Source organism: Dermacentor albipictus, chromosome 5 (genome assembly GCF_038994185.2).
Source record: "Dermacentor albipictus isolate Rhodes 1998 colony chromosome 5, USDA_Dalb.pri_finalv2, whole genome shotgun sequence".
NCBI lineage: Eukaryota > Metazoa > Arthropoda > Arachnida > Ixodida > Ixodidae > Dermacentor > Dermacentor albipictus.
In genome coordinates, this window is record NC_091825.1 from 93,928,107 (window position 1) to 94,061,964 (window position 133,858).

At 46.6% G+C, this 133,858-nt stretch overlaps 1 protein-coding gene across 3 annotated transcripts; it reads left to right on the forward strand.

Moving 5' to 3' along the window:
* The first annotated feature begins 2,572 nt into the window (after positions 1 to 2,572).
* LOC135897079 (dual serine/threonine and tyrosine protein kinase-like) lies at positions 2,573 to 115,745 on the forward strand. Of its 3 annotated transcripts, none has more exons than XM_065425657.1 (18): positions 2,573 to 2,935; positions 91,069 to 91,364; positions 96,411 to 96,604; positions 96,931 to 97,059; positions 97,538 to 97,738; positions 98,723 to 98,950; positions 99,323 to 99,510; positions 101,910 to 101,952; positions 102,079 to 102,211; positions 103,023 to 103,181; positions 103,628 to 103,731; positions 104,681 to 104,743; positions 105,918 to 106,148; positions 107,000 to 107,395; positions 109,294 to 109,377; positions 111,134 to 111,383; positions 111,954 to 112,218; positions 115,285 to 115,745. In XM_065425657.1, the coding sequence occupies exons 2-18, from the start codon at positions 91,214 to 91,216 to the stop codon at positions 115,367 to 115,369; spliced, it is 2,904 nt and encodes a 967-aa protein (XP_065281729.1). In that variant the 5' UTR covers positions 2,573 to 2,935; positions 91,069 to 91,213; the 3' UTR covers positions 115,370 to 115,745. The 3 variants fall into 3 exon arrangements, with proteins under 3 accessions (XP_065281729.1, XP_065281728.1, XP_065281727.1); XM_065425656.1 differs by adding an exon at positions 72,988 to 73,095 and having other exon boundaries at positions 2,574 to 2,935; positions 101,910 to 102,211; XM_065425655.2 differs by having other exon boundaries at positions 2,574 to 2,935; positions 101,910 to 102,211.
* The last annotated feature ends 18,113 nt before the right edge of the window (positions 115,746 to 133,858 follow it).

Sequence of the window (133,858 nt, forward strand, 5' to 3'; positions counted from 1 at the left end):
GAGTGTAAATGATAGGCGTAGATGCGACATTTCCGGGACGACTAGCCTGATTGATGGACCACTATCAAGTGAATTTGAGTTATCTAGGCATTACTGGCTGGCTGATGCAAGATGCCGCGCCGAGGGCTGCTCCTCCGGGAGTTTTACAAGGTCCCGATCTCGTATAGCGTAACTTCGAGAGCAAGAATAAAAATAAAAGAGAAAACCGCAGTGATTGACCGGAGTAACGCGGCGACCGGGGCAGCGATAAGATTGAAGAGCGAAGACCGGGAGAGAGTGAGAGAGAAGGAGAGACAGCAAAATGCAGGATTAAGGTCACCAGCAAAGGAACCAAGACGAGACGGGTTGATGACATGAGATAGCCAGCAGAAGAAAGAGAGAAGAGGTGTATTCGAGGAAGCTGTGGGAAGTTGCACACATTTGCTCTGCCGCTGCTTCCTCCGAGGCGCCTGGAAGATAATCTGTCAGCCTTCTTAAGAAAGCCAGTTCAAACCGGCCAGGAGCGTGCATACAATTCTGTTTCTGCACGCTTGGTCGAAAGTGCAGCTTCTCGCAAGGATCGCTATGCGCTAGGGGTGTGCGAATATTGAAATTTTCGAATACGAATCGAATACGAATAAGGCGAAAAACTGTCTTCGAATATCGAATCGAATATCGAATATATGTGTATTATTAAAAAATTGCAAAACGAGGTAACAATAGCTTTATTACCCTTTTAAAAATAATATTGCATTTTACGAGGTTGCTTCAGGTTAAAGAGACACTCATTATAGGTAATGCACTCAGGTAATGCCAGGTAATGCTCTGTCAGGTAAACGCTTGTTAGAGATTATCGCGAAGGAAAATTGACTGCTCAACATGTTCACAAAGTAAGGGCTCTCTATGCACTGTGACATTTGTCCAGGTAACATTTTCTAGGTGCATATTTTATTGCGCATACTTACAAAGCCCGAAAGTACATCATATATTGTTATGAATGAGCCCTGGAATAAAGCTTGGTAAAAAAAATCGAAACTGATCATGTCTCACGGGCCTGATGCAGATAGACTGGAACAGAGCGTACGCATTCATAGTAAGGTTCGTTACAGCTGTCGTCGTTTGGTACCTTCTTTTGTCCTTGTTTTGTGTTGCGCTGTAACGAACCTTACTATGAATCCCAACCAACTGGCCCAATTTGCCATCTTGATGCAGAGCATACAGATAATGAGCGGATCATGTGAAGCTCTCAGTGAATAAACATGTTCTTAGGAGAATGTGGAGCAAGCATATAATTCATTAATTGCTAAATTATTCACAGTCTGTCCTGATATTCGCCATTTCGACCATTATTCGGCCGTCCTCGAATATTCGGGAATTTACGAATATGCATTTCTCGAATCGAATACGCTTCGAATAAGAAAAATATTCGATTCGTATTCGAAATTTCGAATATTCGCACACCCCTACTTTGCGCACTTCCGACACAGTGTTAGTCGAGACTTGTATTAGATGGCGATAGTGAAAAGCAATGAAAAAGCATACGGGAGTGCAGGCTTGCGAAACACATTTGCAGGCTTGGGTTATTATTATTTTTAATCTTGAAGCAATGCGCGAAGCAATGACCCTAACTTGGCTTCTCTACTCTAACCTGGGCTTAGAGTAGTTCCCTTTGTGTTTCGCCAGTATCGTGCTCATAATTTCATATTTAACAATTCCTACGGCGCTCTTCCGGCACTTCGGTTTTCCACCATTGGGACCCTTTCGCGTGATTGAGCTGGATATGTAGTATACGAAGACTCAGTGGCAGCGCAAGCTCGCGACGTCAGCTTTCTGCTCAATCGCGAAATCCGCGCCTCGGGCACTGATTTGCGATTCTCTGTAATGCTAGTAATTTAGATTAAGGGTTAGAATTGTGCTATCTGTCACAGGAAATTTTTTTTTTAATGTGGGACCTGCTAAAAAAAGGGCACCTGGTATAGCAAGTACCTCAAAAACAAAGACGTACTACATGCGTGCGTGCTCGCTCTGGCATGCATGTTGCTGTATATACGTCTATTCGTGCATACACACGTGCAATCACCAGCAGGTCTAGTGTTACGTTGACTGCCGCGTAATACTGTGCAGCAAAAAAGAAAAAAAAAACAAGAAGAAAAATAATTCTGGCATCGTAAAAACAAGCCTGCGAAAGCTCTTTCCGGCACAGGTCTCTCTTTGAAGGCGGGAACGTGGAAACATACGTCCTTCGGCGAAAAAAACAAACATAGGAGACAGACCGCGAGAGGCAAAACACGTTACTAGGAGCACAAGTATGCAGCGTTTATCTCGCTTCTTTTTTTCTGTCACTAACCACACGCAACGCAACGAGAGAACAAACTATAAGCGACCGCAAGGAAAACAAAGAGGTGCTGTACGTGAACGGAGAGAATGAAAAAAAAAATAAGGTAACTCTGAGGCATTCGGAGAAAGCCGTTAGAAGCAGGACAAAGAACTCGGTCCCGCAACTGGCCGAGAGCACGAAGGTATGCGACCGGGCATTCTCTACGCTTTCTGTTCTTTCTTTTTTCACCTCGCGCGGCATCGAGAAGCAGCTGGTGAGCGGCGCATGCGCGTGAGCGCGCTCTCGCTCGGCGTTTCAATTCACACGTAAGCAGGAACGCTGCCGTTGGCGACGACGAGAACAGCCGAAGCGATGCTGCACTGACAGTGCCAGCAGACGAACTTTATGCCAGTAGCCAGACATTTTTGCGCAGCGAAGCCTATCCGTGTTTCCTGCATGTTCGTCGACGCTCCCATACCGCCAGCTGCTGGTGAAACGGTCGGGACGCTCCTCGACGAGCGATTCGGGGCCGCAAAACAACGGTGTCCAGGATTATAAGTGAAAACCCCGGCAGAAGGACCCAGAAGGCCACTACGAACCCTATTCTGACTGACGGTGCTGGTCGTCTGCTCCCCGAAGGCAAGTTGAGCTTTTACTGCTTCCGGCAGGACGCTCGTCGTTTGCGAAGCGCCGCGCTGCCCCTGCTTTTATTCTTCGCTTAAGCAGCTAGCAAACCGAGTAGGGAGAAGAGTGACGGTGATTCCGCTTCGTGCCAACTCGGTGGGCGCGCAGGAAGGGCTACGTTCCTGCGCGGCCAATATCGTTAATATGCGCGCTATAGTTTGTCCGCCTCCAGTACATTTTACGCATATCGTGTCGGCTGTTCTTCAGCCTGTTTGTTTGCTTTCTTCGTCTCGTATATGGTAAGAAGGCGCCTAAAACGTGCCTCGCGACACATCCTAAAACAACTTTCTTCAGCCGCTGAAAGCGGTGAAAGATGCTTGCAGTTCAGCATGCGTGCTATCTGCCATAAACGCAAACGTTTAAAAAAAATGTGTTCCTTCCGCTTGACACCACAAGGTCGTGTGACAGCTAGGGGTCGCATGAAATGCTTCAATGCCGGCTGTATGCGGGTCGCGCCAGCAGCATGCCAGCGACTGTATTTTGACGTGACAAATGACCGCAAAATGTTAACGGAACGTTCTTTCCTGTCACTTTCATGATTCTGTTTTTTTTTTCTTTTTTTTTCGGCCATCTGCTGCTCTCGTGAACAAATGGCGAGGGCGCCATGCCGTTGTGCGCAAGGACAGGAACATTGTTGTTGTCTTAACAAACTGTTCGTACCATCTAGACAAAACAGGTGTTCTAGAGATTGCTTAATAATTACTGCATGGAGGTGTAGTTTTTGAGCCGTAGTTTCGGCGAGGCAGTGCACCTGGAGAAAACAGCTTTCACGCGAACACGCATTATGTGTACGCCTTCGTCATGCATGGCTGCATGAGCTTTCTTTTTTTTTTTCCAAATGCGCTGCCTCACCATAACTTTCTACAAACATGGTTTTTCAAGCAAGCTTGTATAGTTATTTGTGAAATGCCTCCTGAACAGGTAAGCAGGCGCCGAGACCTACTTGACTGCGCGTTTGAAGAAGCCAAGTGTGTTCCTTTAGGCCACCATGACACCCAAAGCATTTTTGATACGCTAACTTTCAAACTTCAAAATTCTAATTTAACCCAATGTCCAATGCATCGTATATGCTACGCTCAGATCGGTGCCTCAAAATGTTGATTTGGCCGCGGGAAGCTGAACACAAATCGCCTATAGTTGCTTGTTTGCTGTGCTGGAGTGAAGTTGTAGCTCTGGACAATTATACAAATAAAATAATTACTATACGATTTAAGTTGAAAATAAGATTTCATTCATTTTTCTGTGCATATGTACTCTCCATGGCCAGAGATCAACACATTCTTTAAAATTTCTAATATATGAAACTGCATTTGGGCATTGACAGGGATAAGCGTCGAGAACTTAACGCAAGATCGAACGTTCAATCAATCGAACTTTATTTCCGTTCACTTGCAAACAGAACTGGGGGGAAAGCGGGGAGTTGACTCGAAAAGGCATCTAATCAACCGCTTTAATAAGCTCTCCAACGCTGTTGAACCTCCAATTTAATCCGCAACCTTTGTGGCGTTGAATCCCATCGCTCTGTAAGCTGATATCGGCTTCTTTCTTTGTTTCTCTCTCGTTTTAAGTTCACTGTGCGAAGATGAGTTGTGGGCCACAGTTCAACGAACTGTTCAAGCATGTATTTTCAATACTCGTGACGCTGTTAGGACAAGTGGCGCGCTTGTCACAGAGGTGTCAGCGGGCCGTTCCATCGGTACATCAACAAATGCGCGCGCTGACAGGCTGTTGAACCGAAGCTTTGGTTCGACAACCGAACTCTCAAAATACTTCGCTGCACATGCAAAAGAAAATGAAAGAACGCCTCGAATCCGCCTTTGCGTTATACGCAGAAGAACGCGATGCAAGTGCCTCGTGTGTCGGTCAGCGCCTTTTTCGCTCGAACGCATGTGAAGCGGGATGAATTTACATTGGCGTAGAACCAGGAGCGTCAAAATTATCACCAGGCTCTCTGTATAGACAGCTGTTAGATTAGTAACGGTTGCATGCAGGCCGAGCTATAGCCTTTTACCAAACGTGCGAGTTTAACTATTTTTTTTTTTTCGAGCTATAGTTCTTCCTGTAGGAATTGTAAAGGCGGCGCTGCACACGGCCGACTCGAGGAGGTCGTGGGATCATTCGCGACTGGTGACCAAGCAGCGACGGAAACCGAACAATGTTCACAGTGGCCAGTGCGGCCGGTCAGTCGCCGCACCGAAATGCGTCTCGATATGCCGTTGAAAAGTGTGCTCTGGATGCCGTCGCCGCGTAAGATAAGCGTGAGTGTATATACAGATTGTCGACCTGTTCGTGCGGATCTGGTTGGTTCAGCGGCTTTGGCGAATGCGGTCGCCCGACTGAAAGATCGAGCAGCCAGCGACCGGCCCAAAATGGTCGCTTTTCGTGGAACGTGACCATTTCAAACTGCAGGTCGCTGTGCGAGCAACTTGGTCGCGCGGTCCCTGTAAGTCGCCGATGTGAATGCGCCTTAATTCTTCTCAGAAAGCATCTGACATGCAAAAAAAAAAGCCGGAACTACCCTGGGTAATCTGTGCTGGCCATTTTATGTACACAAATTATGTGGACTTAGTGGTACAACTAATTCGTTCTCTCTGCAGCTTAGAAGTCTATGCACTTTGCCAAAAGGCCAATATTTTCGCGTCTGAGCTGCATTCTTAGAGCATGCCGCCTAAGGCTTTGAAGCGACTTAAACACGGCCTTAGCAACCTCTTTGAATCATTGTGCCCATTCCTCGAACAATTCCGATTCAAAATTTTGAAGTTTGGAATTTGAAAGCTATATCCGCAGCATTTGAACTTGCGACAGACGGCTATTGCATATCATGAAAAATTATACTTTGGGACTTTCGTTATTTTAGTTTTTTTTTCTCACCCCACTTATACAGAATATTGTTACTTCAGAAAGAAAACTTGAAACGGTCAATGTGCGTACGTCGAGTCGCTGACCGTATGAAACGGGATCAACGGTTCGCCTGGACGAGGGCGACGAAAAACACATGTACTCTCGGTCGCTCATTTTCTGGGCAACTCGGGAGCACCGGACCTGGATATCGGCGTGTACGAGCGAGAGAATCGGTTGGCACAGTGCCAAGCAGCTTGTCTTCGCGCGGTATGGCAGGAACCCTGTCACCCGTCGACGCCGTCGTCTCAGTCGCCGTTCGTGCGACATCTCGCGAAAGAGGAGGAAACAAAGGGGTGGAAAGACAGGGAGGTTAGCCAGTTTAAGTACCGGCTGGCTACCCTGTGCTGGGGAAAGGGATAAAGAGAATAAAAGGAGAAAGAAGAGGAAAAAAATGGAAACCAGAAAATTCACGCAGTAACGCGATAGTACGCGATACAACACTCAAAGGCGATCGCACAATTCGCATGTCCGTAAAAACTTCAGCAAAGCCCTTAAGGCCTTGAGTGCCGAAGCCCGTCTGGACCAGTGTCCTAGAGCTTTTTCCTCTGTAAAGGGGCGGTTGTCCAGTTTTTCGAGCTCGGCCACGAGCCCTTGGCACTTTGTAACGGGGACAGTCACAAAGGAGGTGTTCAATCGTCTCCTCGCAGCCGCAGGTGTCACAAGTAGGGCTGTCGGCCATTCCAATGCGGAATGAATAGCAGTTCGTGAATGCCACGCTGAGCCACAGGTGGCACAGAAGTGTTGCTTCCGCTCGTGGTAACCCTGGTGGTAGGCGGTGGTAGGCTCGCGAAAGTGAAAGCATCCCAGAAGGTGATCGGCCCACAGTACCGCCCCAGGATGCAGTCGAGGTGTGGACGTCAGCCCTGTCACCCGGCGGGAGCAGCGATTTTCCGGCGGCGAAGAACTGCCAGGGGCCACGCAAGTTGCAGGTTCGCCGGCACAAACCACGGTCGCATAGAGCGATCGATGCTCGCTCCGCAGCCCCGTCAACAGTCGATGCCTCGCGGCGTAAACGGCATCGTGCGCGCAGCTCCCCGTGATCGTATACCTCTCGAGTGAGTTCGTGACGTTGCTTGCCGAAAAGAAAAAAAGAACGCTTGTCACCACGATGCGTCCGGTTACAGTAACACCAACCATACAGCGTAGCGTATATTAAAAATCGAGTCACTTCAGTAGCCTTACGTGATTTGAATGCGAAAACATTACAAAGTCTCTAATTGGTTACCGATTGGTTATCTCTATTATGACACGCGATGTCATGAGCTGTCACTTGCCCTTCGCAACTCTACCCTAATTCACCTTGCTCTAATTTCTACCAACATTAATCTACTGTAATCCACCTTAATCCACCGTGCTCTGTTTACCAACCTTAATCTACTTTAATTCCCTTGGTTCACTGTACTCCAGCTTAAGTCACCTTACTCTAACTTGTTATAACTTTAATTATGTATTTTTATTGACGTCATACAAGACGCTTATGGCGTCAGTGATGATGATTTTTCGTACCACTCACTTACTACTACAGCGCCGGGTTTTCTCCCTCATGGGACATATAATGCGTATGCGTCTTTATGCACCAGCATCATCACACGCATGCTTTGAATTGGGGAAGGTATTTTTGTCTGCGTTATTGTCGTGCATATCGGGCTATTAACACATAAAGGCGCCGAGCAAGGCGCCTGGAGCACACACTGCCGCACTTACTGCTCCGGCAGTAAGTGCGTACTTTGCACGGCCACGCACGGTCGCGTGCGCCCTATTTTGAAAGGGATCTGCAGACTGCTTATACATTTGTGCGCGCCTTGAGGCGCTCTTGCGTTGAAGCGACATACGGCACGAAGGTCACTTCGCTCGCTGCAGCTGCCGCGCTTGCTAACACTAACGCTTTGACAGCGAGGGTCCGCGCTCATCGAGTGCGACGTGTTCATGTTTTCTTGTACGCGTGGACCCCATGCTTGTTAATTCAGTTAGTAAGGGAATGTTTCCATGTTTATACGGCCGATAAGACTACTATGCTTGCTTCGTATTTGCTATCGCAATCGATGCTTCTCTTTTCGGGCGAAACTGCGACTTTTTCAGGAAATGAACTTTTGAGCCGTAATCGGGGCTTCGATCGCCTCGCGTGAACAAGAAGCCGTAGCACTGGCTCAGCGGTTATGGCATAGTGCCGCAGGGCAGAACGTCGCTGTTCGCGGCGGCGGCATTCCGATGCGTGTAGAAGTCTATCGGCAGCGGTCATTTACCGTGCTTTTTTTGCTCACGTTAACATACCCTATTTGGTCGAGATGAATATGGAGCCCTCCATTACGTTGCCTCGCATAGTTGAAAAGTGGAATTTCGCATTTCTTTATGGAAACGTGTAAAATATAGCTTCTACTATAGAGGTGAACCCTATTATCCGTAAAACATCAATGATGATGCGGAATTTTTTGTTGCCGTTGTGGTTGCCCTCACTGGAAATCGCGTTTGCGTATATTCTATTAACGTAAGAGCAGTGATCTTCCTGCCGGAAAACAGAATTTAGTATTAGAATGCAGCTTTATAAGATCCATATTTAGCTATACTTACAACATATCACCTAAAGGCTTCAACCTTTTAGAGAAAATCACGCTTTGCTCTGCTTTTGTTATTATTTGCTGTAACAATTCGTATTAATAAGATTAGCGTTTTTAAGCTACTTGACGCACTTTCCGTTGTCTGAGTGTCTTTCTGTCCAGCTGTCTCTAACCATGGCGACACAATACCGCACCGCAACAAACGCAGGGCGCTTCATAAGCGCCCGTATAGTATCTGCGCCTATAGCTAGTTAGCTTAAGCTCAACTTGCAGCCGAACGACGATCTATATCAGCAAGAGCACGCGCTTTAGGTCAGCGCCATCGTGGGCTACAGAATGACCTGAACTCTCCATCGGAAGGCGTTTCAGTCCAAGTTTGACGCAGAGACCCCGGGGTCTGCGAAGCTTGCATCAGCTGCGCCGTCACGGGCGCGCCAGAACAATCGCGGCCCGCACCGCGCTCGCTGTATGTGCAGCGGTGAACCTTCGAAGCGGTGCACCGGCTGTGCCGGCGATACAAAAGACCGCGCGGGGCCGGCGACATTCTCCAGCGCGCCGTATCGAGCTCACGCTGCTGCTGCTGCCTTATTTGCCGACCGGCCGCGCAAGCGGTTAGAGCGAGCGTTCGCAATCACGTCAGCGTGAACGTTTGTGAGTGCGGGCTATTACGTTCTACGCCTGGCCCGAGTTACGTCACGAGCTGAAGCAGCGTTCGCGCGACGCAGCTGCACGTTTGCTAGCGCTACCGTCTGCGCTGTTCTTATTTCCTTTCTTTTTTTCTTTGTGTGTGTGCGTGTTCCTGCACGCGTGTAGGCCGCTCGAGGCTCTCTTTAGTTGGCCAATAAAGGTTACGATACTTCGGAAATTAAGCGCTATGCTCCGCATAAAATGCACTAACCGACAGATGACGGCGTACGCAGTATTCCATTTAATGGAAATTACTTGGGCACGCTTCGTAGACAATTATGCAGGATATCCCGGCTCCAGAAGCCGCATTCAGGTGGGCGCGGGATGCGAAAACATTTGTGTACCGTGCATTTAGTTCACGTTAAAGGACGCCATAGGGCCAACATAATCCGGAATCCCCGCTACGACGTGACTCATAATCCGATCGTGGTTTTGGCAAGTAAGAACCCTGGAATTAATTTTTATGCTGTAGAATGCAAGCGGGGACCCTTCGAATATGAAATTTGTAGGTCTGAGTGGAGAGGATTGTGCGCCATCTGTGTGGATGGTGTCGCTTCAGTGATGAAAGATCCTCTGGACCAAGGAATGGTGCTCTGAGAAACGAATGTACCGTGCTGCCTATTACGCAATCAGACCTATTATGTAACCAGACGACAGGCCATTTTTTTCCTTTGTAGATGGCTCCGAAACTTTTGAGAGACCGTATCGTCTGTGCAGACAAAAATTGTTCGAAAAAGAACGCTTTCGCAATTTTCTATTTGGGAACGTTACAAGTGAAAAAATTGCAACAGCTTTTTTTCTTGCGCTGTGTTCGAGGTTCACATTTCTTCGGAAATGTCACTGAAAATGTCACTTTGACATGTGCCGCGATTGAATGCCATGTTACTTCGTCGAGAACTTGTAGTTACTGCCATGTTGACCTCAAAGCTACATCGCTCTGCGGGCAGATTTTATTGCGACAACAATTATACGGACACTCCAGGCGCATTTCTGCCGTCGGCGTCGCCGTGAGCTTCGTTATAAAGTCCAAAGGCAATAAAATCGTCGCCAGGCGCCGTTGCTGTATGTGATAGCGAAAGCGGGCGAGAGTGAGCCGCCGAACGCTCAATCTCGCGTGCGCGACCCAGTAGAAGGCGGGCCGGAAGCGCGCCCTCTTCTGACACGCGCATGGCACGGGGTGGAGGGGGGAGGAGGAGGAGCGTTCTTTACCGGCGGCTGCTGCTTACGGCGCGGCCATTTGGGCGCCATATCTTCAAGCGATCTTCGGCGGGGCCAAAGTGACCGCCCACGCGGGCCTCATCTTTAAAGCGATCTGTCACCCGCCGTGGTTGCTCAGTGGCTATGGTGTTGGGCTGCTGAGCACGAGGTCGCGGGATCGAATCCCGGCTACGGCGGCCGCATTTCGATGGGGGCGAAATGCGAAAACACCCGTGTACTTAGATTTAGGTGCACGTTAAAGAATTCCAGGTGGTCGAAATTTCCGGAGTCCTCCACTATACGGCGTGCCTCATGAGAAAGTGGTTTTGGCACGTAAAACCCCATAATTAAAGCGATCTGTGATGTTCGCAGAGCGCGCGTATTGTCGGTAGTTTCGTATGCGCTGTGATTTCGACGTTTCGTTCGCGCTGAAGCGAGTGGTGGACAAAGGTCAATTCGCGCGGTGCTTCTGCCGCGATTCCTCACTCCGGCGTTTACACAGCGAGTTTCCGCGCTCATCGAGCGAGATAAGTTCATGTTTACCTGTGTGCGCGTGACACCGTGCTTGTTAATATAGTTATTAAACGAATGTTTACAAGTTCATACGGCCGATAGAGCTACCATACTTACTTCGTACAGCAATCTACTAATTTGCAATCGCAATCGATGCTTCGGCTTTCGGGCGAAACTGCGACTTCTTTGACACTCATTTCTACAGAAGTAATGGACAGTATACGCCCTACTTGAAAACAGCAAGGCCAAATAAAGAGCGGCTGGCTTTGCGACAGGATGTATCTGTTAAGAGTAATGTTACGCCGAAAGGTGGGCTTTTAGCCGATGAAAGGGCAGTTTAATTTTCGAAGTACCGGCGACCCTGCCTCACAATCAATTCTGCTGCCAGGCAGTACACTTGAGAAAACCAAATCGAAGTCCAAATTGCCAAAGTTTTTTGTTCGTAAGCGTTTTTTGCCAGTCACCTTCCAGTCACATAACACTAAAATTTAGTAGCACCCGTTCTTAGAAACAGTTCTAGCCTAAGAACGTTTTCTGAATGCAGGCCCAGGATAAAAAAAAGTCAGAGAAACTCGGCGCAAGCGTTACATCTCAGGCTATCTATCATTCTGAATCAAATGGGCGTCTGAATAGTGTTAGATTCCACGGAGGTTGGAAGGTTTCCTCCGTGATGCCCGGTTAGCAACTCTCTCCACGAGGTCGTTGTCCGAGAACCTCCAATGCTCTCCCGGTCACAGATGTTGAAGCATGCCGAACGGATGCTGACGCTCGAAGAAAGAAGCTTGACTTGCGTTTTAATTCAAATTTGTTGCAGGCATTGGGCCAGGAATAGAAAATAAAGACGAGCAGTAACACGAATTGCTCTATAGAGAGAGAGCTACGGTGGCAAAGCCAGCACGAAGCTCTCGAGAAGTCTACTCTGGGTGGGCATGGGGCAGCTGAGCGTGGCCGCGCGCGTCTTATCTTGCAGGTAATGTGCGATGGGTTCGAAGGCTAGCCAACCCGAGTTAGCTGATGGCTTCGCGTGCGTGGTGTTCTCGCATGCCTAGTACCTCCTTGCCTATCGTACGAGTTGAAGCGAGAGGAAGCACGAAGGGCAATTTGCTCGCCGCTGCTGCAGCTCTTCATCCCAGCAGCGCTTTTACAGCGAGTGTTCGGGGCCATCAAGTGAGCCGTGTTCCTGTTTGCCTGTGCGCGCGTCACACCTCCTGGTGCCGTAATAGTTGAAGGACGATTAACACAGCACATTGACACAGAGGTCGTCCTGAAGGATGCTCTATAAAAAGGTACGATCGCCCTTAATTCCGCCAAGCTTATATTTAATTAGGTCGAAAACTGTGGTTGTGGTAGAGGAATGTCTTCGAAGAGAGTATGGATAGTGAAGTGGCAAAAAGAAATTTTAGAGCGCGCTCAGCTTTGCATGAGTGTACATTGCAGGTTTCGTGCCGCGTATTTAGGCGGAACTTAACGCTGAAGCACGGCAGAAAGAACCTCAGGAGTCTCTTCGTTTTCTTGTCCTTTTTCTAATGTGTCAGTTGAGGACGTCATGGAGAAGCTGATCGTTTTGCTGACTCCTCTTTTTGTCGTTCCTGGCGCACTGCTGTTAAAATGGGGCACTGCCTGAAATGACCGATATTTGCTGCGCAGCAACCAACTTTGCGTGTGCAGGAATAATGACTGTTGTCGTCATACCCCTTATTACTCAGTGTGCGTCGGCTCTTTAATATGCTTAAGCGAGCATCGAAGTATTAAGGTGTCGAAAGCACGACGCTGGAACAAAGCGTTTGAATGTATTGCCGCCGATTTTTCTTCCTTTTGTGTGTGCATGCATGTGTGTTTGTGTGCGTGCGTGTGTGTGTTCCCAGCTGCGCAATTTTTCTAGATAAGTAGCGAATATCATACAGGAAAGCGTTACTCAGCCGCAATATATTCTTCCAATGCAATCTTTGAAGCATTCCCTTCAACATTCTACCTCACTGTACCAACTAGGCAGCGAAACAGCCTATTTAGCTCACTTATTTTTTATTTATTTTTTTACTACAGACCTTTCATCAAAATTGTCAGACAACGCGCACAATTTCACAGCGCTGGAAATGGAATGAAATCAGGTCGCCTTAACTGTTCCACAATATCAAAGGGAACTGTGCCTGCTCAAAGCATGCCTTACATTTAGGGTCCTCTGTCATCGGGTTATATGCTTTTTTATTTAAATCTAAGAGTAAAAATTGGGTGTTGATATTAAGAGAGATATCGGGAAGAAATCTGGGTTTCGAGATTTTTTGTATAGCTTTACAAATGATTAACAGTATCAGTGATCCACGTATTGGGCGCAAATGTTTCATATAACCGAGGAAGATTACTCACAGGAACATATAATGATAAAAAGAGGAGAGTTGCTCTCAAGTCATGAGACGAAGTAACCTATGTAAAATATCTCGTTGGCGGGCATTATTTACAGTTTTTAAGGAGACCACATAAAAAAAACACAGCAAATAGACACGTGCTTAACGACGCCTTCTTTTACTTCTTTGGGGCTTATTTCAACAATAGTAGAGCAGGTGGGGTATACTTCCAAAAAGACGTGGTAGTTTTCGTTACCTTACAAGAGCTTGTTGACGTACACCATCATTTGAATTTTGAGCATTTGTGCGTTTTTTCTTTATATATATGGGTTGGGCACTTGAATGTGCGTACCTTTGTTACGAAAACATGTTCTCAGTCACAGCTGCCGTTCGCAAAGTAGAACAACGTTCGCGCTGCGTTCGCAACGTTTGGGGATAGGGGGCGGTGGTGTACTGCCAGCAGACCAGCGCGAGAACCCTGTTCTCGGCACTTGGTCCTAGAAGATATCGCCCAGACTCACTCTTTAGAGAATTTTCAACAGCACTGACCTAACTCAGTGGAGACCCGCCGTGGTTGCTCAGTGGCTATGGTGTTGGGCTGCTGAGTGTACATCCGGCCACGGCAGCCGCATTTCTATGGGGGCGAAATGCAAAAACTACCGTGTGCTTAGATTAAGGTGAACGTTAAAGAACCCCAGGTGGTCGAAATTTCCAGAGTCTTCCACTACGGCGTGCCTCATAATCAGAAAGTGGTTTTGGCACGTAAAACCCCATAATTGTTAACTCAGCGGAGATGCATAGTCGAATAATGATTGACTAAGCTGGCTTTTGCTGCAGGGATCCAGAACCGCGTCGCGTCGCCATTAAGTAAAATGATTGTCGCGGCCGATTGGACGATAGATGATCGAATTGTCGTGCGTGTCATTGACATTTCTCCGCGATGCCCAGCCCCACTTCGTGCTCATTCTGTCACAGTAATGTTCGCGATATGGTTACGTTTGTTGTAATACTATGCTTCTCGGACACTTGCTTGCTCGTTGCTTTTGTAACGGCTGCATTTTTTTTCTTCCCCTTAACAAAATGACGGAACTTCCAGGAGAAAACTGGCTTAACCTGATTTTCGGAAAACTTGTTCGGAATGCGAAAATGGGGAAACTATAGCATTTTACCCGAAAACGAAAGATCGAAGTTATATTGTTCCAGTGTACCCTGTGTAGCACTTTGTTCATCACTTGTGTTTGGGCAAGTCAGTGTAACTATTGTATAAAGCCAATGCCTATATTTTCTCCATTCACTTGGACACTTTATGCGTGGCAAAGGCGGGGGATCGCTCACGAAACATGAGCTCTAGCGACCAACCTTGACGTCTTTTCGCGGTCTTGGAACTAAAGCTGGGTCGACATTCTTAATCGTTAGAGGTGTTCTCGATGTTCTGTCTGTTCACGCGGGCGCTCTTCCACCAACATTTCTCGAATGGTGTCAAGGTCATAATTTTTTACGAGGGCACAACTTTCGCGATTACGTGCCATGCCATCCGATGGCGCACTTGGGGCAACGTGCAGGATCGCACAATGTTTATTTACTTTGTAAATTGTAGGGTTGAGCCAAAGACAAAAAAAAAAAATTGAGCTCGTGGACTAACGTTTCTTACACAATTTGCATATCTTCGCGATATTTATTTTCTCGGGCACCCTATTCGTTTTTTGTACTCGCATACATTGCGTGAATCGCGCGCCTCGCCTAAGTTACGGCAGCAGTATACGTCGCACAGACCGTGCGCAGCTGTCGAGTTGTCTCGTCATGCGTGTATGAGCTATACGCGCTCATGGGGAAAATGACAACGCGACACAGATACCGACGTTCGGCCGGGGTTAACTTGTGGACGAGCCACAAACTGGCGAGATTCTTTTGTTTCCTGTGATTATGAAGGTCGTTAGACTGTATACGCCATACAATACCTATAGTCACTACGTAAGAAGCCTATAGATGATACGTAAAAGCATTTCTCGCTCGCTCGCTCACGAACAGTGAAAGACGTGAAACTCGGACGCAGCTGACAGACAAAAGGGCGTGCTTTTGAGGGTTGGCGGGAATTTGTATTTCCTGCCACGCGTCTGTTCATTGTCTGTTTGTCCTCCACTTTTTTTTTTTTTTTGCTTTAGCAGCCTAGGCCAGTGCTGACGCCATGTGATACAGGTGCTTTGCGCTGCCCGTACGGAAGCTTTATCCCTGACACGCGCGTCATATATCCGTCTATATCATTTTTTTTTCTTTCCAACGTGATTTATTGCAGCATTTACCTTTCGAAACTATCGCAATATCACACTGAGGTGTCCTAACTTTTTTAAAGAATCTATACCTAGTGTTTGGCGCATGATAGCCTAAGCTGCTTATGTGCCATTAAACTCAACTCTACTCAACTATCGCATTTTCACCTGTACAAGTAAACTGCTCTAAGACTCGTTACTTGAAATTACAATAGACAAACTTACAGTTAACAAAGCTTGAGCTGGCATCTTGCTAACTATACTGGCGCTCACGTTACAACAGCGGAATTGTAGCCGGATGGCTCTCGTGGCAAGTGTACTGTGCTTGATCTAAGCATTAGCCGAAATGCATTGCATTTTCCCGAAAGGCATTGTACACTCACTTCGTTGACTGGTTGATTGATTGGCGAGGTTTAGCGTGCCATAGAAACAAAGCGGCCATGAGATTTGCCGTGGTCGAGGGCTTCGGTGGACACCGGTCTCGACATACGCGTTCCCTACTTGTGAGAAAAAATGCGTTGGTTTTTCATGCGAATGTTTCTGTTTTCCTGCTCTGTTTAAGAAGGCGTTAAAAGGGTAGGTTCAACACGGGCTGTTTGTCACAAGTGTGAGTGCACTCATTTCAAAACGGCAATCCATTTGTGTTCCTTCCGAGTGTTGAGGATGCGGAAGCTTTTTGTGGGACGACCCTGCGTGCGATTGCATTTCATTGCTCAGCGGCTGCGTTTACCCGAAATCCGTCTTCACGGTCACAAATTCATAGCGACTAGTCAGGAATTCATGCAACAACGCGGGCACGACTCTCGAATCATCCTCACGGGAGTCTAACTTTCCAGACTTTGACTGGACCGCAGTGCATCACACTTCGTTTACCTCGAATGCTCTTAGTTGACCTCGTTCTTCAACTTCAACCTTGAACAGTCCTACGTGCACACAAAGTTCCGCAGCAGATGCTAATACTAATAATTCAGGAAAAACTAATATGTACTAAAGAATTTGTTTATTCGCTGACGATTGCATGATATATCGAAACATAATTAACGAATATGCTGCTTCTCATCAGCGCGACTAAAGAGAGACATGCCCGCCTAATATTTATTTCTCAGGTATTTGATATTACTAATAAAATTGAGCTGGACTAAATATCTTGATCATTCAAGGTCGCCTGAAAGCGGACATAAGCGTCAGAGAACATTGGCAGATTACTCTTAAAAATTCGACGCATCTGAACACATTTTTCCCGTCTTTAATACCGAAATGGAACCAATTAGATTGCACTGTAACAACTACTAACTCTCGGATTTCCATACAAAAGCGAATGCCTTAAGTAGAAATTGATAACCCGTATTCTTTTACCGCACATTTTTACATATACACCTGCATTTTACACCTGCGTAAATGTACATCGCCGTACATTTTTATGCGCTCAGTGTAACTCAACGCCGAGAGTATCTTTATCCGTATCACCTGATTGCTCTTCAGCTTTATCTATTTTTTTCATTAACTTTTTTATGGTTGAATTAAGTATATACAATGCTCAAGTAAATGTTTTCCATGGTGTATGTTATTTCTTTACCTCTTACAAATAATACACGCATGTTGTGTATGCTGCATGTGTACGTTGCACTTGCTTAGGTACTTCACTGTGCCGTGTGTCCCAGCTAACATTAGCCAAGCTGCTCAACGAAAAAAAGAATCGTTTTTGTAGTGGCGGGAGGTACAAGTGTAAGACTTAGGGTGTTTGGTCATCAGAGGGTTGACAACAGAACGCTTTGATCTGAAGATCGTATCTCGCGCCGTGTTTTTTTTTTCGTTGAAATGTTTCGCCAGTGCTAGCTGGGGAACCCTATTTTTTATGCATTTTCATTGTACTATGCGCCTGCAATATGCAGACTTGTGCTCTCCATCGAGAGTGACAGTACAATAAACAAACAAACAAATCGTCTCTTTCCTGCGATATGCATAGTACAAAGCGTCCCTGTTACAAAAGTTCCACGCACTTTCTCTACCGCGGGCTTCGTCCCGCGCACCATAGAGCTTCCTACAAAAATTACTAGAGGGAACTCTGGCGCTAGTGTCTACGAGAGCTGTAATGGGAGCGGTTGTCCCAGCATGGGAATTATGGGAAGTACATGGATTTGCCTAAACTTCGTCCTTTTGGCTTCAAACGGCTTTGTGACTTTGCAAACTCGTCATATTGAATAGTGTATTGCGTAATAAATAATTATGCAAACATCATTAAAATTGCCAGACGGCAGGATTCGAACAGAAGGACTCCAGCACAGAAGCCTGATATTGAAACTATTAAGCCACGGACGCATGTATCGACAAGCGAATGAAACGCCCTTATGAATTTATCGCGGGCAGGCCAGTGCCTTGAGACGCTTGGCGCGTATCGATTTGGCCACCTGGACAAGCTCAATCGTTGCAATCAATAACAATTGTGCGTGTTCGCAGCGTCTTCTTCACTTCGATGAGTACAGCGCTGAAATATACGACAATAATATTTAAATAGCGTAATCTACAAAGCCTTAAGAACGTCTGAATCCACAAGCACGAAGATCAGACAAATCAATGTACTTCCCATCATTCCCATGGTAGGACAACGACTGCAGCGCCAGAGTTCCCTCTAGTAATTTTTGTAGGAAACTCTATGCCGCGCACAGAGCCACAGCTCCACGGACTTGCTTCGATGGTGTTCTGTAATTGCGTTGCTTTCGTTTTCATTGCGTTAACGGTTACACGGACGCCTCGAAGCGCGTTCGTGCCGTCAGCGACACCGTTGCCGTCGTGCTGTATGGGCGTGACGTGCGTGACGTCATGGTGTCGACGCGCGAGGAGTCTCCAGATACGCTAAATGCGTCTGGCTGCTAAAGCGACGTAGCCAAGCCGACGCGCCAATCACTCTCCGCTCTGGCGGCTCTGCAGGAGCCAGGGCAGCCTTCTGGCTTCCGCTGCTGGCACGAGCGCTGTGCCAGGGCTGTGCGCGCACACGTTAGCGTTCTTGCTGAGCAGCCGTTGTAAAGCCGTGACCACGCGTACGCTTGCGGACGTGCGCCTAGCGCCTGCCGTGCCTCGCGAGTAATGGCGGGTTGCATCCACAAAGACGAAAGAAATTTCAACAAGAGCGGACACTCCCATAGAGCCCAGCGGCCGAATTGACTGTAGCGCACCAAGCGGATGTTGTTGACTCCTTCCGGTTTTGGGCGCGCGCGTTTTGAACACCAGTTGGTACAGGCCGCGCCGGCTCCGCTGCTCGGCGCGGCATTCATTTTTTTTTTTTTCGCTTCTGCTGAATCTCGCGTGGCCTTGGCGTGGAATCGCTTCATTATTAAGTACAAATGATTGCGATTGACCTTTACAAGACTGCGCCGAATCTGTCGGCTGCAATTTCATAAAGAAAACGAAAGACGTCTTCTGAAATGATGAAATGTTTATTTTGCTCTATATAAATGCTCGTTCCGGGCTTCTGCATTCATCCAAAGTTGTCGCACCAGGTAAGCAGCAGTCTTTGCCGTACGATGCTCCACCGGATTCCATCAGCTGAAAGAAAGTAAATTACAAGCATGTATCATTTCGGTATATTGACCAACAAGAGTATTGCGTGTAGAGGCGAAACGTGCGTAAGTGGTGAATGAGCGGCATTACAGATAAATTCACATTTAGGTACATTTCGCAGCAAAGACGCCTCCCAAACAATGCCATAAAATCTGGACATCCGACTTTCAAGCACCCCTCCTTTCCCGGGCATTATTTCCTGCACTTTAAGTGCACAAATACACGGGTGACTGCGCGTTTCCAAAACAACTTGGCCTAAGTCGACACGATGGTACGCCAAGTACACAAAGGTGGCTACAACACAGGCTCAGCCAGACCATGTTAACGCTCGCAGAATGCCTTCTAATCGCACTCAAGTGAGACTCGTGGGTGCAAAGCCTGTTTTCAGTCGCTCAGAATAAATAAATGTCATGTTCTTGAGCTCCTCCGTGTTATCTTTTACGCGTCCTGCCGGCGCATGCAACACTCCCGTGTTATCACTCTCGGCAATCGCTCGTCGCGTTTTCGAGAAGCGTGAGTACCGAAATAAGATGTATGTTGTTGCAGCGCAATAAAATGCGTCACAAACTTGTCCCACTAAAATTCCGTACACTCAAAACTAACTCACTATGGCCGGCTTGCTTTTTTGCTAACAGCTTCACAACCCCAGGCGCGGCGAGCAAGCCTCAAGGTATCCCAAAAAGTTACCAAATAAATTACAATACTTTTTCGGGTCAGAGAATGCGTGACGAACTTGTACCAGTAAGATTCAGTACACGCGAAACTAATTGCGGCACACAGCCGCGCTGCTTTTCGCTAACTGCGTCAATAAGCCGGGCGCGGCAACCGTGCTTCTAAACTACCCCAAATATAACGACGGGCCACAGAATGTGCGAAAACTTGTCTGTCTTAGGCACTACGACGTAGTGCACGCATGTACGCGCGCAAATGCGTCACACGGCCGAGCCGGTATTCACTGCGTCAATAAGCCGGGCGCGGCAAGCGTGCCCAAAGAGTACCGAAATAAGTTACAGTAATGTTGGGGCTCACAGAAAGCGTCGCAAACATCTGCCAGGACGAGGCATTAACTCAAATTAACTGCGCCAGGACGGCGGTGCTGTTTTTCGCGAACTGCGCCACTCGAACTAAGCCTAAATGTGATTAAAATGAGCCGCACACTGTCAAACACAATTTCTCACCTTGCCGTAGTCCAGTAGTGCAGTGGTGCCGCGTCGAAATGCAGACCACACGCAAGAGAAGCATAGAGAAGGCCGGGAGCCCAATAAAATGGGCTATATCCAAAACAGACGGGTCGCCGAGCACGCGAGCTTCGCACGTACGACCATCCTCGCTCACTCCTGCGGCTTGTCTGGCGCATGACGTATGCACGCGCGTCTGGCGTGCCGCTAGCTTGTTGCTAGGCAACGCAACATAAAGTTGCAAAGTATAAGTTCATTTACACGCAAAACGTTTTCACTTTTAGAGGGAAGGAATAAAAAAAAAAGAACGTTGTCTGGAAGTTTATTTCACATTCTCTTTTTCTGATGCTCGCGTCAACTAACGGTTGTTGTTGAAACTAGGCGTGACGTGTTTCCTGTTGCCAGTTTTTGAAGAGTGTCCCCTCTTGTTGAATTTCTTTCTCTATGGCTGGGCTCGCTCACAGACGCCTCGGCAGGCAACGCTTCGTACTTTGTTACTGACATCGTTTTAAGATGCTTCGATATTTATAAACGTAATTGTTATATTTTTATAGCTGTTAGATCAGTGCAAAAAGGAAGGAAGAACCACATTCTCGCACAACATAAATCTGCTTCACTTAGAGTTGAACGCTCCGCGCCGTAGCTGCGTAGCCAGGGGCGCCGACGCGAGGCACCGCAACCCAAGCGCGCGAGAGGAGCCGTTCCCCGAGATCACGCCGCGTTTCGACGCGTACGAGCCATGCCGCAACGTGTGCGCATGCGTGGGCGCTTGAACGCGAGCTTGCGCGCGTCCGCAAGCGTACGTGTGGTCTGGTCTTAAGAGTTGGGGTCGGGCACGTCAAAAAGGGTAGCTCGCTCATGCCGTCGTCCGACTCATCCACGCTAAGGACGTTGTTGAAAAGAGGAACGTGTTCTCATCGAGAACGAGGAGTACTGGGTTTACTTACAATATTTGCATGAAGAGTGGAGAACGTTACGTCTCGTCAGTCTAGCATGATTGAAGTGAAACACCCTGAGGAGCCGAAAAAGTTCGCTTGAACCCCCTCTGCTTTCCCTAGATCCCTAGAGCGTCCAAAGTCGTCGAAGGACCCGCGTTGAGGGGCGTCGGATGACAGTCACTCCCGTGCACGTTTTTCACTGCACAGAAAAGAGGGGAGCTTCGTAGACGAGTATTTTCACGCTTGACCCAAGTTGGCGCGTCTTGATTCCTGGGATGACCCCGCAGCTAGCTGGAGCCTCTGTCAAACGACCTTGGTGGTTACCAGAGTCCGTGAGGAAACGCCTTAGAACACCCTTTTCTGTGGGTTTCTTGCTCCCATTGGTCCGTGAAGGCGACAGTGAACCAACAAAGAATACTCGGTCCGCCGAACTTGTCTCGCCTTGCTGTCGCGGTAGTCTCTCCGCAGGGGGCACATTCTTGCCCTCACGAAGCGATTCGTCGCAGCGGGGTAGGAGAGGCTAGACGCTCACTACCCCTGCTGGCCGATCGTAAGACTGTGTGCATATACCGCACCGTGATAGACATTTTTTGAGCGTTACGGAATGGTCAGTAAAGGTCAACATAAAGAAAATGCTGGCTCTCCCGAAATCAAGAGTAGACGTAACCATGAAATGGCTGCCTGCAAAACAGATTTGTCAGTGACGATACTAGCCACAATATTAAAATGCGTGTAGTACATGTCCGCAACGGCACACCACACTGCACCACACCACACCGCACCACGCTATACTGTGCACCGGTTCATATGGACGAAATAGTTTCCTGCCACAGACATCACCTCATTGCAAGTCTCGTCTCGGCGAAACAGTCATCAGCGGCGCGCCGGGCACGCCGTGGAACTCACGGACCGCTGGCGTCGAAAAGAGCACAGGCAACCCCGTGTCAGCGCCAAAACATTAGTCAAGTGCATAGCACCCTGTATCTGCCTTTTGAAAGTCGCTATAGTAAATGATAAATAAAACTATAGCGTTCTAGAAGTTACAGCTTCAGTGATATAGTGAACAAACAAAAAGAGCTCGGAAGGAATACCTTTTGTAACTTGTTTGGGCAGTAACCAGCGTACGTAATGCGGCCTTGTGCAAAGGAATGGGACCCCAGAGACCGCATTTTCTTAACGTTTTGACTGGTTGCCCGGGATGATCTCGTTATGTTCTCGCAACGGTACCCGGATGTTCTCCTTCCGTTCTCCTCTTGAGTTCTTCGCCTTTGGTCGAAGCTGCCAGTGTTTATTTTCCTAGGCTAGAATGTTCGGATAGCCGGTCGTGTAAATGTGCAAACTTTCCATATTTCGCAGACAATAAGTGAAGCACATCTATGACTCAACCCGGTAACCATACTGAGCGCTGTCGTTGCGTCGTGTTATTCTGAGGCGAAAGGCGCCTAGATGAAGATGCACGTGCGTGCACACAAGTGGTCTCGTATGTGTGTGTATATATATATCTCGTGTGTGTCGTCATCCGCGCGCTTTTAAACTCAGAATATGACAGACCTGCACGCCCGGTTCCTCATCCTTTAACGTCCTTGTATTCCTCTGTCGCGCTAGGTTGTCGACTCTCGGTACGTAACTGCTATTCACGAGCGAGCGCGGTTAGTCGTCTCGGAGAGGTCGGCGAGGTCGGCGTCATTTATTAGAGCTCGGTGCCAAAGCTCCATCGACCGTGCGCGCGAACCTCGGGGCTTCCGGCTGCGGGCCCCGAAGTTATTGGGTTATTGGCATTTGTCTTCTCGGCAGCACGCTCATCCCTTGTTTTCATAAGACATGAAACGAAAAATATGAAACATATGCCGTGTATGCACGTACTTGTCTCGCTCGTAATCTCGTATCGCCTTGGCTTGACTTTTTTTTTCCTCGTTTATTCCATCACAATGCGTCCGCTGACAGCAAGAAAGAGCAGCTCCAGTCACACTATAGGGTCAGTGTACGATGAATCACTTCTTTTTATGATTTTCGACTTACCAAGTTCATCGACTACCATGATCCGTTCAGGGGTTTCTGACTATTTGCTTAACGTGTAGGCGTAAAAATATTCTCAATAGTGCTTTTCCATCAAGTCGGGTGTTGGAATATGCATCTTACAAGGCATTCGGACTTCCCAGACGCAGCGGATGCTTAGAGCCATAACCATCTAGTACGAAATGCAATCGTATGCAATCGTACGAAATGCGATTGCAAAAGTATATCACGTGGTTTTCTATATTTCAGTTTCCCAGGATGCAAAATATAACTTCTTTAATAACAGAGTGCCTAGCAGTCGTAATTGTTAAACTTACTCTTCAGTTGATTTTTTTTTCATTTTTGGATGTCAGTGTACTGGTGCCAATTAAGCGCAAACGTGTGACAAAATAACACTAAGAATGCATGAAAATTCACCGCGGGAGATTCATGACTATGGTGTCCTGCTGCTGACCACTGGGTCACGGGTGCGACTGCCAGTAGCGGTTCCTGCATTCCCGTAGGGGCAGAATGTAAAAAAAAAAAGAACGCTCGAGTACCATGCATTTGGCGCGCGTAAAGAAAACCTAGACAGTCGCAATTAAGCCGTAGCTCTCTACTGTACGGCTCTCCGAAGTGTATAGGCGTCACAAAATGGCGCTCCGATACGCCGTTTCGTGACGCTAGACGCCACAATTTCGTTTTATTTTTTTCAGTGGGTGAAATAACAGCTGTTACCAAAAAAAAAAAAATCACCGCCCCTTGTAGTTCTGCCCGTTCACGAGCCAACTCTCGCTGGCGCTCGCGGTAGGCAGCTTCTTCCTCAGGAGCACGCACTACTCGTGATCTTTCCATAGTTGTAGCTTGGATGGAATGTGCGGTACCTCTAATCCAAAGCTCCGTATATTGGGCGCAAGGCCCACCACTGGCGATGAGGGCGTTTCAATCGTTTTGACGATTGGTTGGATTGGTTTGACGATTGACGTCTGTGTTTCTTAATGACGTTACACACGCGTTCGGCTGCGACGGAAAAAAAAAACGTCAGTGGCGATATGCCCGCAGTCCGCCGTTGTCGGTTGCGTTCGATGTCTCGAGTTTGCTCAGTGGCGTGGTTAGCACCATCCGGCCGCCATTGCCGCTTCCGATCCTTCAAAATTAAATTGCTTCAACATTAAATATGCCCGTCACTTAGACAATGAATGGCTCATACCCCCTTAAGCAATGACTCATACCCCCTTAAGCAATGACTCATACCCCCTTAAGCATTGGCTCATACCCCCTTAAGCAATGACTCATACCCCCGTAAACGTGGCCTCCCCATTACGACGACAGACGGGCAATTCTACGCTGGAATCATGAGCGACTACGGAGCCAGCTGTGGAAGAAGACGACGCTCGAGCCATTGCTGATGATGATAGCTTTCTGTACACAGGCACGGACAGACGAATTTCCGTTTCGCATGACCATAGAAAGCTTCGCTTTAAAGCTTACCTTTATTCAATGTGACGTAGTACATTAAGAAAGGAACTTGCGTTTCAGGATGTAGGATTGGCAACATCACCTCACGTGCAGCGAGCGCCTTGTTAGGATATGTGCTGAGTTAATTACTAGTAAATACATACTTTCGTATAAGACGTTATCTGACAACTAGCTCTAAAAAAATCAACACCTGTCCTGCAACGTTACCAACTATGAATGCGAATCCAATGCCCCTCCCGTTAGATTAATGCCGCGTGCATAAAGTGGCCGTGTGAGTTGTGTGGTGACACTCCTGCAGGATTGTTACGGAGCAGTTAGCGCACGAATGGACCTCGATTTGTTTTTTTTTTTTTGAAGCTACAACATTATCGGCTCTGAACATCGAAACATTCAACATTAATACGATATTCTTATGGGTCATCCGAAAATAGTGGCGCCCTTTGACGCCCAAGTTGATTTAGTGCCACTGAACGTGATTAAATAAGGAAGTGTGCAGGAAGGATCGATGATTGCCAATGTAAGCGGATAGAACGACCTAGCGAACAAACGAGCGAACGAACGAGTAAACGAACGAGCGAACGAACGCTTTCTTTACCGAGTGCAATCACCGACCAACCGCTAAAGCGGGCGAAAACGAGAGAGAGGAAAAAAAACTGTTCGCTCAACTGCGCACTTAAAATTCGGAGATGGCATCGACGTTCGCAGGTCCCATTTCGCTGCAGCTGCAACGACGCTCTCTACGGTAAAGCTTTTCTACCCTTAAGAGTACTGGATTCTCTCACGGCTGCTCACCCTTAAAGCTGAAAAAAAAAATTGTTAATTGAACACAAAAGCGAGTTCAAACGAAAACGCCTCACCACCAGGTGTGCACTGCAAAATCCGATAGGAGTGTTTGACAGTGATGGCCATAATTTTTTTTTTTCACGCAGTTTTCGTGTCGTCATATTTACTTGCCATAAATATTCTTCGTAGAATGAAAATTCATTCGTCCACATGAAGGATTCCATTTTATTCCCTAAGGTTAAGGGTGTTAACCATTGAATGAATCATCACCCTTAACGGTGCAAACAAAGTTGCACGTCATGGTACGGAAAATAGACTTGGAAGACGCGGAAACAGAAAGCACTGAAAAGACAACACAGATGCCAACAGCACAAGCGCCATTTTCTGTATTGTGTTGGGAACGCTTCCTTTCGCGAACCTTGAATCCCTAATCAACTCGCTCAGCTTTTCCTTCGTTCTAAATCCTAGCGCTGTCTCCGTGTAAAGAGTTGACCTTTATGAAGTGCTAAGTTTGAACCATCATTATGCAAAAGCATCTAGCCTCGTCTACAATAAAGTTGTTCAGTCAATCAGTCGTCTGAAGCTTTGTTGATCAGGCCCTCGCCGGGACACCTGCGGTGCTGTTTCAACCTCTTCTTCCAGCAGGGCGCCTTCGAAAGAGTAACGGCAGGCCGCCTTCTTACATTTCCGTTGTGCGTCTTCCCGTTTAAACAGAAGCCGTTGACGTTCAATATTTACACTGCCTCCCGTTCTTCCTTTATTATTATTATAATTTCACTTCGTGTGATTATACGCCCTCGAACCTTCAAATATGCAACGCGGTCATCGGCTTTCACCTGCGCGTGTTGCTCACCACACGACTCTTCATTCACGAACCGTATGTCATTGGACACGAGCGTAAACAGCAAACAGGCTTTAACCGCCCTTTGCGCGCTGAGCCATCCCCTCAGTGCAGGGCAATGACTGGCTTTGTTTTGCTGTCAGCCCTTGTTTGGCGAGAAAGCTGACGTATGCGACAGGCTTCCCTCAGTGTCATCGTAGTCATGGCAACCAGGGGAACCAAATTGCTCCCGCCTTCTTTTCCTGGTTCCTGGTGGTTCCTGGTTTTTGCATTGTCTGATAACTTATTCATTGTTGTAGGCGCTAAGCGATTGCTATCAGAATCGCGCTTGAGGCATGCAGTATAAGCTATGAGCATTTTCGTATTCACTTGCAAGTTCATTTACGCCCTGCGTCGGTGTTTTCAAGGCTGGCTGTCGGGCTACGCTTGGCTGGGAGTCAAGAAGACTCCAGCCAAGAAGACCTGAAAAGCTTAATAAGGCAGCAAACGCACGGCATTCAAGAACTACAGGCCCTCATATTCGGCATGGAGCCAATGCTCGAGCTCGAGAGACCTTAACTCGGACGCGCACGTTTCAGGCGATTCGTTGGAGGCGAAGTAGTCATTGCCATAGCACAAGCGCTTTGCACCGCTTTTCATGCATTTCACTGTATCAGTATACATCCTTGCTGATTTGTACCCTTTTACGGCGAAGCTGTTTATGGATAGGGTTCCGTGCATTTTTAGTGACCGTCCCGGCCGGACGCCCCACGCGTCCGGCCGGGCCGCTGTATATTGAAAGCCATATTGACGGGTAGTATGCGCGTTGCGCTTTGTTTTCGAGGCGTAGTTCGCGTTGGTGCACACGGCTGCACGAAGTCGCTCGCTGCTGCTGCCGCGTTTCCTCACTGCAGCGCTTTGACAACGAGTTTCTGCGGTCATCGAGCGAGATGTGCTCATGACTTGTGCGCGCCTGACACCACGCTTTTTAATTTTGTTATACACTCGGACAGTTTTTTGTGGCTATGAAGGGAAAGCTACCGAGACAAAGCGCGCACAAGTGTGTCCTGAAAAGAGCCCCGTGTTTTAATCCACGTTAGGTTATGCTACAGATAATACAGATCACACCCCTGAGTGTAAATGTTTACTTATTTCGCGGCTTTTCCCTTCCGCGTCTGGGGAAACGCGAAACCATCGACCTACTATCCTCACTTCGTGCAGCTGCCCACTACTTGGCTATTGCAATGGATGCTTCGCCTTTCGGGCTAAACCGTGACCTTTTTTTTGCTAGTTTTCAAATCAAGATCACGGGCGAATTTGCACTCTTTTATCAGAATGAATGAATTGAATGAATTCAATCAAAAGGCATATGTGAAAAGGGTCCAAGTGACGTTTCTAAACATCGTACTTCTTACAAAACTTGAGGTTTCGGGCGCACTGTTACACGCTTGCGTGTACGCTCAGCACGCTTTAAGGTTTCCGTTAGATACCTCCAATGCGGGTGAAGTCCTCCTATAATGCTATGAGGATGGAGTTGAACCTCTGTCGCCCAGCCCAGCAGCACAAAGCTTTAAACGTCACACTCCGTACGATCGCACGCGTGCTTCTTTCGTGCAAAAGTCGCTCTTTGAAACGTTTGGCGCCTGCGTCACGTGCCAGTTCATTCAATTTATTCCTTCGTGACAAGAACAATGCCAACAATGCGGATGCTCCCTCATCCTTCGTCCCGAAACCTCAAGCCTCACCGTCTGGATTCTCTAGCGTCCTGCAAGGGTCATTCACTCCTGTCCCCGGTGTTTTGGACGTCAAAATGTGATCTTGCGGCCTTACGGATGCCCTGAACAGCTGGGACACTGAGAAACAGCTTCTGTGTAGAGAGTGTTAGAAACCACTTCCGCGTCTTGTCGCTCGACAACGGGCGGAACTCTCCGAGTGTCCAAGCCAGCGGACGGCCACGCGGTAAAGGCGCTCCTCCGAAGATCGCTGATGTACGTACGCTGAGCTTCCTATACACTCTTCCTTGAATCAGGACAAAATATGTTGGTGCCCCCACCTGTATCTATTTTCCCGTAAAAAATCGGCAGAGCCTTGCCAGTTTCCATTCTTTCAAGTTACTTTCTGAGGTGAGCAAATGATATTATAGTCCCGAGCAAAGTGTTTTTATTTGCAGAACGCATACGTGCTTTAAGCTGGAAATCCACATACGGGGAACGTCTCGGAACCCATTAAAATCATGCTTTGAAAAAAAGATAATCACTCTAAGCGTCGCCCGCGTCCCCCTCGAGGTGAATGGGCGCTCTCCTTTCGCTCTTGACTTCACCGGTTAGAGGGCGCTTCTATTGTTGTCTCATTTCTTTGTTATTCGGGATGTGTTGTTTCTGGACCTTCAACAACGGCTATAAAAATGTCCTCGGCGTACTTCGAGAAAGATGTTATAAAGTTGAGTCAGTCCGTTTACGACGTGCTCTCGAGACTCGCTAGACCAGGCGCTATTATTAAAGCGTGGAATACGGCCGTTATTATCGTTTGTCAAGTATAAGAATGCACGGGCGTGAAATGAAATTCTAGCCTGAAATGCTAGCTCATAGACAAGACATTTGCGTTTTTCTTTTCTCCGTTGTTGGAGCGCAAGAATCGTTCTTACTTTTTGTGTGTGTGTGTGTGTGTGTATATATAAATATATATATATATATATATATATATATATATATATATATATATATAATCATCCACTTTAATTTCCATTAACTAATCGTTTCTACATTCCATTTATTAAGCACAAGTAATTTCCCCTATGCTGTCCTTGGTGTCAGTGTTTGTTGGCTTCTCATTACATGACTAATATATATATATATATATATATATATATATATATATATATATATATATATATATATATACATATATATATATATATATACATATATATATATATATATATATATATATATATATATATATAGCCTGTGGCAGAGATAGCACAATTAAAATTCTCGATCTAAATTACTCGGTGAGACGGCCATTACTCCTACGAAAAATGAAAACACCTAATTAAATAATTAACATAAGTACGTTTAACTTTTTAATTACTGACATTACGGCCACTATTTCGGTATACGAATTATAGCCGGTGAGTTCGTAAGGCGTATTCACTTCGGACTAATTCTCAGGACTGCACCAGTTTCGAGGTATTAATCTTCAAGGTGTCCCACGAAATACATCGGTGTCCCAGTTACTTTTGCGCTTCAATGAGTAAAACAGTGGCTTGCTTTAAAAAATTTATTTACGTTTGCCCGTTACAAAAGAACTTCTGCCTTTCTGCTCAGCCGAGAAGTGCGAAGAGGAATTATAACGAACTAAAATTTGTAGAATGCGGTAATAACGCTAGGAAGAAGTTGAAAACAGGTAACGCCTTTTTAAACCGTAATACCCGGAATGTCATATCGAGAATCATTCACAATAACAGGGTGTACAGTAATCCGCTTGATATTACTAATGCCTTTTGTGACGCTTTCTTCATTAACATTTCTGATTCCGCTTCGTGCTTCAACACGTCTTTTAGCCGCCTGCCTCATTCGTGTTTCCTTTTTCCAACTACGTTTGACGAAGTTAAATAATTAGGACCTCTAAAGTCACTAGTGCTGGCCTCGATAGTGTTACCGCTGACCACGTTAAAATGATTGCACACCATATTGCTAACGTTCTTTCTGGTATCGTTTACCTCACTTTTTAAAACCGCTGTTTCCCACGTGAACTCATATGCGGTCCAATCATTCCTTTCAAGAGAGGTGACCACACGTTCATGCATAATTATTGACACATTTGCGTTCTTCCGTTGTAATAAAGTTATTGAAGAACTTATCGAAAAGCGTGGCGCCACCTCGACTCAACAATAGCTGATATACAATGGCCATCAATTTTTAGTGACATGACAGAAAAGAGTAAGGAATAACTGCTAGAACAACTTTAGTCTTGTGCAAATTTGTTTTTACATTGTTTAGATCAATCGCTTATGTTATGTTAGATTGTATTAAGTTATACACTGTTAGGTTGTAAACAGCTGTGTTGCATTTATATTTCATGAGATTGTGTTGTATCACAATTCGATGTATTTATCACATTTATTATCGTTAGTTGATTTCACTAATTAAATGCATGAAACGATGTCTTTCTTTTATCTGCATTTGTATTTGTACAGACTATACTGCGTAGCTACATGTAGCGTATCTAGTTTATTCTACTTTGTATCTGCCATCCGGAGCTCAGAATATGCACATCAAACTTGGGCTGTCCAGAGAGCCCACGATGCGGCGGTTAGGCTCGGCCTACCAGTCCCCACGTGGTAGCGGCCCGCAGCTCTGCCCTAGGGCAAAGCGTCTCAGGACCTTGCTATTAAAGTTCTCTGTCTGTCTGTCTGTCTGTCTGTCTGTCTGTCTGTCTGTCTGTCTGTCTGTCTGTCTGTCTGTCTGTCTGTCTGTCTGTCTGTCTGTCTGTCTGTCTGTCTGTCTGTCTGTCTGTCTGTCTGTCTGTCTGTCTGTCTGTCTGTCTGTCTGTCTGTCCGTCTGTCCGTCTGTCCGTCTGTCCGTCTGTCCGTCTGTCCGTCTGTCCGTCTGTCCGTCTGTCCGTCCGTCTGTCTGTCTGTCTGTCTGTCTGTCTGTCCGTCCGTCTGTCCGTCTGTCTGTCTGTCTGTCTGTCTGTACACATTTTCTATGAAAAAATTCTGAATCAACGCTTACATTGTAACAATGTGCCCACCTGCTATGGTCTCGATAAAGAGACTGGCAGTACTGAAAATATAAGAAAAAATAAATTCACAATTGTTTCCCGCTATCAATTTGGCTTTCGTTGAGGCTTTTCAACTATATTTAGCACTTATGGCTCTTACGAGTTATATTAAAAAAAGCTATTGATATTGGTAGATTTGCACCATCCATATTCATGACCTATATGATACCCCTGACACACGGGCACTCTAAAAGTCCTTTAGGTAAAGGGACATCTACCGGAAAGGCGTCCAAGCGCAGTGACACGCGATAAAGGCGTATCTCCCTTAGGACAAAGTTCCTTTGCTTTGAAGTAGACCGTGCAGCTACTTTGCGAGCGGAAAGGGCGTTACTCTCGCACACAGCGTGCACAACTCGTCCATAGAAGGAAACCTGTGACAAAACTACGGCGCCCCACAGGAATGTTCTTTACTTTACGAAAATGCTTCGATTTTGAGCGGTAATGCCATTTGTCGAACAGCGAATATTTACTGTGGCTTTACTTTCAAACGCTCGCATCACGTCGCTCATATCACAAACGGGTATATTACCCAGCGTTCGCTGCAAGTACGGCATGCAGTCATTACATTTTTCAGCTTTATCTATCTGCAACACCATATTGCAACACCCTTCCCTTAAAAATAGCTGAAATCTTACCGGTGTCATACAGAAATTAAGCACTCCCTTTTAGCTTCCTTGGACTCTTTTTCAGTCTAGCTTTCTTTTTTCTTTCATTTTTGAAAAATACCCCTTTGTAGTTTGCCCTGTTATTGACTAATCCAGAGCCCTGTTAGTGCATAATGCATTCAGCTGCTCTTTTTCTGTTCCTTTATGCCTTGTCCCCTAAAAGCTTTTGTTATCGTAAATTTTACATGTTGTCATTGTTGTTTGTTTACATGTTGCAATGTCGATTCTTGTCATCAGGCACAGGTGGTCCCATTTCAGTTTCTAACTACGGGACCTCCTTCTGTATGTGTATTTCGTGTAATTATCCCCGTTCTTTGACGTAAAATAAACTGTTTCCGGTTTACGCACCCTAAAAATTAATGAAAGGGTGCAATATGGGCGGTCTGCTAACGAGCGGGCCCATTTCTGAAATTTTGTAGTAAATTAGGGCTGCGAAAACGATGCTGCGACATCCAATCCACTGCCACCAAGGATGCTATTTTTCTTACTGTGCACGGAGACGAGAGAGACAGGAAGCAAGGTTAGAAAAGGATGGGAAGGTCAACGAAATGAGTGCTCGGTTTGCTACCCTGCAAATGGTATTAGGGTGGGGGGGGGGATAGGAAGAAGAAAAGACGAAGCGAGCGACCCCCATCTGGACGTGGAAACGAGAGAAAGTAAGCATCTCGGTCACCTACACTCACAAATAAATCTGCCTGTTCATTGCAGAGCAGAGTGTTTCGATGCCTGCGCCGCCAGGCTCTACTTCTACGCCAAGCGCACGCCAAGTGACGTATAATGGCGCCGGCGCAGGTGTGTGAAGCTCCCTAACATTATTTTTGTCATCTTAGACAAACTGGCAGGAGCGCAGTTGATTAGAACACCTGCATGGACTGCTAGAGAAAATGTATCTGCTAGCAGTCTCTACACATCTCAATATAGCGCCAGCCCATTTTAAAACACACAAGCGCCGTTGTCAAGAGCTCACGAAAGGGCATTTATCGGACGAAACGGGAGTTCCTCTCGGCTATATCGGCACTATAGTCTGTTTAGCTCTCGAAAGCTGAGAGTGTCGTGTTTGTTCGCGCTGCGTGGTGAGTCAGCAGTTGCGGCCACGCCCTCTCCTTGCGCACCTAGGGACTCCAATTCCGCGCAGGTCTTGCGATCAATAGCAGATAGATAGAAACTTTATTGCAATGGAAAATATTTGAAGGAGGGGTGGTCGGAGCCTCTCAGTCCAGGGCCCCACTGGCCTCTGCCGCATGCCTGACCTGGCTAATTAAGGACTTTTGTCCTCCCAGGTCAGAGCGGGCGAGCTGTGCCTCCCACCGCTCCATTGTGTTGCTGGTATTTCGCCTATGAGCATATCTACTCATGTTGACGTCGGCAGAGAGAGTGGAGGGTGGGAGGTTGAGGGTGGAAAAACAAAATGCCGATCGAAGGCGCGTCTTGGAATCTCTGTGAAGCGATGCCTTAGTAAAGCGGCTCTGTGAAGCGAAGCGGCTAATCGACAGTTTTAAAAGTAACGACGATGCGTGCAATTTCGTCCGCCCTCATCCTATGCAACGTGAAATCGCATGCAATGTTTATGCACATCCATCACGATGGTCGCAACTTTAATCTTGTACAATTTTCACGTTTATCCACTTCACAGCTCGAAAAGTAGGCAGAAATGTGGACACCAAATCTTATAGAACCAGTGAAAACCAAGACGCAGGACCAGGAGGACGCACACTCACACACAATAGCCGGACTTACACCTGATTTATTGAAGCATTCACGTACTTTTAAACACCGCTTTTCTTGCGCAAACGCGCATGCAAAAGAAAGAGACCAATCAGACACATTGAAGACGTCAAAGAAACCCCGATAAAAACCGCTACTATTTCTCTACGATAAGCACAGATCAGTCGTTTGCGCGAACTAGCTCGTTCTTTCTGATATGAAAAGCTACAAGCACTTTGCGCTCGTGCTCTGACTCCCCCTGTCGATGTTAGTGCGGTGAAACAAAGCACTGCAGCAGTTAGTCTTTTACATGCAAAGCCCGTGCCCGATCTCACCGCGGAACACGGTGAGATCATGTTTTTTGAACAGGCACTAAGAACAACTAATATTCGATCTGACGCATGAGATAGCTGGTCATTTGAAGAAATATTTAGGTTGATTAAAAAAATCAGCATATCCAGAAACCCTGACGACGCCCGTATCTTGAAGTGCTTCACGTAGCGCTGAATCGAACTTGGCAAAAAACACGCTACACAGTACGGGCGCGACACTGGAACAAACAGAAACGCCTTGTTTTTGAACAACTCTTGTCGCCGTGCTGTACTATGGTGTGCCTTAAATACACTCTGAAGCTCCCGGAAAGACTCGAGTGCAGTTCCGCATTGGTACTGAAAGGCAACAGTCCCGTTATTCTGGAGAACTACTAGCATTATCGGCAGCGGAAAGTCGAAGCACGAGCGCGAACTTCTTGAAGAGTTTCATATCAGAAAGGACGAGCTGGTTTGCCTAAGGCGACCCATCTGTGCTTATCACGGAGAAAGAGTGACTGTTTTTATCGGGGTTCGTTTGACATCTTCAGTGTGCGTGATTGGACTTTCTCTTTGCATGTGCGCTTGCGGAGGAAAAGCAGTGTTTAAAAGTACGTGGATGTCTCGATAAATCAGGTGTGCGTGCGTGCGTGTGTGCATGTGTATCACGAGGACGAAGAAAGGAATGCATAATCATTCACGAGGTGAATAACGGTGATGACAGATGCGTATACGTATCAAGCAGTATTTCAGGATTCTGTGCCTCTTGTGCCACCGGGGCACAACAGCCATTCTGGAGGATTTGCCAGGAATGGACTCGCGCCCCTTGAGTCGCGCATACCTTCCCAGTGGATAAGTCAAAGAAAATAAAGTACATCAAACAATCAGTTTAGCGTAATGCGCTCTTCCATTAGCAGGTCAGTGTGCTTTAGTGATGTCTGGGTGGTGACGTTATATGCTCCGGTATTAAGCAGGAATCGGATTGCGGAGCTTCCTACAATTACTACAGGGAACTCTAGCGCCACGATCGTTCAACCACCATGGAAATGATGGGTAGTGCATGGATTTGTCTCATCTTCGTGCTTGTGGATTCAGACGTTCTTGTGGCTGTGTTTATTAATTTTTATATGGGCCTAACTTGGCCTAAATTCAACATCAATTCACACTTCTCTTAAAGCAGACGGTATTAAGACTCCGCAAGCCCGCATAATCGCTGCTAATCGCGGTGGTTCGGCTTGACCCTGTGTCCGTGGCGTAACGGTTTCAATATCGGGCTTCTGTGCTAGAGGTCCTGTGTTCGAATCCTGCCGTCGGACAGTTTTAATAATGCTGAGTTCGTAATAACGCAGTATTTTCTCAAAAAATGACCAATTCGCAAATTCCCGAAGCCGTTTAAACGCAGAAGAACGAAGACCCACCATCTCTACGCTGGCTGAACTGTTTGCAGATTCCGTAGACACTATCGCAACAGTTCCCGTTAAGTATTGAATGAAACCCTATGGGTTGGACAGCTTTTAACGTGGATGATGCTGTTTAGGCGAAGCCTTTTGGAATGAAATTAAACTGGCATTGCGATAACAAACTAACGCAGGCTTGAGGACCCATCATGCACTTAAACAAAACTTCGCTGTGCGCGTAGATTCCAACAAGGTGCATTGGATCTACCGAAATCTTAATAACTTTTAAAGCTGCCTTTCCGACGAGGTCCAAATATATAGTGCCGAATATTTCACGCATTGAGCATGTGCGCGAGTTTTGTCCCGCTTTTAGCTGAAGCGGAAAAGAACTGTTCAGGCATCAGTTGAACGTCGTGCGGTAGCGGCACACACAATGTTTACGAGTGCGTGTTCTCCTGTAAACGTTCCAGTGGTTCATCTAGGCGTGCCAAGCTGGCAATGCTGTTGACGTCTAGCGCTTGGTCCGCTGACGTCACGAGACAGTCGCGCGTTTGTTCCCATATCTGTCCCATTCTCACTGCGCATCTCGCTCCGTCTGGTGCGAACGATTTTGTGAGCACACCGCGTCGTATCTTGGCATGAGCAACGACCTTATTGTTAGTCTTCCGTGAGGACGCTCCGTATGTCGCCGCCTGATAGCAATTTTACGGCAGATAGCCACACGTTTGTCAGAGATCTGCGACCGTCCATTCTAGTACCTTCTGGGGTATCCATAGCAACCCTGGATGGCATAGAGACATCGCCTTCAGCGGTCCACGCGCTAAGATTTATACTTCCGCTGTTGGCGCAGGGAGGCGTTGACCTGATCTCCGACTTTACTATATGGACGGACATAGTGCGTGCGAAAGATACGTTCAAGACAGCACGACGAAGCTGCAGCTTTGTTTTTCCATAAGAGCACCAGTACATATTCCAGAGCATTGTTTTGAAAGTGATGTGCAGATGCAAAGAATGACACTGACAAAAAAAATTGTGCGAGGCGAGATTTCCAGTGTGTAGTAATATCTATAGAGAGAGAAGGCACAGAATGTTGAAGTAATCTGTGTACAAATATTGCAATCACTCGTATATTCGTTTCTACATCTCGAGGGAATTTCGCGATTTGTGCTGCTGAATTCGAAACCGATTAAGTCAGTAGTGGTACTTACTTCACATTATTCAATATACTTGCATAATCTTTTCTATAGATCAGGTGTTCTTCAATACTAGCAATAGCACTGCCGTTCTTGGGAATGCTGGCTTGGTGGACGCGTGACGGGTGCATGTCTTCCTTGAGCTCGTTGTGTAGTTTGTGAGATGCTCTCACTGCGGTATTTCACGCGGTTAAGAGTCTGGTAAAAAATTTAAACACGGCGGCCATGTGCTCTCTCCTTCCCTGCCATTAAAAAAAAGTCTGCCTGCGATCAGCGTTTTCACATTAAGTATATTTTTCATTCTCTTGTCACGGCTGCTTTGTTAATCCTTGCGGTTTCTGCACTTGAACGAACCGCTTAGTTGTTGTGCATGAGTGTGCACGCAAATATGGGCGTTTGTGGTTTGCGAGTGTTTTGTTTGCTTGTTTGCTTGCTTGCTTGCTTGCTTGTTTGTTTGTTTGTTTGTTTGTTTGTTTGTTTGTTTGTTTGTTTGCTTGCTTGCTTGCTTGCTTGCTTGCTTGCTTGCTTGCTTGCTTGCTTGCTTGCTTCCTTGCTTGCTTGCTTGTCTGTCGTGACCTCTCGATAACTGATGCTTGTTTTGCCATCTTTGTTCTCTGGAAGTTGTTCTATTATGTTTTTGTTATCTTTTTGTTGTATAGATATTCAGCCATTGCTTGCAACCACTTCTACGTCTCTATAAATTTCACAGCTAATATTACGGGAAAAATAAGAACTACACGTTAAGAGGCACCTGTGACATGAGGAGTAAATTTTAATGAAGAGAAAGGAGGAGAGGTCGGCCTGGAAAGCGTGTCTCTAGCCTGCTACTCCTCACTGGGGAATGGGGAAGTGGGAAATACAGGGAAAGGTAGGTGGCGGATGATTATGATATGGTACAATGAGATACTATATACACGTTGTCCAATATGCGGATGCGCACTGGAGACGCAATACACTAAGACTAATCTTGTCCATACAAAAAGTAATCTTGCCACAAAAAGTTTTTGCGCAAACACATTTCGCACTGACTACACTTCTCACAGCTTCTAGAGGCGATCGTCTAAACCAGTCTCACTTAAAAAGTTCAAAAGTGCTTTTATGGCACGTTGGGCACAGTCAACACTCCTCCACGCGCCCAAAAGCTTTTCTTCTGAAAAGGGGCGGGAGTCCAAGCTGTCAACTGTAGATTGGCAACGCATATTGGCAACTCATCAGCAATTATATGAGTGACAGAACCGCATATAGTCCCCTGGTTTATGACATCATGTATCTGCTTGCTGAGGCGTCTCATTCCGGACATACCATCGTGCTGCAGTGGATTCCTGGCCATTGTGGAATAGCTGGAAACGAACAGGCTGACTCAGAAGCAAAACAGGCGCACACTGACGGAACTATTGTAAAAATTCATTTTTCCCGGTATGACATTAACGCCTTGCTCCATACCTCCCTTAAAACTTCTACGGCACAACATTGGGACAACCCCGAGTATCGACAAGAGCGCCTCCATAGACTTGACGCTGGATTACAATTCCGGCATCCACTTCGGTTGCGGAGAAGCCAAGAAACGCTCATTCATCGATTACGGCTGGGTGTTGCATACACCAACCGATACCTTCACAAGATTGGACAAACACGGGACCCTGAATGTAGCGTCTGTCACACTCTCGAGACAATAGCTCACGTACTTTGCGTGTGCCCTCAATATGCGGCCGAACGAAGAAAACTCAAATCTACCTGTGACATGGGTTTCAGTAAACAGATACGTGCTGTTCTTTTAGCTCAGAAAACAGACTTTAAGTCATTTTCTGCATTCGCCACGGTAGTGCAATTACATTAACTGAATTATTAACTATGGTGCTACACATTTCAATCATCACTGGCGCGCCGAAAGCTCAATGTATACTACAGTTAGAGAAATATGTGTTCGAGAATGTAAAGCAGTACGACAAGGAATTGTGAATCCTGTACAGCCCTGTCTACTACTGTGTTTGAATAGTTATACTGTTTTAATGGTATTTCTCAGCAAAATACAAGTAGTCCCTGTTGACACTGTCACGGCACCACATAAAACTCAGAGAAGTATTTATCATTCCTAGACCACGTCTGTTTCTGTCCGGCTACGACACTCTCGCATATGGCCAAAATTGTGACCATGGGATTCGCTTTCGGGCTTTCGGAAAGCTGCCGTCCGGTAACACATCTTCTGGCCAGCTTTCCAAGCGAAAATTAAACGTGGACTTATACCATCAGGTGCATGGATAACCACCTACAACTTTCGTGGGCACCCGCCGTGGTTGCTCAGTGGCTATGGTGTTAGGCTGCTGAGCGCGAGGTCGCGGGATCGAATCCCGGCCACGGCGGCCGCATTTCGATGGGGGCGAAATGCGAAAACATCCGTGTACTTAGATTTAGGTGCACGTTAAAGAACCCCAGGTGGTCGAAATTTCCGGAGTCCTTCACTACGGCGTGCCTCATAATCAGAAAGTGGTTTTGGCACGTAAAACCCCATAATTTAATTTTTTTTTAACTTTCGTAGGTCTTCAGCCTCCGCATCATGAAAGTTACAATTGTACACTCCAGTCAAGAGAAACACTCGAAAGACGTCTGAAGACGGAATGTAGCAGAGAAGTAAACTCAATTCATTGTGCTCGTCACCGATAACAATCACACACAAGATCACGACACAATGGACATGACGGAGGCACTGCGCCGTCTAATTCTCCTTGTCTTGTTGTCTGCGCAGTTGCAAGATGTTTTCAAAGCAATAGGTCGAACTGCGGGCCTCGTAAGGTCACTAGCAGAAGCCTCAGGCCACTGGAAGCTACATACACTCCTTTGAAGTGGTACTGGAGTGGAATCTAAAACTGGCACTAATCGATCAGCAGCGCTATCGTGAGGGTACACGTGACCCTACGTCACATGTTTCCCAGTCTACCTCAGGGCGTCGTCTGCTCTGTCTCGAGCAGCCTCGAGCACCTGGGAAGGCCTCGTACAGCTTCCACTTAAGTGACGCATTACTCCCTTCAGGCACCAATGAAGTTTGCCGATAATATTGGGTTCTAACACATTTCCCATATCTTCAGCGTCATTGAAGACGTGCAGGGACAGTACACACTTGGAATCTTGAATTTTTTTCTGGGTTTTGTTGCATCTAAAATTTGAGTTGTAAAATACCTGAGGTGCTTGAGTCATGCGCATAGACTGTTGATTTGTGCCTGAAAATGAGCAAGTCACTTCAAAGATTTACCGAGTGCACGCCATTATGGTCAAAACCAGCGAAAGACGAGAGCCGTCTGCGTGACAAGCGCCTCAACAGCAACGCATGCTGTACCTATTTTCGCTATCACGCTTGGCGCGTGCTTATGAGCTTTCGCGCACATGTCCATGTAGGAATGTCTTTACATGATTTTTTCTTAGTGCTAATTTAGAGGAGTTTTCTTTGCGCGTATAATTGTTCACGCAGAGTCTAAAATGTTTACAGCGTAAATTTCACAGCCTCACCTGTACGCATCTTGATTGCCTTTCCTCGAGACACCGACTCGATTGGCGTACGGTATAACACCCTCGCTAATATCGTTAAAAAATGCTCAAGCGGAACAATCACTGGCCAAGCACGCCATTCGAACCCTGCCTGCAGCGCCACCACTACCTACGCGCGGTCCAAGAAGAAACTCGCGACAGGAACCAACTCGGTTGGTTCCACAGCGTCGCGCACGGCAACCCCAAATAAAGAGCGCGGCTTGATGGCCCTTAATTGAAAAAAAACCATGGAGCATCTCGTAGGGTTGTACGTGACCAGCGAGCAATTAAACGTAGACAAAGGTGGGCTTGTCACAGCGAATCAGAATGCTTATCGTGACCGGCCGCGCGGTTTATTCAGACGATTACGACGTTTCGCGTTGATAAGGTGGACAATACAGCGCGGCCGCGTCGTCTGCCGCCGACCGGGGAGATAGCGGCGACGGCGGCGCTTTGCGGCGATCGACTTAATCACGCAAGTGGCTTCGGCAACCGTGTGCGGCCTTCCTGCGCGGCATCCGTACCGGAGTGAGCGACTTAAGTGCCGACTCTTCCGAGCTTGTGACGCCAGTGAAGCTGGTAGTTTCGTTTGAGCCCTACACGCTGTGGAAGGTTTCCTAGTGTCTATAGCCTCCCCACACCTGTTCTTCAGTTTCCGGTGTGACTTCGTGCTTGGATTCTTCTGGCTTGCATTCATCTTCGCTTTCTGTGCGGCGTTTCCGGAACCAGCACACAGAAAAGGTATCCTTTACCCTGTCGTCTGCTTCCGGCAGTTCAAGTGACTACGCATCAAAACTCGTTAAAGGCGCGCATAGCCACCGTAACTCCTACATCTAAGAATATCGTACGTCATAAAAACTTACGTAGAACTTTTGCGTTGAAAATTCAGTATGATGTTATTAGATATAGTAGTCTGGGTGTGTATGTGCTCACTCGATAGAGATCATTTCTGGGCCTACTACACGGAGCACACCGCAAATTAAATAGCCTTTTTTATTGCTCGTTAGTTAGGTGGCTGCGAATAAAACAATTATGAATTTCAGTGTTGAAAAGGCACTGCCGTGCAATTATGCAATGACTTTCTGTTCAGCGTCGGACGCTAGGAATCTCTTAAGGTCGCCAAGCGTGGTTCAACATCAGCACTTCATCAAGAATCTTATGATTGCCAATTAAAACTTGATATGCATATATGACGCAATGTCGAAAAATATTCAGTCGGCTTTGAAAGTGGCCTGGCAGACGCAAAACGGACACAACACAGGAGTCATATTTGTGAAGCAAGTGCGATAAGCTTGCTAATGCCTTTGATTTAGGGGCGGTAAGAGCGGTACGTTTATAACTTCATATGCATGTCGTATGAGTCCTATCGGGCTGTACCGTTAATCTCTATAAAAAAGACCCATTGCTTATTCCTGTAATCTTATTCCTGGCCTAATTGAAACCTTATCAGTCACCTTTTGTACACGCTCGAGTGCAGAGTGTCTGAGCACTAGGAAAGAAGCATTCGGCATTTAGTCATACGTGCGCAATAAGACGAAAGCTAAATATAAGGCGCGGCTGATATTCACGGTAATATCAAATCGCGCCGGCGATAGCAATATCATTTGCAAGCCGTACAGGCGACCATCTTTAGCTAACCGCTCAGAAAACGTCAACTCCAGAGCAAGCAAGATAAGTGGCCCGCATGCTTCAAGTGGTCTCAGTGAAGTTATCTGCGATATTATCGACACCCTCGGATACTTCCTTTCTTTTTCTAGAACAGTTGATTGGCAGGGCGTGTACGAACAGCGCTGCCCTCGAAGCTGTAGGGGCAACCTAAATGCTTTCTGAAGCATTGTTTGCATGGCGGTCGAGTCAGTATTCTGTGCACATTCAGAGAAGCCTGCATCCTGCATAAAGTCTCTAGGCTGCTTTCTGTATTGCCCGTTTTGGAAAATTTAGTATAACTTGAGTTGGGACTTGTTAGAACAGCATGATCGGGAATGCGCACTGCGATAGTTACCGAGGCACAGAACGGGAATATGAGCGTGAATGAGAAAGCACTTGTAACCAACTGGTTTATTTCACGAATACATAAAAAAGTGGATGCATGCGCAAAGACTATGCCCACACGCAGAGAACCGTGCGCAGAACGTAAAAAAGAGAAAAAAACCTGAATAGGAGCGAATTAACGAATGAGGGATTGCGCAAATTAAAAATGTAAATCACATGTGCAACCTTACCACCCGACACGTATCGCCTCCACGTCCGCTTTCGGAACTCGCTGTGCCGCATATATGTAGAGTTCCGGGTTTTGATAACCACCCAGAGCAGAAACTTGTACATCGGCGAGCACTATAGTGGACGTGCTTCTAGTTCATGTTCTTGTTGTGTGTCTATGGAATTGCAACAACACTTCGCTTTTCCAAAATTGGAAAACGGCACAGCAAAGGTCTGCAAGACAATTTCCAGATACCTTCTTGTGCTACGTGTGCGAGGACACGTTAATTTAGTTGATTCAATACAAGGCAACATGTTTCTTTCTTTCTTTTTTTTTGAATGATTTGGACACGGATTATCTTCAATGTACAGACCATGGCATGCTAGAATAGCGCATTGGATTGAAATGACCTAACAGACTTGCGTTGCCCGCCTAGGAAGCGAAAGTAGGTCACTGCAAATGCCAGTTACTAGGAGCTTTAATTCAGCAAGGAGGTACGGCGATTAACAACGGGTACTATATGATGAAAGCTACGCGTAGTGTCAATAAATGTGTTTAAGCACGCAAGCAAACGCCTGCTGTCTCACTGCACGCATTACACATCACCTGTGGCTTACGGTTTAATTCCTTAGATTGTGAGCGGAAAAGGATGAACGGTGAGATGAGGTGCTTTTCTGTTGCTAGTACCCTTTCTTTCTAAATATCGCTCCAAATAGGAGTACTAAACTTGCCTAGTCGAGTTTTGAGTGATCTCGTCAACGAGTGCATGTCAACAGTCAAGAAGCAAAACAAAGTGAAATTTGTCATCGTGCCAGGAATCATACCCAGGACCCTTGATCCTTTCAGACACCGAATCTTAGTCCTTGTATCAGGCACTCAGTATTTCAGCATAGCGACAATTCTATATGCTGTGCTGGGAGATGTCGCAAGGCTTGGTGATCTAGCATTGCTTCACAGTGTACGCGCACCATAGTCTGTCTAACCTTCTACACAGCTTGAAGTTTTGTGACGTTGTCTTAGCGGCTAAAATTGTGAAAGCAAGGTATAGTCGTAAATGCTGGGCCGACTGGCACTGGATATTCACGGTAAAACCACAATAGAGGTAGTGCAGGGTGACATGGGTTGGGCATCTTTTGAAACCAGGTGAGAGCGGTGCGAAATTAGTCCGACCACTCAGGATCATGTATGAAAATTAATGGGAGGGGGGGGGGCTAAAGTGCACTAATATCTGTACTTCAAAACCGTGGACACTGAACTGGAGGAAGAGGGAATCAAAATTGTGAACAGACCACCAGGAGTCATCAAAAAGAAAGTGAGAGAAACAGTGAATTGGACGTAAAGAATGGCAACAAAAGAAAACATAGACTAGTATGGTAAGTTAGAAGTCGATAAAATCTGCATGTACAGTCAACAAAGGACCATGCCTTGCTTTATGAGGCCCGAGTTGGCTGCTTGAAGACAAAAACACACCGGAGCAAATATTGGAAACCGGATGAGACATGTCCACTAGAGCAAAAGTCCGGAAATGATTCCGCACATTGTAAAGGAATGCCAAAGCATTCACTCAGGAAGATCCGTATTCAGCGTCCACCTCCCGGAAGCACTGGGATTCATAGCGGAAGGGAAGCATTAACTGATCTGCAGTCGATATAAGCAAGAAACGTTTAGAGTACTAGAAAAGCATGGAAGATATTGATAGAACCGAACTACTTCCAGGCATATGTAACTGTACAGTGTGTGTGTGTGTGTGTGTGTGTGTGTGTGTGTGTGTGTGTGTGTGTGTGTGTGTGTGTGTGTGTGTGTGTGTGTGTGTGTGTGTGTGTGTGTGTGTGTGTGTGTGTGTGTGTGTGTGTGTGTGTGTGTGTGTGTGTGTGTGTGTGTGTGTGTGTGTGTGTGTGTGTGTGTGTGTGTGTGTGTGTGTGTGTGTGTGTGTGTGTGTGTGTGTGTGTGTGTGTGTGTGTGTGTGTGTGTGTGTGTGTGTGTGTGTGTGTGTGTGTGTGTGTGTGTGTGTGTGTGTGTGTGTGTGTGTGTGTGTGTGTGTGTGTGTGTGTGTGTGTGTGTGTGTGTGTGTGTGTGTGTGTGTGTGTGTGTGTGTGTGTGTGTGTGTGTGTGTGTGTGTGTGTGTGTGTGTGTGTGTGTGTGTGTATATATATATCATAAGAAGCCAACAAACACTGACACCAAGGACAACATAGGGGAAATTACTTGTGCTTAGTAAATGAAATAAAGAAACGATAAATTAATGGAAATTAAAGTGGATGAAAAAACAACTTGCCGCAGGTGGGAACCGCAGTTGTGCTTAGTAAATGAAATAAAGAAACGATAAATTAATGGAAATTAAAGTGGATGAAAAAACAACTTGCCGCAGGTGGGAACCGCAGGTGGTTCCCACCTGCGGCAAGTTGTTTTTTCATCCACTTTAATTTCCATTAATTTATCGTTTCTTTATTTCATTTACTAAGCACAAGTAATTTCCCCTATGTTGTCCTTGGTGTCAGTGTTTGTTGGCTTCTTATGATATGAATAATAAAAATCGGGCCCCTCGGTTAACCCCCTTTTCTTCTCGTTATGTATATATATATATATATATATATATATATATATATATACACAATGTGTGGAGGTACTAATGAAGAGTGATATACCGAGGAGATATAGGCAATATGCGAGACTGATATGCTTGTTTATAACTGATTAGCTCAAGCAAACTAAGTGACCATTTGTCTGAGAAGGCATACAGTAGTGCGAAAGAAATAAGGACGAGACGAGTACACAGGCCTGACGCTTTCTTCCAACTGAGGTTTATTTACCGGTTAATTACCTATTTCTCGCCGTCTCATTTCGAAGGAAATGCCAATTGAAATTATCTATAGTCATCATCAGCAGCAGCAGCAACGCGTGACGGAACTACGAGGGCTTCGTTGTTGCTTTTTTTTTTTAAAGGAAAACTGAGTTAATATTTAAGTGAAGTGTGAGAGCGAAAGGGCTGTGCAAACTACGCGTGTCCGATCGCAACTGCAGTGTCAGGCACCGTGTTTCTCACTCTCAGGAGTGCGTCTGTGGTAAATGTGCACTGTTTTTATGCGTCGAAATTTCTACAATGAAGATCGCAGACGTAAGTGATGCTCTGTTTAATCAGTTCAAGTAAAACATAAACAGATATGAAACATAAACAAAGTGTAACGTAGTGAACGAGTGAATTTGGCCTTCTCGGCATTATGCAAACGATTTCGACTCTACCGGCTTGTGCCGGGTGAGAATCAAGTGCATTTCCCGTACGTATCATGAAGATTTTTCCGCACAATGTGAATTCGCTTTTGTGCACGAAACACGTCGCCTTTCTGAGGAGTCATGTTGGAGAAACGTATGAGCGCATTATGCGTAGCACCTGGACCGTAGTGCTTCCTTCAAAGATAGCCTGAATCTTCGTATGCACTATTTGGTTCGGAGTGTACATGAGCAATTCTAAAGCGATAATGGTGATCAAAGATAGCGTTATGCAGTGCCAAAATTATTTGAGATATGCTCTCTCGAAGGACTCACACTTGTATATCTGAAATGCCTTAAATTCTCAAAATAGCGATTTCATTGACTCTTCTGGGATTGTGGTTCTGCTTTGATCATTTGTTTCGATAACTCGTCGTTGCTTCGCGCTTCTACAGACGTCTGTTTGTAAAGTCAATGGCAGTGAGAATACACTTTGTAGTAGCGCCTCTGTAGTTCGCTTTTTTCAAATTTATTTTATACATATAAGCATAATCTTTTTGCTCTAGCTCAATATTTCACTGTAACTTGCCTGCCGCGTGCGGCGCGCTGTACATAGCCTAGTGCTGCACGCTGTCTGCTGTAGGTTGCATGCTAAACGCTGTCCACGGCACAGCATCTACCGCACACCATCTAGGAACATTTGCTTATCACCCTATTTGCGCGATGCCTGCTCCTCATCCTCTGCATGAGGGTTGCCGACTGTCCTCCTTATTTTTTTAGTGGCACGAGCACCGAGTGACACTCTCGTTTCTTGTGCAGCACTTCCGGTTTACCGCCTGAGACGACTGTGGAGGGAATTCAAAATAAATAAATAAATAAATAAATAAAAATATAGTACAGTACAAAATTCATGAATTTCATTATAGATATATCAGAGCATAAGTTTATTTACAAGTTGAGTTACTGAAGTGTCTGGAATAACTAGAATTAATTAGAAATCACTGATTACTGCACACCAAAGCACGGAATCGTAGGCATTAGAGATCCGCCACGTGAGCATGACTTTGGCGAAATTCCTGGTAACTCGGAAGTAGAAAGCCGAAGTAATGACATCACTAATGACGTCACACACAAGAAGGCGGCATGATAATGAACCGGCTAATTAATGGAGAGCAGTTGCCTCCGAGTTCGGTTCGTGCCTAGCGTTCGCCTAAAGTTGACCTAAAGGAACACCAACGCCGAGGTGCGAGTGCCACTAAGAGACACCTAAGCCAAAGATGAGTCGCCTACCACTTTTTTGAAATCGTATAGGTAGTGAGGAATTCTAGAGTCAGAACTGCTTGCATTTGAAGATTTGCTGTAATATGTAACGGGTAGTTTTGTTTTGCCCAACTTCACCGTTGGAGTTCCGCCACAGAAAGTGTGTAGTGCTTGATTGCTTGTTCATAAACTATGGCCTCCAGCTTCATATTCTTGAAAAAAATGCTTGCATCTGATTTCTCCGCACTCATGTTGACTTGTTCAACAGTTACAAATACATGCATTGTGAAAGGCTTAAATAATTAACAGTTGACGGTCTGACAGTTTACAGCTATAGTAACCAGCTATTCACAGCGCTGTTTCCTTCATTGTAGTTACATTTGTGTATAATAATGACGCTAATAATAATGCTCCGGCGGTGTTAGACCGCATTGGTCATGAGCTATATATGCTTTGGATGCAAAGATCTCATGACATATAAAGCTTTTACCAGCGCAGCAAATAAATTAATATCTGAAAGGAAGATTTTGATGACCAATATAGGCTCAGTAATCAAGCGTATAACGTCAAGGTGTTTTGTGCGGTTCTTAAGCTGTAAAACTCATTCATATTCTCCATAATCATGTATGCGTGCAGTGGTTTGTCAAAGAAGGCGGTGCCTCTTCAAAGGTGTTAAACGCGACAGAAAAAAAAAAACCGCAACCTGTGCTTAATTCTCCCAATAACATGCGCCGATTTTTTGCCGGTCTTTTTTCTTTGCGCCATCGAAAACGCACTTCCAGTTTGAGGGTTCGTGCTTCTCCCTCATTTCTAGTTGCCGCCATTTTTTTTAATATTTTCTCGTGGTGTTCTAAACAAGCCGAGATTATTTCAGAAAGCGTGCATGGTGGAGTTACCTAAAGATCGTAAAAGCATACGACAAGGTAATCCTAGTGCCTTGGAATACCTTGCTGTTACAGCAATGCTAATCAGTGTCGTACGTTGCAAATTTGATTACATATATATGGTATCTGTTACACATAACCAAGGGAAACGCTTACCGAAAAGTGCGGAAAGTGTCTAAAAGAAGTGCGCATGCTTGAATAGAATTCTTCTCCCCTTGTTGTGTTTTTACTGAAATGGGAGGGTTTGATTTTTCGCAAGAGGAGCGACATTCTCAAAGCAGATAGCGCTTCAGTTTAAGCATAGATGTCAAGCGTAGACCTTGTCTGCTTCTGTTTGCGCTATCAGACATAGGCATTACAGTTGTTGATGACGCCGCTATGTCTATAGAGTGCATGCAGGTTCAGACCGAAAATAACCGTGTCTGCGCGTGCATTTACTTTTGGAGTAGGAACGTCGTATTTCGCTTTTCAAGCGCGACGCTTTAGTCCTGCTCATGCCAAAGCAGATTTAAGGTTCAGCTCGTGTTATCTGCGCCTTGTTTGTTGAAATAACTAATTCCATTGGTTGATGTGGAGAAATTATCTATGGTATGATTCCCTGTGAATCACCTTGTTGTCGCACATAACCTCGATTTATATAGGTAACAACAACCTTGTGCAACTGGTACTGCGCATTGGTATCAGATACATGGCCAGATTATCATTACCTTTATCAGTGTAAGTTACTTTAGGTTTTGTTCCTGTGACTCCATAAAAAAAAACCAGCGCCCTTTTTTTCTCTCTATTAAGCAGTCACAAACCAATGCGCATGCTTCAATTCTTCTGTAACTCACTTCCACTAGGGATAGATACAGTACTAGACAACTGCGTTTATTAGAAGAGGAGATCGAATCATTCTTATTCTTGATCTAATCGCATTCCAAGTGTCATGATATTTTCTTCGTAATAGCGACGTGCTTCATGCACAAGCTTTGAGGCCTGGACTTGTGACTTACTTCAACTTGGTCCCGTTTCAGGGATGCGATGCCGTGCACCTTCAACTCTGACGCTTAGCTATTGAGCCTTCAGCTATCTTTTTAATGTGCAGGCTTCAGCCAGTTGTAATATTTGTGCTCTATACAGGACGATGAGCAAAACGAGAACAAGGTAAAAGCGGGAGCCAACGTTTCGACAAGTGAACTTGCCGAAACGTTGGCTCCCGCTCTTACCTTGTTCTCGTTTTGTTCATCGTCTTGACTTTCCATCTCCCGCCTTCCCCGTGCTTTCCCTACTCTATACAGGGTGTTTCGCGTAACTTGAACCAATGATTTAAAGAAGTGGTTAGCCGCAACAAATTAAACCAACAACGGCATATGGCTTGCCGTCATGTGGCGCTCCTTAGAATGTTTTTATATTCCGCCTAATTAGTGAATGAAGTAAGATGAATTATGCAAAATTTTTAATGTTCATTTTAGCACCAAGTGCGTTATGTCGCGTTCTAAATTGGATTCAGAAATGGCCGATCCAATTTTTTTTGTGGCGACGTACGTGCTACGTGACTGCGCTTGTGCGCTACTTGGTTCAAGTTCTGTGCCACACCCTTTACATTGACTATACATTGACCCTTTTCGCGGCGATCCAGTGGGCGCTGCCATGTTTAATCACGTGGTAACGCGTCCATTACTTGCCTCAACAGCGTCCGTTGCTTCCGTGTTTACAATGGATGTGTATGACGCCGGTGCGGCTTAGCAAACCTCTGTTTCGGGAGATATCGTACACGGTGACTGGGTGGACGACATGAAGCTTTGGCCACAGCTTCAGAGAACATGTAAAAGCGCTTTCGGAGCTGATTATAAGCTATGTCCAAATGGCGCGAGCAGAGCATATGCTGCTTGCTCTAAAAGCAGGGCTAAATATATATTCCAAGCTATCCAAACTTCCCGCTCATGAATTGAATCAAGGTTAGTTTGTTTTGCTCTTCGTTCTTTAGTTTGCAAATAATTTGAAGCAGCGGCTTGTCACATTTCTGACTTGGTAAATTTCTTCGGTGCGGTCGCTGTCCGATTATTTTCTTCCTAATCTCTCGCGGGTATGCTCACTTGCGATAGATTTGTTCTTGCTGCGCGCAAGGCTTGGGACGTAGCTCGTTTTGTACGTTGCAATACCTTGTAGCAAAGATGCATTATCGCTAGTAACTCGCTTACTCCTGTGGACCGTCACGGAACATTCAGCTTCGACCATTTGTTCGCTATCAGTGTAGTCCGTCATTTATTGTGCGTATATCGGGTGCATATATTCAAGTGTGCGCCCGTTCACTTGTTGACGCGTTGGCGATAGAGTGGGCGTAAGTTTTCGTGCCAGTTGGGCACGAAAACTGTACAATAGCGTCCGAAACAGGTTTGCTAAGCCGTACCGGCGTCATACACACCTATCGTAAACAAGGAGGCAACGGGCGCAGTTGAGGCAAGCAATGGACGCTTCACCACGTGATCAAACATGGCAGCGCCCATGGGATCACCACGAAAAGGGCAAAGCTTACTATGACAAGGGCGCGGCGCTACTCCCTTTGTCATTGTTTAACGAGTTGTACTCACTCTTGCCAACGTTCCGCTGCCGAAGCACTTTCTTCGAAAGTTAGCGATATAACGCTGCCGGATGAGCAAATTTCTGTATCCTCGAGGAAAGCCGAACATGTCGAAGTGTCAGTGACAGACACGTACGGGCGGTTGCAGCAGCGGTCCGCGTATTCGGCCGCACAGATTCATTCCATTCTTTGCTATGCCAGTCACTATTTTTGCAACCAACTACTGCACACGTCTTCAATCCACATGAGTCAATCCAGCAGGAGCGAAGCACAATGCGTTAGCGAAAACACAGTTGCATTTCCGACAGCTGATCGCACTGAAGCAAGATGGAAGCGGTAGTGGTTTCGTATTCGTGCACTATCGCTCAGGCAACGTGCGGCGCGCCGCCGAAAGCGCCATCTCGTTTCTCTAGAACAAACTGCTCGGCGCAGTGTCGCGCAGGTTCTTGTTTTACAGCGAAGCTGTAAGCCTGTAGTTTGTCGGCATTTTTTCATGGGCTCGTGTTCACCCAAAAACAGTACCGCCACTTAGCGGGCGCGGCCACTCAGACAGGCCTCAAGCGGCAGCTGGAAAAGGGCTTTGTCTTCAAGTTTCCGCGCAACATAGTTACGTTTTCTCGAACTCGAATCGCGATCCGAAGCTACCATGCCTGCAGCTTGTGTGTAAGTCGCACATTACGAATGTTCTGACGCAATTTACTTTGACAAGTGTACATAGTTCAATGAAGCACTTGCGCTTGGTGGAGGGCCTAGAAGAATGAGGATATGTGCTGCACTGCCGCACACGTGCGTGATGCACGTGGCTTGTGGTGGTGGTGCTTGTCGACCGTCGGTGACGGAGGCAAATGGAGGCGAATTTGTTTTTAGGTTATCAGTTTCAGATGTTCGCGACGATCTCAGTCTCGCTGAGCTGGCGTTCGTCGCCAGTATCTTTCTGGTTGCAGACGTGCGAAGGCTTCGTGACTCGGTAGCCAAATATTTCCGAGTCGGCGTTTTCCCAACAAAGGCAGACTACGCATGCACCGACGTGTGGGAGGAGTGGGAACAATGCTTGGTAGATAGCCTGCAGACTGTGAACAACATGTGCTTGACCTCGATATTCGCAGGCGCAGCGTCCGAACCCCTAAACAGGCATATGGTATGGTATGATGAGCTTTATTCAGGTCCTGTAGATCAACCTTTCGCTTGACGCAGGCGGCTCCCATGTCGGGACAGGCGTAGATCGTGTTCTCTTTTTTTTTCGAATATCCTTTTTGTTTCGTTATTGTTGCAGCCGCACTACATAGCACATACCCACGTGGTAGAATTGTCACGCGAAATATACCTTTCTGCAGCAACAAACGAGCAAAAGAAAGAACATTCAGTAAAAGTGGAATGCGATCTCGTTTTGCAAAAAGCGAAACGGAAGGAAATTACGATCGGATACAAGCAGCGCAACCTTCTGTACACATGAACGGACTTGTGGAGCGCATATGTCTGTGGTTAGCCACCATATTGCAACAAAACATACAAAGCACAAGAACAAGTTAATTCGCGCATGCTCATCATTTGCTGCAAAGAATGGAAAGTTAGGCTACTTAAATGGCCGGGCTACCGAAGTGGTGCATCTGCAGCAAACAACTATTCATGCTTTGCTGTTATATTATGCTGCAATACTGAACGCTTTGCTGCAACGACAGTGACGAAGATGACGACCTTAAAAGGCAGTGGCACCTACCCACTAGGTAGCCAAGAGAGAGAGATACGAACTTAAACGACCAGTTGGAGGTGTTAGCCTTGCCTGGCAGTAGGCAAGAGTCGTATGGTTTGTGTATTCGTATTCGGAGAACTAACGCAGAAATGATATAAATATAATGATATAATGATAAATGATATAATCGAAAGCAAGACTAGAAGAGTCTTGAGCAGTGAGCATGAATGAACATAATATCAAGAAAATATCTATAAAAAAACAGCAGCGAAGAAACAAGACCAATAAGACTAACACTCAGGCCGATGGAATTTGCATAGGACTTTCGCCATGGCGATGCATGTATCCCTGTGGATATTACTCTAAGCGGAATCGCCAGGAGAAGAGAACAGAAGCGTGCAGAGCCAAGCCGGGCTGTCGGATAACCAATGTCTTTTCTCTTCGTGGAGAAGGAAACACGACAGTTCAGTGAGAAGCAATCTCTTGCTTCTATTTCATTGCAAAAGAGACAAAGATGAGAGGCCGCTAGAGTTCCAGATGGGTGCCTTCTGCAATGCGTTCCTCGAAGAACAGCTGGACACTGCGAAAAAGCCCAGCAAAAGAAACCGTTGCTGGCAAAGAAAGTGTTCCCTCTCTCTGATTGAATGAAGGCCGCGGTTAGTTACAGCCGAACGTTGTTGCTACGGGACCGTCTCTTTGTCATGAGCTCGACGCATGATTTATGAGCGAGGACTCATTTCGCCATCGTTACGTTGACAGTAAATCTGCGTAGCGCGGCAGTATTGTGCGCGCGAAAGAACATTCGCCGCACGCGCGAGTCCTGAGCCTCTCTTCGCGATTGTTGAAATAGGCGAAGAAATTGTCGGCGAAAGAAAGTCTTAACGCGTAAGCGTTAAGGAGCCCGTGCCGTAGAAAATCCGGTGTCGGCGTCCGGCGCCTGACGTCGTTCCGGCCAAAACTTTTGTGTATCAAATTTTGAGCCATGCATACCCAACCAACTCTCTACCACCAAAGTTGCTCATACTTTGTCTTTCATTCTTTACGAAGGTATTTCTCGGAATTTCGAGAACGGCAGCCCGCAAACACGTGAAATGTAGAAAAGAAAACCGGCAGCGCATGTCCTTTCTGTCAGCTCTTTTCAGAGTGAAATATTAAAAATGCGAAACAATAACAGAAGATCGACCCACGCAAGAGGCCGCGTTTTTACCAGTAAGCTCGCCTTCGGGCATAGCGCTCGCCAACTTCCATCACATACTGTTCTTATGCCCTGAGCTCCAGCCACCCTCTGAGTGGCAACTCACCGACGTCGAGGGATGGGAGACCGCGGTGTCTAGCTCCAACCCAGCCGACCAAATACGGCTGCGGTGCACTGGGCTCCGAGGGTCGCCGAGGGCCACAAACTCCCGGACACCCTGCGCGCTCCTGAGCCCCCTCACAAGTATTGTTGTAAAAATGCTCAAGTAATAAATGTTTACCACCACCACCACCACGCAGCCAGCGTTTCCCGGTATTTTCGGCGCGATGCCGTATAGAGCCCGAATGGCGGAGCGAGTGCGCTTCATCGGCGGAGTCTTTCACCGCACGACGCGCCACAGCGGAACCGTTCACCGGGGGATCACGGGGTTCCAACCGCGTGTGCGAACCAACGACTGCGCAAGCGCGAATGAGCTTGTCTCTTCTCTGTATCTGAACGCAATCGATAAAGATATGCGACTCTCTGACGCCGCAGTCCCTCTTTATGCGATATCATTTGTGTACCCTCGCACGTCTCCGCATATTAGTCGGAGTGACCGACGCCGCTTGTTATAAGAGGGTTTGAGGTTGGTGAAACCAACCTCAAGCTCAATTTAAGGATCCTTAATCGCTCTTCGCGGTTTTTCGGCGTCGTCGACACTCGAGCTGCTTCAAGTAACGATAACTTGTTGCAGAGTCTTGCGTAGCTGCAGCCTCTCGCATGGCTCTGACCTGGCTTCGACTGGAGAAATTATTTACACCGGTAACTCATATATCCGAAACGAGCTGAGCGATTCCCATAACTTAACAGCTGCTGTAGTAATAACTTGCGTAACGCGAGGTTCCGTAGTAACAAACGAATGGAGTTTGTGACCATCCTTTTTTTTTTCTCAGTGCTCTTTGTTAACCAAAGAATTTTATTTGGAAAGCGTGTATGCGGAATGTACAAGCTATAGTTCTGTTCCAATGAGAGGGAATATTTATTCGATTCTTTAGGCAGAACATGCCACGTTTTTAAAGCTCCTTGTGGACAGGCTTTTTCAGCTGTTTGGGCTGGCTTTCAAAGGGCTGTCAGCTTATTGAAAGACATTCACCGTGCCGTCCTGATTGTAATAAACTGGCGACGGAATGGTTGCCAATGTTTTCAATTATATGCGACTAAATCAATCTGCAACCGATGCTACCATTTTTTTTTTTTTTGCTGTAGGTATTTCTACCGGATACTGGCCGCAGTTCGTCACGCTGTCACTGCTGCTATACGTGTTTATCAGCGCTTAATATATATATAATGTATAATGTATGTCACGGGTAATTTTCTACCATATAAACTACTAAGTATCACTTCTAAATACTCAGCTTCAGTAAGAAAAAAATTAGTATGAGGTGCCACGAATGTACAACAGGGTTTTGTTACTGCCAACATTTAGGAGCATACTTAAAATTAGTATAGTATGTGCCAATCGTGTGTGCACCGTTTTAACCGAAATTTTAGGACAAGGAAAGACGAATGCACAGAAAAATATGCATAACTTTAAAAGCAAAATTGTCGAGTGCGTCCGTTTTGTTTTGGGATACGTGAATAGTCATTGCAGTCCTTGTCGCAGCAATATTTCATTCCTTTGTGCTTAGCATCTGTAGCTTTAATTTTCTTCTAACAACGAAACGGAAAAGATATTTTACTGCCTCAATCACTTTGCAGCAACACATTGAAGGAGAACGAAAGCGGAAAGTTAACATAATGGATGAGGTAGGACTCCATTTGTATGTCGTGGTCTTGATTGCCAAGTTTTTGTGTGCCAGTGAAGTTTCTTCCAATTGTTTTATTCACGATGAAGCTGTCACTTTCGTGCGCGGAGTAAATACTTGGTTGTTTTTCTTTGCTTTCTGTTGTTTTTTTTTGTAGTCTTTGTTCAAAACCTTGTCTAACGCTACTAGTCCACGTGAATCAAAACAGCCGAGTTCTGTTTATTCCTCCTAACGTTTCCATTCGTGTTGCTTCACCGTCGATTTAACGCCTTTATATACGCAATAACGCTAAGAAAAAAAAATAGGACACTGACAGCATCGTTCTTCCTGGAGTCGCACACTATACTCTCCCTGTCTATCTTGGCAACAAAAGCAAATACGACGGTTCTGTAGAAGAAAAAAAAGTAGAGCAGAGGGAGGTTCATTTATATGCATTGTTTTCATTTCGACCGTACATCTTATCTCGACAATTCCATGAAACACAGCATAACTTCGCCTGGCGCAAGTACTCTTATTTTGCCGTGCGTGATGTCTGTCAATATAAATATCACTGCAACGATATGCTTGTAAGAAAGTTCCTAAATGTTTCTTTTTTTTTACCTCTCAATTCCGGTATTAGTATTTGTACCTTCGTAAGCAGCTCTACGCTAGTTGAAATAGTTTGTAACAATGAAAAACGCAGTTGCCAAGTTGACATATGCACTCGCTGCAACATTCAAAGACCGTCGACATCAGTTAGAAATCTGGTAATGGGCACTTTTGTTCTCTGGTGCAGCTCGTCTTGCGCCATAGTTGTGCGCTTAAATAACAGCAGAGGAAGCACTGTTCATGTAGAAATTGCAGTAGTAGCTTAGAGATATTGTCGTCCATGAGCCTTGGCTCATGGAGGACATTATTTTTTTCTAGCTTGGCAACATTTGTAACCCTTCGTAGGGTAGCTCTAGTTCATAGGTGCCCTGGTTCATAGACAGCCACAAGAGGTGGTGAATGTCCGCTGAAGCAGCACACTTCGGAAAGTCCACGGGGTCTTCAGGTGTTGGGCCCAAGTGATGGGTGTCGTTTAACCATCACGTGGTTTGACGTTTACCAAATTAGGTTGCTCTGTGCGGATGTCGAGTTAGCAAACCTCACACCCCTTCGATAAACCGCGAGCCACCTCGTATACTTTGTAGTGACAGACTTACTGCGTTACGGTAACTCACTCTCTGCAGTGGTCAACAGTGGTCGAACAAGAAGTCTCGCTGGAGCAAGCGTTACGACAAAGGCGACTTGCCGAAACCTTTGCTCCAGCGACGCCTCCTTGTTCGAATGCTGTTGAGTCACTTCGAACATCCGTCTTCGTGTCAACGCGTCGGTTTTGCATGAATTGCTCGTTCGCAAAAAAATGCCTGAATGTAATGTATACCCGGCGAATGAGCGGGGACGATCGCGTATCTATATACGCGACAAAGCGCACAGCTGCCGACCGCTCTGCTCGGCACAGCGCAGTGTGCGATGAGAACTCTTTGACGCCTCCAGAAGTGGGCTGTGCGTCGCGGCACTTGCTGAGACGTTGCCCTTGTAGCCCATACGCACACAATAGCTTTTTCTTTTCTTTCTGTTATTCTGCTACGAACATGACGCAACATTTCCTGCAGCGACAAGAAGGTATGCGGTTCTGAGGTCGTTCATCCTCGCGTAGTGTCTTTGACGCACATGTGCACTTTTAGCAAAGAGGTTGCGCTAACTATTTTTTTCTCTTATTCTGTTAGGAACATGGCGCTGTGTTTGATGCAATGGCGAAGAGTGCGTGCGTACATGAGGTCGTGCGTGTTTTATGTAGTTAGTGTCCTCGTCATACGTGTGCGCAATTCCTACGCAAATTATTATTCTCATTTTTATTCGCCGTGTATCATTTTTTTCTTGCCTTCTTCCACTCGTGTGACTTCGCTTGGCTTCAGTCCTCTTAGCAACAGTTGACGAATTTTCTGGGTTCGTAACTGTCGCTATAACTAACTAACGTTATCGTTTCTCCCTATAGTTATTGAAACTTTGTTTTAATTCGATGAAAAGCTGCTTTCTGCTGTGGCGCCTCTTACATGCGTGAAAGGTTTGCCGGCGGTTTGTATGACATAGTACGCAAGTTTCGATAAGCGTGTAGGTTTCTCCTGCCCTTATGGTTCCGTTGTTTGAGAATGTATTCATGACTTCAATAAGAAACTAGGTGTTGTCTTGGCTGACAGCTTGTCATGCTGTATGCTCCAGCTTTTGGTCGAAAAATATTCGTTGGCCATTTCACTTCCCCTGTTTCGTGTAATGCTCGAATGAATGCTGCTGACAATACTCTTGGTCTCTTGGCACTCCCAAGTTGCCTGAGGCGTCCTAGGTACCTCCGGCTCAATATTGGGAACATACCTTGGCTTGTTGACGCACACAGCGGTCAACCACATAAACACTTCACATATACGTCCGCAGACCGGCACAAATGCACTAAAGTTATTCACAGAGCATTTTGTAAAGGATCGGAGGGATAGAGGGAAAAAAAACGAAAAATACTGCCGCAAGACCCAACACAAGGGATAATGTACGCAGCGAAACAGGCTTGAAACGCTGTGCTTTGAAATAGCATCACAGCTTAGCCATGAGTCCACGTAGTAAATGTCACAAGCTGGCTGCCGGTTTCAACGCAATAGCGTTAAGAACCCCATGTCGCATAAAACCCGGTGTCGGCGTCCTGTATAAGCACATGTATATGCCACGCCTTGCTGTATGACATGCGGTATATGCGGGTTATATTCCCACACCATCCTACCACTAAAGTTGCTCATACCTTGTCTTAACATTCGTGACGAAGTTATTTCTCGAAATTTCGAGAATGATAGCCCACAAACAAATATCATGTAACGAAACGCCGAAAGCGCATGCCTTTTATGTAAAATCTTATCAGACTTAAATATTAAAAGTGCGAAGCAATAACAGAAACCTGACCATGGCGTAAGTTATTTATATATATTTTTTTTGCGCTGCTGTGCACAATTTTCGGTATCGACCCACGCGTGGGGCCGCGTTTCTACCAGAAAGCTTGCCTTCGGGCATAGAGTTCACCGCCGCCAATGTTTCCCGTTAAACTTTACGGTTACAGGAGCTGCAGTTACCGGGGAGTGTGAGAAGCAGTCAGCCATCTTTGAATGCTGTCGCCTCCCGCTCTTAAAGGCGAAGCTTAAGCGTTCTCCAAATTTATTGGATAATGTCGCAATCCGGGAAAAAAACACAGTGAATCATGACATAAGAGGCAATGTGGACATAAGGGGAACATGTAGATGTAAATGTGACCGTTAGTGTAAAAAAAAAATGATAGGCCAACTTTATATAAACATCGGGCAGTGGCAGCCAACCATACGAAGGCTAAGTGGCTATAGTGTTGAGCTGCTGAGCACGAGGTCGCGGGATCGAATCCCGGCTACGGCGGCTGCGTTTCGATGGAGGCAAAATACGAAAACACCCGTGTAATTAGATTTAGGTGCACGTTAAATAATCCCAGGTGGTCAAAATTTTCGGAGTCCCCCACTACGGCGTGCCTCATAATCAGATCTTGGTTTTTGCACGTAAAACCCCATAATTATTTTTTTATTTATGTAGAAACCCGACAATCTCAATGTCGTGGGCTCGCATCGAACAGCCGGCGTGTAAATCATGCCATTGCTGTCATACGATCGTCTACAACGTGGTTGATCGTCGCGCTACACACACGTATACGCCCGCGACCCAAGCACACACTATACTCCTAATTTGCAGGAACAAGTTGGTCTACCTGGTACCATTTTTCGGAACCCCACACAATACTGGATACTCAGGTACCTGCAATGTGCTTCCTATAACGGATTCCTCGGAAGCGCGACCTTCCATCTCCATAGCAACCGTATGCAAGCGAGTACTCACGCTGAAGCGGTTTGATAAAAGCAGCCGAGCGCTTTATCGGCTCGCCCACTGCTGCTAAGGGGTGTCCCCGGCGCTGCACGGAACTGGGAGTGTGCTCGATGGCCTGTTGCTGTCCGAGCATCAGTGTCAAAACAAAAGCGTCGGGAACGTTATCGGTTAAGGACGGCCGGTCGTGGACGTGGAAGCCCCCCCTTCAGCCTCCTCTTCGCTGTCGGCCGACCACGTACAGAGCATGTGCGAAAACAATGGTCGCCAAACACCGAAACGACTGCCCCGCGCGCTCGCGTGACCTGTTCGTGGAAGAGCTCGCAAAAGTGAAAGAAAAAAAAAAGCGATCGTTGCCCTGCTGTGACTTTTGACCGGTATCTAGCACGGCGTTGACAACGCTGCTCCCGTTTTTCAACGCGGGTGTTTCTCTTTCTTTCCTTCTTTTCGTCACGTTGTTTGTTGAACGCGTTAGATGCACGTTCGCAGTATTTGCTCATCAGTGATCACGTATCCGATGTGTTGGTGCAAAGTTGAGAGAGGGGAGACCAGGTTCTTCCTTCTTTTCTCTCCCACGGTGGCAGTTTCGGCTTGGGCTGTCAGTGCGTGTGTATAGGAAGAAAGATGTGTCATTAACGGACACTGGAGAAATTTTCCCTTCCGCTGGCTCGGCGTACTGCTTCATGTATGAGTAAATCATGAAATGAGACAAGCAACGGCACCAACGACGTGCAAGGGATGCCTGAGCATGGAGCTAACGTTCGGACGAAGAGGCCTTGGCGAAGACAAGCCTCGTATTCCTCTGAAGTCCGAGATGGCACTGCAAGAAGAGGACAACACCGCTGCTCTTCGTGTCTCATATCCTCGCTCGCCCACTGTTTGTCACACGCATAATCAGTGCTAATGCATCTACAGCCGGAACTATCTTACTAAAGTCTCGTGGGGAAATCGAGGGCCATTCAATTCAATTCTAAAGGTATTAATTACAAACATTTAACAACGTGAGACAGTTCGCCTTGGCGTAAGGAAGCGTCGGAGTTGCAGGCGTCGCAGCTGGATAAGTGCACTAGGCGAGACCGACGGGGAAGCCGTCGGCGTTAGTCAGCGCCGAGTGAACTGTTAGATAACCTTATCTAGGCGTTTACTGGCCACTCCGGTCAGATTCTTGCACGCACACAGCAGCTCGACAGGAACGCATACAGTGTTTATAATATACGTACGCACATCGCTCATGCCAGCCAGCACCGGAAGGCAGAATGCTCGCCGAGCCCCGCCACCGAGGCGATTGAGCGCAGCGTTGACGAGGCGCCCACTTCGCTTCGTCTTTTTTTGCATACTAATATAGTACGCGTCCGTAAAGAACACCAAACCATACGCGCGCGGACTGCGCATGCGCCGTTCGAAAGCGATACAGCACGGCGACGGCGCCGACGGCGTGAATACTCCTCTAACCTCCGTATAATTGCTATCGCAGTACAAAAGTAGTGCTACTCGTTTTGTACCACACGACTGTAGAAGATCGCCGCCATACCAGGGTAGCGAAGGCAGACAGAAACGCATTGCCGTTCATCGCGGGCAGCTGCCGCGTCCTCCGTTTCGCAATGGTATATGCACAGATGGAAATCGGCGATCAAGAAATAAGCGCGCGATCGCAATATCTACTTGCATATCTGTTGTTGCAAGCGGCACTCGCGGGATTGTCTGCGCAGTCTATTCCAGGGGCGAGGGCTGGAGACAATCGACCGGACCCTCGGTATAGCAGAGATACACGTGGATCGGTGACCTGTACAGCCGAGCCTGCGATCCAGACGATGGGACGATATACCCTCGGTCAACAAAGGGTACGCTGATTGCGACCATCGATGCAGACGGCCGCTCCTTTTCGGTGTGACCGCAATCTGTGTCCGCTTCGGGGTCGTTTGAGAGATACCTCTCGGAAACAACTCTACTCTTGTGTCACACGTATGTCACAAGCTCTCTGGTGACGCAACCAACGCCACCGGGTTACGATTTCTACACCGCTGCTCGGTTTGAAATTTCAAGTGACAGGCGGCACCGAACGTGGAGATGGGAAGATTGGTTTATAAGTACAGTGGTATCCCTGCATACTGATGCTGCTCCTTCGTGAACAAATGTCCACCTTAATATGAAGGGTCTCCGTGTAGATAAGTTTCTTTCGTGGATTTTTCCAGTGACGCATGAGTGCCTTGGCAATGCCAATCACCGACCAAGACGTCCACATTCGGACCAAGTTAAATGCATCAGCCGCTGGCAACGAGTTCTGCGGTGGCAGCTATTATCGGTTTGCACCCCTAGTCGAAAGAATATTTTGGTGGCCGTCGTATATATCACCGAGTGATTTTAAGGAACACCCGTCCAGTGCACTAGCCTGGCCTATGCGGGTGTAATGTGGATTGACACAGGACTGCGAGGTGTTTATTATGGACTTGATCTGTAATAAATAGCGGAAGATTTAAAAAAAAGCGTATCGTGCTCTTCGTGCACTGTCGATAAAAAAAAAATAGCCTGGAAGATCTTCGACTCCCTCTTCGTCGCCGTGGGGGGCATTACCTGATACCCTGCCTACTTAAGAAATTGAAAGAATTTATTTTATTTTCACTACTACCAGCATAGGTTGGGTGCAAGTCGGAGCTTTAATCCTGATTCTTGTCGCTACGGCCTCTCTTATAGACAAGACGTTGCTTTTGCACGTCGAGCATTTACCGCTTAAATTAATCCTTCAGCGAATAGACGCGCTCCGCCTCCACAGATGTCGTCAGGTCTTTGCCGCAACAGACAGCACAAGCGCACGCCCTGAAATCCACTTCCTGCGAAATCGCTGGCGACCTCAAGCTATATGGCCGTTGGGAACACAGCTTACATCCGGGTACCGAGGGCGACACGTACCGCAAGAAAAAATAAAGAGGGGACGAATCTCCGCGACCTCCTTTTCTTCTCTCTTTTAACTTATCGACGTGCAGTAGCAGCAAACAATCTACGCCTGCGCGCGTGACATGCGATACACGCGCATGCGTATCCACCTTCGAGCTTTGTGTGCATTGCGTTCGAAGCGGGGCCACGGTGCACGCAGGCACTACCCGGGGCGAGAGCACGCAACATGGCCACTCGAGTCCACGGCCTTCCAAGATGGCGGTCGCAGTTATCTTGTGGTTGGGATCGGTTCATCGTTTCAGCCGCTGCAGAACAGTACCGCTGGAAGGGAACCGATGGGGTACTGTTACTTTCCTCCGATGGGACACCATCCCCACCCCCACCACTCACCGGGCGATGCCGAAGTCCTCTCCCCCGCCCCGTGCACACACACATACACCTAAAGTGCCATTGCCAGAGCTTTGTCACCCGCATCACTTGAGGTTTCTTTTGGCTTTCCACGACCTTTTCACTTGAAGTTTTACTGGAGCTAATAGCTTACTGCATCATTGTTGCGGCGGACGTGCACGGGTTTTAATTCATGCTTTCGCTTTATTTCTGCAAATCCTGACAATAGGAGGACACGCGCATTAGAAGCACTAGCGGCGGCTGCCTCATCCGTATTTTCTCACTCCAACGTTGTTTTATGTTTCCACTGTAAACAGCATGCACACACACAATATACACACAGGACAAAGTTTATTATATTTTTGGAAGAGATGGAGGTAGCCAAATGAATGTTATTTCTAAAGATATGGATAGCCTATGCCTAGAAGATGAACATGTTTGTGTGTGTTCACCGCGCTTCAAATTGCTTTGCGTGCTTTTTTGACCATGAAAAAAAAAACCCCAGAGGCTTCAGTGACCCTTTCAATCAATGCTGTGTGAAATACACGTGAATGTTGTGTGTCTCAGTATTGCTTCTCTTCCCAGTAAGAAATGCTAACGACTCATGAAAAAGAACATTTCTAATAATTTACAACATTTATTAGGGATCGAAACATAGTCAGTTGCATGTAAAGGTCATAAATATATACAGGGTGTCCCAATTAAGTATCATGCACCAATATTAAAAAAAAGAGCAATGTGTTACTCGAAGAAAACTTAGTGCATATATTGTTTCCAGTACAGTGGAGTAGCTGCGAGTAATTTTTTCGGTACTGAAGTTTAATTAGGTTATTGTAATTATCGAACTCGAGATGTACTATCCTGATTATTAAAGTGTCAATGAGGCATTTGAAGACACAGCCAAGGGACATCTAACTGCGATATTTTCAGCGACGTATTAATTGTGCACAAATTTCTTTCCGGCTGATAAACCGCGCGATATATAAAGAACATCACGTGACTGCGCTCCCACCCGGATCATAAAGCAGCGCCCTCGAACAGGCCCCCTCTGCGTTATCCAGAACGAAATGAAGGAAGTAAAGGAAAACATCTTGATCGAGCTGGTATCTTATCTGCCGCGCCCCAGGAGAAGTAACACGTCGTCTTTGGTGTCAGTTGGAAACAAGCTGTGATAGCTGTTGTCTTAGCGTAGATAAAGTGCACGTATGTTGTTGTTGTTTTTTGCCACAAAATTTATCACCACAAGAGCGAATTGACATTGTCAGTGCAAAGGTTTAAAGGTGTGTTTTGTTTCGTCCCAGTCGCCATGTCTCTCTGTAATGAGCAGAAGGAAAGCATGATCCTTGGGCTTGGGAGCTGAAAATGACAACGAGAGGAAGGCCGCAAATGTCATAGAAGTGTGGCGGTAGACCAAACGCATCGACTATCATGAGAGATTGTGAAAACCTGAGACAAACCGGCAGCTTCAAGAAACAGCGGCGGAGGACTCAGTCTTTGAGTCCTAGCTTACGCACGGGTGTTCTAGCATTTATGGCCTCAAACCATCATGCTAGAGAGCGGAACGTGGCCCCCCAGGTACCAATTTCCATGTCATCAGTTTGAAGAATTCCACGTGACGGCCTACCACCCGTACCACCTTAACCAGCACCAATGCTTAGAAGATAGGGAGCTGTAGAATCGTCTAGATTTCTCGAATTCGGTCCTCACAAAAGCAGATGAGTCACCGGACTTTTTGAGCAACATCGTGTGCACAGATGAAGCCAATTTTTTGTAGAAACGCCCAGGTAAAATTGCATAATACACACTATTGGAGGTACTCCAATCTACACTGGGCAAATAGCAGTCGGCACCAGTACCAGTGGCCGCTCAATGTGTGGTTCAGAATTTACGCCGGTGCTATAATCGGTCCCATCTTCTTCGATCGCACACTGACTGAACAGCGTTACGTGAACGAAATCCTTGGAGTGGTGGATAAGTTTCTCAGCGAAGCCCCGGTGTCGCGTCTTCCACTTCTCTGGTGACAGCAAGATGGAGCACCAGCACACAGCAGCAGCCGAGCACGAATCTGGCTGGATGCGATTTTTCATGCGCAATAGATCGGAAGGCACGGGCCTGTAAATTGGCCGGCTTGGTCACCTGACATCTCTTCGCTGGATTTGTTCCTTTGGAGTTATGCGAAAGATCGTGCTTACATGATCGAGACGGGCGTCAGATTAGTTCAAGGCAAGAATAATGGACGTCTGCCGCAGAATACCGGCGTCGGTCATCAAGGAAGCCACGAAGTCATAGATAATAAGGGCACACTAAAATCTGATGTTTCCTTCTTTTTTCCTGTTCTTTTTTTTGCAGACATCCTTATTGCCAATTCGGCTCATTTAGAAGTGTTATATTTACTTTCTTGAACGCATCGGTTTTGCCTTTCCTCTACACGTTGGTCGTTTCCCGGTCTATTTATTACGCTTTTATTATTTGACACCAACCTGTTTTTGCAGCACGTATACACTTTCAAGAAAAATAAAACAGCCACTTTAATTTGGCTTCGTTCCGAAACAAGTTTCTAGCGAGCTATACAGCTTCACGCGCACTCTTTCGATGCGGTGCGAGCAAAGCTGGGATTGCGAAACATTCTACGCCTATCCCATTGCGTGCTTATCGCGTTTCGTGCGTGCTCAGAGTGGCGCTTCGACCGCGTTGTCAAGGGGCTTTTGTTATCAATGTGATCAGTCGGCCTTGGGAGATGGATAATAAGTGTGACGTAGAAATCAGAGGAAGGAATAGCTGCTATGCCGCGAAACCTGCTGTTGGTGCTCCTTCCGTACCGTTATCAAGGCGATGCGCTCTCTCTTCGGATTTGCGACAGGCAATGCAGTTGCTTTCAATCAGCTTTCTGGGGGCGCTACTTTATGATGCGGGCGGGAGCGCCCTCACGTGGTGTTTTCCACATTTCGCGAGGTTTCTTTTCGAGTCGAAAAAAAATGTACGCCATTAGTACGTCGCTTAAAACGCCGCATTTAGATGTCATCTTGGGGTGCCTACAGATGCCTCATTGACACTTTGAAAATTAGGACAGCACTTCGCGAGTTTATACTTAATTGCAATTACTGAAGGAAATCTCAATAACGAAAGAATTGCTGGTGGCTACTCCACTGTACTGGAAACAGTGTGCACTAGGTTTTCTTCGAGTCGCGCAACTGCTTCTCTTCTTTAAATCTTGGTGCATGATAATTGGGGAACACTGTGTAATTCACTCAGTAAACGAAGTGAGGCCAAGCCACATTCACTCGGAATCAGAATCAACAACAGTAATGCGCAGCAGCGCTTATACTCGGGCTCACACACAAAAAAAAATATGGGGAAAGAGAGAGAGAGGCTGCAGTTTCGCCGGAAAGGCGAAGCAGTATTAGTGATAGCGAAGTACACGACAATTACGCGAAGGAAGATTACATCACCGAGAGGACTCAGGCTGTGAAATTGAACTGTCCCCTACTATGAGGTCTTGTATATACTCATATAACGCCGTCACTTCAACACTGACTTCCTCGAGGGCACACGAAGTTTCTTCAAGTGCAAGATATATAGCTGGTCGGGCCTCAGTACATCCCGCGCCCCTCACCCCGGAAAAATTAACTATCCGCCTATGGTTGGCAGCCTTCGATCTGTCGTCTTGGCGAAGACTGCCACTAGCTCCTATCTCGGGCCACCAGATACGATTTCGCGTAAACGCTATCTCGGGCCGACTCGTTCGTGTCTAGAGAGACAGTCTTCGATGGTCGCTGGTGTGATTTATATGCAACATGATGCTCCCCACGTCAGCCACATGGATGATAACCGTGCAAGCAAACCTAGTGACAATCCTGTCGACATGCTTGCACGCAGTATACGTAGCAAAAGATACCATATCGCGTGCGGCTCAGCTTTGATGTTTCGAATAAGCGCGGGGGAAATATTGGTGTAATTCGGCGCGAATGTCAAATAAAATGCACCATGGTCTCCTCATCGTTGCAATGAGCCCACAATTATCGTGCGCACGATAAAAAGCGATGCCGTCTATTACGCCTTGAGCGATTGTTGCGTGTGCCTGAGGCGCTATAAGGGGAATGATATATCTTTTGTGTTCGCTATCGGAGACCACGCACAGAGTGACTGTTCGATCGTGCGCCGATAAACGCTTGCCAGGAAAGGAAATCCCAGCGCCATTCCGTTACATTGTTCGCTGATGCAGGCGTGCGGTTTGCTTTGTACAGCGATATCGAAGGGCTAGAGGGACCGTTTTAATCACGTGATATCCACTGAATGGCCACGTGGCCAGCGAGCAACGAATCGTGTAGCAGCACTATAGCCGTAGCAACACCCGTATGCGTTTCATGCTTCTATTGGCATTCGTACGTGTGAACCTACAAAGCTAACGAAGTGCGTAGATTTCGAAGCTGTCGGGAAATCGGCTCCGGTGCATCGCGCTCATTGCTATCAATGAACGCTTTCTGAACGCAGCAGATGCCGTATATATATTTCAAAAAAGAAACTGTGCAGCAAAAGAAGGGTCCTGCGTGCTATCGAGCGTGTCTCTTCGACGACATTTAATGCAAATCACTGCTGAACGTTAACGTAGCTTCGTCTCTATGGCAATGAAATCCTGTAACGGAAAACTGCGCGGTTGGAGGTGACAACCGGGCGCGACGTCCATAAATATGTATCGTTTCTCTGATTTCGCTACCGCGTGTATCCGTACAGCAGTCCCTTTGCCTTCTGACTCCTGAAAAAAAAAAATAAGCTTTCGATATTTAAATTTTAGGTTGCGACCGCCATAGTTCTTGTCTCCGAATACGCTGTCGTTTTCGTCGTTGCCATTTATTTTTTTTTATCTCATTCTGTAATGTCGCTTTCTGCCCACGTTCCGCCATATTTCTCCTCATTCATTGGCTTCATTCATCAATACCTTTAGGTCGTGTACCTGCGTCAGCAACGGACGACGTCGACAAGGTCGCGGGGTCCTTGCCACATGATCAAGGAAGTGTTTGTCCATAGCGCTCATGTTGCTTCTGTGCGAAGATCGTGCCAAAGAACAACGCGAGAACGGACGCAACTTCATTGCTAACCGCCACAGAACGTTTAGAGTTGGCGCGCTAGTTCGAGCGACTGCTTCTCTACGCATTGCGGCTACTCGACTTTGCCCCCCACCCTCCCCCACCACACACGCACACACATGCACACACAATTTACGTACTTGCGCCGTCGTGGAAGTTGAAAACCTAAATTCTTTGGCTTTACGTGCTGGAACCACGATCTGATTGCGAGGCACGCTATAATAGTGGGAGAGTGGATTAATTTTGACCACCTATGGTTCCTTAATGTGCACCCGGTGCACGGTACACGGGCGTTCTTGTCTCGCCCACACCCAAATGCGGCCGCCAAGGCCGGGATTCGATCCCGCGACCTAGTGCTTAGCCGCGCAACGCCGTAGCCGCTGAGATGTCACGACGGCTCTATCGTGTACTTGGATTTAAGTGCATGTTAAAAGAACCCTAGCTGATCAAAATTAATCCAGAGTCCCACTACGGTGTGTCTGAAATTAGGTTGTGGTTTGGCCACGTAAGATCCCGGAATTTACTTTTTTTTTAAGGTCGCTTCAAATCCATACACGATCTGACGCCGAATCGACCCATGGAGAGGAACGAGAGTCCGTGTGGTGCCAGCTACCGTGTGTCCCAGGTAACGTTAGCCAAGCTGTTGAAGGAAAAAAAATGAAATTTGAAATATACGGTCAAGATTAAATCATAAGATCTACAGCCGAGCACCGTAGTTCTTAGTCGTATCAGAGTCCTTCCATGTTTTTAAAAAAAATGGAAGGACTCTGGTCGTATCTTGCGCGCAGTTTTTTTTTTTTTTTACCATTTCTTTCGTTGAACAATTCGGCTAACGTTAGCTGGGACACTCTATATATGACTAGTCGAGAGTTCGACGGAATACCGTCTGGTCAGGTAAAAGCTTCGTTAAAAGTAAAGCAGCTCACTTACCAAGGTCAAAATAAAAATAAAATGACGTTTCTGCGTCCGTACGGATACCTTGTTCACAACGAAATGTCGGTTAAGCGATGCCTTCACCTCGAGAACCTTCTGCTTAGCCGACGTTCCATTAAGAACGAGGTATCCGTGCGGATCCCGAAACGCTATTTTATACTGACCTTCGTCAGGGACATGCTTCATTTTTAACCTATACATGACTGTTTGATTTAAGTGTCAGAGCAGGCGAGTGTCCAACGCACATACATCAAGAAGCATGTTCAGGGTGCCTGCTCTTAACCTTTTTGCCGTGTTGGGCTGCTGAGCAGGAGGTCGCGGCATCGAATCCCACCCACGGCGGCCGCATTTCGATGGCGGCGAAATGCGAAAACACCCGTGTACTTAGATTTAGGTGCACGTTAAAGAACGCCAGGTGGTCGAAATTTCCGGAGTCCTCCACTACGGCGTGCCTCATAATCAGAAAGTGGTTTTGGCACGTTAAAACTCATAATTTATTTTTTAACCTTTTTGCCCTAATCTAAAGGACTTTAATGGGCGTGAAGTGCCGGTAAAGATTTTCACGTTAACTGGCGAACGTTTGGGAGAGAGACTTCAATAATCCTTGCTTTTCGTCTGATTTCTTTACTCGCGGATTCAACTTTTCTGTTCCATCTTGACATTAATCGATACTTCAACAGAATAACTTATTTTAGAATGCCGACATCACAAGCCATCTCAGCGGAGGGCGACGAAGGCACTGTTGCAGTTTTTAAGGGCAGCAGAATTGGACAAGCAGCTGTAGCGTGAACAGATGTTTATAGTGCTGCAAGTGCTACTGTGCTGTGCGGTGACAGTGACCCACTGTGATAGTATGTCTATGTTCCTTTCTTTATCTCAACCTTGTTATCACTTTACCTCCCAATCCCCTCTCTCCCCAAGTCGGCTAGCAAACCGGCTCTTCCCATCTGGTTAACCTCCTTGTCTTTCTTCTTTCTTCTGTCTCTCATATTGTGGTGGGAAGTTCCCGAGTCCTCAAGATACAAAGGAATTCCGCGTTAATATTCATTGCGCATACGACTACTGGTCATCAGGATACACGTTACAGAAAAAAAAAGCAACCGATTATAAATAGCATATGCTTCATGCAAAAATGCAATTGAATACAGTGGAAAGTTAGTGCCTCAGGAAAGTAACTGAGGAATTACTACAAGTAATGAATGCATTTATGTTACTTTCCTCCTCATATTTAGTAACATTGCGCGAACACGGTAAATTGAATGAGCTGGCCTGACCCATTCATTTCGTTCCCTGCCGCTCTTCAAACCTTGTTTATCTTCACTAAATATTTCTTTCAAAATTTTAAATTGATAGCTTTAAGGGCCTCGTGGCGGAGAAAATCCGTCGTCGTCGGCTTTGTCCGTGCGTTGAGCGGGAGCGCAAATTCTCTACCAATCACAGCGCGGCGCGCCGCGTTTCTACCAATCACACAGCGGCGTTCGGTTCCTTGCAGCACCACCAGATGGCGCTCACCTTCGCGCCTAATGTCCTACCTAGGTAGGACATTAGACAGTATAATAGCAAGAGCTTGGCGGCGCAACCCACCGCCCCGTTCCAAAGGGGACGCTCATAACATCCATCCATCCATCCATCCATCCATCCTTTCGTCATTCATCTGCCTTCACTTTTTTGTGAAGACATCAGCAGTCACACTGATTTTATTTCTAACATACTTATAGAAAAAGAAAGTGGCCTGATTCTTAATTTGCTCACTTTGCTTGCGTGCTGGAGGGAAGGGCGGTGCTGAAGCGTTCGAACACCTTGCGGGCAATATTGTGGTTACAGAGTGCCGCGATGCTCCTAGCTAGGCTCTTTATGAAGCCCAGTGCTTTATTGTTGCTGGAGCTATAGGATAATAAGCTGTCGACTGGTTCAATGAAAAGCGGAAAGAAATCGTCTGTACGTAATTTCGAGGCAGCAGCACCCGTTCAAATCTTCGGCCAACATCTGGCGGAGCGTTAACACCAGGGAACCCATTCTGAGCGGCCATGTTTTCCTGTCCGAATAGGCGCATCTGCGTGGCATGGCTGTGGGCCTTGAACTGTATGGTTCCCGCCAAATCGAAGGGCTCAACGATGGGTCACCTGCTGTAGCTTGTCTCGTCGATGGAGCATTTGACTACATGTACTAATTGGTTACTAAGAACTTTAACTTAACTACAGTCAGCGTTACCGAGTAATACAGTAATCGATAAATGACAAGACTACCGATAATATTCAACTGATTGCACGTAATTAATGGCGTGTAATTATAAGTCTGCTGCCCGTGTAGCATGCAACAATTAAGATCGGCCATGGAGTGGTCATCGGCGATAGCTTGTTTAAGGGCGCAGCTTGGATTCTTCGAATAGTGCAGTGATCCATTCCCATTGTGAGCAAGACACAACGAAAGCAATGAAAAATTGTGTAAATGATAACCGGTTTGTTATGGTGAAACAGAAGTTGCCTAACTTTAATGAGACATATGGAGCTATGATAGACGATCACACACACGCCACACGCACACGCACACGCACGCACACGCACACACACGCACACGATGCGCATCTTCCTGTGCTTGTTGTTGCATATCACAGCTCCATGTCTCGCATTGTGTGTTTCCACAAGAAAGAAGTCAAGACGTTTGATGTCTAGCATGCGTGTCCTCTCAATAATTTTACGCTTGCATCTGTTGACCGCAATAACCATGCACAAGTCGGATCAGAAAAAAGAATGCTTGTTTTTTTTTTGTTTCTGGGGCTGTCAAAGCAATACAGTGCAATCTGCTGCATTCTGACACCATGAAATAGTTGCAGACGTCCTGTGCAAAACAAGCAATGCTAGCCTTCAATAATAGGCGCGTGTTCGCCCAAAGATGCACGCGCGAAGCTCGAGGAGAGGGAAAAGGAGCATTGAGTCATCACCGGCTTGTGACGTCGCTGTGGATATCGAGAATCTGAGTAGAGCTAAATGTACTATGTAGGAGGGTGTTACACGTCTCAAAACGGCAATGGGAATTCCTTGGATGCGTCCCGCAAAGCGACCACCTGACCAGCTGACCACCTGACCATACATACCACGACGGAGCCCGGCACCGACTGTTGGCGAGTCAACAAAGAAGCTCCCTTCGAGGTAACAGCAACCGCCGAATTTTGTGGATGCGGTCATCCGCAAGCCAGGCTTTTCGACTCGCGGCAAGCCGACCGTCAAGGAGTGCCCACTAATTGATGCGAGGCGCCAACGTCGAGCACTTCCATGGGAACAGCGTCGACTTCGGACGTGTTTGCGTCGTGTTGCGTTCGCGACGCGGGAGCGATCGTGCAACATCGGAGGCGGAGTCGATCCGGCGGAACGGTGTGACGTCACGAGTGAGATTTTGCGAAGAGTTCGGCCATTCTGATTGGCCGAGACGCGTTCACCAGATTCCCTCGTCCAATTACTTAGCGAAACCGATTGTCTTAAAAGCGGACATCTTCGGTGCAGTCTGTGTGCTGTGACGTGTGCGCGCTCGGACATGTGGTGAGCTCAGACACGTAGAGTGCTCTGACGTGGAGACCGCTCCCATATATGGAGCCAGTTGCGTACATATGTAAACTAAATCCGTTTCTCGTTTGCCTCAAGTTCCCAACTTCATCTCCTCACCAACAGGCAACTCTCGCCCTACAGAGAGTAACTCTCGCCCTACAGGTTGAGCTTAGCCAGCTTAATGAGATGGACCAGCTACCGTGTTTTAGGCACTCCGGCGGGTTAAGCAGGCGAGTCCGAATCACCAACCCCAGACCCGGATTCACAACAATGGGCATAAGATCAGCAACCCGCGGCTCTAACGACTCCCACCTGTTCATTTCGAGAACGCGTACATTTTTACATAGACCTCACTGTGCGTGGCAAATGGTGCATGACACCGTGTCAGAGGTGCACCGTGCACATGACCATTCAAGAATGCCAGGACATTCAGCACCTCTACCTACAGCGATGCACTGTTCACGCATTTGTCTAATTTTTGTATTTTGCCGCTTCAGTTAACTCGCGTGTTAACGGCTCTGTGACTCTTCCTCGGTCATTTTGAGTGTCCGTCATAAAAAGAAGCCACAGTGTGCAAAAGCACAAAAATAATTGATTCCCCTGCATGTCTACTGATATAAGTTTTACTCTGTCGTTAGCATGAGCAGTTAACATTTCGAGCCAAGGAAGAGAAGACTGAACATCTACGTCAAAGGTGTGAAACTGAACAGTGATCAAGTTGAAGGCTATGAAAGATGGATTGTGGACAACACATCTTATAAAGCCCTATAGCAGTATCGCTATTAAACGGGCCTGCATGCTCATATATAGCTCTTATGACGTTAAGCCCCGTGACAACGCAAGCTAAAAATACAAATCTACGTCAGTGCACCTTCGTGATCTTTCGTGTGTACCAAATGCACTCAACAAAAACACCTTGTGTGAGTCATTGCTACGAATCGAGAAGTTCAAAGCACTTTCCAAAGCATGCTGACGGCTTAGTTTATGCGGGTCTGCCCGAACTATATGTATAATCAATGCACCAAGATGCCGTTGGAACACTTAACATAGTAACGTTGTTTGTAGGGAGAGATGGTTCATATCAGTGGGTAAAAGAAACCAGCGGAAAGATGCAAAGACAATGAAGAATTGTCTGTGCAGTTCGTCTCTGTCTTCGTGTTCTTCCGCTTCTTTCTTTCACCCACTTAACCCTTTCACATACCACTTTATGCGGTTGATTAACGACTTGCTTTCACCGCATTTGTTGCATCTTCAGAATCATAGAAAGTGTGCAGCTGCGGAAAAGGTTGAGAGTTTCTAGTTGTTTAGTGAGTTTTGTCAAGTTTCCAGGATGTGGACTCCGTGTGAACACTCGCTACAGCAACATCAAATATTTCGGGTTTTCAAAAGCTTGATAAGCACTTATCCAGCCACTTGAAAATAATGCTTGCTGCATGAAATCGTTAAAAACTAAGAAAGAAATGAACCCGCTACATACGACACACTGACACCGAGTAAAGACACCCAACCGTCTACCTTCCCACTGTTCTTGCTAAAACATTCTGCACGTTATTCAAAATTGCATCACAGTTGCAATAATTGTTTCAAGACGCATGCGACACATTTTAAATATCATTAATTTCAGCAGTGCTTTTGTTGTTGATGCACTGTCTTGCTGTGCACAATTGTGCAGACAGCGTCCGAAACGGTTATAACGCAGACGGCGGGCTTCTTTGTTGCGGATGGAACCATCGAAGATGTCGCGGCTCGCTGGGCGCCAAACATTCCAGTCAGCGCACGTTCGCCGAGTTGCAGCCGACTAGCGTAGGTGAGCTTACGACGTCAGCTCATTTCCTATGCGCGATTGTATCGAGCATGCTGTCGCGCTCAGTCGATGCTAGCTCGTCAGCGCCGATGTGACCTTTCGGCGACCCTTGGTGTCGTTTTGTTCGCATACCTGATCCAGACGGAGCTAGCAAAGTAGAAGCTAATGCCGACTTATAAAAAGCAGACGGTTGTAGTCCCGCACGTCGGAGAAGCGACCAAGGTGCGCTGTTGGCAGAGCAGCGAGTCTCGAAAGTCCGCAAGCGCCTTGCATTTGTGAAGGTGAGACGTTATTTCCTTTTATTTATTTATTTTTTTCTTGCAGTGCGCGCGTGCGTAGCAATGTACAGCGCTGGACTTGAGAGAGATCGACATTTATAAGAAAATGGCGATATAACTCGCGCATTCGCAAGCTCGACTTTACTCCAACTTCGGGTGGAACGTGCCGCCCTTAACTGGAATGTCAGTCAGCGCGGGCTTCATTAACGCTTCTCAGACCTTCCCGCGACGAGCATAAATGCTCCTTCACTCCGTTTCCGTCGAAAGATCCCCTAAAAGTTGGCTGTTCCAGATCAGTGCTGTGCTGTTACAGAATGCGGGATAAATTACGGGGTTTAACGTCCCCAAACTGTACACAGCTGGCTGCGATGGAAGTCGTTTGGAGGAGGGCTCTGAAATAATGTCGACTACTTGAGATCGTTTAACGTGCACCCATAGCCTGGTGCACAATTGTTCCTTTGGTTGGTTGGTTGGTTGGTTGGTTGGTTGGTTGGTTGGTTGGTTGGTTGGTTGGTTGGTTGGTTGTTTTCTCGCTTTTTTGTTTGTTTGTTCTTTGGATTTTTTTGTGTATTCCGCCCCCATTTGAATGCTACAGTCGCGGCCAGGAGTTGAACCCAGGAAGACGTTCGCAGAATAAGCTACTACGACAGGTCTCAGAAAGGGATGGGGGAGAGGAGGAATTTTTGTTAAAATTGAGTGGACGCGAGCGGTCAGGGGAGTGGGGGGGGGGGGGGGGGGAGGATGCGTTGGTGGTGAATATTTATTTTGCTTTGGTCACCGTTACTCTCTTATGGTCATGGACATCCGTAATGACCTAGAGAGAATCATCCACTGTGCCATTCCCGTGAGCTGTCTGTTTGCCGAGATCTTACCGAGCCCAGTGATCTCTGCCGCTTCAGTAAAATGACAAAAATGCGCGGTGTATTCAGCTTCTTGTGACTATGGTGGCCATCACACAAACAATCCACTACGTTAACTGCTAATGGGTTGGCGTTTCTTAGCCTTATCCCGAGCAGTAATCGGTAAAAAGAAAAAGTTCGTCGCCGGTATTCCCGCCGCACACAAAATAGGCAAGATGAAACTGTGAGGGCGCGACGCAGTGCATGCCACCTTGTCTAGTTGCGCTGCATTTTTACCTATATAAAGCGGAATATTCTTTTTTTCCTCATTAGAAGAATGTCATGCGCCAAACCATGCAAAACTTAACCAGCACTTCTTTTCCAAACCTTTTCCTTGCACATTTGTCAGGGAAAAAAATAAAAGTCGTGTTACATGGTAACATCGCAATTAAAGTTTAAATTTTCTTCCTCGGTTATCGCACGGCACCATTGTCGTCATTGTGCGATAAGGGTTCTGCAGTCTATATACTCTCGTATCACGTTCGTTTCTATTTACCTAAATGCCTGTGAGCGTGTACGCAATTAACTGGTTATTTATGTGGTGACCTCCGCCATCGTTCAACATTGTTCAATATATGTCCACAACGGCCGCATTTCGATGGGGGCGAAATGCGAAAACACCCGTGTACATAGATTTAGGTGCACGTTAAAGAACCCCAGGTAGTCGAAATTTCCGGAGTCCTCCACTACGGCGTGCCTCACAATCAGAAAGTGGTTTTGGCACGTAAAAACCCCATGATTTTTTTTAATATATGTCCACAAGACGCGTAAATGCGTATCTAATAAAAAGCACTGGAAAATCGTGGGGCTCTTCCTTGGCCACTGCTTTTCGTGAGTCATGCAAGCCGAAAACAAGCCTTCGGTAGCGTAGACTTCGGTGTGGGCCAATGCGTACCACACGCTTGCACGCAAAAAACATTGCGGTGACCAACGTGACCCGCCGGTTTCGTAAGCAGGAAGAGCTGTGTGGATCTCCAGAATGACGACTTAGCCGTTGAAGCAGCGAGGTTGATAAGCCTAACGAATGCAAATCTAACGGGAACTAACGCTTTCTACCGGCGTCCAAACTTCAGAGAATTCCAGCGACCGGATGAACCATCGGAACACCTTTTGTTGCGATTATTAGCGCCAGTACTACACAGAGTTACCCGAAACCTCTGTGCACTGTTTGCTGTGGCGACTGTCTCAGACGGTTAAAAAAATGGGCAATTTTCGCCGACCACGCTCGACGGCTGTGACTGACATCAGACTTTGCGTGATAATCACCAAGAAAACTGTCAGCAACATTTCAATAGTCGACGTTTCGTTTTTGACCTTATTGGGCATGTTATAAACATCGGCGTTTGTGGCTGGCATCAGTTTCAGGAAATAGTGACCCAAAGTGTGCCGCGAAATGCGTCTCTGTACCTGTTGAGTTTCCCGTACTTCATTTTCCTTCAGTGCAGAAACGTATATTAACTCCAACAGCAATGTCGTTTGGATACGGGCTTTGTACACTTATGTCTTGAAACTGGCGCGAAACTCCAGCATTGCGTTATGCTTGGTGTACAGCGTCGGTAATTTCCATTCTTCAATGACGTGTTCCCTAAAGTCACGTTGAAAGTCACGTTAACTGTCGTAAAGTTTGGTTAGTAACCACATCGTCTATTCAAGGAAAATCTTGATGTACACAGCAGCTGTAACGAAGATAGGCAAGCAAAAATTGTCTCGAGTCCCTTGTACCTTATAATCTGAGACCCCAGTGGTCTGCAGAAACACGCTCCTTCGCAGAAGGCCCGCGTCGTCGACTCCTTATACGCGTATTTGCTTTCCTTTCCGAGTCCCGCACGGTCAATGCAGGCGCCGGTTCAGTGGCTTTCCCGCGAAGTGCGATGGGGGTTTTCCAACAAGCGAGGCAATTGCGAGCTCAGCAGTCAAGCCAAGGTACTTGTTTGGTTTTCCATTGTTTTTTTTTTTTCATTTGGTCTTCCTTTTCCCTTGAAGTTCTGCAAGCAATGACTAGTTTGCCTTTGCTCCAGCCTGCATATGAAGGGATGTTTGATGGCATGCACACCTTCTTCCAACACTGTAACGTCCAAACCCAGTGCCACAACCACACAAAAAAAACAGCTTCTTAACATTTATTTCTGGCCACGGAATGTACATCGGTACAAAAGCAGCAATGAAACGTTATTTTAGTAAGAACTTTTGTTTTTTTTTTACTTCATTGATAATCGGTTTGCAAAACTTCACCAGCTGATCATTTGCTCCAGCGTGTCAAAAATCTTGCTGCTGGCTGTGCGTTGCGTTTACTGCGCTTCAGTAATACTTTTGAATTATCAAACTCAGCGTAGCAGAAATGCCGCATTGGACAATGCATGCAGCTTAAATGATTTTGGTTGCTTCATTAATACACATAAAGCAGAGTTGAGACCTGTTCAGTGCTCGATGTGGCTATTTTGCGACCTAATGCGGGCTGTAGTTGTGCGGTAGTATGAGTTTACTTAGAGGAGGCTATACAAATTTGTCGGGCGCAACCAGAACATTGCGAAGAATGGACAGGTTCAGTTGGGCGTCCGCGTACGCAGCAAACACGCGGAGGTGTCAGTGCGCATGCGCAGTATGCAGGAGCACGCGCGGTATCTTGCGTGAGCCCGCAGCTTTTCAAAAGCTGCGTAGCGTCAGCCGACATTGCGGGACGTTCTCGCGTGTTCTCGCGTGTCCACGAGAGCGCATTTTTCGATATCGCTCTTGCCGACTCCGGCTTGTGGTTTGGCTTCGGGGCGGCTGATATTGGCTGCACAGTTTCAGTAGGTGGCATATGGCGGCGCTGAGTAGCACACTACTGGTTCCTACTCGTGCAAGTCATCAATCCCCTTCTCAACTTTCGCGTCCGGCCAACTATTGCCCTAACATGCGGGCGCGCGCTGCGTACGGGGGTAATTGCGGACGCCCAGCTAAAACTGCCTAATATTATTTCTATCAGAATATAATTTTCAACTTTTCCTAAGAGCCACGACCGATTGAAAGAACATCGTTAGCAACGCATTTGTTTAGCTTATTTCGGGCTCGCTTGCGTTTAGCAAGTCTTGGCACCATACATCACCGGGCACGGGCACTGGACATTTCGTTGTGCTTTGGAAGAAATCATTATGCGTTCTCGTCACGTCATGTTCCTTTCAGTTCTGGTACTTTTATTGGCCTCACGTTCTCGGATATAACGTCAACGCGCACGGATATAACGTCATTCGCAAAAGCTTGCGGTACACAGGGAGCCTGAAACCCCGAGTAGCTCGGTGTATGAAACGCGCGGTTATGGCATTCGTGGATGCATGGGTCTGGTTCCATTGGTAACAACATGGCCGCTTGCTGACTGTTCTTGCGTCCTGCAAATATTTTCAAGCCTATTCTGCTCTGTGACTAAATAGAGCTCTCCTGTATCTCTTGTCCTTCTACTTTTGAATATGGCCACTTATTTCTCTGGAAATCCCTAAATTGGAGGAAGTGAAAGTTTTGCTTTCTTTTTTTGGTGGTTTCGTGAAACATTGCCTTTCGTGACACTTCCTGCGCCTTGCGAGTTTTCGCACAACCGATTTGCCATTTGAAGTGTTTCTGCGCCTCAAGTTGTCGATTAATTCGTCTTCTCTCTGCAATATGCTGTCCTCCTGCAGGCTAGCTTAGATGGCAGAGCGACCACCCAGGGAAGGCGTCAGTCGCGGATTCAATCTCCAGATCACTGCAGGATTATTTTTTTTTCAACTGCGAAGCATTCCTTCTGAGCCGAATGGGTCGCCTTTGCAGCTTCGTGCTACTCTAAGATGGATGAAACATTTGCGTTTTATTACTGTGCTTCGAGCATGTGGTGTGTGTCGCGTACGGTCTGCCATTGAACTGGTGCGGTTAGGGGATTTGTCTTACCTTGGTTTCTAGCGAAAGACGGGGAATGCGGGAGATGGAAATTCAAGACGATGAGCAAAACGTGAATGGTTTCTAGCGTAATTCAAACTAGGAAACCATATGGTCGTGCATGCTACGTGTACCTGCAGGATATATAGGCACCATATGTACCGGTCTGAGTGAAATCTGTCATGTACCCTGTGTTCCAGCTGACGTTGCCAAGCTGTTCATAAGAAAAAAAAAACAGATTTAAGGAACATGGTGCAAGATACAGATATAAAACCTACGGCGTTTGGTTCTCAGAGGTCTGAAGACTGAACATGGTGTCTTAAAATGGTATCTTGCACCATGTTTTTTTTTTTGTTCATTGAACAGCATGGCTAACGTTAGCTGGGACACTGTATAGATGGTTATGGCGTGCTAACAACACCACCATAAAAACATTATATTTTGCGCTGAAACCTCACGCCATAAACGTTCGCTTCACTTGTTCTTATCTCCTTCGTCTCCTGTCCTGTCACTGTTATCGCTGGCATCGATGTTTGCGCATGGGCGCGTTGACACCAGAGGTCTCGCTCGAAGTCGCAGACATCACCTCAAAGACGCTGCTCGCATCTTTGCACGCTGCCATGCGGTATTTGCTCTGTCTCTCTCTCAATCATTCTGACATTTTTTTTTTCGCTGTGCCCGGTCATGTCTTTCAAGAACGGCTTGTTCTCGATCTGCCAATCTGTGAGTGATGTCAACGGCAGCGCGCTGCATTCCCATCTTTTTTTTTTCATGAAATCGCGAACCATCTTCACCAGAAGTGCAATGACGTATGCAATACCCGTCTGGTTGACACGGGTTTTTGAACAGACGTATCGGTTTCGCAGCCACTCATTTTTTTTTTTTTTTTGCTTTCTTGTTCTCCGTTCATGCGCTGTGCACAACGCCGTCTTCAGGTTATGCGACCCGTAACAATATACATAGGTATATGCCATCAACGATTCCTGCAAGCCATCTTTTCCTACTTTATTTCATTGTTTAAACCTCTCTCCACTTTGTGACAGCTTCGCCAGGGACCTCCGTTTCAAAAAAGACCCGTACGTCCCACATCCAATATTCTCATATCAACATATAGGGATCCCATATAAAGACCTGAATGTTCCCATATAGCGTGTGGCGCATGTTTCCATGTGAGCTCCATATCCACATATGGATCTCGTATGGGAACATATGGGAATCTCGTATGAAAACCCGTATTTTCCCATATATCATATAGCACTCGCCCCGTGTGATACATGGGAACATTGAGTTTTTTGTGTGAATGCCCATATGTTTATATGGCTACGTAGAAACAAGCATGGGAACTATTATATGCAACTGTGTTGGCAAGCGCATATGCATGTAACACTGCCCAGAACCAACACATCGCACAAGGTTGCATCGTCGTCGTCATCGTCTTTGCAAACATAGACCTGCTCTTGGTCAGTAGAAATAACTGTTCCGAAGCATTAACACCTGGTGGCAGAAACATGGGTCATGCGTAACATGCCCCATTTAGGATACATGGAAACATGCGGGTTTACACGGGATCACTATAGGATCGCATAATCATACTGCAACATGCCCCGTATGTATGATATATGGAAACGTGCAGGATTTTATACGGTATCCCTATGTTCTATGGGACATGGGGCTTATGTGTTACTGGTCTTTTTTTTTTCGATAAGGCCACAAACCTTCGCTGCGTCAGCCGCACACTGCTGTTAGTTCGTTAGTTTACTCGTTCGTGTGACTTCGCTTCTTCGTTCGCGAAAAAAAAAAAACATTGGAGGTCCAGTCTCGTGCGAGCAATCCCCTTGTGTACGCCTCGGTTCGGCCTAGCTCCGATGTCACGCACCAGTGACCCTCAGCTGCGTAGATGCGCAGTTGTGCGGAAGATTGGCTTTGACTGACCTCAGCTCGCTGGATGCCCTGTTTCAGGACATGAACGCTAGGAACAGGGGGACAAGATGGGGGGAGTCGCCTGCCAGATAGGCGCGGTGCACCCAGTCTCCTCTAGAGCCCGAGTTGCGATACGTAATACTCGCGATGACGCCCCGACCCTATCGCTATTCGCGTCCACCCGGCGTGAAACACTAACCCACTTGTTGATCTGTTTGTCGCCCTGCGAGTGTATGCGAACACAACCCGGCGTGGAGGCGGAGGCAAAGGGAATAGGCAGTTCGTCGCGTATAGAGGTCCGTCTGTAATGGCCTTGCTTGTTGTTCTTCGTGTATGTAACAGTGGCGTGGTTCGCCGGAGGTCACGGACATGCTATATTCGCAAAGAAAGAATGAGACAACCACCCAATCATAGCAATTGCTTCGAAGGAAACCCATACAGTTTCCTCGAAAGAAACTCCTCGCAGTCGAAGAAAAGCCGCCTGGTTAGCTTAGATGGTAGAGCGGCTGCCCCGGAAAAGCGGTGGTCCCGGGTTCAACTACGAGGCGTTTCTTTCGAGGAACCCGTGTGGGTTTCCTTCGTAGCAACTGCTATAATTTGGTGGATGTTTCATTTTCCTTCCATTACTTACCTCCACCTTGCGGGTTTCCGCAGAACTATTACGGCATGCTATATTCGTGCACAGACATTGTCTCAACCGTGGAACGGATTCGTGCAGCAGGTCCGTGGAAACAGTCACGCGTATGCTCCTTCGCAAGACGTCTCTTGTGCCATCCAATCGAAGATGAGCAGTCGGCTCTACCAGGACTCACCCGTTTGCGAGAGCCCCGGTAGTCGTGCCCGCAGAACTGGGATAAATCTGTTTGGCCACAAGCACATATAGCGAACGTGTTTCGTCGGAAGAAGGAACTACGCGATCGCAGAGTGGAACTTCACTGCCAAATGGGGCTAAGTTCGAGACAAGTAGTTCCTCCTGCAAAATGACTTGAGAATTGTCCTGTATTTAGTGTGGGGTCTGTCTGTCTGTCCTTCTTGCAAAGGAACTTACCACCCGCCTCTCCTATTGTTTGTTTGTTTGTTTGTTTGTTTGTTTGTTTGTTTGTTTGTTTGTTTGTTTGTTTGTTTGTTTGTTTGTTTGTTTGTTTGTTTGTTTGTTTGTTTGTTTGTTTGTTTGTTTGTTTGTTTGTTTGTTTGTTTGTTTGTTTGTTTGTTTGTTTGTTTGTTCACACTTCGCCTACTCGGCGTCACATGGTGGGGCAAGTGTTAACACAAGAACACATGAAATTTATTAACCTAAAACGTCGGACGTATTCGATCGCTCTGCGACATGGTGGCGTTCACACGCTTTCGCAACGCAAGTACATCCTCCATGTATGAGGAGTATGCTCCCCCAGGGAATTGGATGCGCTCACCGAGCTGCTTCTTCGCGACCTCAGCGCGAACAGCGGGGGTGGCGACAACCTGCCGAAGCTGTTGCGTGAACGTCGCCAAAATCTGGAAGATCTGGCTCATGGATCCAAAACCAGGTTTTCGCAACATCGGACAGGTGGAACGGGACGTTCCGCAACTTCTGTGAACTGTCCCCCTTGTTCAAGTCGCTTACGAGGTCGTAGTTTTGGAGCCAGTCCTCGACGGCATCCCCTCTTGGACCGGCGAAGACTTGTGGGTCGCGCTGGTGTCCGTTGATGGTCACGACGGATGGAGAAGGCTGCAGTGGAGCGGCGGCATCGGACGTGCCCGGATTCGCTGGAGCGAGCGTGGCCGGTGGTGTGAGGCGGCGACCCGAGCGTAGCTCCAGTGAGAACGTGCGAGAGGTCGTGGGGTACGAAAAGCACCTCCACCCCCTATAAGGAGCCGCTAGGAACCGCTTTATTCCAGCCGAGCTCGTGCTGCCACCATGAAGATCATGCTGTGCCGTTGGTATATACAGATCAGGAAGATGTAACTTGGATGATGCGTAGAGATGATAAAGATCAAAGTCGGGGTATGTGTTGCACTCACACATAATGAAAGAAGACGTACGTTATTCGGTGTTTCATTTAGAAAAAAGATGAATTAGAAGTAGCAAGCACATATTGAATACTCTTTTTATGACTGTTTTTTTGTCGTTAAGTTATCTTTAGTTCACCATGGTTCGTCGACTTAACTGCTATTGCAGTGGCCACATGTGTGGCGTATATATCGCAGCTGCTTGACATTCTTCTCGAGCCAATCGGCTGTCAAAATTTCGCCGTCCTAACGTTGGCTATGTAGCATGAGTTCCTTTGTTGTTGTTTTTTCACTTCCGGGATCGTGAAAACAATACGCGGCGTTGAGACGGTTTGAAAAAGAAGCCCATTGATGTGAATTCTCCTTTGACGTAAGTGTGTCTCGAATTGCAATTACTCCGCAGCCTGCTTCTTAACAAGAATATTAGTCAAACGATACAGTGAATATGTATAGCGAGAACTGGAGAAGAGCCTGCCAAGCTGTCGCTGCGACCACGCTATAGTTCCTCCAAACATTTAAGCGAGACATTGCAACTATTTCGTTTTTTTTTTTTTTCCTGGAACGTACTATTTCGTTGGACTTCACTTACAAAAAGCCCGGATAGCTTGCGATCAAATTCATCCGAATCGGGAACTTCCACGAGAAGTAGCGACCTTCCACGTTGCGTTGTCGTGGAAATACCAGTTGTTGAAATATCACAAAAATTACCGGAAAATTCAACTGTTCTCGTGAGCTTACCGAAATGTTCGCCGAAGTGTTCCCAGAAAACTCTCGGGGCTTCGCGGGTGCGCGCATGCCAACTCAGTTATGTTCACCAGCCCTTCGTAACTTGCTGAGCCAAGTCGCCGTGCGCAACCCGGGGTCGTATTCTGTATGCGCCCACAAATTGGCGTTCCTGAACAGCTGCGCACATGCCGCACCATGGTGCGCAGACCGGCACGAGCGAAACGAATATAGTAAGACGTCAAGCTAAACGTATGTAATCCTCTCACTGGGCGCTGACAAAGGCCGTCGGTTACCGCGGAGGCGGCGCCGACGTCGATGTGCCCTATATCGGTGCACCGTCATGGTTCATCATCGCGCCAGCGTTCGGAGGACCTAGTGTTCCTGTATATGCTATATACAGGAACACTAGGAGGACCCAGGGAGCTGGATAGTGCTGCGCGACGGCAGTAGTCCCCCGCTGTGCGCCGCGCCATGTCGCCGAGCCGCGTTTGCAACACCTTGCGAGGAGCTCGAATGCAACTCTGAACTTTGCTGTTGATTGCATTGCTTCGCCTTCGAACGAAAGGCGCCCGTTTTCTTTCTTTCTTAATACTCGCCCTTCCTACCAAGTGGCGGATCCCGGCAGTTACGGCTCTGCAGCGGTGATCGAACCACTGAATCGATCACGAAGGGCGATAATATTGGACGATAAGATTAAATGGTTAGAAAATACGGCTCCGGCTCACGTTCTTTGAACAAAAGAAAACATACTCCGCGTATTTAAGCGAAACTGGGCTCGCCGTTTTCGCTGAGTTGTTTGCAAAATTTTCTCAACTAATCGCAGCGGTTGTAGGGGCTCGCTGGTTGTAGGGGCTTCGCACTTGCGAACTTATCGGCCGAAATTCGCAAGTTACAACGTGTGCCGTAAGTCATTTAGTTAGCCTAATTAGTTCGGTTCTGTTGGTTAGTCGATTATTAGTGTTCATTTCTCGTGTCCGCCTACTTCGAGTAAGCCTGCTCAAGGACAAATAGAATGGCGTTGTCTCCAACAGGCGATACCTTAATTTCTGTGTGGTCTGAAGAAACACCCGGTATTCTTTCTTTCAAATTTTACAGGCTTATGGCCTTGCGGAAGCCTGTGCTGCACTTTTAATCTAAACCACGAGTGATTTTTTTTCAATGAAATTTCCTATGCCTCCCCTGCCCCCTTCCTCCAGTCCCCCAATACATTCACACACACACTTTGCTGGAGCAGGCTGCTCCCGTCTTGCCCAGTAGACAACACCATAGGTCAGTGGGCATAATTTCCGAATATTAAAAAAAGTTTTAAAAATATACGAAGCACAATTTGACAAGTGTGCAACTTAGCTATAAAAATAAAACGATATCGCAATTCCGGAAACTGTCTATTGTTTCCATAGGTGTACGCGTTAAGGGGACGAAATTGTTCAATATTACAGAGCTCCAAAGTACACCAGTAGTCTGCGAAATCGACATTTGCGAAACCCTCGTAGACAAGTGTGTGTGTGCGCGTGTGCGCGCGCGCTCGCGCAGCGTGATGTGTGTAGTGTAGTGTACTATGTGTACCGGCGTGGTGTGTAGTGTAGTGTGTAGTGTATTGTGTAGTGTGATCTTCTTTCGTACATCGCAATATTGTTTGTCCAAATGCAGTATACGTAAGCAAAACGTCTGCGTACGAAGGGCATGGTGGCGCACACTGATAAATATGCCTGCCTAGGTTGTATTTAATGTACTGATAACAACTATGCTTACTTTTTCTAATTATCTTGCGCAAAATATCTTGAAGGACAATGAAAACATTGGTTCTATGCACAACTTCCAATATACTGGCGTGTTTCCGGCAAGTTGTCTTCAAGTATGCCACAATCTTTAGAAATGTTGACATTTCAAAAGCTCAGACTGCAAATGAGAATGCTCATTGTTCGACTGCAAGGACTTTTTTGTTTGTGTTTATGTAGCAATTCCAGAAACACTGTGCGTCAGCAGCGGTGCGCATGACGCAGGCATTTTACGACTAACGTCAACGTTGGACGAATGTAATGAAATACGAAGAAGGTAATTTTAGTATTTCTACCTTTATCACATGGCTCCATTAGGAATGCTAACTTCTTTTTTTAGGGGGCGATTATCGCTTGTCATAATAAAAAAAATGACGCGCGTCATTCGCACGATATGCAAGCAATGATAGTGTTAAGATAGGCAATCAGCAACCTCTACGAAATATAAGCAAAATTAACCGCTTACAGTAATGGCGCATGCCGTATATACGTCATTGCTATAACCATAGAAGAAATGTGTTTTCTTCCTTTGGCATTTTCGTGCAATGAGCGAATGGTTCTTGATCCGGCTGTGGGAGTTTGACTTTCGTCCTCTTCCTGTATAGATCGCTAGCTTCCCGACAGAAATGCAAGCACCTCTTCACCGCAACAAGAGAAAACATTTTGTCAGTTGCAGTACAACACTCCCAATTACATTGGTAGTATTCTCTCGGGAATGAACCTGACATCTCATGTGCACACGACAGGGTCTGCAACGTGATGGGTGCACATGTGAATGTAGTTCTCAATATCGAGGGCTAAGCTTGTCCTTTGCATGTATTGACGACCGAAATTTCACGTCCACAACACGTATAGAATAAGCTCCACTGAACGCCTATTAACGATGAATAAGGTTTAAATGCCCGATATTTTCAGCGTTAATGACCATTTAAAGTTTCATCCGCGCTCGAACGCATTTGACGTGTTTGACCGCTGTCGATTGCTAAGTCTCCATTATCGTGTTCACCTCTCTTGATCGAATTTCTACATATCGAGCCTTTAAGCTAGGTCTGTGAGACCTGCACTAATTGACGTGATAGTTCATCGCTCAAGCGGCAAGGTCTTGACTCGAGTTTGTACATTAGGTCCATCTGTGCTTCAACGTTTCTCAATTTCTTTCTCTATGGTTTCTCCGCCCTATAACGCCTGTCACCTGCGTCCTCATCTCCGTCCGAGATAACCCCTTGTTTCCCTCGCTCCATCCCCTCCCGGCATTCCGGAGTTGCTTGTCAGGGCAGTCTGGCTGAGGCTAACCCCCGTATTCACAAACGAACGTGGGAACGAACTTCTTTCGGGGGCATCACCAAGTGGGAGTACCAGAGGCGTAGCCAGGGTTGGCACACCATGCACGTGCTCCCTCCCTCCCCCCCCCCCCCACCTAGACATTCACTTTTAGCATCCCCCTTTTCTCTCCCCATCTTCGGCCTGGTGAGTGCGCCCCTCCCCCCCCCCCCCCGAAAAAAAAAAATCTGGCTACGCCGCGGCAGAGCAGTCACCCCTCCTGTGAATAAGAATACGTGCGCTTAAATAATTCACTGCAGTTACTAAGGCACAGAACTTCACGCAGTGCGTTCGAGTAGACGCCGAGAGATTACGTTTATGGAATGCCTTTCAGGAATAGGCGCACGGAGTGTCATCGTTTGGCCTCTTAAGAGCTCGTTCGGTGTGCACTGAGACAGCGCCCGTGTAGCGGTCTTGGTGGCCGTGGTCATTTAAATGCACCGACCACTTCAATAGAGCAGTTGCGTTGCCCTTCACCTTCTTTAACTCTTGAAGGCGCGCCAAGAAAACGAACGTTTTAGAAAATACGCAACTTCATTTCTAAGAACAAAAAGTGCTCAGTGTTTCTTCTCTTATTTATTTTTTGTTGGCAAAAGTAAGTGCGCCTCCCATGTTGCGAGAGTTTTGTCATGCCTTTCATGTAGGTTTGCCTCCCGATAGGGCACAAGAAGAGTAAGCTTACTCCGACTCCATTTTCCCCGAGGGAGTAAGCTTACTCTTTCTTTATAGGCAATAACTCACGGAAAAAAAAAAACGAAAAATAATGAGCCATCCCACTCTGACGGTGGATGGGCAGCGAAACTGTTTAGCACACGACCCAGAGGTGGCACTGAAATTTTAGCAAAGATACGAACACATTTATTGTCCTGATCTGTGGTTATCGTGACTAAAGGTACGCACACACATTTATTTATGTACATTTGCGTGGACTACTATGTATGGAGCCTCCGCATTACGAGAGGGATGAGTCATCTTTGCGGCTCAGGGTGGCGTTAGGGCAAGGAATCTACCAAGCCCATCGACAAGTACGTCTGGTAGAAGGAATGAAGGAAAAAGGGTTTATTTGACGTTACTTTCGCGGATCCAGTTACGGAAGCCCACTCCATACAGGAGCAAGTTAAACGCCCGAGCTCACAGCAGGACCCCCTGACCCCACTGCACAAAAAGTCTACGCTTTCAATACCGTCGAATTCCCTAGACGAGTCGACTAGAGAATCTGAAGACTGCCTAGCAACAAATCACAATCGTCGAATCCGTTACGACACCACGCCCATGCTATCGCAACGCTCCGCAGTAACCGCGCCTCCGAAGCCCGATGGTCTGGAATATGCAGCAGGATAACAACCTGCGAATCTAAGGTCGCCGTCGTTGTTCCGTAGCATTGTATGCTGTCTCCTCCCCCCACTCATCATTAGTTCAGGCTGTCAGGCAGTGGTGGGGGTTGTGGCCTTTTGTGGACCCGTCAAGAGTCGGTGTCCACGCTGCGTTGACGTCTCGATAGGCGCTGATGGATGGATAGAGGGGGGGGGGCGGGGGGGGGGGGGACGTTTGCCTCGGGGCAAACGTCTAATTGCGAATCCAAAGTCACCGTCGTTGTTCGGTAGCATTTTATGTTGGCCCCCTCATAATTAATTGAGGCTGTCAGGTAGTGCTGGTGGCCTTTTGTGGACCCGTAAAGTCAGTGTCCACGCTGCGTTGACGTCAGGATAGGTGCTGATGGACGGGTGGGGGTTTGCCTCGTAGCAAACTATGGAAGGCGTCTGAACACCACAAAGGCGTCTGATGAACACCCTAGACGTAACACATTGCATTTTTGCTTGCTTAGAGGTGTATGAGCTATTGCTGACGCCGAACAAAAATGCACGGAAGCATAGCCACAAACTGATCGCTGTATAAAAAAAAAAACGCGAAAGCAGTTTGCTGCAGGCCCCGCTCAATAATATCTCGCAACGCTGCCACGAATACGGAAAACGAAGGGCAACCGCGCGTCGACGAAGGCTCGAGGTGCGGTCGCAGTCTCTCGCAACATGCCTCCGAGCGGCCAGCGACCGACCTCCAGGCGAGCCTGGGAGCGACGCTGCGACAATCGACTGCCGGCCGTGACTCGACCCCGCAGCGCCTGTCGGAATGCGCGCGCGTTGCGAAGCCGCGAGACGTTCCGGAGCCTCGCTGGGGCTCTAACTCCTCGTAGCCTCTCCCCCGCACATTGTCCACAAGGCCAACACGCAAACACACACGCCCGCAAACACAAGTGGTCGCTGTTCATTTCAAGGGCGGAAACGTCGCCCGCACCAACAGCTGCTCTGGCTAGCCCCGGCTCTCGCGCTTCGGTCGTGCTTGAAGCTCGTACACCTGCTGCCGCTGCTGTTGCTGCCGTGTGATCCGTGACGTAGTATTTATGCGTAGTGTGCGCACATACGCACGTAAAAGGTAACCTTCAGCGTCGGGGAGCACATTGTGGATCCGTTTCTTCTGAAAAAGAAGAAAGGAACACTTACGTTCAGGTGTTCCAGGGGGTGCATATGGGCGGCGCATTCTGAGTTCAAGACGACCGTGGGCGATGAGAGACGTATAGTCGGACGAGGCGCGCGCAGTCGTCGCATAGCGTGTACACCACATGCTGCTTGCATCACCGGCTCATGCAGCTGTGGCGAGCGAAAAAAAAAAGGGGGGAGGGGGGCACATACACACCGAGACGGCGCTTTGCGTTACGCGCTCGTTGGATACCTTAAAGGTAGCTCGCGGGACAGGCGTTGTTCGGCGCTAGAACATCGACCGTGCCATGGTGCGGTGGGCAATACGCGGACAGCCGATCGGTGTCTTGATGCATGTGGACCAAAGACAGTGGCGGATCCAGAGACGGCCATACGTCCAGATCCCTTATGTCCGAGTCCTATAGCGTCGAGGTTCATTTTTCTCTTGAAGGTGCGCCTATTGCATCATTACTTCCACGTCCCGTGTGTGTGTTGTGTGTGTGTGTGTGGGGGGGGGGGGGGAGGTTCTTTTGTTCACTGCCAGGTCGTCACTACCTGAATACAAACTCGCCCAGCATTCCCTCCTCATAAGAAGCATGACAGGTAGTTAATCCGAAGAGGTGAATTGGGCCGCAACACTTTCTTAGACCATTGAATAAGGATTGTTTTGTTTTCGTGCGATAGCAGTATGGTGATCCGAGAAACAGCTTGAAAACGCGTGGCTTTGGGCAAGCTGGTTTTGTATTATTACGATCAGCGCGTAACCGGAAAGAATTAACACGCAAGACCACGAAGGACAGGTGCTGATCTCGTCTTCTTGTGTATTGCCTCCCATTACGCGCTGGTCGATCATATCCTTCGGTTCTGAATGACGATGATGACGGCGGCGGTAATAATAATAATAATAATAATAATAATAATAATAATAATAATAATAATAATAATAATAATAATAATATGATGGAAGCCAGCTCCACCAGAGAGATGGGAAGCTTACATCTTGCCAATTGGACTGGAATTGGATGGACTGTAGAGGTTCATGTAGAGTCGCAAGCAAAAGTTTGGAGACCACGGCATCAGAAAAAAAAAATTCGAATCTATAGAACAGCCCCGCGGCCTGGAATTTGTTTACTGCATTGTATTAGTCGCACACGCCTACGCGTGCGCTCTTGATTTCAGCCGGAATGACCTAGCTGCCCCACACAAAAAAGAAAGAAAAAAAAACGCGGCGCTTTCGGTCTCCAAACTTTTGCTCGCGACTGTACATGTGCCGTACATACGCCGAAGCTCTGTCTGATATGTTGCATTCAGACCCCGTGGTTTAGACAAAAGTAACGCGACACGTTTGCTTGAAACCACGCCCGTCAAGGGCTCCGCCGTGGTTGAGTTCCGCGACCGTCGCCCAAATGCGCGGCGTCTCGTATCACTTCCGCGACCTGTTCTTGCCTGCTCAGCAAGTCTCTTTGACTGATGGACGTATTGATACCATCCCCTCTTTCCCCGACTTTCCTCCAACTCCGCCGTTGCGTTTACCGGGCGATCATCACATGCTGTCAACGTCTTCAAAAGCATTTGACGTAAGCCACATTTTTCTCATAACCAGGCTCATGCGTCGTGTGTACGTAGACAATGTAATCTGCATTTAAATACGAGACCTAAATGGTGTGACTAGATTTGCTCAACCTTCTCGAAGACAATGGTTGGCCTCAGTTCAAGAAGTAGTGGTGCATTAAAAATAGTCTGTATGCTTTCTAAGGGGTGAATGACATGGAACTAAGTGGCTGCTCCCTTTAAAAATGGCACTGCACTGTGCCCTGTGCGCTACATAGTGTTCATGAATCGTAAGATGAACTGAACATATATGGTTGCAGAGCGGTTGTTTACCGGAAGTCGAGGTTGTCACGCGGGGCATCTTTCAGAACCATTATGTATGATTGGCAACCATCGATTGTTCTGATTCGATTCCACCCTTCAGCTAATTACCGCGTGAACGAACCAGCGGGGAACTTCGTACACTCTAAATATTTTACACGTGCATGGATGTATAAAGGGCGTTAGGTTCTCCCATGGCTAACACCCTCACGTTGAAGGGGTAAGAGCAAATCTTCGGCGGGGACCAATGATGGTACCCTGTTCGTCGCCTTCTTCCTGGCAAGTGAACATGATGGTAGCTGTGACAGACGACACGAATGGTCCATTAAATAGTTTCAAAGCTATCGCTGTCAAATTCTCCCATAGGATATTTTTTGCGCACCCAAGGCTGTCAGAATTACGACTGTTTTCAACCACGCTTGTTCCCGTTGTGGTGCGTTATAAATTTCTTTAAAGCCCTAGCAATATACATTCTTAGGCAAAAAGTTACACCCTTTGGGGTGTAACATGGTCTAATAGTCTGATAAGGGCGTTACCCACGGGACAAGCAAAACACCCTGAAGTGTGTACAAAAATGTAGTGTCGCTCGCTCCGCCAGCGAGCGGAGCAATCCAACTCGCGCAACTAGTCTGGGGAGAGTGCGCGCGCCGTGCAGAGAGAAATAGGCTGAAATAACGTTAGAACAGAACGAAAACAATCCTGCTGCTGCAGCGACCTTCAAAAGCTGGCGACAAGGAAACGACGCATTGCGCGCGCGCTCTAGCGTTACCAGCAGAAGCCAGCCGGCACATGCGATCTCTGACAGATTCGGTTTCGTTTTTGTCTATGCCTGCAGGTCACGTGGATGCCGCCACGCCCATGACGTCACTTTCACTTCCTGTGTGACGTACGGGAAGTTAGGGTTATCGCTCAGCTGTGCGAGGAGGGGGCCGTGCGCCTCGAAAGTTTTTCTCGGCTGCCGTTCCCGACCACGAGTGCAAATGAAGAGATCCGGTCGTAGGAAGAAGATGTCGGCTAATTTGCCCGGCGAGTTCGCCAAGTTCGCCAAGAACAGCAAGTACTTGCGGCGGATATGGAGAGACACGAAAGCGTCGCTAGACGACATCGCCAAGTGCGGCTATTTCAGCGAAGGTGAGTGGAGCAACGCAGCGCCCTGCTCGTCTCGCTGCCGATGCTCACATTTCCACTTCGGTTCTTTGATTTTTATTTTATTTTTTTAAACATCACGCCACTATTGCCGAGCTTTAACAATGGTTCGTGTTGCTTTCAAGTTGTACGATGGTACAGATTCCGTGTCTTGTCATTCGGCGGTATTTCATTTCTTACTCATCCGCTGGTAGGCGCGGAGAGCCTCGCTTTTTATTTTCGTGCGAGTTCCTCTTCTCCGAGTTTCGCTTACGTTACCTCGCAACCATCCAATCACCTGTTGCGCGCGATGTGCGTGTGGGGAGCTGAGCTCGTGCGCTGGCTGTGTTATTTTCGCTTTCTCTTTAGTTTTTCTTGTCTGTCGTACCTCGCGCACTTGTTTCTGAAGGCGCTTGCCGTGTTTCCTCGCCATAAACCGTTATCACGCGCACCCGTTGACAGTCCCGCGCTCGTCTTTTGGATGTCGTTCTTTTTTCTTTTTTTTTACAACTTCCGCTCTGTTTCAAACAGAAGCACGACGAATTCGTGCCCGCCCGACCCAAACACCTCGTGTTCAGTGTGCAGGATATCACGAGTTACGCGCGCACGTCTTGTGCAGCCTTACAGCTCCCCCTGCGCACGATCGAGACGCTTAGCTTTCCGATAAGCTTGCGATCATCGGCGTGGGTTCCGGTTGTGATATCGCGCAATTCGTTCGCATTGAGAGAAGCTGTGCGTGTACTCCGGATTTGGTCGGAATTCACGAGCCGGCGCGCCGTGTTTTTGGCCTGCTTGCTGATCGCGATCAAGCTGCTCCCGAGTCGTAAAGTTGGCCATGTTGTTATGCTGCACAGCTGCGTCCCCTAGCTTAAATTACTGAACGGGCGCTGCTTACGTAACAATTTCGACAAGTAGCCGCGTCGCAGTGCTCGAACGAGTCACGAAGCGTGCGCTTACGTACCAAGCGCTCGCTGCGCTTTCCGTCGACGTGCACGCATACAATGTCAAAAAGGCTGCCTACCCTTTTTTTTCAAACTTGCGTGCGTACGCTAAACGCTCAGTCTGACAACTTCACAACGACTGTGCGTCGATCGCTTCTTTTAAATTCAGTCGGCGTTGCGCGTTCCCTGAACAGAGGCGCACAACGGAGGAGGCCTTCTTTCTGATGGTTGGCGGTCGTGATCCATAGTTTTGCTGCACTGCACGAACTTGGTGACGGAAGGGCACAAGCCCGGCCGAAATTGGCCCAACACGTGGGCGTCTCGTGCCGCCGCATGCACGGCACTGGTTGGAACTGGTAAAATCGGGTGCCGGTCCCAAGCAAGTGAATTCGGACACGGCTCAGCCGCGATAGTTATCCGGCCCGTGTGTTGCATTTAATCGGCCGAGAGATCTCGTCCACGAGTGAACAGACAAAGAGGAGCAGAAGCCAATGAGCGTTCTTCGTACGGCGATTAGACAAGAAAGGCGCGGCGAACTCCACCCTTATCAGCTGCTCTGTAGCCGCTATTTTTCAGCTCACGGCCCTCTGGCAAGCTTTGTGCGTCAGAGTTTGTAGGTTACAAGCTCGTTGCTCCATATGACATATCGCTGTTTTAGAGGTATCACCATTAACTATAGCATTGTAAGCAGCTGTCCGCATCTCTTTAAAGGGACGCTAAAGACAAATAATAAATCGACGTGGACTGTTTGAATTCTATTCCAGAAACCTCGCAACGTATCCTTTGTGCCAATAAAAGACAGTTTACGAGAAAATTGCATCTAGAGGGTCCGAATACCTTTTTCGACATTCAATTCTCCCGCGATCAAACCGGTGAGTGGCAATAGGAGGTGTTGGGAGTGGTGATGTTGTATACCTCATCACCGCCCTTTGCTACCGTCGGTGAATAAAATAGGGCTTTGTTTCAATTGCAAATTTATGTTGACACCGCTTTGCCAAACATATATTTGAGGCATGGATTATACAACTCGATGTTTTCAATTTCGCTGTCATGAAGTGCGCCGTCTGCTAGCGAGCGCGCGTTCGTTGCGCGGTTTTTTGTAGAGAGCTTGTAAATACATTTCCTTAAATGTCTTTACTTGCTTTGGTGTGCCCATGGCTCGTGTCAGTTTTTACCGATTGTAACTTTAGCCAGGTGAACTGCTGTCCTCAACACCGATTTCTAAACCTCACACATAATCTTGTCACAGCAGCCACCGATCTGCAATATGAAGCTGCGTAAGAAAATTTCATCGTGTTGTTTCACGCCCGCTTCTTGTTCGTGGAATATTAAATAGCACGGAAAATAATCTGAGAAAACAATACTATAGCGAAATAAACCAGGTTTATTATGGGCGTAGCTCGAAGAAGAGAAGCGAATGAGTAAAATTATCCGTAAATCAAACGTACGGTATACTTCTCTCATATTTAAAACATATATGTATATATTGGCAAGTGTACTTGTTTATCTTTATCGGGTGTTTATCTTTATCGGGTGTTTATCTTTATCGGGTGACTTGTTTATCTTTATCGGGTTTATCTTTATCGGGTTTATCTTTATCGGGTTTATCTTTATCGGGTTTATCTTTATCGGGTGTCTTTATAGTGACAACGTTTCACCGCCTAACAAATGTTATCGCACAGCGTACGACGCGCCTGCATGTATCGGAAGCTTCTCGAATGCTATCCATGGTTCTATCCGCTGTCTTGTCACCGAACGTTCTGTAATCTGATCTCTTGTATACGCGACGCGAATGGTGTAGAACTGTCTGGAACACACGCGGGCACCAGCGTTTACTCTGGAACCTTCGATGACTAACGTGTAACAGCCGACGCGCTTGACCAACATAGAATGTTGGCTTGGCCCGCTGATCAGATTTTCGACGATCACCGACTGTGTTCGCCGCTGTCGCCGTTCTTTGAGTGTAGCCTGTTTTTGAAGGCTTAAGTTCGCCCAATGAATATTTAGTTTCGCCATTTAGTGTTTTGCAACTGTGCTTGTCACAATCACTACCACGTGACACGCGCGCGCACGCACGCACACAAACAGAAAGATCACATAGTCAAAATGCACTAAATGAAAACAGTGCTAACTCTACCAGAATAAGCGCATTTGCAGTATCAAACGCGGTGCCACCATATACCTTCATGGGGGTGGTGCCAGGTGGTGCAAAGTTGTAGAAGCGGGCACAGCAGCTTCGACCGACAGCCTGTAACTGAAGCCCTATCACATATGAAACAATTCTAGCGCTCTCTAGATGTAAGCGACCCCCGAGTGTGCCAGTGTGCTTTCCGATAGAATCATGGCAATGACTGAACACTAATATGAACAGCAGTGTTAAGAGAAAGGATATTAGCTACGTATACTTATACACACTAGGGGCGACTGGGACATAAATACCAATGTAATCTCCATGGCTGGTCTGGCAATCTTTTTCCATGTGCCAGCGCATGAAATGAAGCAGAAACATACAATTCTCATCGAATGCTATATGCTAGTCAGATCGTGTGCGATTCCTGAATTCGCTATTTGATATGGTCGAATAGTCATCTCTGTTCGAATGTAACGCCTAACAGCACTTTGAAAATTCTCGAGGGTGTGTCCGATGTAAGTGAGAACTGTCCCGAATGATTTGCTGCTGGAGAGTTGCAGCTGTTGCGTAGAGGGCCACCAGTTCCTGAGCGAATGAACTCGCGTGGTTTGATAACATTTGCTTAAAGGAGTACTGAAACAAAATTTTGAAGTGGAGATAACGCGTGAGATCAATTTATGTGGGAACACACGCATCGTCTGCAAAATATCAGCATCGAATATAGCTCAGAACATAGCTTAAATCAATTTTAAAGTGCATGCGTGCATCCAACCGCAAAACGCAGCACCTCGCGACATCAAGGAAGGATTGTAAACAACCGAGAAAACGTACGTCACGAATTTTCGTCGACTGCCATGACGCTTGCATGTGCTCTTCTAAGTTATTAATAAGCAGAAAATGGATTAACCAAGGGGCCTGATCGTTTAATCATATCATAAGAAGCCAGCAAACAGACACAGGCAAAATTGTACTTAATCATTGAATTAAAGAAATGATAATTTAATGGGAATGAAAGCGGATGAAGAAACGACGTCGCGGTAGCTCAATTGGTAGAACATTGCGCGCTTAATGCGAATACGTGGCATCGTTTCCCACCTGCGGCAAGTTGTTTTTCCATCCACTGTAATTTCCATCAATTTATCATTTCTTTCATTCATTTGTTAAGTACTGTACATGTACATGTTGTTTAAGCTTTTGTTTCACTTTTTGTCATGTGTTGGCCTTCAGATCAGCTGCAGTTCGTATGTAAAATTTCGTGCACATTGGGTATCTTGTTACAATATCTTTGTTCCGTCAGTCAACTTTGTTCTCTTGCCACATAGCATTGGTAGTTATTAGGAGCGAACAAATAGTAATTTTTGAGACCAAATCGAATGCCAATAGAATAGCATGAGAAGTGGAGTTTCCAAAGAGTGAAAAGCCCTTTTCACAATTAATGTGCAGCTATGTTCACCGATTTCTCGCTATAAAAAATGGAAATAATTCTTTTGATTCATTGATCTTTCACAATGTTAGCAAGTATTTGTCATTATGTTGCACATTATAAATAATTGTCTATTACAAGCATGAACGAAGCATTAAGAACAAGTAAGCAGTTTATTTGTTTACTTGGGACTGTCGCACTAGCGCAAATAGCAGCTTAGCCAAAAAATTCTCGCTTTCTGAGCACTGTATACCATGCTGCACTATATGATTTCTAATGCTTTGGCTACTAATGGCCATCGGGAAGAAATTCATTGCACTTCTGCTCAAGTTTTCTTATCTGTTGTGCACGTCTGACAATTTAATATAGTCAAAAATTATTTGAAAGATATTTGTCTTTATAAATAGTGACTATTTGATTCGAAGACTGGATCAAATTGGACAAAAGTCAATTAATTATTCAAATGTTCTCAATATTCATACACTCCTAGCAATTCTTAGTCACCCAGCCTGGCCTTTCCAAATAGTTGATGTCACATGTCACGATTTTATTTCTAGACCAGCTTGCCCAGCTGTGTCTGAATGAGACAGACGACCAGTTCATTGGGAGCGCAGTGACGCAGCCTATTGCCCTGGTGGTTCTTGGCCACAGCTGCTGGGCCAAGGCACGGGTGGTCAACGAGCTGTTTGGCCAGGCGGTGCTGCCGGTCACCTCGCCGGTTGGGGATGAAAGCCAGCTCACCTGGAGAATGGTGAGTTGTAGAGCAGAGATTGTTGCCATGATTGGCCATATTAGTGAAGTACCATCTAGCCCAGATATAGCTAATGCCTTCATAGTGGAATATGTGTTCGCTACATCACAAGTTCGTCATAATTGTACTTTCCCTTAAATCTGCCAGTAAGGAACAGAACAGAAGCAACCCCCATTAGCTTGGCAAGCTGTGTTGCATTGAAATTAAGAAACGAGTCTACTGAATGAAGGAAATGAACAATTGCATTGCATAAGGAAAGCTCAATCCAACTTTATTATTTTTTTCTTGGCGACCATGCCGATGCATCGCTGTTTTCAATCCTGCAGGTTCGTTTCTCAGCGGGTAACCAGACAGAGATTAGCCTGGCCTTGCCCAATAGTTTGGAGCTGGTGGAGCACTTGGCCGCCTATGACCAGCCCTGGAGGACCATTCCACGGGCTGACCTTGAGGTCGAGGTAAGTTATCAGAGGGAGCTATGTTTCTCACTTCACCTACATCTCATACAGCATGTCTGTTGCCTTCAAGTGGGTCATGTAAAAAAAAATATGCACCAGTGCACCACAAGAACTGCTGAACTTCAGCAGTGTTATGTATGATATGCGTAGCTAAGCAAGCAATTAAGTTGAAGCTTTGTGTATGCTTCATAGCCCACTGGTGCAGTTTCAGTACATTAAACCCCAAATTTAAAGTACAGCAATACCTCAATATAACATGTATAATGAATTATTAAATATAACAAAGTAAATCAAAAACATTGCTCGCCAATATCAGCTTGTAACAAACATATGGTTATAATGAATATTGAACATAACAAAAGTAGTTTAGTGTCGGATGTGGCTTTGTTTTAAGAAGGTCTAACTCTTTGGTTGTGCTGGTCGAGGCCTTTTCCTTGTTGGTGCACAGTGTAGCAATCATTGCCCATCTCTCCCTTAGGCTGAGGCACGCAAGGATCCAGCCCTGAGCACTGCTGCCCTCGAGATCCGCATGAAGCACCCACTGCTTCGGGACGAAGTGCATGTTGTGGCCACACCTTGCAACGACAGCCTTTCCTTCGAGCAGACCTATCGGCGAGCCACCGAAGGTTGCACTCCACTGCTGTTGTATGCCTTCGCGGAGGAAGCCTTCACAGAGAAGGTGAGCAGCCCATTTATTCAGTTTGTGTTGAATGAAGAATAGTGGACTTCAGGTAAGCGACGTGGGGGATGAAAGCGTTAGGTACACCAGCAACAAGACAGCCAGAGAGCAGTAGCAGGTACAATACAGCAGACAAAAGAAGGAAGCATTAGGTCAGGGCTGACCTCTGACTCGGCTTATTGGCTATATACTGCTTGTGTGTACACAAATGTTTGCAAAGAGCGTATCAATTTCACTCTGGGGAAGTGTCACTTTTCATTCCAAAGTGCATGTGCTTGCTTATTTAATTTTACAAGGTGTCACAGTTCCTCTTGCTGCTTTTATGATGGTTCTTTGTATATAAAAGCAAGCAAATACAGCTCGGGGAATGAAATGTACTTCCATTGAGGCAACCTGATACATTCATTTTTATTCCTTCTTATTTTTGTTATTTTTATTTATTTATTTATTGTTGTTTTTATTTATTTATCTATTTTGTTGTTCTAATATACATCTACGTATTAGCATACCAGATGTTGCGTAAGAAGCCCCACATGCATGTCTCTTTCAGCTGTGCCACGGGCTCATTGGTGCTCAAATTTTGCAGAGGTGGCATTTGACTGGAAAAATTATAATTACGTTCAGCTGCAGTACCTGCCTGTTTCATGTAGAATAAATTGCAAGAATTTTGCATGCAGTGTAAACTTTGCAGAAGATACACCTTGGTGCCGTCTGTCAGTTTAATGCCAAAACAAAGCACATGCTATGTTTTGCTCATGGCCTTTGCTTTAAACTATTTGGAGCCTGTATTGACAATAAGCTTCATGCAACACTGCTTTATTTTTTGGTGAACATATGCATCAGTATGCTGTCGTAGCAGTATTGAACATTTAGTTTGCTTGGAACTTTATGTTGGTATTTGTTATAATGTGCTTACCTGATTGCCGAGCTCAATTATTGAAGGTTCTAAATGTTATGACATGTTGCTACTTCCTTCGTGTACAGGAGCTGGCTGACCTGTACGAACTGAAGCGGATCGCTCCAAAAACCCCAGTGCTGTTCATCCGGGCCAACATGCCAGCCACATCGGAGTTGACAGAATCGGAGCAACATGCTCGCAGTCTGCGCAATGCCAGGCTTGCAGAGCAGGTTCAGCTGTGCACTGCATATGTTGACGGCGAGAACAGTGGCAGCGAGGACAAACAGGCGGCGGAGACCCCCATGCAGACCGAGGTAGGTGCATGCTGCTTCTCTGTGTACCACTTTCAGATGTGCTTTGCACCAGAGGGTTTGTGGTCTCGTGAAGCCGCAGCCTTCACGAGACTGGGCAGTGAGGTCATGGCCGCTTAAGAGCTAGTCTCAGCGACCACCTGAATAGTTGTCGCGGAACATGACGATGAATTGGGTTCAACTCTCATTGGAAAACTTGAATGAAGAAGTTCTGACCCCCTCCAAGTTTCACAGAGTGAGACAGCTTTCTATTTTGAAGACGTTCACCTTTAGTTCTTGCTTTGAGTAATGACTGTATGATGACCATTCACCACTCTGCAACCTGCCTGCCACACGTTTCACACTTTCTGCACTTCGTGTCTCTCCACTTGGCAGGAGGAAGCGCCAAGGTCCGTGATCACCTTGCCCGTGACAGCACAACAGCAGCTGAGCAGCCTGGGCTATTTCTCCAAGCACTTTCCAGAGAAACAGCGGCACCATGACCGGCGGAGGCCGAACCTGAGGTGCGCCAATGGGTGCTCACCCAGCTCGGAGCTCGTCGAGAACTTCGATGACTTTGCCTGGTGAGTAGGTGGGGTAGCCGAGCAGCCTTGCTCACCAGTCTGTGCTCAAGGTCGAGGCTTTTGCAAACACTTGGACAAGAAAGAATGTGTTCAGTGGCATGTGGTTTCCACCTCCCTTAACTAACCAGACTGGCTAAATGGAAATGGTGTTCTGAGCACGAGGTCACAGGTTTGATTCCTGGCAGTGGTGGTGGTGGTTTCACTGAGGTGTGTTATGTTGCACCCTTTGGCTTCAAGTATTTTAACCATGCAATGGGTGCGCGTGCAGCATGCCAACGCTAGCTAATGCCATTTTCTTAGTCGAGCAATGACGTCAGCATGCATGGACACCTCAGGTTGTTCCACACCCCCTACCAGAGATAAGCGTTCACTGGAATAAACAATTGATCTTTTCGCCTGTAGTTCCTTACCTTCACTTCAACGTTGGTCCACTCCAGATGCCCGACCATTAGGCCTGTCCTCAGCTGATTGTACACCAACACAACAGGGCATGATGCAAAAACATTAATTTAGCAGTGTAAATTTGGAGCCCTTCACTATGGTGTTTCTCAAAGCCTCAGTGTGGCCTTGGGGACGTTGATCCCCACGGGTCAATCAAATCACAATTCCTTGTTCCTGTTGCACCTGAATAGCTCAGCACAAATTGCTATGATCTTGCCTGGTGGCTTGTAAACCTTTTGTAAAGTTTCAGGGAACTTGAGCAACTCTGTTTATCAGCACCCATTACATGTGCACTAACTGGTACGAAAGCAGGGTGCGACCATTGGCATCGACACTCATTCCAACATTTGCTCTAGGTTTATTTCATGAGAGGGTCCGGTTCAAATAACATTTTTCATGCAAATAGGGACGATCAAAACATAAACACACATCATTTTGGACATTCGCAAGGCCCTCTCTCCTGCAAAAAGAAAAAGTCCACGAAGGCTTTCAGTTCTGTAGCTTTGACAAGCTTGGCTTGTGGACCATTCCAACATGTCCCAGAAATTTTGATAAAGACGAACGTGGTGTGTATGTGTTTGTCTAAAAGATGTGGGTGTTGTCTAGAAAGTGCCATTGTGATTAATTTGGCTGTTGAAGTGTGCTCCATGTATTGTCCTCAATGTGCTGCCATTCTCTCTTCCTTCTTCGCTTCTGATCTCAATTCTCTTTAGATGGATGACTGCAGCACCTACATCAGGAGTCTCTTGCCAAGCTACTTTGGTCTGTCTGTCTGCTTGTTTGTTTGTTTGTTTGTAATACGCATGCTCAATGTCTTGCATTGAAATATAGAGCATGAATTCCTGTGAGTAACCCAGACGGTCTGAAGAATGAATACGCTTGTAGCCCTCATGTGCTAGTTAAGTGGTGTGGGAAGAAAGTTGTGAGAGCTACATTTGTAACAATGTGAGTGCGCTAAAAGATAACAACTATGTGTTTTCGATTTCTTTTTAAGCACTTACATGGGCAAACTGGCAAAGCCTGTGTGGCTTTGTTCCTCCTAGTTACACATGTTCCTGTTTTGCTACAGCAGTAGATGTTTGAGAAGTGACCATGTGACTGCATAAGTCCTTTGGTCCCTCTGTGTTATTCCCTTATGTATCTTCCTTCTGCGTCTGTCGCTGTGCTTCTTTTCCCGTCAGCGTGTCGGTCCATTTCAAAAACACATGTAGGGATTTTCTTGATTGCAAACAGTAAGGCTAATTCTCTGTCCTCATCATTCATGCTTGTGGGAACTTTTTCTTTCAAGTGTGCTGCTTCACCAAAATCTCTCGTAAACTGGACTGTTTTGGGACCCTTGTTTATATCCAGCTGGTTTACGTACCAACTAGCACAACAGCAAACTGTTGGATGTGCAGTGTACTGCTGTGAATTTGACTGTTTCTGCTGAACCTTTCATAAAATGAGCAAATCTCGAGGTTCCTTTCATACTCCTTTTAAAGGGAGCCTAACTGTTCAACAACAACAAAAAAAAAATACTCCAGTGCCATCTGCATGTCACGTCAACGTTGGTGCAACCAAAACCAGCATTTTGGTTAGTGTGTCAACAGTTCAGGTCATATGTGTGCTTTCCAATTGATATACTTTCTGAGAGTTTAGAGGAGTAATTGCTAGCCTTTGCCTTGTGCATTGAGCACAGTATGTTAAGATGAACATAAAGGAACCTTGAAAATCTACTTCTATTGCGATGTTCATTGTAAGAAAAGTTGACTGAGTCTATAAAACTTAGTCTCCAAGCTGGTCATTTACCTGAGAATTCAGCTTAAGTGTACGCCTCAAGGGAAATCCACTTTAGTCACACTGTTCAACAGCATGTAGCATACACCCCTACCCAGCTCTCCCTTTTCTTAAAGCGTTGATAAGGGCCAGCAAACTGATGTCGCTCTGTTGGAATTTCTTGCCTTCTGTTTCCCATGCAGCAACGTCTGCCTGTTCGTACGGAGCGCTCTTCAGTCGTTGCTGGTGAGTGCCGCATCACTGCTCAACACTACGCACTTGCACTGCCTGCGAACATTCATCCTGACGGCATTCGACATGACGCGGGACATGATGATCACACCGAAGCGGCTGGCGTATGCGCGCAAGCAGGAGACGGGACTCTACCATGCGCTTATGGAGGTAGCAAGCCACAAGCAGGAGGAGATCCGGCTACTCATCGTGGGTGCCATCGAAAACTTGCGCAGCGAAGTGCTTCAGCGGGCGGCCGAATACACCTTCGAAGGCAAGTAGATTGGGGCTGTTATACTATGTTGTTTACGAGTTGGCACTGCCTTGCGAGAGCTATTCAAATTTCAAGTGATGTAACGAACTATTCAGTATGACAAAATACAATCAAATTTTGGATCTATTGAAATAGTCAAACCTTGACTTAATGAACATGGATATAACTAATTATCAAGTATAATTAAGTAAATGTTGAATTTCTTTTGCCAGTATCATTATATAGTTGATACATGCTTATAATTAACGTCAGCTGTAGCAAAGGTAGTTTCATGTCAGATGCGAATTCATTGTTTGAGATTCGGTATAGGCATGTGGCGGTTCTTAAGGTCTTAGTTACCACAAGAAAGGTCATGCTATGGCTTTACTGAATGAGTCACAAAGCAGTGCATATTAGGTTATCAAGCAGGAATATTGAATTCTCACAGCATTAATATCTGCTCAGCTTAGGCATGTAATTGCACAGACACCATAGCAAATCTAATTACTATATGAACTCCTCTCAACACAAACAAGATCTGCTTCAAAAAGTGTGTCCATTGACAGCAGTGCACTGAACCTATGGCAACTTAATGAAGATTCCAGAACCTCAAGCTCACCCAAGAATTAAGCTGAGAAGCTTGTCGTGAAGTGCACCATAAATTGCTGCTTTTGACGAGGCAAATGGTCACCACGAGGCTTAAACATGTGCAGATTATGCTAAGTGTTTGCCTTTGGAATAATCTGGAAGAAAGCGTTGTGTGAGGCTGCTGCCTATCTTATCTGTGGGATAGTGCTGGTTTTAATCCTGTGGCCGTGCTTTGCTATGCTAGGTGTCATTGTGGATGAAGGTGAGCAGGCTGCCCCACCAACAGCCAGTGTCCTCCAGATGTGCACATCCCAGATTCAGGACCTTGTGCTGGGAATGCTCAACGCAGCCGTCGCCGAGAAGCTTGTCGGCTCCATGAACTGCCTTCGCGAGAGCTTTGTGGGTGAGCAGACTTTACGTGCCGCTGCCGACATACGAAGGTGTAGTTGCACATTTGCTTATCTCGGATGCCGATCAACTAGTGCTTCTTGGGTGCGGTCATAGTTCTTTCACGACTTACGTGAGCATGCGTCAACATCTGCCCATAAGCACTGAGTAGAACAATGGCAAGATTGCTTTGCACCTGCATGCAGTATTAGATTTGAGAGAGATAACTGGTTTAACACTACGTAAAAGAAATTGGATAAGGAACTGGTACTATGTAATACTGCCACATTTCTTTGAACAGAATCACTACTGAGTGTAGTTTTCATAACAGTGTAAAAGCTCATCGTTATTCTGCACACCTTGCATAGTGTGCATTCTTTTGAAGAGTTTGTGACTTTCTTAATTTTGCCGGTCTGTCTGTTCTTGACAAAAGTGTCGCTGCCCTCTTCATTGACTGTGCAGGCACTCTGGAGAGGTGCCTAGCAAGTCTGGAAGGCGTCTGCAAAGAAGACGACTGTATGCAGGCCAGCAATGCTCTCAAGCAAATTCTCAATGCAGCGTACCAGGTTAGCACTGATCTTGAATACTGATTAGAGAAGTGAAACTTGTTATTCGTGTAAAACCTGCGTTTTGTAAGATCTGCTCTCCTCACTTTTGAAGTCGGATTTGAAAATAAGGAAGTTTCACCAAGTATTACGCCCCGCCAAAATTACGAAATAGCGCAGGTCTTGCAAGAGCAAGTACGATGCATTCTGCGGCGACACTTAGGACTTCATATACCTCATGGAGGTTACAAAAAGAAAAATTTAGAGCAGAGATTGACCCGAAAGTGAAGCCTTGGATGCATTCTTTCATAGGCATCAAAACTGTGGTGACTGATTACTCAAAGAAAGTGCACAATATACACTCCTCCTGCAGTGGGCAAAGTTGACCATACAAATCATCGTTGATTGGCATCTTTTGTATAGTGTGCGATCCCACGCCATGATCAGCTTGTTCCACGAATTGTGCACACTAAACTGTGTGCAGCCAGATATGTCCAAATTAAAGAGCATTTGGTATTGTACAATGAAGTGCATGTTTGACAATAACAGAAGACAAGTCAGAATTGGCAAACATTTCGAATTAAGTAGGGTTGAACCTTTTCTACAATCTGTAAATTTTCTTTGTGAATGTTCTGCAGAAATCGTGTAGTACCATTTTTTTTTGCATATAAGATTACAAAGAAGGTGCCAAACAAAACAACAGACGAAGGAAGGAGACACGAGACAACCATGTAGGCGCGTGGTTGTCTCGTGTCTCCTTCCTTCGTCGGTTTTATTTGGTGCCTTCTTTGTAATCATGTATGACCAACTCGCCCACCAGCAGGTGCTCAGTGATTTGCATATAAGCCCGCTGCCATTATCTCTTTTTTGTTTCCTTACTCCCACTTTTTTCTGTTTGGAGATATGCATGTTGTTGGCAGCATTGTGTAGCTTAGTACCACTCTCTTATGCTATGCATTTTCATTCACAGGTGGAGGTTACCGTGAAAACCAGCTCTTCACTTCTCTGGGTCCTCTGGGAGAAAATGAAGCAGGTCAGTCGAGTTCAGTGGCTCTGACTAGGTGCATTACAGTCAACCTTCGATTATTCGGACTCCCTGGGGCCACAGAAACGTCGAAAAAATCGGGCATTCTGAAAAAATGAATGCATATGCCTTTTGCTGCCCTAAAGGGCTCAAATCACCACAGGCACGTCCAAAAAAAGCTCTGAAGGCCGGCTAGTACACTTATTAGGCACATCGGTGCTCATACTATGACACGAGATGGCGGGTGCACTCATATATAACTGAGAAATACATACTGTGTCCCGTGACAATTGCCCCTTCCCATTCGTGGTATGCTTCACCGCAATACTTTGCGTATGTTTCACCGCGTAGCGTTTTTGTATTGAGATGAAGCTGACTTTTAGGAACCAGCATTACACAACGCGTCGTGCTATTCGAGCTTTGAAGCCAATGGCGAGGATTACGTTGTTAACATTGCTGGCAATGCTGAATTATTTCAAAGAAAAACACTGCACCAAATGACAAGAAGCTTAATGGCGAACGTCGAAGCTGCTAGGCCTAGCCTTGTTGCGGTGGTGGCTACGGCAGCCAGCAGATATGCGTGAGAGCGCCGCTTCGAGGTGGCGAGATAATCAACATGGTGGCACTGGTGGCTTTGAGGTCGTTTCGGACCTGCAGTCATGGCGAAAGGACTGAAAAATCGGACGGCGAAGGGTTCTTGCGTCCGAAATTTCAGATGTTCTTATGCATTGATTCTAGGGGCTGCCGTGAAGCCATCTGAATTATCGGGCATGTCCGAAAAATCAGACGTACAAAAAATCGGTCGTTGGCTTTAGTTTTTAAACATTTTTAGAAACATTTTTAATGCTACACCCCACTAATATGGGCTGCAGTACCAAGACAATGCGTGGCACCTGACACTGCACATAACTAGTGCATCTATCTGACTGAGAACATAATTTTCAGTACTGCTGTGACTGCATTCTTTCACTTCAAAAGACTGTCTACCAAACACACCCTTCTTCACTAGCCAGGAAGTCTGCAGATGAATAATAAGATGGGTTGAAACGCATTGGTAGGCATTTGCAAGTCACGAAAAGGCGCAAAATTTGGAATAAAACCAAGAACTTTCAAGGAAAGTTAAAAACCACTATGTGACAATGCTGAACTCGGCCACAACAGTGTATTTCCATTGCCTGTGCAGCTTGTGCAGACACTGCCAGGGCGTGCTCCACCACGGATCGACGCGGAGTGGCGCCAGAGGGTGGCCGCAGATATGCTAGAGTCGCTGAGCGAGTGGCGGCTGGCACGCTGTATCTGCGCCCAGTTCCGTGAGCGACTGCGGTCCTCGCACGAGCAATTTCAAGCTGCCATGCGACAGCTGGAGGCTGTCCACTCCGGCCGCCTCGAGCGTACAGAGACGCAGAGGATCAAGGTGGGCTTTAATTTGTAGACTCATGTTTGTTTGCAAAATGTTTGCAAATCACTGCAGTGGATTGTGCATCAAGCTACACCAACGTTTTTTGTTTGTCATGGTTCATTTCTTTCTGGATGTCTGTGTTACTGAAATTTTGCTTCTGCAAAAAAAAAAAAAGCAGCGACAGGTTGCTGTAACTGTAGCAGCTAGCATGGTGGATCCCCATCATTGTCATGCATTCATTACATAATCTTGCGTAGCATATTCTCAGATTGCCTCAATGATTGCTTGTTGTTCTTGAACGCATGGAATGGACAATCGCTAATTGATTCTTTTGATCCATTCACTGGCAAATAAGCTGTGAACGTTGCTGCTATTACTGTAGAGTTGTAAGTTTCTTTTGCATGCACAGCTTTCCTTACAACGAGCTTCTGTTCTGTGACCTGCTGGTATCTTGCTCACATGTTGCTATGCTGAAACTTTCCAAGTTAGCCTTTCGTTACAGTTGCATGAGTACTGCTACTTTATTGCTAATATAACTTTTTTCTTGATTGTATAGTGGCAGCTGCTACAAGTACTTCACTGATATTTTGTGACATCTGTTGCATTCATGTTTATTAGCACTTTTCCTTGGCAAATTATATTGTTAGAAAGGAACTCAATTCTTACAGTCCAATGTTTAGTCCTGGGTTCACGACATGGGAGCTGTCCGTAGTTGTCATGTCATTGCAGTTACAGCGTTGTCAGGCCAGGTATCATTGTATTTTATCTAACTTGGAGCATTTGTCTGAGTGGCCCCTAGATGACTTTGCCTGCGACGATTGAAGCCTTGCCTTACAAAACCATGCCATCATGCCACCTCATTACAGGTACGAAAGCTGCATGCACCACGCCTGGCCCGCTGTGCCCTGGAGAGCACATCCTTGCGGGACGAGATCCTTTACGGGATGCCCCAGCTGGGGCGTGAACTGGGCCGGGGCCAGTACGGCGTAGTATACTCGAGCGAACCCTGGGGTGGGCGGTCTCCATGCGCGGTCAAGTCAGTGGTGCCTCCCGATGACAAGCACTGGAATGACCTGGCCATGGAGTTTTTCTACACACGCAGCGTGCCTGACCATGAGCGCATTGTACAGATACGGGGGTCTGTCATCGACCACAACTACGCTGGTGGTACCACACCTGCGGTGCTGCTTGTCATGGACCGCATGCAGCGGGATCTCTACACGGCCTTGCGAACAGGACTCAACTGGCCGGCCAGGCTCAGGGTGAGATAGATGGAGCTTATTTACAGTTAGGCGTTGCTATAGCGAAGCTGAAGGAGCAGGTATTGCTCTGTCATAGCCAATGGTCGAATCCCGCCACAATAAAAGTGGTAGGGCGCATGACAAATTTTGTTGTTGCAGAAATTATGGAACGTAACATGCTGCACTGGCTTTGCTACAGAAAAGTGCACACTGTGTTGCTTCATTCTTAACATACAGTCGAATCCATTGATAACAAATCTATTAAAATACACTGAAGCTTGCATTGGCAGTTATAATTCGCCACTACATTTGTCCAAAAATCAGATTTTCTGTATGCTCCTTTTTGTTCCCAGTGCCTTTCCACACCTAGGTGCAAGCCTTCATTAAAACAAAAATACCTGCCTAATTTGCGCGTAAGGTCAACACCCAGTTTCGATCTGTCATTGTCCAAACCGCTAGCACAGCTGCCATGTACCTTCTTTTGGAGGTACGTGATGTGTTTTTCTATTAGCTGGGCTTGGGTGGATTCTGGATACGAAATCGAAATGTTCTAGTTGGTTGAAAGTGCGAGCCGGTTTGGTATACTGACATTTTGCAAGTCTCACTGTTAAAGCTGCGCATCAAGCCACACGAGGCTGAACGAAGGCCGAGTGCACCGAGAACCATGAAGTCATATTTTCTGTGTTGCTTCTGCCAAAAAAAAAAAAAATTGTTGGAAAGTTAGAACATCATCGCAACCCAGTGGCAGCAATCGGCAGAGATGTAAAAGAAGCATCACCAAATCGTGCTAGCATAGTAACTACCGACACCTTGCACCATATTGTTCCTAGGGCTCCCGGTTTCTGAAATCTACATAGCGCTCGCTCATTGTGGAGATCGTTTTTTCGTCATAGTTGTACTGCAGTGAGGTGTGCACTGCAACGTGCCCAGTCCATTCCCACTTTCTTTCCTGCTTCATAACTTTGCGTGTACGCTATATTTCCCACGACCGGGTTTTAAATCTTCATTGTAACATACAGCGGCTTAAAAAGTTTGTCTAATGCAGTTTCAATAAGTACCGTCAGAAAATTTCAAATGCAATGAAATGTGATCATTATAACTGATAGAATGTTGTATTTTCTCGCATAATGATAACTTTTTTCTTGAAGAATGTGCACTAAGTTGGGGGGCGTTCATTATGTGGGGTAAAATTGTGAGCTCATTTTTCTTTTTCTCTTTTTTTTTGCGGCTACAACTAAAAGCAGACACATGGTAGAATTCAGCATCCGACACAGCATCTGATGCACCGATATGGCAGCTGGGTCCAAGGCGTTTTGCTGTTCTGTAGAGCCAGATGAGCTAAACACCTCAATTCTGCCGTGTCTGACACCATGTCAGACACCGTATCCTACTATGTGTGTCTCCTATTTTTGTTGCATGCCAGCATAACAATATGCAATGGATCCGGCTGCCGGTTTGGCGCGTCAGGTGCAGTATTGGATGCTGAATCATACTGTGTCTTCTACTTCATGGCAGCAAGTTTGGAGTGCGATCATTTTGCAAGGAAAAGAAGAAATGCACTCTTTGATTGCAAAAGTGGCATCTGCAATCATTACGCGCCTGTGTTCATTATTCAAGTAAATATGGTATACCTGGCATCATTATAAGTGGGTTCGGCTGTAGTAGGGCAATAATTGTGAGCGCACGATGAATTAATCACACGTGCTTAGGAATACCTTTGCAGTCATCTTCGAGTGAAGGTTGATTTCTAGGATAGGCATTTGTCAACAGCATAGAGGTTGTTATACAAGCATTCTTATTTAAGAATTCCTTTCTCGTGCTTGAAAAGTGCTGAGCACGTGTCGTGGTTACATTGCACACTGCTTAGTGCACTTTGCAACTGTTGTGCAGTACAATAAGACAACTTCTATTGCTTACAGGTTGCACTGGATGTTGTTCAAGGCATCCGGTTTCTTCACAGTCAAGGCCTCGTGCACAGAGACATCAAGCTAAAAAATGTCCTGGTAAGCATGCAGCATGAGATAGCGTGAGTTTTTTTGTTTAGTGAGAGGCAGTTTAGTGTTTACGTGCCACGCTTGTACCGTATAGTATTTGTTCTGGCACCTTGGAGAGCAATGTAGTAAGTACTATAGTTTGAAGAAAGAGAAACTTGAACGGTCTATGCCAGGGTGTCAGCGAGACGCGCTACGTTCAAGCTTCGACAAACTATTATCACCACTCTGAGGCCCCAGCATTCATCACCTGCCCTAAAGAGTCGGCAATTTCAACTTCCTCCGAGAGTACATTGTGCCCTCATTCCACAGCACTGTGCATGTAGCAGAAGTTTAATCGTTGTTGCACAGTGTTAACGTGGTTGTTACAGGGCTGTCCATTCCTAGGGAAAGCACTTCATTAATACATACAGTAAAATCTCGTTAATTAGAAAACCAAGGGGACCAGAAATTCATTCGAATAAAATGGAGTTAGAAATAATGAGAGCCCCTTTAAATATAGCGCTCTATAAACTGTGCGGCACAGCGTGAGAAACCAAACCGTTACTGTGCCAGGCGTGTGCTGGAAGAAGCCTAGGTTCCGTATAAAGTCTAAGTGCAGTAAAATCGCGTCTCGTGCATCGTTTGCTGTGGGTGCGAGGGATAAACATGCTAGGGTGAGCCGAGAAGGATGGTGGCATGGTTTGCGCCATCCTCCCACATTCCCTATTTTGAAGATGTGATTGAGCTCGGAAAGCCCGCACAATAGAGGGGTAGGAGGGGCGTAGGTGAGTGGGCGCGGTAACATAGTGATCAAGTGCATGCTATGGGGCTGTTTCCTGCTCCGTTTAAGTTGGATGAGAAAGGAGGGTGCATGCTGCACTGCTTGCTCCAGTTCAGTATCGGCTCCCTGCACCTCTTTCCTCGTCATTCTAACGGCACGCAATGTTACGGTAGCTAGCGAGGTATCAAACCTTAGCCTTTGGTTCAGGCTTGTCCAAAAAGTGGTCCATGGGCATGAGAAATTTTGTTCAAATAACCGTTGTGCGGTTCTTGAACTTCGAATTCGTGGGACTTTTTATATATTCGGAATATAGGACTTCACTGGGTCGAATAGAGCAGTTTAAATTATCCCTCAGTTTGAATTAAAAGATTTCGAATTATTGGGATTCCATTGTATTTGTTGTGACGCTGCTTCACGAGTTATATCCGAGACAGTGGCTCAAATGCATCTAATTTAGATAAATATGATCGAAAAGTTAATTAAGTTGCAAGCTTTTATTGCACATTTGCACTGCTATAAATGTCTGAAGTCGTTCCCAGGTGTATCAGACTCAAAAGGGATTGCAAAATAGTTCGATATCAATAATTTGAAATATAAAGCCTGTCATTTGGAAGCTTATCTGAAAACACTGTACGTCTTGGACAATCTCTCGCAAACGTGACAAGCAGCAGCTTGCCAAATTGTTGCTGCAAGGTCTGCAAGATATGAGATATGAAAGAGTGCGACGACCACCACACATCATTTGGCAAGAAATAAGTTTCGTGTTGTGAACCTGTGTGTCAGCCAACATTATTTGACATGTGCAGAATGTTTAGCTGAGATTTAAGTGCCTATATTCTACATTTAGCTATGCGTAATGTGACCTGTGTACACTGGACAGTAAAGCTACCTGTTGCCAACTGCAGGCATGGCCCCTGATAGCTTTATATCGGTGGCGACTGATTTGTGACAACAGGCATTGCGTTCCAGTGTCCATGAGTGACCCATGACCGTTTCTGCCGGCAGCTGGACAGGGCGAACAGAGCAAAGCTGACGGACCTAGGCTTCTGCAAGCCGGAGGCGATGATGTCCGGCAGCATCGTAGGCACTCCCATCCACATGGCTCCCGAGCTGTTCACAGGTCGCTATGACAACAGCGTTGACACGTATGCCTTCGGCATCCTCTTCTGGTACATCTGCGCGGGACATGTCAAGCTGCCCTACGTCTTTGAGCAGTGCCAGACCAAAGATCAGCTGTGGTCGTGTGTCCGGAAAGGTTGGTACAAGTTTTAGGCAAGGGCCAAGTTAGTCTGTCATACAGGAGAGGGCTGGGTGGGGCTGAAAGGATATGGACAGATACATAGCGCAACATTGTAAAATGCACAAATCTTTATTTTTGTTATTTTGGTGTACATTGTAAGAATTCGAGATGGTCGAAGTTAATCTGTAGCTCTGTAGCTAATCTGTAGATAGGTGTGTATATAGACAATCTAGCACACCATGTGCTCAGCGGGAACGCTAGCGCACATGTGTGCATCGTTCATGCAGGCATTCGAATGCACAATGCTACCCTCGTTTTGCTACAGAGCTGATAGAGTGGAGCGTGACTATGGGTCTAGTTGGTTTCTTCATTTTGCAGTCAAGCCGACTGTGCCTCGCATGTGTTTCTGAGAGATCTGCTTTGATGCGTTTATCCAAGTGTAAAATCAAAGCACTTATTTGCAGTGCACGAGATGTGAGCGAAGCGACACTCTGCTAGAACTGTATCCTCTCACAGCTCTGAATTATCTCGGAGGCATTAAGTCTGCCATTGTAAACTTGCACTAATGAAGACTCGTGCCCGCAGGTGCTCGGCCCGAGCGACTGCCCCAGTTTAACGATGATTGCTGGCGGCTAATGGAGCACTGCTGGGCCAGTGACCCCCAGCGGCGGCCGCTACTCGGTGATGTGGAGCTTGTGCTCGAGGCCATCTCGGAGCAACAGCAGCGGGAGGCCTCGCTCGCCGAGGAGACCCAGCAGCTCTCGGACAGCCTCTGTACCAGCCAGCAGCAGCAGCAGGCGAGCGGCTATGGCTACGCTCCCTGCCGGCCAATTGTGCCCACCAAGGACAAGTACGAAATGGCCGTCCCAGTGTCCGAGCTGAGCGTCAGCACTGAGTGATAACCGCTTTGCCTTGCCACTACTACTACTCTTGCTTTAACTGTTCATGAAGAGATCCACTGCTGCGCGAGTATAGCACGTTGAGGTATTGCGGTAAACATGGCAGTGCAGCCGAGTCTGGACGAGACTGACTGAGAGCCAAGGTTGCTGCATGGTACTGGCATCTGTCTCGCCCATTGGCACTGGGCGTCTGCTTGCCTCCACTCTCGTGTTATCGAAATACAGGACAGCTTGACCTGAAGGCAGCTCACCAACATCTGAAATCGACTGCACAGAACTGTGGCCGAACCCAGTCTCGGCAGGATGTTTCCATCACTCACATAGACATCAGGACTGAGTACCAGTCCTCTGTCCTGTGCATGTTGACTTGCATTGAGTTTTGCATGGAATCGACGTGAACCTTGACGCATTGTGCCCATGAGTGCATGGAACGCAGCCCTAGCACGCTAGGTTATTAGCAAATCCGTTGCCTTAAGTCTTTGCCTTTGCTCTTGGTTAAGTCGCATGGAGCTACACACTGACAAGGCATGCCAGCCACAAAGTCTGATAATCAGCAGGGTCCTTGCTTCGTAGAGCTGCAACTTCGTTTACCCATCTAGACGCTTGGTGGTGGCACTGAATGTCTCCCCTTTCATGCATTGTGTTGGCCTTGCAGTGCAAGCAGATTGTGTGTCACTGTCAAGCTTGCTTTCGGCACAAAGTATAATCGCTTGCACAATCTGCTGCTTGTGCAGAGAAGTTGCATCTTTGCATTCTGTTATTGGCGTGCGCGGCCTTGAACAAATGCACCTGGGTCCCTGCGCAACTCCTTCGCATTTTGTGCATGTCCTTCATTTCCTTTGCGACATCTATGAGAAAGGAAGCGCCAAGCAAATGAAACAACTGTGATGACGCCGGGCACATGCATGTTAGCTGCAGGCGCTTCGTAAAAGCCTGTGGATGTGACCAGCTGTTGTGATGGAGGCACTTCCATTCCAAATTTTTGGTGTTTGTCGTTTCAGCATGGAGAACTCTGAGGCAGTTAGTAAACCCATTCGTATGTTTGCTAAGAAACGGATTCCTCTTCTTTTTTTTCCGAGCAGCCAGTCCCAGTGCAAATTTTAAGACCATGCAACTTTACCCGTCTCGTCTTAAAACATAAATGCGTTAGACAGTACAATGGTGCAAGTGACGCTTTTGTGTTGATGGTACTGCACTTAACGGAAAGTTCCTAAACAGCAGCTTGAGAAGCTTGAAGCGACTCCACTTCTTTTTCGCTGTTTGACACATGCAACTGCGATAGGGTTATGTCTTGCTGTACTCGCGACAGTGCATTCTCAACATAAAATTCTAGTCAAACGCTTTTGTTTCCCATGTTTCTGCGTCAATCCCATGCACTGAATCGTCAATTTCAATCATCTTAGCTAAGGCACATTGGCTTGGACAATTCATTCGGAGACTTAGCATGCTGCATTCATTCTTTCCAAGCACGGTTTGTGTATTCTGCTTATAACCTTTTAAAAAAAAGAAATTAATCTCACTTGTGTTTTTCTTCCTGTTCCTCTTCCATCAGATGGAAATGCAGAGAGAGCGCAGGGTTGCCAAACATAACATGCATGCAGCGCTTTGTGGCTCGTGCTGCTGACATCATTGAGCATTGTCGAAACTCTCGCAGCTTATTTCTCGCATCTTAACCACCGAAGGTAAAGCAAAAACCAGTGCGAAGCATTTGCATGTACTCGCTAGCTTGCCATGCCTTACACTTGTGAACGCTTTCTCTTTTCATTTCACTGCTTTTACATTCATGTTATTGCCTGCAATGTGACATGTCGTCTTGCAGAAGATGCATGCAAGCTGTCCGAGCCAGAATGGCATGAACTGCGCTTGCTGCATGTCTGGCGGGAGCGGCTTTTCTATGCGCGTTAGACTTGCGACAGAAAGCCTTCCTGTCGGGCTGGTGACGGGAATTTTCTACTTCCTGTTGCATGCATTTCTGAAGGAAATTCCGAACTTCATGTTGATGCAAACATTTCCAACAAAGCTGCCTCTTGTAGTGAGCATTCTTGATGGAAAGTCGTGTGACTTTCTGTTGTTGCAAGCATTTCTGATGGAATGTCTTGCAAACCTTCGTTTTTATTTTTTTTATTTTTGCCAAAACATTATTTAGGTGCCTCTACTATTTGTGCAGTGGGACTTGCACAGTGAATGCACTTGCAATCAGTCTGATGCCTACTGCAGGTGTTTGTGCTGGCAATCACAAGCCATTTTTGCATACACATGCTTGACAATAAGCTGGCAACCATAACATGCTTGTTCAATAAACCTTGAAACTGCTATTTGTTAAACTGTAAAGAAGTTAAGCAAAACTGAGTTTGAACAGTGTGAATAAAACAAGGACATGAAGAAACAAATACCACAGACAAGTGCTGTGTTCCTTTGTGTCCTTGTTTTATTCGCACTGTTCAACCTCAGTTATAGATATGAACCAACTAGCCCTCATCAAGATCTTACTAAAACTAAGCAGCTGTCACTAAAATATTCACTGGACTAACTTGGCGATCTCAACAGTGCAAGTGGCTGGCACTTAAGACCACTTTTTTGGTGTGGTAAGAACATGTAACCCAATGTTGCCAGCTTATTCGACTAGCACTACTGTACAAGTCAGCGGCTCTGTAGCTCTTGTGGCAGCCTTGTTGCAAGTTTGCCCGAGCAATTGGCACATTTGCTCACCGGTAGACGTGCAACTACAAACCGCTCAAAGAAGCAATCATGTACACAAGTATATCCAACTTTCAAGCGAACCAATGCTCGAGCTGCCAGAAGTTGTTCGTAGCCATTGAGGCGGCCCCCTTTTTGTATAGGACTGTGGGACACCATGGTCACTGATGTAAGCATGATGAATGCATGGTTGCATGTTGTTCACTGAACAAGTCATTGCTCAAAGACCGCATGTTACACTTCTCTAGTGGCCCAGGTGCACTGCTTGCCGGGAGAGATACTTGAAGCTACATGCAGGTGTACCCATTTATTCTTTGCAGACGAGTACCTCCGAGAGGCGTCGATGCAGTGACCGAAAGTGCGGACTTGTTTATTGAAATATATGCCCACCACATGTGTTACTAGACGAGCCCACATTGTTTCCTCTACCCTTTTTGTCTTTCTGTCATTCCTTTTATTGTATTTTATTTTCCTCTAATGTATTTACTTGTAAGTTCAGCTAAACTGACGCGAGCTTCCACGCACACAAGCAGACATGTGGAACGTTTCTAGCGCTACCACCCTGATCATGACAAAGCAGGTCTGCATGAAAGTCCTGTTTTCTTGTACATAAGATTATTTTATATTTCATGTACATAATGTAATAAAAAAGAGTTAGTGTAGATGTGTATGTGTTTCGTGTTCCTGGTTTTAAGTACTAATGATGTGCAATCTGTTTATATCACATGTGGAAAAGCAGAAAAATGTGCATGGTGTACACAAAATAAAGCATTTGAATGTATGCCTGTCGTTGCAACTACTCTTTCACTTGTTGATTGTGCGTGCATAGTTTCGTCCAGTAAACAAGCATGCATCAATCCTTTTTCAAAGCAAATGCAGAACATTCAGAACTTGACAGTGCTGTGATTAACGAAAGAAAAATGGCCATGGCATGTATTGAAGGTGGAGCTATTGGATATGCTTTCAAATGCTCATGTGTTACACTAAGTGCCACTTCTAAAGCTCAGTTTTCAATGAGGACAAATAGCAGAGCAGTGTGTGCAGCAAGTTCCACTTTTAATGGAAACACATCAAAGCACATGGGTGAACTTCCTTTGTAGCAACCCTTGAATCACTGTGCATTGCTGTACATGACGTGCTTGTGTTCCCTTTAACAGGATGCAGAAACGCCCGTGTTCTGTGCATTGGAAGCACATTAAAAAAGCTCTGGTGGTCAAAATTAATAGTCCCCCGCTACGGCGTGCCTCAAAATCAAATGGTTTTGGCACGTAAAGCCCCAGGATTCACTTCATTTCCTTTACCAATGGGCTACACTGTGTTCACTTCGTATTCACGGCTAGTCTAGCAAGCCCTGCAAGTACAGTGAGGACATCAGCTTCACCGTGCAAAAGATAGCATTTTAGTGCCCTTCTGATGTCTCCCGACTGTTCCACAAAGAGAAACTATAGTTTTGCATGAGCCTCTAGACACTTGATTTCTCGCCAATACATTGTGCCATAGCAACTGTAAAAATAAAGGGAAGAAAATTCAAGCAGAAACTCCTGGGATTTAAGTATGCATAACCATTGCGCCACTTGATCACCTTCACGCAGCTCGGCATGATTATCAGTGTTCTGAAACTTGATCCGACCAGTATAAACGACGGCACAATGGAGACATGAACAGCTGCAGACGGTAGTGCAAGATGAATTGATGAGGCGAGCAAACTACTGCAGGTAGTTGCACCGATTACACCGATAATGTTCCAATCATAAGCCGTTATCGCTCATTAGCGCCTTACCCTTCCATGTGTAACCATTATGAACTGTGACCAACTGTATTCTGGCAGCAGCTGCATATGACGCGCGCCTCTATCTTTAAAGCAATCCGTGATGGGGACACGATGCAGCTAGTGCTGACAGCTTCGTACATGCTGTGTTCTCGCAGCTTATTTCGCATTGAAGTGAGAGACTGTGTAAAGGTTGACTCGCTCGCTGCTGCAGGCCCCATCTTAAAAGCGATCATCTTACATGATGGACGGACGTTTTTCCCTGTTGTGTAGGCATTCAAAATGTATTTTAAAAAAAAGCAGATCCAACTAAACGTTAGCAGATCCAACTAAACGTTGGAATCAACTCTATGTTGGAATCTAAACGACAGAAAGTTTATTTGAGTTGGCAAGCTAAGAGCAGTGGTGTATGGCAATAAGGAAAGTGTCTGCGTTCACCCGGTGAACGCAGCGCAAGCGTTAGGTTCACCCAAACGTCACGTCCGGGACGCCACATCCGGTCTTTGTTTTTTCACGTCCGTGATGTCACATCTGGCCTTTTTGGCGGCATAATATGGCATATGGCAGGCTCGGAGTGCACGAAGCGGTGGATCGCTTATTTTTCGGGCTTTTGCTTCTCGTAAGTATACTTCGTCTTTGCGTTTGATGTGCATCTACAACGCGTAGCTAATCTTTCGACTGCATGATGCCATATATAGGTGTTCTGTGATGATACTTTATAGCCAGGTTCCTCACGAGCTTTTGTGATGCATTGCAGGGACCGCCACACCGGCCAGCCAGTGCTACAGTGTCCTAATGCAGAGAACGTATATTACACGGAACTGCGCTCCTTCAGAGTTATTTAGAGTCTTTGTCAGAAGCACGTAACAGTAACATTACTTGGTTACGGTGCTGCTACATGGCAGAATATTTGAATGGCAGATGTCCCGAGTGCGGCATGTAAGTACGTACGTACGCGCGCTTGTTTAGCCTAAATAAGAGTTTCTATTGTTCCCCAATGGAAATGCACATTCCTGATGCACGGTTCAGATCTGCCGGCTAAGGGCGGTAGTGAATAAAGTCACCAAATTGCGGCCTCGTTGCGGTCTCGCATTGCGGCCTCATTGCACGGTCGGGAAAAATTGCTTTAGAACCAAAATTTCGCTGCGCTGTCAGTAGCCATTCACTGATAAGCTTTCTCCGCAGCGTAATGCTCAGTGCAGGTGTGATGGGGGTTGTGTGTGCGGTCGGTATGTGACCGATATTCCTGAACGCAGTGTCATTCAGCGATGTGCACAGCTGTGGCTGATCGTAGAATGTGGGCTGTGACAGGAGTGATGGGGACCATGCTCCTGCCTCGGCCAAGGTTGCAGCGATTTCAGAGCTGCAGGGATCGCCCAGGCAGAACCTAATCTCGGCCCTATGCTGCAGCTCCAGCTTCTTGAGACGGGCACGTGGTAGTGCCACGAGTGGGAGGACGTACCGCAGGCGTGAGGTGGCTACTGCATGGTACAGCCGTAGAGCCCACCTAGTGGTGCAGCTCTGTCCTCGGGCAACAAGCTGGGAGACTGCCTTGTGGACCCGGAGGACCTGGACATGCAGGGTCTTGACAGCAGGCAGCCAGGTCAGCCGGTGATGAACGTGTAGCCCCGGGTACGTCACTGCCGGGCTTCAAGGTCGCCTTCCAGTTGCAGCTGTGCAGCGGGCGGTTGCTCTTGGGTGGAGCAGCATGGCCTCCGTCTTCCTTGCCGAGATGGCAAGGCCAATGCAGCTCAGGTAAGCAGCGGCGGTGTCGAGGGCTCTTTGCAGAGCCGAGCGCGCACTGCTGTGGCTGTGTGGTGGATTTCGCACACATAGGGTGATGTGGTCCGCGTTGATGGAGGTATTCACGTGGTTGTGGGGGTCAGTCTGCAGGACAGCAAGCAGTCGGGCCAGGTTGAACAGGAAAGGGCTCACCACTGATCCTTGTGGGACGCCCTCTACCAAATAGGTCCAGGGCCTGCTGAACGACTGGATAGGGCAGGCCGTCAAAGGCCCCCTTCATGCCGATAAGCACCAGGAGCACGGCGTCACCGCAGGCCTTGGCCTCTTCCAGCGTGGAGACCACGTCCACGATGGAGTCCGCACTGCATCAGCTCCGCCGGAAGCCTATCTGCTCATCGGCCAGAAAGCAATGGCCTCCATCAGCTTGCAAGCAGCAGAGGTGAGTGAGACTGGCCGATAGGAGCTCACGTTTTTCAGCCGGCCTTCAGGATGGGGGCCACGTAGGCTGTGCGCCATGACTCCGGCACCTGCCCTGACTGCCAGATGTTTAAGCAGTCAAGCAGGTGCAGCTGCTCGCTGGCGGCCAGGTTGCGAAGCATTTGGGTTCCTGGTGCACTGGGCTCCTGGTGCACTGCGATGCTTGGAGCTCGTGCAGCGTCAGCGGGTCCTAGTAGATAGCCATAACCTGGCTCGATGGCCACCCTGGGTGGTGAGAGAGAAGGGAAGACGGAAAGGCAGGGAGGTTAACCAGGCTGAGTCCAGTTTGCTACCCTACACGTGGGGAGGGGAATGGGGAGTGAAAGAGGAAGAGAGAGAACTTAAGTGTAGGATGTCTATAGTCGGGCACTCAAGTCTGTTGCCCTCAGGTAGCGAAAAAGCGCTCGGACTGCTTTCTGGGCCAATGAACTGTGAGGCCAGGCTCCCAAGACTGGATGACAGGCCATTTACAGAAGCGAAGAACCTGTGTGGTGGTTGTGCAGGCAGCTAGGCAGGCTGACGGAAGGCTGCCCTATCTTCAGGATGGCTGCAGTGCGTGGTACAGCCAGCGCAAACTGGTTGGCGAGGAGCTCCGCAAGGGCCTCTTCGCTGATGCTCAGCGTGATGGCCACGGCGAGGACAGGTTGTAGGCTTCCTCTCCTGCTGGTGAGGGATTTGAGCAGTCTCCAAGCCAGGGGTCCCCTGGACCTGCCTCGATGGCAGAGCAGAGGCTCCTCCTGCGCCGGGCTTGGCGTCTGCAGCGGGCATTTGCACGTCTGTACTCGGTCCAATGCTCTGCCTTGCCCGTCCGGATTGCTCCATGCTCCATACGGCGCCTGGAGGCACGAATGTTGAGCAGGTGGAGGTCCGGAGCGGGGGTATCTGGTTGGGTAGAGCACTGAACAGTGGCAGCCTGAGCACAATCCACGATGGCGCTCAGGAAGTCACGGCCATCGTCCAACTTGCTGCAGTGCTTCCGGAACAGGGACCAGTCTGTGACGTAAGTTCTTGACCTAGGCCTTCTCCCAGACCTGGGGCTGATCACAATAGAGAAGTGGTCAGACCCCCATTTGTCCGAAGTTGTGGCCCAGGAGTAGGAGCACTGCTCAGTGTTGAGGGAGAAGTCAATGGCCGTGCGAGCTCTGCGGTAGACGTAGGTGGGCTCCCTGGTGTTCCAAGGTCAGCAGGCCAGCTCAGCTGATGGCATCTGTGAGGCCTTTGCCTCAGCGGGTGCAGCTGCGGCTTCCCCAATCCGTGTGGTGTGCGTTGAAGTCACTGCACAGGACTGCATGCCCACCAAGGCGAACAGCCAGCTGGATGAAGCTGGAGGGATCCCACGGCTTTCCTGGACGGATGCAGATGCTCGCCACAGCCGTGTCCTGGCTGCCAAGGCGTACCACAACGGCGCATGACTCCAAGGGGCCACCGGCGATGTCAGCAACAGGTAGAACAGCACGCGCCAGGGTGCTGCGGACATAGATTGCCGTGCGTGGCTTTCCTGGCTTATGGACTCCATCTAGGCAGGGTGCCGCAGTGCAACTGCGTGTGGCACAGGTGGTGGCACCCGAGTAGTCGGGAAGCCGTAGGTTCTCGGCCACGGCATATGTCTCCAGCAGTCCGAGTACCGTATAGTGCGGAATATAGGTTGAGGTTTTTTCCCAAAAATATTACTAAAAGTTCACCCCTTGACTTACATACCAGCCCTTGGCACAGCATGAATAGTCGTCTGCCAGCATGTAGGAGCGCAGACCTTTCGGCATCCACATTGTTATCGCCCCCTTGGTGACCGACGCGGCCCAACTCGCGGGCGCTGCGCGGTTCTTTATTCTGACGAAGTTCTTTATTCTATGGCGCAGTGCACCCGGAGCTCAAAGACAGGGTGGCGGATTTTGTCCGCGAACATCGTGCCAGATCTTTGCCAGTCACAGCAGAACTCATCTGCATCAAAGCTATTGAGATCGCCCGAAAATCCGGACTGCCCAAGGAACAATTCAAGGGCTCCATTTATTGGGTTCGTCGCTTCATGCAACGCAAGGGATTCGCACTTCGACAGTGCAAATCAATCTGGCAGAAGCAGCCAGAGGCATACGAGGGCAAGTTGGTCGAATTCCAGCGCTATGTTTTCCGTCTCCGGCAGCAGCATGGCTACATGTTGGTACAGATCGGCAACGCTGATGAAATGCCGGTGTAGTTCGACATGCCGTCGCTCACCACAGTGTGCGAACGCGGCACAAAAGAAGTCGAGCTTCTTTCTACGAGGAACGAGCATTCACGGTGATGCTCGCGTGTACTGCAGATGGCAGAAAGCTGCCCCCATACATAATATTCAAGAGGAAGACGCTGCCGAAAGAGGCTTTCCCACGGGATGTCGTTCGCGTGAATGAAAAGGGCTATATGGACGAGGCCCTCATGCTCGATTGGATTAAGACCGTCTGGAATCGGCAACCAGGGGCACTCTTGCGGTGTCCGAGCATGCTCGTCTTGGATGCCTTTCGCGGGCACTTGACCGCAGGATTGAAGCTGGCACTCCGCGACGGGAGGACGGAACTCGCCGTCATTCCGGGAGGCATGACGTCAACACTTCAGCCACTGGACGTCGTGCTCAACAAGCCTGTTAAAGACCGTGTCCGTGAACAATATAATCAGTGGATGGCCGGCGACAACCTGATGACCCCAACCGGCCAGCTGCGCAGGCCGCCTCTCGTCACTGTGGCCACATGGGTGTCGCAGGTTGTGCTCGCTGCCCGACGATATGGTGGTGTGGGCATTCAAGAAGTGTTGCATAAGCAAGAAGTGTTGCAAAACTTTTTTGCATAAGCCAGGAAGGCACACAGGAGTCCAAAGAACTTTGTCACCAGGAGAAAAAGGGACAGCACAGTGGGTCGAGTCGTAACGAAACTTGCGAGCGTCCTGGGAGACGTCGGTGTTAAGCGGGGCGAGGCGTCTGCACTCTGCGAGGCGAGACACAAACTGTTCCAAGAAAGGAACTGATGGGGGTACAGGAGTCGAAAGGAATGATACATCAAGAATGAAACTTGGTGAACAGCCATAGATGAAGAAAAAATGTTAAAATCCAGTAGTACGTTGCGTAGCCATGTTATAGGCGAATGTCATGAACGACAGGATTGCATCCCCGTTCGTGTGGCCAGGGTAGATGTACAGTCGCATGCAATATGACTTGCAACACTCTTGTTCGTTGTTGAAGGGGCTCCACGGCCTGCGCAGCAGCTCTGACATTCGAAATAGCAGTTTAATAGACACCACTAATTGAAGCTGTGTTTCGGTCTGGAACTTACCATGTGTCTGCACAGCCGTACAGCCTTGGAACCCCTTCGACCACGGGCACTGGTGTTGCAATTCATATTGCACGTGACTGTACATCGCAATCAAGCTGTTGGTCTGCGCATGGTAACTGGAAGTCGTCTTGCGAATTGTGTTAGAGGCGCACAGAACTTCGGTGAGGATAGAAGATAGGAAGACTGCTGCGGTCACTGAGGAGAACGCGCGGAGCGCTGCGGTGTAAGATAATGTTGTGTAGAAAGAAATCGGCGACTTCAGCAGCAGTCCAGGATGGTAGAGATGCTGTCTCCGCATAGCGTGTTGGATGGTCTATGGCCGTTGCAATCCAACGATTTCCATGTGAGGTCATGGGAAGAGGACCGTACAAGTCTATTCCAACTACTTCAAAAGGCGAAGCGGGACAAGGCAGAGGTTGTAAAGAGCCAGAAGGAGCTGTTGGGTTTGCTTTGACAATGAACGCAGGGTGCAACATACTTCGCAACGGCTGAAGATGGGCCAGGCCAGGAGCAGCAACTTCATATTCTGTTGTAAGTCTTGTGGTAGCCTAGAGGACCAGTTGTCGCATGATCATGAAAGGCTTCAAGCACCTCACATTGCAGAGAACATGGTATGACCGGGACCCATTTGTTGCCATCGATGTGATAAATGTTGCGATGTAAAACCCCATTGTGCAGCTTGAATTGATTAAGTTGTCGACGAAGTCAGGCGTTTGGAGGTGACGAAGAATCTTCCATGCGTTGGAGAATAGTTCAGCAGTATGGGTCGATGCGTTAGTGGGACACAAGGACAGATGGGCTGTTGTGTCTTAGCCATTCGAGGGCTACAATGGGTAAAGCCGATGAAGAGGACTCAGGACGTACACAATCACGGAGAGGTTATGGTGAATCGTCATGATTCGGCAGAGGGTAGCAAGAGAGAGCATTGGTGTCTTGATGCTTCTTTGCAGCCCTGTAGGTGACATTGAAATCGTACTCCTGTAGGTGAAGCACACAGCAACCCAGGTGACCTGATAAATTCTTTAGCGATGAAAGCCAGCACAGTGTGTTATGGTCGGTAACGACTGTGAAATGGCGGCCATGAAGACATGGGTGAAATTTTTGCACGGCCCAACAGCAAAGCACTCCTGCTTGGTTATGGTGTAGTAATTTTCTGCACTGGTTAGTGCACGACTAGCCTAAGCAATTACTCGTTCGCGGAATGTGTTGTCGCATTGTAGTATAATGGCACCGAGACTGACTGCTAGCGTCGGTGTGAAAGATGGTGGGCGCGGTTGGATCAAAGTGGCGCAGTACTGGGTCTGACGTCAGGGCATGTTGCAAAAGCAGGAAAGCATGTTCACATTCGTCGGACGAAACAAAGGGTGCATTACTGGGGAGGAGTTGATGGAGCGGGGACGTAAGTGTAGCGAAGTTGCATATGAAGTGCCGGAAGAAGCAAGTCCAAGAAAACTGTGCATGTCTTTTTGACGCAGTGGACACAAAATTCGAGGATGGCAGTAAGCTTCTCGGGGTCCGGACGAATACCTTCTTTGCAGACTATGTGCCCCAGAACTTTGATGGCCTTGCTGGCCAAACTGCATTTGTGTGTGTGTGTGTATGTGTGTGCGCGCACACGCGCGTGTGCGTGTGTTGAGCTGCAAACCAGCATTTGCAAGACAGGCAAGGACTTCATCAAGATGTTGCAAATGTTGTGAAAACATGTTTGAAAACACAATGTCGTCGAGATAGCACAGACAGGTTTTCCATTTCAACTTCTGAACTAAACGTAACAGCGCAAACATATAAGACGAGCCACAAACAGCGCCAGTGTGTGTCGTGTCTTTCTTTTTGTGGCTCGTCTTATATGTTTGCGCTGTTACGTTTAGTTCAGAAGTATGTACCAACTAGGCCCAAATGAAGTGTTGCTGAATTTCCATTTCAAGCCACAGAAGACTTATCGATCATGCGTTCGAATGTGGCAGGCACATTGCAGAGTCCAAAACGCATCGCACTGAACTCGTAGAGCCCATCAGGGGTAGCAAATGTCGTTTTTGCTTTGTTGGATTTGGACATCGGTATTTGCCAGTAGCCTGGTCTAAAGTCAAGGCTAGAAAAATACTCAGCACCGTGGAGTGAATCTAGTGCATCATCCATCCGTGACACGGGGTGAACATCTTTGCGCACAATTTTGTTCAGCGCACGGTAACAGACGCAAGAACACACTGAGCTGTCTTCGTGACAATTGCAACGACATGAGTGTCAACAGCTCAAGTGACAGTTGATCCACGAGGCAACAGTTGGGGTTCGATTTGGTTTATTGCAGTAAGCAATGCAGACCCCTCAGAGAAGCGAATAAGGCCAGGGGTAATCAGAATTGCTCGAGATAGGGTATGGTCATAGGGTAGAATGAATACGCCGCCATCCACAATGTTACAGGAGTTGACACCTATAATCTTTTCTCTAGGTGGCCAAAGAACGTAATCGGAAGAGGTGACGAGACGAATGCATTCTTCGTGGTTAGGAAGAGAATTGCCAGTGGCATCATCCAGTTGTGTGAGGCGCTGACGACAAGAGATAGAAGCAAACGCCAAAGATAAGAAGTCCCACCCCAAGATGAGTTCATGGGTCACTCACGAAATACGGCAAAAACAATGTGGTGAAGAATTTAGTCTATGGACACACAAACAGGACACGGTGCAATTGGACGAATAATAACCTTGGCCGCTGCACAAAGAGAAAGGCCGGAGTAAGGCAATTCTTGTGTTTTATAGAGTCCCAAACAGTCGCATGGCAATAATCGCCAAGCGTCTTGTAACATGGAGCCACCTCAGAATTGCGCCAAACAAAGATGATGGATGCAGCCAGTCTTGCCAGATAACTACATTTTGACTATTCTGTATTGTTTGCATTTTTTGTGTAAAAGGAATTGTCGCAGAGAGTTTTATCTTCAGTGGCCTTCAGTTGACGTCATCTGCTACAACTAGCACATAAGTTAACTCCATAGCACCACTAGGATGGAGACATTGTGTCGTGGGGTGCTTCCTTAAAAGTGGACAAGAAGATTCTAAAGGAAAAGTGTGAGAAGGTCACAGTAATAACCAAGGCATTTGGCATGGGAATGACCCAGCTGTGAAAGTATTATCAGATGTGGACAAGCATATAGTACTAAATGGCGCCTTGCACGAGTCCCAAGTGTCAAATGTAATGAGTATTGTGCATTGAAAGGGCCAAAAATGTTTTGTACATGCAAGGGAACACTATGGGCATTTGATAACAGTTGCTTAGATGTACTACATTAACAGGAACCAAACGAACTCCCTTAGACATAAGCATGCAGCAAATTCAAGGACTAGATGAAGCTTCAAAGAAGTAACTGCATTTCATGTAGGATAGGTGTGAATGACCTTTGTGCATGAGATCAGTGACAAAAACACTAAATGAATGCAGTACAGTGTCTGTATCATATCTTGTGCAGACCAAACTAGCCTGGAGTTTCAGCGTTCCTTGTCAGTTCATTTAAATAGGCACTACATTGTTCAAAGTGCAATATTGTTCTACAAAACATAATATGCAAGATGTAGCATGCTAACCCTCGTGGCTCAACAACTACTGAACCGAAACCTCAATGAGCAGTGAAGCTTCCTTGTAATTTTCATCGTAACCATACTTTCGCTCTTGAAAGTGAACCTCTTTAGTGAATTTGCTTGTGTATTAATTTTTCTTTAGGCAAGTATTTTTTATACATGTTAATGTCTCAATCCTGCTTTTTCTTTCCAGGGCTAAAACAAAATGCCTCTTATTTCACTTTGATCTTTTGACCTAGGAAGCCATCATCTGGTGCTGTGTACAGCAAGCACATGCTTCGGGCAAGGAGGGAGCCAGCACCATATCTACATCAGCAAGAACCTCGGTGCTCAAAATAAACATTTTCTGTGCAAATACCTGTCTTTTTATACTTCCAGCATGAATTAATAAGTTTCTTTTGCCTTCACATGCAGGAAGGTTTATAGGAATAAATAGTGACTGTTGAATGCCCAGGAAAAGCCTTGAAGCCATTCTACTTGTACAGTGATAAAGTATGTGTGTACTTGAACTTGATAGTTCAGAAACGAAAGGCAAAGTAACAGGCAAAATGCTCGGGGCAGCAGTCGTATAAATGTTAGATGAACACAGCTAATTGTGCTGTCCAGTTTCATTCAGTTTGACCAAATGTTGCAAGAATTGCCTTCAATATGAATCATTCAGTTCAGCCAGCTAAAGTCGAACTCGTACAAACTTTGGAATGTCTGCTGGGAATTTTAGCATAAATGGTATGTGTGCATCCTTCAGCAGCACCACAAGCCCAGTAAGGTTTTTGCGTTACTGTCCCCCCTCCCTTGGGGTTATTGCAGTGTCTACTTCACGTGCTTGAGGGTATAATGGAGAATGGCTCCATTCTCCAAAGAGAAGGCTATATAAATATGCAGTACAAGAGCTTGTAGGCCTGGTTATAAGCATTAATTAGATATGTATAGACCAAAGGCAATATGAATACAATATGTTAAATTGCATCCATATGTGGGAACTGCCCACATCAAAGGAAAGAAAGTGCAATACTTGCAACCTACCAACATAAACATCAGTCTAGGGAAGGATTCTGTAAGGATCCACTAAGTGGACTGTTTCAGCACACACTGATTAGGTAGAGCTATAAGCTGGTAGAGCAAGTGGCAATCATCACCATGGGCTCTCGTGCTCTATTCATTCAGCGTGTACTGGAATGGACAGTCCACTTAGTCAACACTTACAGACTAGCCCCCTAGGGCTGTGGAAGCACACAGTATATTAAGCTTAAGTCTGGAGTGTTACCTTCTGCTTATGTGGCAAGTCCTCCTGTTTACCTGTTCCTTTCAACTGAGAGCTGAGCACTGCCTAGGTTAAGTCAGAAAAAGCAACCAGCGTCCATAGAATTCAAACTATTACTATTTGCCCTATATAAGGGGACAGTGAAGCCTAAAATGACACTTGACTTGGGCCATATTTTTCGCGATATGCCCGAGAATATTGGGATTTCCCATCAATTTTACCCTTCCTACATCACATAGTGAACAACCTGAAAACTTGAACAACCTGAAAATTTTGGGGCGCATGAGCGGCACGTATAGTAGAATGCATTGTTCCATTGTAAAAAAAAAATTGATGTAACAAAATAGAGTGCTGAGTGTTACGTCTTTGTTACATCAAGGTTCAACAAAAATTAAGCGCTGGAAATCAGCGCTGGACGCACATGCAACTCCTTACTCCACAATGAAAACATTTGAGAAAACATTTTTTTAAATACTTTGTGCATTTGTATAAATACCTGCGGATATTCCTCTGGTTTAGCCTAATTATGTGCTGCCTACTTAACTTACTGACGCAGCATACGTATCATTGCGAAATTTATAATTTTTTGCTTTTAGAAAAAGCATCGAGTTATTGAATTTTGCGAACAGAAAAAGAATTGCAACTTCCAATATAGCGCGCTTCCTAGGCTATTAAATAGCTACAATGTTCAAGGAACGTACTGTTTCCATGAGTGGTTTACTCATGCAGTAAGATGTACTGCTCCTACACCTTGTAATAAAAAGCATATGCATCGACACATAGCAGCTGATATTCTTGCTTATTTTCTCATCACAGAGGTAGATGGAGCACATGAACCAATATGCTCACACAAATCAACGTGACAAACTACTGCGGAGACATGGCAACGAATTCTTTGTTTACCTTGTACACCACAAGTGCGAGGTTTGCGCATTAATTTGACTTCATGAAACCCTATTTATACTACAGGCTTTACGGCAATGCTTGCATGCAGTGCGGTGAAGCGCTCGACGAAACTGCACATATTATATGATTTGTTTGATATTAACTCGAGATGCAAACGTTTGTTCAGGCAGGCAAGCAATGTTTCCATTCACGCAGCGCACCAAAATAGCGAGGTATATGCATTGATCTGGTTTCATGACATCGTACTTTTGCCACTAGCTTTACGGCAGTGCTTGTGTATAGTGCTGCGAAGCACGACGGAACTGCACGTTATTATACGGTGTGCTTGAAATCCACTCGAGATGCAAACGTTTGTGCAGGCAGGAAACGAATGATTTAATTCACGTAGCACAACACGAGAGCGCGCTCTATGCAGTCCTTTGATTGAATAAAACTCTATTTCTGCCACAGGCTTCACAGCAATGCTTGTGTAGAGGGCTGTGAAGCTCGACGCAGCTGTAACAACATCCCACAGTACACCCGATTTTTACCGAGTTTGTTTTAAAGGGCCCCTCACAGGCTACATAACAAATTTTGGTTATACACTGAAAGTTGTTACGTGCCCTCTAAGAAGTGTTCTACCGCAAGCATTTTTCAAATTGGTTCATTAACAGCAGATAGAGAATGATTGAAGTGCCGCGAACGCATGATTTCAGGAGGCGAGCGTCGCCGCCTATATAAACACTCTCTCGACATTCCCCGTTTCGCCTGTGTAAGCAAATTTCCTTCACTGCGTTCTCCCATACCGGAGCCGAGGGGTCGCGGCGGGTATACCCTGCCGTCTTCCTTTTTTCACCGTCACCGGCACACTTCCGGTGACGGTGTCGCGCGAGCTGTTGCGCTTGTCTCGTTTCCTGTAGCGGACGATAGTGCGCGCTCTACACGAGAACACGTGATTAGCGGTATAAGTCAGTGCCCCAGCACTGAGGCAAACGCGAGAGGATAAAAGAGCATTCATGATCGCAATGCTGGAACACATGTAGACAATGACGTATAGTTTCGTTCTCTGCGCACGTGCAAACGTCGGGAAAAGGAGACGAAACGGAAATTCATCTCTCTTGCTACAGTGCGAAGTAAAACAAAAGCACCCAGACATTCGGGTTGTATTTTTCATTATTTCTCTAAACTTTAATTAGTTCAATGCAGCAACAGATTCAACAAGTAACTGATGCTGCCTTGAATCTAAGTCACGTGTCACTCTGAGTGCCATCACAGCACAGCCTGTGCTCCTATGCAGCAGCGAAGTTACGGGCATTCATCTGCTTGCTGCTGCGATAACATTATGACACTTTAACTCAGAGGTACGATTTTTGTTGTGTGAGATTATAGATAGCCAGTAGACTACTTGTCTGATGTTAAATGCTATGACCCACTGGCAATCCACGATGCACTCAACGAAAACGTTTTTATGCTGTGTGTGGCGTGACTCACCAGTGACCCACACGCAAGAATTCTTGCTCTTGTGTTGCCATCTGAGGTTTGAAATTGCAACTAATATATATTTTTATTGCATTGGACATGGGGTGGCATGTTTGTTTTGGAGAGTGGAGTGGCGGCGCATTTCTCAGTTGGGTTTCTTGCAAACTTTCGCAGCAGTCTTTGAAATACGTGCCATTGGAATAAGTACCTGCATTTTTCTTGCTACTCCCAAACTTTTCAGCATGTCTAATAGATAGATCCTCATGCCCCTTACGGATGAAAAAAAAAAGCACAATGCAGAGGAAACAAATAAACTTAGTTTTGGGCCAGAAGAATGCACCAGCAACTTCGCGATCACCAGCGGATGAGTCAAGTGCTTCAGTGTCAGATGTTCAGCAGTGGACAGTGAAATCAGTGACAAAGATAGTGTTTACGAACCATCACAGACCTCAGCCAGCATGTCGAATGGAGAGTCAGACCTGACTGATGATTCTGAGGTGAATGATTCAGGATACAATGCTCTCATTTCTCTCAGCCCATCTCTAGAGAAATGGACACCGGCAACAACCACTTCGCCTAGTGTGACACCACACGTACTCTAGGCCGCCCACTATCATTCAGTTGCCATCTAGCCGTTATGCCCCATCTTTATGTTCACTGTTTATTACGGATGACATTTGGCAAATGATGGTCAATGAAACAAACAGGTTCACACAAGTGTTGAAGTCAACTACTCCTAAATCTAAATCACGCTTGAAAAATTGGACGGAAACCAATGCCAAAGAAATTAAAGCATTTATTCGAATACTGATTTGTATTGGTCTCCTCCGTCTTCCTACTCCCAAATCTAAATCAAAGTTGAAAAATTGGATGGAAACCAATCTCCAACAAACGAAAGCATTTGTTGGAATACCAATTTGTATTAATCTCGTCCATCTTCCTATCCGAGTCACTACTGGGCAAAAAGTAACCTGTATGGTGTTGAACTCATTCGTCAAAATATGAGCCGTGACCGCCTTTTCCCTACTTTTGAGGTTCCGGCATTTTGCGGACAATTAACTGGTTGCAGAGTTGCAGGATCATGTCTTTAAGATCCATCGTCTGGTAGAGAAATTGAACCAAAATTTTTGCCACTGTGCTTGAGCCAGGAAAGGAGGTTGTGATAGATGAAACAATAGTGCCATGGCGTGGCAGACTTTCGTTCTTACAGAGTCAGGCTGTTCAAGGCATGTACCAAAGACGGTTACAGGCTAAAGGTTGATGTATATGCCGGAAAGTGTGACTGAACAATTGGTATCGGACATGCCAAAGATGTATGCTTGAAACTCCTGCAAAATTACAAGGAAGTTGTGTGCCCGCTGTCCGTAGACAACTTCTACATGAGCTTGCCGCTCACTTTTCGCCTTCTGAAGGAAGACACTTTCATTCGTGGCACAGTTCGCTCAGTGAGGAAAGGGCTGCCAAAAGATCTCACTGAAGTAAAGGTTGCAAATGGCAGTGTTACCGAACTTCAGTCCAAAAATGGAGTGAAGGCACTGAAGTGGATGGACAAGAGGCCTGTTCTGATACTCACATCTGTCGCCAAATATGAAGCAACTTTGGTGGACAGTGGGAAGAAAACAAGGGACGGTGCACCAATAATGAAACATCAGGCCGGTCTCGATTACAATGCAGCAAAAAAGGGCGTCGACTATAGTGACCAAATGACGTTATACCACAACTTCCTTAGAAAAGGACTCAAGTGGTACAGAAAGGTAGCTGTTGAGTTGCTTGTTGGATGTGTCATCATAAATGCATGGAACATTCGTGGCATGCTTGAAGGAAACTCTATGCCAATTATAAAATTTCAAGATGAACTGGCTCATTCACTGTTCGGCCCTCGTCAAGACAACATCGAAGAAACCCGTGGGAGAAGTGTCCACATGCTAAGAAAAACTGGCACATCGGCACACGACACTCAGTGGCTCTGCACTGGCTGCTATGCGGCCAACAGTACCAGCAGTAGCCCAAACACTATGGTGAGAGTGAGAAAAGTGACCACTTTCTGTGAATAACGCCCCGGCAAGCCATTCATCTGTTTGTTGTGCTTTAATTCTAAGCACAAGTAACCTGAGAAGCAAGCTAGCTTCAACTGTAAAATGAGTAGGATGAAAACTTCAAGACATGGCTAATGTTCATACTAAATTTTAGCCTTTCTCTAACTAATAAATATTTCTAACACAGAAACTGACTTCTTGTCTTTTTTAATGGCAAGCACTTTGTAGTTCAACATAGGTTTCTAGCATCTTGAATCCATTGAGGGGCTACAGAATGTATTAAAGAAAGCTAAAAATGCATAATGTTGTGCTGAATGTGATCAAGACACATGTACAAGAAACTATAGTCATTAGTTCGATGAGGACAGTAATGTGCTTTAGCAAGTTAGAACTTTGTTACCAACTTGCCCACATTCACATCTTAACAGATTTAACAATGTTTCCACTACGTGGAGAACCTTGATCTACAGTGCTTTTATCATACTGAAGAAGGTTGGTGTTCCTATTATAACACGTGTACTTAAGAAGCTCAATCTCTCAGGATTTCATGTTGTTTTACTTGACATAAGCTTACGAGGCTTACAGATTACGTGCTCAACGTAAACACTTACTTCCTTTTCAATGATTTTCATTTCTGTAAAAGCACAGTAAATTTCGTCAGACGAGAAGTGCAAATGTGTTTTTTATTCTTTCATACTTGGTGCTTGCTACTATACAACTTACTTATATCAACTTGCTTGTTTAGAAAACTCATAAAAAACACTCCCCCCACCTTCTTTCTTCTTTTACTTTCCATTGACTCTAACTTTCATTATGCTAATAAACTTCAGAAGAGCTTGCTCTCAGGCTAGTTTGTACACACTGCTAAGAATGAAAAAATGGAGAGAAAACGGGACAAGAAAGAAAGGCCTACAGAATGCTGATTTGCGCGCGGCAATCTATATCAAGGACGGGGTGCTGGACCAGGGAAGCTAAGAAGCCGCCACAACAAACTATGGGAGCTAGGTGAATGGCTTCGATGTCCACACAGAAACATAAATATAGGAATGTTATAGAATGCTGTGTCATTCAACAACCCCGTGAATGTTGAAAAGTGGGACAGTGATTAGCTGAAAAGAGTTTCAGAGAGCTCCAGGAAGTGGGGAGGATGATACAGTAAGAGGGCTAGGGTGGTGACACGCATTAAGGGCATCAAGAATGAAGTGAAAAGTTATGGAACATAGGGGGATTGTCTCATCACTGCTCGATCGCTCAACACCAGATAGCTGTGGCCAGTTGCCTTAGCTGAGATTCACCTACCCTGTCATAGCATGTGCTGTGCTCGCTGCTTTGCAGTCTTTAGAATAGGCAGGTGTCAGGGAAGCATGCCCATAATGCCTGCAATTAAGTAATAGGCGACTTGCAAAATAGTGCCCGCTCTCTTCCATACACAGCCATGGCTGAACCACTCACTAGCAAATCTGGTAAGAAAATAACGCTGACCTTCACTGTTACTTGGGCTGCAACAAGTCTGGGCTGCAAACAAGAAGACACAAGACAGAGCGCTGTCATGTTTTTAGCGCAGTTCACTTTCCTAAGTAATGTACCAACAAGGTCATAATATACATTATATAAATACATCAATTTGTAAACAAAATGTTATTTTTAATTAGTCATTTTTAAAAACAGCACAAGGATGATAGCATAATTTTAGGCGTAGTCTTAGCAATGAAAAACTTTTGTCAGAAGTTAAGCAAAGTTTTGGCAACGTAAAAATGTGCATCCTCATTGCTAAAGCATTCCTGTCCGGGGAGTGCTAGGAGTTTGTCTTGGTGTGATGTAAAACTCTCCACACATTTATATAGTGCTAGAGAGAGAGGTGATGGGGGAGTGGTAGTGGCCAGTGGAGAATCCTTCCCTGAAATGAATTTCTGGCTACGTCACTGAATGTGTGCAATGCTTTGTAGTAGCAATAGGTCTTGGATGGAAACACTATAGATGATACCAGTGAACCTATTGAGCCTATTCCTGTTTAGTGAGGTGATGTATGTTTTCCCAAAGAATTATAGAAACTGTACAATGGAATGTTTTGTACCACCTGTAATAACCATGCTGTAAGAAAACAAAAAGGCTGAGCTTAAATGTTGTAGGAAATCTCTTAAGAGGCTCAAGGATAGGTAAAGATGACTAACTTCTGTATTCTCCACTCAACCCTCCACATGGATTCAAATGCACAGCAGCCCCACTCCTTGACACAGGCGGTTGCTTAGCTTTAATTAAACTTCATGTCAATTACTGTGAAACACAGCGTCGTCTTCAGTCAAGGGGTGGCACTGCGCTCATCTCAGTGGAATGAAGCTTCCAGTCATAGATGGTTTCAGTATACAGGGTAAGCGACCTCACA

Bases quoted from the DNA above. Each gene is read 5' to 3' on its own strand.
- LOC135897079 (XM_065425656.1), top strand. From the start codon at position 91,214: ATGAAGAGATCCGGTCGTAGGAAGAAGATGTCGGCTAATTTGCCCGGC. The intron at 97,060-97,537 runs GTAAGTTATCAG...TCTCTCCCTTAG, and splicing joins GGGCTGACCTTGAGGTCGAG to GCTGAGGCACGCAAGGATCC. The intron at 103,732-104,680 runs GTTAGCACTGAT...TTTCATTCACAG, and splicing joins TTCTCAATGCAGCGTACCAG to GTGGAGGTTACCGTGAAAAC.